Source organism: Eutrigla gurnardus, assembly GCF_963514095.1.
Source record: "Eutrigla gurnardus genome assembly, chromosome: 15".
Lineage (NCBI taxonomy): Eukaryota > Metazoa > Chordata > Actinopteri > Perciformes > Triglidae > Eutrigla > Eutrigla gurnardus.
Genome location: NC_139938.1, coordinates 22,657,740 through 22,801,325, shown reverse-complemented (window position 1 = coordinate 22,801,325; position 143,586 = coordinate 22,657,740). Strand labels below are relative to the sequence as shown.

The following is a 143,586-nucleotide window of genomic DNA, read 5'->3' as shown; positions in this document are numbered from 1 at the left end:
AAAAAACGTCCCATGCACATTTCCCGTGTGTTACATTCAGGATCTGAGACCTCGGGCAGCTCACAGCTGAGAAATATAATGAAATAGTAATTTGGCCATTATTAGTATGAATTTGTTCGGTTCGTATTGCTGTTTGGGGATCAGTGTTTCGGTTTGGTTTGTTTAACACATGACTGAGAATAAAAGTATAACCATGTGTTTCAACTCCAAGTTCTACAAATAGATTGACTTTCCATATAATATGAAGACACGATTCTGATTTTACACATGATATAAGACAGGCTACTTATTGGCCAAATTGATAATTGCCTGTGCTGTGCCTCTGGCTTCTCGTCGAATAACCAGCAGTCTGTATGTGGCGGGGGGGGGTTCAAGACTGAGTAATGCTGACAACGCCACCCCTAGGGCAAGAGCAGGGGCACTCTATTTTACTCCAGAAACGCACGCACAGGCTTGACTTACAGGTATAAAAATATATTCTTTATTCTCATTTAATTAAAAGTTAGTCGCTGTAGGTCGTCAATAAAATAGGACGCCCATTAGTACATTAAACACAACAAAACAAAAACAAAGGGATAAGCCTTGTTAGGTGGGCAAAGGAAAAGCAGCCTGACCGGGTCTCAGTTTCAATATCACGCGTGAGACACACCAAGTTTAGTCAACACTACAATCCACTACAATCCACACAAGCAATATTGAACACGGCACACTTCACATATTCCCTACCCGGGGTGATAAACAAAACAAAACCAAACTGAAACACCGGGAGTCTAGTCTATGGGCCCACCTAAACCTAGGCTGTTAGGGACAGGAGGGGACGACAAACCAAAAGAAAGAAAATGTAAGTTAACAAAAAGGGGGCCCCGCTAGCCGGTGGTCACAATTAGTCTACCAGCACAAATCTCAAAGTCCACCGACTAGGGGGAAAGAAAGAAACAAAAGAAACACATGAAGCAAACAACCAAACGAACAGAAATACAAAACGCGTCCTAAAAGCAGCACCTGCACGTATCTCATTCACCTCAATCACGAGAACAGCAGCCGACACTCGGATTGCCGGTAGCGTCTATAAACAAAAAGGAAACGAGAGACCCAGTTGCGTGATCCATACATATTCGGTTCATGGGCTAACTATTTACCACGCCACAACCGCATTAATAAAACGCCTATTCAATAAAGCACAGCCAAAACATACCTTGTTCCTTCTCCCATCGGGATCGCTGAACGCAGACCCAGGCTCGTCACTCGCACGGACAGCGTCACCGTCGGCGAGCACTCAACGACCACTAGCCCAATGGAAACACAATTAAATCCCCCGTAGTGCACTGGCCAAATAACTACCATAATTCCCCAATGAGGTAATTAAGACATACCTTGCGCTGCGACCCACACCTCTAAACACTGCCGCTACCGGCATGAGGACCCCGTGTGCCTTACCGGCATGAGGACCCCGGGTGCCTTTACACCTGCCTGATCGCAACCGCCCACCGGTCCCACCCCTATTAGGTGACGTCAGCGGTACGGGGAAAGAGAACGTGTAACAGGGAACATCAGCACGAGACAGAGAGAGAAGACCTAATCCCACAGGCCACATGTATTTAATAGTGGTGCAGTTCTTCAACAAAGTTCAGTTTGTGCGTCATTGAACAATCTCATTTTTACAGTTGGGTTTTGCACCCCTTAATAATAATTTACATGACGTTGTTCCTTATAAATGTAAGATTTACGTGCAGCTATCCCATCCAGAGAACCAATTTTTTATCACTAGATGCAATGTGTGTTGATTTTGCTGGGCGGTGAATTTTGTTACCTTTGGACAAAGCCAGGCTAGCTGTTTCCCCCTGTTTGAAGTCTTTGTGCTAAGCTAACAGCCTGCTGGCTCCAGCATGTATTTGGCGTACAGACATGGGAGTGGGCTCGCGCTTCTCTTCTAACTCTCACCAAGAAAGCGAATGATGGTATTTCCCAGAATGTCTGAACTATTCATATCCAAGTATTTGCACATATTTTCCTAGAACCCTGCCTTATTTGACGCCCCCATGAGAAGAAAACCCTCATAAGATCCCCCTTCTTTAGCCCTTCACACATGGATGACTATAGCAGAACCATTGTTCTTGGGACAGTGTCCCCGTGGCTCTCTGTGGGCTCTGCCTCTGCGGTACTGGTCCCAGTGGACACGATCTCTGAGGGCTTCTTAGCCTGTCTGCTGCTGTGTCTGAGGAAAGGGGGAAGGAGGAAGCAGACTTAGGTAGCCACCGAGTTCCTGCATTACCGCGACAGCTATTACTCTGCTGCAAGGATGTAAACCGATAGAGGCCTTATGATTCTTCCATTCAATGCACTGTTTATCTCACTCTTTTTGACGAGAAACTTGAATACATACAGTTGTTTAAAGGAGAGTTTTTTGCAGCAAATAAATATTAGAGAGGGAATTATGAGCTGTTTAACACTAGCTCTAAGCAGCACATTATTTAATCTATGAATACCAAGTCTGTGTGACCGTGATCACATTCTACAACGGGAGTTTCCTTAAGAAAGCATTAATATCAGAGAAGGTCTCGCACGTTAACGACCAGCTGAGGTGTCAGCCATTACCTGTTCCAGGCCAACCGCACGGCACGGTGCAATTTTTTTTTGCCAATGGTAGCAGTAATGCCATGTTGACTTTTACGCCTGAGAAAACGCCTGAAGCTGTTTGTTTTTTTTATAAAAAAAAGTACTTAAATAAAAATACAATACGGTTGATATTTGGATAGGATGGTGGTGGAAAAAGTGACTCTGGAGCCTTCCTGTCAAACTTAGAAATAAAATTGGATAAAAGTAATCCCCTCAGAGAAATACAAGCCCCTTTTTAGACAGACGATTCCGCCGTAATGGCGGAAAGTCGAGTCAAAATATGCCGCGAACCGGAGTGTTTAGATGGAACTCTGTTTGTCTGTGTTTAGATAGCACCCGGGCGTTGCGGAACGAGTGAGACATCCCACGGCCAACGTCTCGTCTATGGACTCGTTGGCCGTGTGACGTATTCAATGAGCGTCGGAAATCTGATTAGCTCGATGCATCAAAACAACTACGAAAGGTGAACATTTTTATCAAGCATATTTACACGACTCTTCAACCGCAAGTGAAGTTGCTGTGCATCATAAACATGTCGATGTGCATAACGGCGGCCTCATACAAGCAACTACCGTCCTTTTTTACCACGTCTTTTCCGTCTCGGGTGCTCGGCGCGTTTAGATAGCAAGCCGTATATCCTCGTCTCGCCTGATGCGGCTCTGTGACGACCTCCGTTGCCGTCTCAGAGGCGTAATATTCTGTAATGCCTTTCCGCCTCGGTGACGACGGGCGAAATAACGGCGAAATACTCGCACAACGAAAAGGCAGTCTGAAAGGGGCTACAGGATAAATGACAGCTGTAGTGAAGACCCTGAAATGAAACAAAACCAAACTCCCGATCACGTACTTTCACAACGAGGACGCAGAAGCGTTCACTTCTGCAATCCGATGCACATCGTTGACAGCCCGGCTCGCCATGGCAACACGCCACATAAAGTGTTTACGTACACGTAGGCACGTACACACACATTCACAATCATACATCCTGCGACTTAGTAGTTGTTATGATACGAAGATGGTTATTTATGTGGAATCATTTTATAGAAGTCACAAGATTAAGAAACAAACAAAACGCAGCAACTAACAACACCAATTATTTTAAAGGCGTCTAGTTTTTTTAGTTTTTTTTTCTTAAAGAGTTTGAATATTCTTTTGAATCTCGTGAATTTTTTAAAGATGAAGCATAAAGAGTTGAATCAATGCTTTGTATTTGGTTCAAAGCACTTGGGGACTTTGGTCGGTGACACTGAGCAAGCAGCTGCTTACAAGCCATGCTACTGCCTCCGCAGTCCAGACCAGAGGAGCCACCTGCTGCTGTTTGGCCTGTCTGCTCTTTTAACAACTTTTTTAACAACTTGATGAAAGCACGAGGGACCCCTGAGGTACTTGGCCGTGGTTACACTTTACACTTTTTGGTGCGCTGTAGCCTACTGTGTCATTTTGCTTAAGATTTCGCCAGATCAACTTCGTATCCTCTCTGGCTGTACGAGGTATTCACGCTCTCCCTCCGTCTTCTCTCATTGTGAACTGTACTCACTGTGCTGTGTTGTTGCCGGATATGATTCGCACACTGTGGATTTGACTATTTCCATACTTGAACGTGACATCTGCAAACGTGGCACCTCTTCTCAAATCAAGCGAAGCAATTTGAGATGGAGTGAAATACTTGAAAGTGCCCCTTTTGGTTTTCACCTTTGGTTTCAACTGTATATATGACATTTCTCAATAAAAAGTGTGAAATTTAAAAATTCATGAAAAGACCACGCAGGACATGAAGCTAAACTACTGAAGCTCTTGGTAGTTCAAATAAAACAAGTTGTATTTATCATGTCTAGTCATGTACTTTGTCAAATATTTATAGTTTGGCTGTACGAATGTGTTGTAATGTGTAAAGTATAGGCTATCATTTTATAGATTTATAAAAAGAAATTGACTATTTTTTTAGCTGGCTTAATTCACACACAATTATTACAAAAGTGTGCTATATTTCTACACACATCTGAGTATATTCATCTAAAAAGGGTTTTTATCAGTAATCTTTTATATTTTAAGCTGTATATTTCTTAGTATTGCTTTAGTATTTCTTCACTGTAGGCGTGAAGTGTCTTTTCCCTTCCTTGCGCAGCATCATGCCGTCATTCATGTTGATTATGTCGGCTGAAATCCATTTGTGACAAGTTTTCACAGATAAAGATGTGTCAAAATGTCTGCAGAAACTCGTCAAATCGCTCCCGCAGCATCCGCTGTCCTCCGTCCATCTGTATCCTCAATACGCTTCAAACAGTCTCAGAACACACAGACGCTCCTACGTCAAATGCTTGGCACATTTATGGATTCACACTTTAGTTTTCTACTAAAGCAGCACTTTTATGAAGATATAGTGGAAACCATTATTTATCTGTATTACATAGTGTTAGATGTAGTGATTGAAATCTCTATGTATTTTTGGATCTACCATTTAATTCAGTGTTTAATATTTATTGTACTTTGGAATTGTATTTATTCATTGTATTAGTCGTTGCGTCTACCTACCCAGGGCCAGCTGCTGAAACTGCTTCCAATACTTCCTTCTATGAGATTAATGTTCTTTTTTAGGTTTCCAGAAGAACCTCTTTTTCCCCCCACGTACATTTCAGCTTACATAGTAGACACACAGTCAGTCAGTCAGTCAGTCAGCTGCACTGGGGTTACATAATCTTACAGTTATCCTGTACTTTGTATGCTCTTCTCTTTCATTCACTAATTCATTCATGCTTTCTGGAGTCAAGGGTGCAGAGAATCTAGCTGTAGGGCACATATCTAAAGGCAAATCACTTCACTGCAATTGATTGGAACTGGTTCACTGATGTAAAATGAATTACTTTATCTGGATCGTCCATCGTTACTTCTAACGTAGTATCGTCGGGTATCAGCTGAGATTTTTTGCTGTGCCAGTGTTGTTTCTTTACTCCGTATCAGCTGATGGTCACCTGTAGGGCTGCAGCTATCGATTCTTTTTGTAATCGATTAATTTAGCACTTATCGATCGATTAATCGAGGAATCGGATAAAAAAAAAATTGCGTTTTTAAACAACCAAAACAAATAATGCATAACGAAAATGATGTGGCTGTAAAATGATCAAGCATTTCTAAAAAAACTCCAAAATATATGTATTTAGCTTTCTCTATCACTACAGTAACTGTTTGACCGTTCTTTTCTCTGCTTTGAACTCCTCCGTCCGTTTGGGCAAACACAACAACTCACAGCCAAGCGTAAATCAGGCTTTCCGATTGGCTGTAAAAGCTGCTACGGGAGCCAATACGAGCGTCCGATGCATAAACGTAATTCTATACGTCACTCGCAAGATGGCGGATGAGAAGTGATCGATATACATAAACAAAACGGAGAAATGCGCCACGGAGACATCTAGTCACACATTTTACTACTTTACGCATTTGTTTTGTTGTCAGAAATAAATCGCTCACATGGGCAAGCAGGATACCGTTGTTTAGCCCCGTTTCTCTAGTTTAAGAGGGAAAAAAAACGCATGTTTCTAGCGAAAAATTCAGAATGAATGACCGTGTATGACGCGCTGGTGTGCTTCCTGAACAAGATGTGGAACAATCAGATCCCTGCACATAGACGCGTCATAGGAATTTAACGAGGCTTCGAGGCAGATGTTTTGCCTCAAGGAATTTTCATAATCGAGTTAATCGAGTAACTCGATGAATCGTTGCAGCCCTAGTCACCTGCTTCTGTTAATTCCTATACATTTAAATGCAGTAACGGAAATTTGAATCAAATGGCCATAATGATCTGGGATGCAAGTAGCAAGTACATGTGGTCTTCAATGGTAGAAAGAGTAGTAGTAGTTGTAGTAGCAGTAGAAGTTGTTGTAGTAGCAGTATCTCGCCATGATAGTGTACATTTGTATGCAGGTAGTGTTTCATGGAAAAAGTCAAACGTCTAATATTTACTGAATGTATCCACCAGTTTTATGTTACATACATTAAGTAATGCAAGGATGATAAAAAACTAACTAAACACTTCTGCAAGGACCAAACATGTACACTGGTGTAAGCAGACTACAGATCAGGCAATGGTGCATTTTTAATGTAATTTCAAAGAAGGTACGATCAACCGTCAGCCGCCACCACGGTGAGATGTAAATTCCACCGCAACGACTTCAGATCTCAGGCCTGTGTTACGCCACTTTAAGTTAATTTAGCCATTTTCCCACGATAACTGCGAGGGTGCTTTTATTTATTTTTAAGATTTCTGGAGATTGTTTATTTAAATCGGTATCATTTAGAGGTCTACTGATTAATCGGTTTGGCCGGCGGTGTTGGCACTCAAGCTATAAATGCGTGACGGACTTAAATATACAATAGACTGTCCGGCCAAAAAAAAAAAAGTCACCAACTGGGTTTGACTAAGCAAATAGGTAAGAACTTTCCACTGGATACTGCAGTGATTAATATGTTTGAGCTGGCAACAAGTTATTAACCGTAACTGATGCAGTGAGTAGCTTCTCATCTCTTAAACAACCATGTCGGAAGATATATGCTGTGGTCGTGGAAAAGATGCTGCCCTTTCAGAAGGGTCAAGTTATTGGCCTGCATCAAGCAAAGAAAACCACTAAGGAGATTGCTGAAACTACTAAGAACTCTCCAACACATTATTAAAACCTGGAAGAAAAGGGGTGAACCATCATCAACAGAAAAAATATGTTAATTTTTCAATTCAATTCAACTTTATTTATAAAGCGCATTTCATGCACAAGGCAGACTCAATGTGCTTCACAACAGGTATACATAGTTATATAGAAATTAATTAGAAATCAAATAGAAAACAAGAAGAGTGCAAGTAAACAATCATATATGTCATCTTCAGCACATACACACTTAGACTCACACATGCGCACCCACTGACACAATCACATATGGGCACACACACACACATACACACACAGTTCAGCAGAATGCTATTGAGAAAAGATATGTTTTTAGTCTGTTTTTAAAGATGGCTACTGACGTGGCATGTCTAACTGTATCAGGCAAGGTGTTCCATTTTCGTGGCGCATATACACTAAAAGCTGCCTCGCCTTCTTTGGATCTGGTGCGAGGAATGAGTAAGTTGCCACTGCCTGTTGACCGAAGTGTTCTTGCTGGGGTGTAAGTGGTGAGCATATCTGTGATGTATTGAGGTGCAAGGCCATGTAGTGCTTTATAAACCAGGAGTAGTATTTTGAAATTGATTCTTGTACTAACAGGTAACCAGTGCAAAGATTTAAGAACGGGTGTGATGTGTTGATATTTCTTGGTACCAGTGAGAATGCGTGCAGCTGCATTTTGAATTAGTTGTAACCTCTGAGTACTTGATTTTGAGAGTCCAGTGAATAAACCATTACAGTAATCTAATCTATTTGTTATAAAAGCGTGGATTAATTTTTCTGAGTCTGATTTTGACAGAAAGCCCCTCAATTTGGAGATATTTTTGAGATGATAGAAAGATGATCTGGTAATGTGATTGATATGATTTCTGAAATTTAGATCGCTGTCAATGATTACACCCAGATTCCTTGCTTCAGTTTTGCTGTTTAGAGAGAGAGTATTGAGATGTGCTGCAATTTTCTGTCTCTGAGCCTGTGCACCAAAGATGAGTATTTCTGTTTTGTCTTTGTTTAGTTGTAAAAAATTTTCTGACATCCAATGATTGATATCTTTGATACACTGAGTGAGGGATATTATGGGTGATAGGTCATCTGGGTGTAGTGAAATGTAAAGTTGCGAGTCATCTGCATAATTATGGTAACTAAGATAATGTTTGCGTATGACATGTGAGAGTGGAAGCATGTACAGATTGAATAGTAGTGGTCCAAGAATTGACCCTTGTGGTACCCCACATGTAATCTTCGTTGTGTTGGAGGTAAATTCACCAATGGAGACATAAAACTGCCTATCATGAAGGTAGGTTCTGAACCAGTTTAGAACTGGACCAGACAAGCCAACCCACCTTTCAAGCCTTTCCAGTAAGATTTTGTGGTCGATAGTGTCAAACGCAGAACTAAGATCAAGTAGAACAAGAATGGAGATTTTTTTGGAGTCTGTGTTCATATGTAGATCATTTAAAACTTTGATAAGTGCCGTTTCTGTGCTATGGTGGGGACGAAAACCAGACTGATAAGTATCTAAAAGGCTATTTGATGCAAGATAGTTCTTGAGCTGAATGTAGACTGCTTTTTCAAGTATTTTGCTGAGGAACGGTAGATTGGAGATAGGTCTGTAATTTGCAATGACATTTTGATCCAGATTGTTCTTCTTCAGGAGTGGTTTGATAACAGCTGTTTTTAGTGATGTGGGAAATATACCTGACTGGAGAGACCAGTTAATGATATGTAGAACCTCTGGTGCTAGGCAGTTAAAAACATTTTTGAAAAAAGCAGTTGGGAGAGGATCCAGACAGCAGGTGGAGGATCTGAGCTGACCAACAATATTGTCAAGCTCTGTCAGATTTAAACAGTTAAAGTGAGACATGACACAGGTGTTTCTGGAGAAAGGAAGGGCAAGTTCAGTTGTAGATTTTAGAGCACTAATGTTTTGTCTAATAGTAATGATTTTGTTATTAAAGAAAGAAGCAAATTGATCACATTTTTCTGGGGACAACATTTCTGAGGGAATGGTGGATGGTGGGTTAATAAGTCTGTCCACAGTGGAGAATAGCACTTTGCTGTTATTAATATTTTCATTGATGATTTTAGAAAAGAATGATTGTCTAGCTTGTTTAATTGCTTTGTTATATTCATTCAGTTTATCCTTATAAATGTCATTGTGAACCTGAAGTCTTGTTTTTCTCCACTGTTGCTCTGCCTGACGACACTTTCTCTTTAAATATCTGATGTCCACTTCATTTCTCCAGGAAAAAAAGCATTTTGTAAAAGTAAATCATAAGAAATCAACAGGAGAACTCACGGCTATGTTTAATAGTGAAAGAAAGAGCATTTCCACACGCACAATTTGAAGAAAACTCTTGGGATTGGGACTAAACAGCTGTGTAGCCTTAAGAAAACCACTTATCAGCGAGGCTAATGGAAAAACAAGGCTTCAATTTGCTTGGGAGCACAAAGATCGGACTCTGGAGCAATGGAAAGAAGGTCATGTGGTCTGATGAGTCCAGATTTAGCCTGTTCCAGACTGATGGCCGCATGAAGTGAAGCTCCCATCATGCCTTTTGCCTATTCACGTCATATCTGACCTGTTGTCAGTTTATTTCTCTCCAAAAAAATGACCTCTAACATACACTATGAGCGCCCACAGTAAATACATAGAACACGCACCAACAATGTTATCCATCAAATCACACTTGACACTTCACCTGGAAGGAATTTCTACACATTTTGTATAAATGTCCCCGTGTTCAAGGATAAACTGGATGGATTTGAGAGATCAAAGGTCAAGGTCACTGTGACGTCACATCTGTGATCTTGTGAAAGCAACATCTCAGGAAACGACTCCAGATTTGGCACAAACGTCCACTTGGACTCGAGGATGAACTGAATTAGAATTTTTCACCATAACTCAAGAATTGATATGATAATTATGACATTTTCACACAAACGTCTAATAGGATAAAATGATGAAGTGTTGACATTTTGGACAGGCGTGGATGTAAATTTCAACTCGACTGGCCGGCAGACGCATACAACCGCGGGGCGGTAAATCAAGTTTATGGTTGGTTTGATGTTCAGTTCCAGATTCATTTATTAATAATTTTGAGTTTGATGTTGAATGATACACATTAATCAGATTTATCCAGCCTATTTATTTAGGTATTTATTACTTTTGAGTTTAATGTTGAGGGATCCAGATTGACTGATTTAGGTAGCTTATTATTGCTTTGACTTCAACAGTTATCCAGTACCGAGTCAAAGATTGTTCTCATTGATTTTTGGATTTTTCCCCCCTGGGGAGACGTATTGCAAAATATTGTTATTATATTGGCCTTAAAAAATCCACTACCGGTTGACCTGTAGCATCATTTATACAGGTTGAAAACAAACTTAATGGAGCCTCAGGAGCCTTTTTCTGACATGAAAGTATTTCATACCAGGTTTTATTCATATTGAACCTATTAAATTAGTAATATAGATATATAATCAAGATCTGCAAACAATCCCAATGCTCCTCTAATAAAAGACCTTTTTATCTCTAACTGATATCCTATTGGTTTACACTAGAATGATAATTCCAATCATCTCGCCTCACATTATTGACTGACAGTAAGCAGCCTTGTCACAACACCACCGCATACACTCGCACAATACATTTAAAGCAGTTCCATGAAGAGTGAAAATCCACCAGTAAATCTGTGTTTTTCTGTAATGTGAATGAAAGATGTGAACTGACAGTCTCATTAAACGTTTGCAGGCTCTGTTTGAACACGGCGATTCATCGCTTTATATTAGTGTTTTTCACTGTCAAGCGTGGATTGAATCTGTTGTTCCTCCACGTTGTCAGCAGGTTGGACTAATACGGACACAGCATGGAGTGTGTGGTTAGACTTATATACTGTATATACGGCTTTATGCACATTGGACAAACAGTAAATACATACGTGTATGACCAACTGCCATAGTCCTGTTAAAGTAGATCACACACACACACACACACACACACACACTGAGCCCCTGGTTTGTCCCCCTGCCCACTTCCTCTGCAGCCTATGGTGTTTCCGCTGGGGTGAGACGGTGCCAGCTCCCTCCCTCTGCTTCCCAGTGGGGTCCTGCCTCCCGGCATCTGTCAGGGCAGCTGTCTCTCCTCTCCACTCTGCACTGCACCACACTATGCCAGGCCTCCACACACAGCTACACACACGTGCATTAATACGCACCGGGACGCGCTAGGACGTGTCCTCCTCGCGGCTTTTTATTGTGTGAAGTCACCAGGTAGGAAACCTGGTGACTTCACAAATTGGAAGAGCTGGATTCAGTCTATTAATTTACCGGATCGCCCAAACAGCAGAGACTGCAGTCAAATGAAATACGGTGAAATCGAGAGGTTATGCTGTTTTTTTTTCATGTATATTTAATGTTTTTTAAAAGTATTAACAACCCGCAATAGCAGCAGGATGTGCTTATAGCCGTATCGGACTGAATCAATCTTATTCTAAGGTGAGAGGGTTGACGGGTTTTTCCAGATAATTAAAATAAAGATGTCATATAAATGCACGTTTGTACATCCAATCAGAGTCTAGTAAGAATACGCGACACCAGCAGAAGCTGTAGTTCCCTCTGTGGAAACTCACACACGACTGGCCTCATATTATTCAATTTCATTTGTTCATTTGAATAGAGCTGGAAAGAGGCTGGAGACATAACAGCCTAACAGGGGGGGGGGCTGGAGAGCAGAGATGAAAGAGGGAGGGGTAGCTCAGGTCCAGGTGTGCCAGAAGCTTCAGGAAGTAAACATACAGGCACCGAGATACACAGGTGCTGAAAAATGATCCTTTCCTAGCGAGGCCCAGCAAAGCGGAGCGTGTGTGTGTGTGTGTGTGTGTGTGTGTGTGTGTGTGTGTGTGTGTGTGTGTGTGTGTGTGTGTGTGTGTGTGTGTGTGTGTGTGTGTGTGTGTGTGTGTGTGTGTGTGTGTGTGTGTGTGTGTGTGTGTGGGTGCATATGTTAGGGGGGAGTGAAGGGGGAGGCACTGACACCTGGGGAATAATATGGAAAAGGAAGAGGACAGTGAACCAGAGACGGTTGTCCATGACTGCAGTTCTGACTGCAAGGCTGGAATGAGCCCAGCATCAACAAACTTCCTGTAGTCTTTGCCGGCAGAAACTCACAAAAACGCACGCACAGCTCCCTCCGCTACCATCCAAACACGCACTCTGTGCACTCTCACAGGTAGCATGCACACCTACACTCCCATGCACGTAAAACCCCCCCCAAAATGTGTGTGCACACATACGGGCAAAAAAACACAAACGTCTCCGCTCCACCCCCCCTCCCCTTGGGGTAGAAGGTCCATCCAACACAGATGTAGCCCTGATTAATTGGGCGCAACGCAGGGAAGTGGGTCTGGAAACTACCTGGCAATTTCCTGCAGCCTATCCTCCCCCACTACCTTTTCTCCACCTAACCCCCCCCCACTTCCCTTCTGGATCACGTAAGCCAGCAGGTGGGCTGCTAGGAGGAGTGTCTGCCGCGTGCCGTTGATATTCTGCCTGCGTCCAGCTTGCTGGGCGCCCTACATTGCAGGCACTCCCTCTGGCAATGCTTGCCTTGGCTCTGGGCTGAGTGCTGGAAACGCTGAGAGTCTGACAGATTCCATGGGCGCATGTACAGGTACACACACACACACACACACACACACACAGAATGGACCGCTCTCCACTGCCCAGCAGAGCACATCATAGAAAGATAGAAAGAAAGAGGAATGGAGGGAAAGAGAAGGGGGGGGAAAGCAGAGATGGTAGCAGCAGAGAAAATGCATAGACATACTGTATTTACCTCACACGTCTTTCAGTAAAGCATGTGGATTACCCAGCGGAGTACAGGGAGGCTTTTTAATGAAAGCACAGGAAGGGGGCAGCAGCTGGTGGCATGTGTTTGAGCCGGGAGGATAAGACCCCTTGCGCTCGCCAGCCCCCCCTTCCCTCTCTCACTTTCCTCATCTCCTACACCCCCTTTTCATCCTACCGCCCCCCCAACAGAGAATGAAGTCCTTTGTCCGTTCCACTACTGCCCGTCCTGGAGTCGGGCCTGAGCCCGGGGAGTGGGGGCCTTCTGGGCAGCCAGCACCAGAACCAGAGCAGAACCAAGTTGAGCCCCCTCACAGAGCTGGCTGCGTCCTCCCGCCGCAGACCAACACAAGTCCCCAATCACCCTGTGCTGGGAAAGGAAAGAGAAGAATGAGCAAAACAGAGAGAGACATCAACAGAATGGTCGAACAATACCAATGAGAGAGATGGACAGAAGGAAACACACAGAGGAGTGTGGCCAAAACTCCAACAAGAAAAGGGGACATTTCACTTTTATGTCATGCAGCCACAAGATGTCTTGTTTTGAATGGGGAGAGAAAAAATACAGAAATGAACAAAAGAGGACGCATTATTCTAGATTGATTTGCCGAGGAGGTTTGCGGCCAGTGTAGACAGCTTTATTGACTAAAATCAAATCATATTTGTTCTGTGTTGTCAGTTGCAAATCTGGTTTGGACATTCTATTGCTGAGTAAATAAATCTATAATACACATGAACATATATATGTGTAAGTATACACACTTACCTGTAGTGCTGGGCGGTATACCGGTTCATACCGAATACCGGTGGTTTTTTTGTTTATGATATGCATTTTTCATATACCCCAATACCGGTGAGTGTGTAGCGTATGAACGTCGGGAACTCAGAGCGGCGGAACGTCGCGCCGCCGGACATTGTTTGAGAGGGGGCTGTTTAGCAGCTGCACCAAACAAGCAGCATGCGAGAGCACAGCCTGTGTTGAGCGTAAGATGCGGTGAAAAAATAGATAAACACGGCGAAAGTTTCTTTTTGCCGAAACTTTCGCCGTGTTTATCCATTTCTTTTTTTCGCCGAAACTTTCGCCGAAAGTTCCGAACGAGCAAGCAATGAAACAGAAGAACTTGTGCCGAAAAGAGGAGCCGTGTCTGTTGTTTGGAAATTCTTCGGCTTTAAAAAATCGACGTCGAACAAACAACAATATTCTGCAAATGCCGTCGGGCTAAAGTTGTAGCCGCTGTTCGCACTGCGGGAGAAGAGACGAGTCAAATGTCACTCAAAGACGCGTTTGCTAGGGGGACTGCCTACGACAAGAAAAGCAAACTGTGGAACTATTTATTTTTTTAATTTATTTGTTTCAATATTATTTATGGATGTTGCCTTAATTGATGTCCAGTGGATAAAGAAGTCTTCATATTGCAGTTACAGGAGACGTATTGTTTACATTGTGTAGCCAGTTGGTTTACAAAAGATGTTTTTTCAAGTTGCAAAACAATAAAGGGTTCTGTATTTTGACTGCAACAGTCATGCATTCTGATTCCTTCACATCATTAATGCTAGTGTGGACATTAATGTTTTTCTACAATATTCACTCCTTATGACATTAAAATATGTCAGTCCAAGCCAATTTACTGCAGTAATTATTCTCTAAATTATTAGAAAATTAGGTTAACACCCAGTCGTGCTTGAAAAAAAAAATACCGTCAAATACCGTGAAACCGATATAATTTTGAAAAATACCGTGATATACATTTTTGGTCATACCGCCCAGCACTACTTACCTGCTTTACTCACTTCAAATATTAGTCCTCCATACATGAATGTATGAAATGCATTAGCGTTGATAGGTCGAGGGAGAGGTGACTCAGAGTATAGTTTGTATTTGAGTGAAGTTGAGTTGAAGAAGAGATAATAAGTTATAGGCGAGTGAAGAGAACTCTTGGTTGTTGAATCAAATGAAATGAGGTTAATGGAGAGCCAGTGCAGCGCCGCTCACCGTGTCTGTATCGGGTTGCTTCCATGGAGTTATGCGTGTTCAGTAAGGCTCCACTTATCACACCGGCCTGGTGCACAAAAGGCCGTGTGTGTTTCAGTAATTGTATCTGCATCACCTTGTTGGCCCTTCGCCCCTAAACCTTTGCTTTACCCCCCCCCCCCCCCTGTTTCTGAGCATTCAAACGTAAAAGTCTGTCTTTCCACTTTGACAATCTTTCTGAGCCTTTGTGCACCAGTAGGGTAGAAACTAGTTCAGTAAAGGTTTTGGACAAATGGGAGACTCGTGCTCGTGCTCTTTGTCCCCAAAGCGTTGCTGCTGATTGGTTTGAGGACGTCTGAGGAGGCGTTTACTGTCCTTGTTTTTGTTTCTGCTAATCTAAATCCTCTTGTTTTTTGTCTGTCTATTTTTTTATACCAGTATTTTATTGTTTTTATTGTGTTGTTTTTTTATTGCTTGTACATCTCTTGCTACTGTGACAAGTGAATTTCCCCGATGTTGGATCAATAAAGTCTATCGTATCGTAACCACTAGGTTATGAGGTGTAACGATTCATTCAATTAATCGATTAATCGATTGTCAGTCCTATAGATTCTACTAAATCGATATGCCAAAATAAATAAATAGAATGAATCGTTTTGGCTTCACCAATAATCGATATAAATGCGTTAAATTGTATGAATCGTGATTCTTAATTATGATTGTTTTAATACGTTTAAGACACTCTCTCCCCTGCCAGCATGTAGTCTATTGAAAAATGTTAAACATAACTGAGCAATGTTTAATTACATTTTTGTATTCAGCATAAAATATAATGCAGGTTTACTTTTTTATAGAATAAATATGTTATTTTTTCACCTTTCAGAAGAATACAAATAGTCTCACTCGCATTATTGCAGGTTTATTTCATGGATATAGAATTTTGGTTACAAGTTACAGAATCAAATCGAATTGTTACAAAATTGTCCTTGAATCGAATCGCCAGCTGCTGTATCGTTAATCGAATCGCTGTGAAGCCAAAGATTCACACCCCTAGTAACCACTTCTTTTCATCTGTTCAGCTGAGGTGGGCCGTGAATGCTCACGCTAACTCATATTCATTTCAAACACGCTGCTGCTGTCGCTTCCCTTAAGACAGGGGTGTCAGACTCATATTAGGCAGTGGGCCTGATTTGTTAGAATGAGACCTCGTTGGGGGTGTCATGGTCCTGGTCATTGTAATTTTTCTGTGTGGGTAACAGGTTGTTGTTTGATGATATCCTCCTTTACTATACCCAGGTATAAGCAAACAAGTATAGATCATGTACTGCTGTCATATACTGGTCTACCCATGTCAGTTTTCTCGGCATCTTCCTTCCTGAGGATAGTTTGTAGTGCTAAGCATAGATATGTTGCTTATCACACATTATTGAAGACAACCGGATGTGAATATCTTTTTTTTTTTTGGCTCTAATTTTCCCTTCCTACCCAAAACATCTGGGGGCCACATGAAACCTGCTCGCGGGCCGGATCTGGCCCCCGGGCCTTATGTTTGACACCCCTGCCTTAAGAGTATCAGTTCCTGCTGCCTATTCTCAGGGAGAAACATCTAGCGTTTATATACGATAACAGCCATTGAACCGTCCTCAAGCTGGCTGTGATTCTGTCTAAATAAGTATAGTGTAGTACTTGTGCAAGTTGGAGTGATAACATCGTATGTGGCGCCTTCTCTTCTACATCGCCATCTTAAATAAATAAATGAATGTAGTGGATTGTGGAGTAAAATTCTCCTCCACGGGGAGGTCAGACTACGGGGTCGCCTGCAGAACAGCAGCCTGGAGCGAGTGGGCTGTGAGTCAATGGAGGGCCTTGAACCTGGTTGCCTCTGGTGTTGAAATACTCGTCTCGCTACTTACTCTAACACACAGACTTCACTGAAAACCTATTTGCAGTAATGTGCAATATAATTCACGTCCTGTGACCCCGGGTGAGTCTGAATATCATCAAGATGTATAGCATGTAATCATCTGGTCGGCCACAGAGTCACGATATTGTATCTGTGGTGCTACAGTATGGTGTCTGAGGCAGATTACGCTGCTAGGCCGTCCCGCGCTGTAGGAAAGAGATGAACTTCACTTTTATAGAAGCCGTATGTGTCAGTGTTCAGTCTGTTGTAATTAGGCTGCTACCTCAAAATGATTTTATATAGAGCAGGCATCACTTACAGCGAGGTTATAGTCATTTCTTTTAGCCGAAACGTATTTAAATATTCATCATCCACTGTTTAGTTCCCCTTTTTCAGATTTCTCATTTCATGAAGCCAACCCGGTGTCCATTAAAGCACATATTTTGATTATTATACTGTAGTAAATGTCTGTTCTTTTCACATGTTTAGCACGCATTGAAATGGGGATAAAGACAAAAACTGTCATCAGAGTGCAAACCTGCACACCGTGGGATGGTTGAAGAAAGGGGAAAAAATACCGAAATATAATAGCCGATAAAATGTAATTAAATGGTGTAACAGGAGTGCAATTCCTTGATCTGTGGGTTTCACAACTCAAAGCTCGGAATTCATATTTAAAAAAAAAAAAAAGTGAGTTTAATTCCCGTTCTTTAAAAGTAACCAAAGTTCATCTTCAAACACTAGGCAAACTGTTCAAATGTAAAGAGGTTCACATTCACAAGGTCGTCGCTCACCTGAATGGTAATTTGATTGAATGAGTCACTTCCTTATCCGTCACTCTGTGTTCTCTCTCTCGCCATGTGTGTACATTTATGCACAGGTATGTGTGGGAACATTTCTCTGTGTTATCTGGATAAGTGTGATCTCTGAACTGTTGATGTTCCTGCTTTCTCTCCGTTTGGTATTGAGCTGTAGTTTCAAAACTTTTGAGAAACGTATTATACTTTACTCCAACCTAACTGGTGACTGTCGTACCTCAGTCTTCCACCCTCTAGCGACCGATCACATAGTCTTATTTTGCATCCGGACACCTTCTCCCCCTCCCCCTTCCTACTTGGCTCGAAGCAGGACGACCTGACCACCTCCGAGGCAGCTCCAATGATCATGTGCCTGTGACATCTATTTCTGGCGACCACAAATGCTGGATTGGTCACAGTTCTAGGGAGTAAAAGCTGGCTCTGTTGGGCCTGCGACTCAGGTGCTGAGGCTGCCCCCTAGAGACGGGGGGCGCCATTACTAGTAGTCCCTGATGAGGCTGATGACGACGACGATGATGATGATGGATGAGTTTTTTTTTTCTTCTTCTTTTTCCCTCCATGGCTCTTAAAGTCCTTTAACACATGCTCCCTGAAAGAGTATTGAATCCTTGTCCTTCTGCACATCGGAGCATGGCAGGGAACAGCATCCACGCATGGCAACACCAGCCCAACAACCATCTCCTAGCAACGCACGTCCTCTGCCCCAGGAGGAATCTGGAGGTCTCTGCTGTAGTCACACCATGCATTTCCTGGAGGGCAATCAGCTTTTTCCTCATCTCTTCTCAAACTCCCTCGCTCCTGCCCTACCTCTCGCTGCTTCTCTCGTCCAAATACTTCATTCCAACTGGCTTAGCTGTTTTGGAACGAGTCTTTCTTGGGATGAAAATAACAAGCCCACAAAATTAAAAAAAAAAAAGCGGGGGAAAGTAAATTAGCCTCGATTCTTAGAACCTGCTTGGCAAAGCGAACATGTTGGTGAGAACACTGCGAAAAATATTACTTAAGCGGGTATTTTTTTTGTCACCATTCCCTCGATTTTATTCGTCCTAATATATCACCATGTTGTCAGAGATGTTAATGTAATGTATGTAACCGTGTAATATATCTTGCCAAAGGAAAAAGTTTCCCATGACCTTGCATGACCTTTTTTGATTTGACTATAAGAATAAAAAAAAAGAAAAGCAAAACAAGATTAAACTCCTATGAGCCTTCGTGTGACAGAAGGCACCTAATCAAGCCTCTGCACGCAACTGCTAACATGCATGCACGTTTTCCCCCTCCGTGCTAGTTCCTTTCCTCCCATCACCACAAACCACTGTTACCACAGTATTCCCATGACTCTCGGCTGCTGCCCCCCGCCCCCTGCCCCCCCCCTTCCCTCAAAGGGCCTAGACTTCACCAAAAGGCAGGAGGGCTGCGTTGGCGAGCAGTGAGCTGCTCTAGCCCACCTTCCTCACATCTGAGAACCTCTGTGAAATCCTAATCCCCAGAGCAGGGTGAAGCGCAGGCCCAGCTTGCCTGACCTCTCTGGTTGCCATGGATACAGCGCACTATAAATAAAACAGAGGGGGCTTTTTTTCAAGCAGTTTGGCAGGGCTGTGTGGCCTGCTCACTGGTGGGGCTTATTTTCTCTCTCCCTCCCTCGTTCCGTCTCTTCTCACTCTCATTTTACACCCCTTTTCGCTTATTCTCTCAATCATTGAGTGTCCGTCCTCTTTCTCTGTCTTGGGCTTCCTTCCTCGTCTCCGCTTTTTTATCCAGAATCTTCATTCAACCCCTCCAAACAAGCACACCTGTATCAGTGGCAAACCTGTATTTAGATTCATTTAATTCTTTCCAAACATGGCAGTTTAACAAATTTAAGAACGTAAACACAGACGGGCAACTTGATCGGCCGGGAGCGATTCACATCTTCAGGTGACAACGCACAAAGAGCCTCGTCAACGGAGGCCAAGTTGGTGAAATAGGAAGACCTATTTTGTCGGCGGTTGCAGAAAGGCACGGGGAGACGAGGGAGGCTGAGTGTGCTTTGCGCACTGAATCAGGACTGTGCTGCAGATTTTTGTCTGGCAAGGCACATCTCGGGAGGCTGGAAAATAATTTGGTCATGGCTGTGGGAGGTTGTTGCGAGTGGGAGGCGTGCCGGTGATGTGGGGGAGAAGGTTTGAGGGGTGACTGGAGGAGGGAGGGTAGGGGGGGGGTCGGGTTTTGACCGTCTCGCTGTGGTGAAAACATGCTTGACACTTCATTCCTTTCCAGTTAATGTGGAGCGGACTGCAGGATGTTAACCCTCTGCCTGCCTTTTTGATGCTCGGTCTCCGCTGTTGCACAACAAGTCCTCCAAACACTTCCTGCTTTCAGCGGGGCTGAAACATTCCACGACGACCCGTGGAAGAAATCCGTCCTGCCGGTCGTGGGAGGTGCGGATACAGTATACGTTATTTTCTGGTGTCACGTCTACATTAGCGGAGTGTAACGCGGTGAGACAATATGACAGGCCCGCTGTGCGATCCTCAGAAGCTGTCACGATGATTTGGAAATTTGACCATCACACGCCACGCACTCTTTGTCTTGGCAATTTAAAAAAAACATTTTTTTTGAAGACTAAGCTACGTTTCGTGGACCATCTGCCTCGTGTGAATTACGCAAAAGACGAGACCGGCACCGCCAAACAATCCACAACGTTGCCTGGGAGACAGAGGTCACATGAGAGGATGAGTCACAGAAAAAGCCCCGAACTACCTAGAACCGGCGCTATTGAGCGGGCCTCGCATCGCGGCGCTCTTTACAGTTTGGCGACATGCAGAAGGATTAGTGTCGTGTCAGTGCGTAAACGACAGCGAGACGGCGCCCTTGGCAAAAGACAAGTATACAGTTAAACTTAATGGGGCCAGAATGTGACACCTCAATAAGAATCCACTTTGGTGGCAGTCACTATTCTTCTGCACACACACACACACACACACACACACACACACATTCAGCACTATGTGTATATATCAACCTGTGTCTGACCGTGTGTGTGTGTGTGTGTGTGTGTGTGTGTGTGTGTGTGTGTGTGTGTGTGTGTGTGTGTGTGTGTGTGTGTGTGTGGACCTGGAGAGTAGGGAGTTAATGCGAGGCTGGGCTGTGGCAGTCCTCCTGCCCCTCAGCCAGATTAATCATGCAGGAGAGACACAGCAGGCCCCCGTTCATTCTGCCTGGGGGTGAAGCTGTGCCCGCATGCTCTCCGTATCACATGGCCCTGCCCCCCCCCCCCCCCCCCCCCCCCCCTTTTCTCCTCTCTCGCTCTTTCTCTCTCTACTGGGGGTGCTGTGGATGGGGCATGTGGTGGTGGAGGAGGGTGGGGAGGGTTATTGGTGGTGTGGTGGAACGCCACAGCACGCACTATAGCTTTCTTTCTCTCCTCCACACTGTTGGGTTTTTTTTCTCCCCCCTCTCTTCCCCCTTCACTTCCCCTTCTGTGGGTGTGAAGCGAGTGAGGCAGAAAAAAAGAGAGAGAGAAACAGGCGTCCGTCTCTCCTGCAAGGAGACAACAACAGCCTCCTTTTTTTTTTTTTTTTATCTCCCGTCGGAGGGCCCTGACGACAGCAGTGGCCAGGCTCGGTGGATGAAGGAGAGAAGTGTGTGGGGAGGAGGAGGAGGAGGAGGGGAGGGAGGCATACCAAGGGACTTGCCACAGATATCTCCTGGAAACTGCTCGACGACGTCCGTGCGCATCAGAGAACAGCCACAGCCATTGTTGGGCTCGTTGGGAAAACCAGAGATCTAGGCGGCGTCGCACAGTTGCGCGCTTCATCGTTGTGCAGCGTGTTGCACAAGCACCTACACTGTGTTAGTGCAGTACAGAGCCATCCATGATTCATGTCGTGTTGTGTTGTGAGTCTTTGAGGTAAATTTGACCGTAAACAGCACATGTACACGTGTGCCGTCGTCTGCTTCCCCGCTTCTTGGGGAAAAGCGTGATTCACTTCTGTGAAACGCGACGGCGTTGCCTACTTTTGCGAGGGCCCACACGCACACAACGAGATCCATGTGTCCATTTGGACAGAAGTGCATTGTTGGAATGCGAGCTCCGCCGCCGGTCTTATCACTTTGTCTACGAAACGACACGGAGACGAGGCAGTGTTGTCAGCCACATCAAAAGAGCCATTGTTGTACTTTTTTGGAAATAATTAAGCATCAGTCTAAGCATATGGAAATAATGATTTTTTGCATATGGGCATACATAATTATACACCAAGGTGTTGGGGAGGTTTTAGTTTTACTCCAACCAGGAGACGATATTGAGTGGCAGCAGTATGATGGTTATACAAGAATCACCTGCCTCAAATTGAAATATGTTTCCAGCTGGGAAATCATCAAAAAGACGCAATTTCATTCCCTGTAACAACTTCAATCAGCGTGTTTTAGACGAAGCATTTAAGGGATAGTTTCAGTGTGGTTCAGTTTCACTTAAATGTCTGAAGACACCAAGATTTTGAACTGAATACTGCATATTCTCCACATGTTTGAATGTTAAATCCGTACGACGATCTTGACTAGTTTCTCGTAGTTGAACATGATCTGTTGTATGAGGTATTTTCTCAACTTCTGTGACTTTTTTTCTTTCTCTTCTGTTTTATTTGTAGTTAGCGATAGCATAGCTTATATTGTGTGGGTATATAAATATAAAAATATAATCTTATTTTCATCCGACAGCTCCTACGATGCAGGTGCTACTCGTGCTTCTACACTTACAAGCACATTCATGAACCGGCAGCAGAAGGCGTTTCTCTTTTCATCATTACAGGAGTCACATATATAATGTTAGTGTTGCTTTTGTTCACCCCAGTGAGCTGATTTTCTACAGTGGCGATTTCCTTTAAAAAGATTAGCCTGCTGCCAAAAAACGTAGCCGATGTCGCTGCGACATGCTGATGCAAATGTTGAAACAATTTTTAGCAAACGTGAATTTAATTTCAAAGCTCGGGGAGCGGCTTGGAAATTAAGCAAGAAATGTCCGAGCTCGGTAATAACAAGCGGGCGGGGGGTGGAAGAGTGGCCCAGCTGAAATTCAAATTTAACCCTGACCCTGGTGATGCACGCAGATCTACTTGCTGAGGGTGGACATTTAAAAATTGCATATACTCCCAGTGAACTTGCTGCAGCCCGTATTGCATGTAAGTGTGCTTGCAAACAAGACATGAAAAAGATGAGTTTTTTCCAGTATGCCATAACGAGGATAGAAGTTAGCTACATAAACAAAAGTGAAAAAATGAGGAATAATTATGATACGAGACGTACAAGATACACAATTTTATTGTTTCTTTGCACCAAGTTTAAAATCAAAGATAAAAAACTGCTCTCGTCTGATAATGTGACATTTCCCATTACAAAACACCTTTCTCCCTATTGGAAATGTGGGGGTAAAAAGAAGGAGAAGTACAACCACATCTCTAAATACGTACTGAAAGCAACATTGCAAGAAACGGTAACACGGAGCTGGATTATTTGGCAGCGACTGTCTGACTTGATCCACTGGGAGTGACAGACGGGTGCGTTCGGCTCTGTCATTGGTCCACGACAGGTCGCGGCGAGGCTCCTGCCAGGTGGCAGAGGGACACATACATTGCATTGTGACAAATAAACAACCCGGCAGTATTCCCAAGGAGAGGACAGCGAGATGAAGCGGGACCCTACAGTGCCTTATTCAAAGCCATTATGCCTGCCCATGCCCGTTCTTTTGTCCTGCACCACACACGTGCGTCTGCATATGAGCTCATGCAGACCGTCTCATTAGTGATAAAAAATAATGTCATTGGAAAGTAAACTGTGTTGTGTGTGTAGAGTTTGTGATTTGGACAAGAAAACGTGCATCCCCCCCCCCCCATATGACACAAAGTGGTATCAAGTAAATACATAGCGATAGTCATTAGTTCCCTGGAAAAATACATATACATCGCAATGGATTGCTTTGGGATTTCTTTCAAACGAAGAGTGTTTACAGTACTGCAACATCCCCAAAAAATAAAAGCCATTACATTCAAGCGTTTCCTTTTGGGAGCAACATTGTGGACATTTCTTCTTCTTTGTCACTCTTTTGGAGTTCTTCATCCCATCACGCCACCGGCTGCGGCGCCACATTCGGGGTCCGTCATTGTTCCGCGTGGCTTTTATTTGATTCACTGGGACGTGTGAAGCGTGCTGGGCATCTGTGCGTCAGCACATGAGGATTACCTGACAGTGGGCGTGGTCGTTACACGCAAGTGGCTAGGCTTGGTGGGGAGGGGCGGCTTGATACCGCGGGGGGGAGTCTGCGAGGGGCCAGCGGCGCTTTCGGCGCTGAAGGTTTTCATCAGCTGAGCCACCCGGCCGCGTCCCGCACAGGGCGGTGCACTCCCCGACGACCCGGCCTCCTCCGAGGCAGCCCTCCGAGACGCTTCTGATGCACCAATCCCTGAAAAAAGACAGCCAGAGAGAGACTTCTTTAAGAGCTCTAACATGAATGACTTCCTGATACAGAGAGGGGCATATATACATATATATGCACCGCATCTGCTAGAAACTGTAAGATCCAGAAGTAAACTTTTTCTTAACTTCTTATGAGGGATGTTATTACATAATCGTTGCTTCATTTGCATTTTTCTCGGTTTTTCCTCTTCATTGTGTATAATGTACGATTTTCTGGGCTGCGCCTCGAGGGGAGCTTGTTTACTGTAAACTACAGCGGTCAGTGTCTCGTTGCAGCTGGAAACGCAACACCTTTTGGGAGCACGAGAACATGTAAAATCCAGGTGAAAATCAGTTTAAATCCAAAAATCAGAAGCAATAAGACCTACAACTTCAACACACGTATGCTATTGTATGCAAGTCTTCCTCCTCTACCTGAAAATGTCCTCTCTCCAAATACTGCGACTCCATTTTTCCTCACAATTTTTCTACCTGCTTTATTCTCCTTTTCGTCCGTTTCCCTTCATCCCACTCTGGCTGAGCAGAGGTCATCCTCACTGGAAGTGTAGGGACACAGCTGTGTGTGTGTGTGTGTGTGTGTGTGTGTGTGTGTGTGTGTGTGTGTGTGTGTGTGTGTGTGTGTGTGTGTGTGTGTGTGTGTGTGTGTGTGTTCGCTGAGGTACTGTGTTTGGAAGAGGGTGTAATTGAGGGAGGAATGGAGGGAACAGGAGTAGCGGAGGGGAGGGAGGGCCACAGGGACGGCAATGGAGAGCAGACAGACGCTGCTCAGACACCAGAAGGCTTGAGGAGCCACATATTTTTAGCGTCATCCCCGGGGGACGGAGATATGTGAGAGCGCCCGCGTGCACGGCCACACACGCACACACACACATGCACACACGAAACCGTGCACAAGCATACACACAGTTTCTCACAGTCGAATTTCAAAAGACACATGCGTGTTCTCATCTTACACTCAGGTCCGTGCATGCACACACACACGTACACACACCCCCATAAACAGAAGCACACCGTTGCATAGACCTCATAGATTCAGTCACGCATGCAGCCATCTCTGACTCACACACACACACACACACACACACACACACACACACACACAGACACACACACACACACACACACACCCCCACCACACACAGGTGGGGTACAGCCAAAACCACACAGGCACTCCAGGGGCCAGGAAGCCTTTAAAGCTCTTGATGTCTTGCAGGCAATGCGAGTGGGAGACCTAAAGTTTCCTTTAAGCTTGTGTTATTGTTTATTGTTGTTTACTCACTCTCTCACTCTCTCTCTCTCTCATTCGCCTCTCCCCGTGGCTCGACCACCTCCCTCCACCTTCCTCTTCATCCTCGTCTCTCCCCCCGTCTTGCCCTGCCTTCCTCTGCCCCCTGACCTGCAGTTCCTGTGTTAATGTCCTCTCGCCGCGCTGCGTGGGCTTGCCTCTGATTGTCTCGTTGTGTTGTGTGGTCACCACGGAAACCTTGGATAGGCTCCAGCAATTGAAGCTGACACACATTCAGGCACGCACCGCACGCACCACACGCACGCACACACACACACACACACGCACACACACACACACACAAACGGACACAGGCACAGGCACATACACACCCGTGGTCGGGGAGTTTTTTGAGCTAGGAGCCTTGGTGCAGGACTGAGCGGAATGCTTAATAGAGAGAAAGAAGATGGAAGGAGAAGGAGAAGCGTGGACTGGTGGAAAAATAATACCTACATATATGTGTGTGTGTGTGTGTAATGTATACATATGTTCATATATATATATATGTTCATATATTTTCATAATGTGTGTCTTGAAGCAAAACCCTGATCCCCTCCCACAGGTAACCTGACTAACCTGTCTAACACACCTAAAAAAAAAAAGAAAAAGCTCAAACCCAACGCCTTTCTGCCTGAAACTCTCCCCAGCAGCTGCACTCGTAGCCCCGTCAGCAGAAACCGCCATTACAGCTACCTACGAAAACACCTATTAAAATGAACGAGAATCTGCATTAAATCACTGCCTGAGATTGATTAATCTCCCATTTGAGCTCTGGAACGCCGCTCCTCACATCTCGGTCCAACTCGTAAATGCACAGGGAGGACAAAGAGGAAGGGGCGGGAAGCAGTGTCACTGACCAGGCTAGCACAAAAATTAAAGACCAATCTATCTCTTTAAAGACCTCCATGTCTCTGGCAGAAAGAGGGGAGGGGAGGGGGGCTGAGGGTGAGGAGGTTGGGGGGGGGGGGGGGCAGAAGTGGGGCAGAGGGCAGAATTCCCGAGCAGCCTGTCTGTGGACTGAAGGGCAGGGAGGAGAGGAGGTGTGTGTGTGTGTGTGTGTGTGTGTGTGTGTGTGTGTGTGTGTGTGTGTGTGTGTGTGTGTGTGTGTGTGTGTGTGTGTGTGTGTGTGTGTGTGTGTGTGTGTGTGAGAGAGAGAGCAAGGAGGAAGGGGAGGGGGGGTGGCCCTCCTGTATGGGGGCTGGGGCCCCTGTCACTTATCAGCTCTGGCGTGAGCGTCGCCCGGGGCTAGAGTCGGGAAGCAGCGCTGGAATGTGTGTCCTTCCCTCTGAAGGTGAAGAGAGGAGAGGAAAGCCGAGCGACCGGCCGACCGACAGAGGAGGGTTTATAAACACGAACACATGCGTACGGGTATGAGCACGAACCCCCGGCTGCTGGAGGTCGATTCACTTTCATGCTCACGCATATTTGCTAAAATCACACGACGCTGGCGCTACTCGCTGCCTGTATTTTCTGAAATATGTCCCTTCGCTTTCATTTATATGCAGATGACACATAAAGTCTTGCCCTTAAGCGGTTATGTGTCCTGCTGAGAGAGGACACAGATCATTGCAGTTAGCTGTACAATTCAATGTCCTTTTTTTAACACAGATTTCTTATGTACATGTATTTTTTTTATCAGATTTTTCCCTCCAAAATTCATGTGAGGTTAATTTGCTTACAGGCGTATTTCTCACTCGTAGTGATATTTATTAATAATGTTTTGGTGCGAGTGGTCTAGTTGGTTGTAGAGATATCTGCCTTCTCTCAAATGTAATGAGACACACCTGGCTCGTAGTGGTAAAAGCACAAAAACTCAACAGCAATGTGTCTTCCCAGAAATCATGACCAGGATACTGATGATAATCCACAGACCTTGGTGTGAGCTGTTTCATGTAGACTGATGAAAAGCACTACAGAGCAAAATATATATTTTGAATTGGGGGTGAACTGTCCCTTTAAGCTTGTGTTATCCACATATGTCAGGCATCGAACCAAAAGCTTCAAATAAACCCCCACAGACATTAAAAATGCTAACTCAATTCTTGGTTTTGGGACTTATTCCTACAGCACTCTATTGCTATCAGATAATCTGCCAATCACAGCCCAGTACTCGCCACTTACAGCACAGTGGGGCGGGACTAGGCAGACCTGAAGTAAACATGGACCCAAGCTGTTGCCTAGCTGTTCCTATTGAAACCGTCGATATAACTTCCTGAATTCTCCAGAGTTGGACTCCGGAGGCCGGAACAAGTTGAGTCCGGCTCCCGTCGATGCTCGTACATACAGATGAGCGCCGCTGAAGCAGATCATCGAACTCATCTTCCACAACTGTTGTGGGCCGCAGTCTCTACTCACAGGATGCGGGAATCCTTGTCGTTACCAGCATTGGAAAGAAAACAGCTGAGGAATGAGCCTTATCCTAATCTGCCTCCTCCTCCCCTTTGGAACAAACTTCCTGCCATTGTCAAGGACAGACACTCTGTCAGTATTTATTTATTTTTTGTCCAGAGTCGGGACACATTTGTTCAGCGCTGTGTTCAGGCCTACATCTATTCCCACCACGGTAGCTGTTCCTTTCCCTTTCTTTACCCTCCTTCCTCCTTCATTCACTGCTCTGGCGTTGCTCGCTGGTCTCGCATCCAGCCACCGATGTGGGCGCAGGCACGGACACGCATCATTCATTGGACTTTCTTTCTTTCTATCCGGGTTTTAGACAACCGGTTCCCGCTCCAACTGATCAATCGCCTCAGTCGCTGCACATTCATGCACAAACAGGTTTCTCACTTGATGTATAAAGAGCAGAAAGTCACTATTTGATTAGGATATTTTAGGAGTCAACATGATTTCACGAACGCTTCCTGGATTTTGCCTCTTGGTGACAATATTAAGAGTTGTTACGTCTGGTTTTTGGAGAGAATTGCCCGGCCTCTGAAAACTACGATGACCTTCCAGGAATGATCAAAATGAACCGGACACTAAAGAGGGACAGACACAAAAGGCTTTTAGGATTGACTCCCCACCCCCCTCCATTCAGCCGTCTGAGAAAAGCTAGAACACACGCAGGCTTTTGTCTTTTGAAATGAAATACCTTGACCAAATTAGACCCTGATAATGTTAAGCCAACAATGTATGTAATTCTGCCTTCATTTCATGCTACATTAGCTGAGCATGGCAGTGACCAGCACACTGTCTCTCACCCAGCTTTCAAAGGAGTGAGACCAAAGTGTCCTTGCAGCTGGACCAGTGATGCTATATGTTTTATTTTGTTTGCTTTTTTTTATTGTAAGTCATAGACAATGACAGTTTGGACTCTTAATGTGAGTGACACCATTCAAAAAGTCTTCCAGGAACAATAGCAGTGTGTCTCCAGCAGATAGAAGATCTGATGTCCATAAGGTGCACTTTGTTTTTTGTTTTTTTTAACAGTATCACTGTTTTCCACTGGATGGTGCTAACTCCACCCTTCCACTACTCATTCTACTCCATAACTGGGTCACTGTATGGTGAATGAGTGTTCGGTCAATTCATGAAATCGGGTGCTGAGTTCAGACAGGAAGTCCAGTCGTCACAATGATAATTCACATGATGCAATCTGCACAGTCCTAGTGACGATGATATTCATGCCAAGGCCCAACATATGATATGGAGAAAAATATCCCTATTGACACATTAAGGATCTCCACGCAGCCAGAGATGCTCGGTGTGTAAATAGTAAGTAACACAGCCCACATGAGAGACAAACGGCGAGATTCACCATCCCACTGGTTTGTGAAGACGGAATAACAACCAGTTTGGATGTAATGCCTGTGAGGGCTGCGGTTAATTGGTTAGTTTTGCCACCACTCTCCCCTCTGTGCCTTTTTGTACATTATAAAGCTACCTGTTCCTACTGCCAAATAGTACTGACAACATTGTGTAAAGCCAAACAAAAATCCCAATGTAGAGTAAGTCTCACGTGCATTTATTTGCACGCGTGCAGTCCACCATTGTCCACCATTTAATATAAAGCGAATGCAGGGGTACTAATTATGCCAATTAGCTGAATAACAGAGGATAACTGGATTTAACCATATGCTGTTAAAAACAGCTGTTAGAGACCATGACGTTTAGGGAGTTTCCTATTCCTCATGTCAGCCCACATTGACTCAGAATGTCCTGTAATATTGTTCTGAAGGACCAGATGTCGGTCTGTCCTCTAGCACCAGACTGGATCCCTGACAATAGAGAAGCTACCCAACCATCAGGTGTGTGTGTGTGTGTGTGTGTGTGTGTGTGTGTGTGTGTGTGTGTGTGTGTGTGTGTGTGTGTGTGGTGTGTGTGTGTGTGTGTGTGTGTGTGTGTGTGTGTGTGTGTCTGTGTGTGTGTGTGTCTGTGTGTGTGTGTGGGCGATGCATTACCACGACACCAATCCCAGTCACAGAGGCGTTTTCTCCCCTCTCGGCTGGCCTCTCCGCACTCTGCCAGTCCATAAAGATTCCAGCAGGCTGAGGAACTATTTGGCGACCACATTAGGTTTGGAGAAATAAATCCTCCTTCAGTGCTGCGGCACTGAAGAAAGCTATGTAGCGTGGACTTTGTTCGGACTGGTTCTGCTCAGCTCTCGGCGTGATTATTGCTCACAGAGAAGATGCAGCGGCTTGTTATATGAGCTTATCTTATGGACATAGAGGAAGATTTTCCTGTCTTTCTTTCGACACCAGACCCATAATGTACGCTTCCCCGTGATGCCGCGCTCACTCACCTTTCCTTCCCTGTGATTCTTGGGGCTTCTGAGGTTCCTGTGAGAGTCGGCCACCTTTGGCTGTTCCACAGTCTATTTCGGCGACGGCGGCCGGCCTCAGATTTGCAATTCCGCGGCCGGGTCTCGTGTTGACAGAGGCCGATGCTGCGCTTGCACACGCCGGCCTCACATTGACAGGGCTAACTCTCGTGGGAGGCCTGGAGCAGACGGAGGGCTGGGGGAGTGACTTCTCTTCGGTCGCGCTGGCTGACTTCGACTCAGGCTGCAGAGAGGAGAGTGACAAAAAGAGGACAGAAAAGCAGCGATCATTGTTGACAGCTAATTCACATGCAGCGGAATTACTGTCATGTTTGATTAAATCACTGGATAAATGATTTGCCAAATTACAGTTCTCCAACGAATGTGTGGTGTCATAATGAAACACGTGGCGCTATGGCCACTGATTAAGAGTTTAAGGATGTGGCGGGGAGAAAATTATAAGGTGACTGGGAAAATCAAGCAGCCTCGCTAATCTTCCTTCCCGATCTCACGCCTTCGCAATCAACAATCTCATTCTCTCCTCCTCTCAGGCGGACTCCTTCACCGCTCTAAATCAACTTGAGGAAACCTGCAGCAGGGCTAGCAACAGCCACTAATGCATCTGCAGCACCAAAGCGGCCCCTTCCTGCTTCCAGAAACAAATCACTCTGCCGATGAACAAGACATTCACCAGAATAATGAATCTTGTAAGGGGAGTCTTGGGCTGTCAGACTGGGCCAAACCTCCTAAGGTGCGGATGCTCATTGCCACATCGGCCTGGGATGTGCCGGGGCCTGTAAAACACAGTCTGGTGTGGGTATAAGAAGTGAGCGAGATACATCTTCTGTGGAAAACGGGAGAACGGAGGAGAGCTCACGCGTCCAAACCTCGAGAGACTATCCCACAATCCCATCCATCTGCGACTGACGCATTCTCTGTCTCTGGCGTTTTAATTCCCCGATCAAGTTCATCAACCATCTGTTCTAGGGCAGTCCAGAAAATCCTGCCTTGACTCTGTGATTCAGCTGTTGTTGCAGCGTGTGTCACCTACACACACACACACACATTTGCATGCACACAAACAGAGAAAGAGGAAGAAAAGCGAGGGGAGATGGAGAGCCTACTCCCCAGACAACCCGAGGCTGGAGCGATGATGGAAGCCGGTGGGAGGACAGTTCAGTTCAGCTGTTGGCCCGGTGAGAGTTGTGAGGGGTGCGGCAGCTCAGACGAGAGCGCGGGGAGGGAGAATGCTGGGAGAAAGATGATCTGCGGGGAGGCTGGGAGTGAGAGGACAGCTGGCACAACCACCATTTCCTGTTACTCACAGAGGGTGGGACCGCCGCAAAGAGACACGTAGGCGCATTAAGCCACATCACAAAGAGCCGAAGAGTGGATTGCGGTGCCATTAATCGCACCTTGCTGGTTTTGTGAGGTTGCGTTGTAAAAATGTGTTTTCCGGTGCAGATTATACAAGAACATGAACTGATCTTTGTGATCCATCTAGAAAGATAGAATGCTTCAACAAAAACTACAATGACTTTAATTCACAAATACCTTTTCTGCGGCTGGCGGTGATGAATGCTCACTCACTGACACCTGTGGGTTTAACAAAGACATTACATGAGTGTTGCAGGCCGGCACAGCTCGATTGTAGCAGGCAGTTGCTCCGACTTACCGCCAGAGGGAGTAGCAGGCTCGCCTCCTCACACTTCTCCTGTTGGGAGAGACAATGCCATGTTAGATACTAGGCGACACGTCATCCTCCTCAACTTTGACTCAGTTCAGTACTTGAATGAGCAGCAACGAACAGAGCAAGAGTTTAAGAGTCAAACAGGAGTTCAACATATATAGACATAGATAGATGTAAATGGAAAGATGTGTGTGCACTGGGCTCGTTAATGTGTGTGCAGGAAGCACAGTGGCTGGCTGGGATGCTCGTGTTTCCACTGAGCGAGCAGCATGCAGCTTTAGCTCAGGGAGCCGTCGTGGTCAGGCCAGATGAGACCCCGGCTCGTTCCGGCTCAGTGTGCGCCGGGTTGCCATGGCAACGTGGCAAATCTCTTTTTAAGATAGCGTGAAGAAAGGATTCTCCCCCCCCCACCACCCACCACCCCGCAGCACCACCGTATACACACCTCTCCTAAATCCAATATCAACAGTGAGTGCACACATGCAATATCAATTATGCACAGTGAGTGTTTATTATTCTAAACACAAAAAATGTGTATTTTTTTTACTAGTGAGGACTGACTTTCACCAGCTATTCTCAAAAGCTTAATTGAGGTGAGAGAAGTGAAAAGTTTTGAATAAAGCGGATGAGACCAAAAAGAAGAAGACATATTTAGCCCGCTGGAGAATCATGACAGACAACATGATTTGGTTTGTTCGGACCATAAACGGCTACACACCTTCAAATTCAGTGAAATCCCAGGTTGTGTCTTAGGAAGGAGGTTCTCTCTCTCTGTTCGGACCGGTTCTGTGGTTTTTCTGCTCTTCAAGATGGTTTGATGACTGTAAAACATAAATGGACCATGACGATGTAACGTATACTTATCTTTCATAATGCCATGTCATTATTTAGTACAACAGAAAGCCCAGATAATCCTTCAAATTACAATCTTTAAACAACACTGAAACACAAATATATCTTCTTTTTTTTTAGTTACATATTGTTCACTGCACGCGTTATATGACAAAAGTATATTACTATGCGTTGTTCTGAAGGCTCGGCGCCTTCTTCTCTCCAAATCCTGAGCAGATGAATTTGGAGCTCAGCTCATCCAGCTCCCCGATCACGATGACCGCCACGTCTCCGTCCCGACCGGGCAGCCAGCTCACATTCTTACTGTTGGCTGGAGGAAACACACAAAACATGACTTGTGAACATTTAGAAATGTCAATCATGCAAAAACCCTCTGCTCAAGAGGGCCTCGCAATATTGTATTTTTTACAGGAATGAATGACTCCTGAAACCAGGAAGTGACTCAGCATCTTTGCACTTTTGGTTCCATCGTCTCGAAGGTTCGATGTCTGAAATCAGTCTGTGGTAAACGGTAATTATATAGGCTTAATGAGACTACAAAACGTCATCACCCCAACTAGTCCGCCCTGAAAGCCTTACTGTACTGTTATAGCTCCCGAGCAGCTTCGTATAGATGATAGAAGCAGAGCTGGCAGGGGAAACTCTGCCCATGTTTTTGTATGTATATACTTATTAGAGGTGTAACGATTCATTCGATTAATCGATGAATCGATTGTCAGTCCTATAGATTCTACTAAATCGATCTGCTACAATAAATAAATAGAATGAATCGTTTTGGCTTCACCAATAATCGATATAAATGCATTTAATCGGATGAATCGTGATTCTTACTTATGATTAATGTTTTAATACGTTTAAGACACTCTCTCCCCTGCCAGCATGTAGTCTACTGAAAATGTTAAAAAATAACTGAGCAATGTTTAATTACATTTTAGTATTCAGCATAAAATATTATGCAGGACTACTTTTTTCTAGAATAAATATGTTATTTTTTCACCTTTCAGAAGAATACAAATAGTCTCACTCACATTATTGCATGTTTATTTCATGGATATAGACTTTTGGTTACAAGTTACTGAATCGAATCGTGGTTTACAGAATCGAATCGTTACAAAAGAAAAAAAAACGTCCTTGAATCGAATCGCCAGCTACTGTATCGTTAATCGAATCGCTGTGAAGCCAAAGATTCACACCCCTAATACTTGTGCAGATCTTCCATTTATTGCTTTTGTTGCCTAATCTGATCTAATTTTAGCCCGGAAATATCAATACATGAGATCTGGTCTAACACTACAGAAGTTATTTTTAAATTAAAAAATAATCGTGGGCATAGAGGGTGAGAGCTTGGATTGAAAGCAGGATAAGATACTTTGGTAGTGAACTGGTTTTGCCAGCCTGCCCTGTGGATCGTACTGTCACAGGGCATACCAGGATGACGAACACAGCAGTCACAGCATACCTTGATAAACAAGTTATTAGCCCAATCTGACAGCTACAACACGGCACCGTTTTCACATGAAATGAAACCTGACAGCCAAGGAAAGCTACATAAATGGATGTAACCGTGTCGGCATGTGTTTTAGGCCCGACTGTAATAGACGGACATAATTTCAAATGTACTTTCACCTTATTTTTATGGAAAAGGCGGCCAAAGTAACTCATCTGAAATGTTTAGTCCCAGAAACTCTACACTGTCTCTGCCTCGGGCGAATGTCACCAGTTTGCGTGCAACATACACACAAACACAGCAGTCATGGGTCAGACAAAAACACAGACTACCATGAAGGAAGCCTAACCACAGGGAAGTCTCATGATACGAAAAGGGCTAAAGGCTGAAACCATTACCAGTAGCAGAGAAAGACGCCGGCTTCATTCTATGTGTAAAAAAAACATAAAATCAAACTCTCTCTTTGTTTTTAAACACACATGCATTTCCTGCATGCTTCCTGTTTCGCGCCCTGCTAATTGTCTCAGGGATTGAGTCTTGACTCACTTCCTATTTTTACACAGAAACATCCACCATTTCCTCTGCAGCTCTGTAGCCTAGTAACCACGTGATCTCCGTCCAGCCTCCCAAGGACAGCTGCGTTGGTCATTCAGAGATAGACGGAGCACTGTTCTCTCACTCTGCACCACAGTTGATAGTAACAGCTTTGTTATTAGCCGAGACGAGACGGATACCATTGCTATCGCAGTTAATACACCGGCCGCAGTGTGCTGTTAGTTGGGTTTAAATCATAATACAGTGTTTTTGCAGCCACCAAACCTGGTTTTGTGATCTACAGTCCCGGTTCCTTCCTTGCCATTTATAAATAGAACAATTATTTTTCCCATAGAAGCCCTTGCTGCCACTAAAGAGAAAATGCAGACAGGCAAGATTCTCTGCGATGCGTCAAACCAGTTTGAAGACAGACTCGTGGCCTCTTGAGTTTCTGGTTGTTGTGTTTGATTGTTGCGTGTTTACTGTTGACTCCGACTGTCACTTCTGAGATGTGGCCGATTGCTGATAAAACCATTTACCTTTCAAACTGTCCGTGCATGTTTCCCCCCTCCCTCCACATTTTTTTTCATCATCTGTCTGTTCTGTAGTTCTGACACCTCTGACCCCGTGATCATTCTTCTCTGGCATTCTTAGACGATGTGACTGGGAACAAAATGATCCGAGTGAGCAAAAATATGTTTCGTACACGCTGACACATACTTTACATTCATCACGATGTATGCTGTCTTCTTGAAAGGCCATTATTGCCTCTGATAATAAACCCGTTTCGGGGGGTAAATATTATTTACCCTGACGTCTCCTTCACTTTGTTTTTGTGGCTACTGACGTCATCGGCAACGTGATGTCAACATCGTCAATCTGCCGTAATTGTTAAGGACTCTGGATATAAATAGAACTCGGTGTTAGTGTGAGTGAAGTAGAAACACTCTGCTGTGTTACAGACACTTTAATGTGGAGCAGCTGGTGTTTGTCGCTCCAAGTTTGCCTTTCAGGACAAACCTGCCAACTGGACTTCTGGGAAATCAAAAACGGCGTGCCTTTTCTCGGCAAACATAAACTGATAAACAGGAAGGAGAGAGGTTCACAGAGGTGAGGCGGCGGTGACGTGGCGGCGTGGTTACCTTTTTTTGGCTTGGCCCGCCTACACTCGGCGTCGCCAGCTTCCCTCTCTAGTTTCTCCTCCCGTTCCTTCCAGCGCCGCACCTGCTCCTGGCGCATCTTCAGGAACAGAGTCTTCTTCTGGTCCTCGTTCAGAGCGTTCAGCACATCGGGGTCGATGAACATGTCCTTTAAGATCTGCTGCAGCATGGTGGCGGCTGAGCGGCGGGTCGGCGGTAGGAGGGGCTGACCTTTTGGCCGGCGGCTTCTTGAGGTGGACGGTGTCCCTTTTTATAGGCTCATGTCATCGGAAAGAGACTTTTTGCAGCTTCTTTATCCCAACTTTACCAGCATGAACGCTTCTTCAGGAATGGAGGCGCTTGCTCATCTTCACGTGCACTTTTGGACGTGGTACACACACACACACACACACACACACACACACACACACACACACACACACACACACACACACAATCCTGTTTGCTGTCTGTGTTGTGCTGGCGGTGTCCCCGCCCTACGAAGATGTCAGTTCCCTTTGCCTCGAGGGAATCATTGGGACATTCTACAAGGAAACACAAGCAAAACACTTGAAACAAACGTTTGAAAGATTATGTCCTCTAGCATTTTCTCAACGTCCACGTCTGTTTCTTATCCTGCTTTGTCGCGTTCAGAAACTTCTCATTCAGTCCCTCTAGTCATTCCTTTGGAAAGTCTATTTTCGGTCAGCTGTCTCGTCCCTCCCTTCATGAATACGGAAGAGCCCAAACCCTGTTTCTCAACTGACAGAGAGCCATGTAGCCCAAAAAGGGAGGAGACTCCAAAGGAATGGGACTGTTTCTATCATCAGTGGCCCACCTCCCTCCCCCCACCCCCTCCCCCGCCCCACCACACATCCCTTCCCATGTTCCTTTCTCCCCCACCACCCCCCACAAACTCCCACGAAATAGCGGCTCCATTTTAACATTGTCAGTTTCTGGTTGTAAGAGGGGGAAAACGAGGTGGTCGGCCGGGGCGGCATGAGCCGGTTTCTCTTAACAAGGGGATTGCAATGGACTCCTTCAATCACAGTGGGGTAGTTAAACAATGGCTACCACTTGGAGGGAAAGGAAGCTTGTCTCAGGCTGAGAACTATCACACTGGTGGAATACAGATGTGTCCACTAAACACGTTGTAGGGTGCAGAGGCAGAAACCGGGGGAAAGGGGGAAAGCGAGTGAGTGATCCAGAAAACAGAAGGGAGTTTTGCGAGAGAAGGATAGAATTTGCTGGAGTACTCACAGTGGGATGTAGACAGCCGCTCCACGGCAGAGTATGCTAACTAAGCTGAGAGAGTCAGAGCGCCTGTGGGTCCTCCTTGTCTTTGTGTGTGTATGACTGGGCTGATGACATCACAGCATTCCATAATCTCCCTCCCTCTCCTCCTCCCTCTCCCTCTCTCTGTCTGTCTGACACATTCACCCACACAAACTCCATTTATTATTTTTAAAAGGGTAAGAGACCAATTCAGGGAGTGGAACTCACACAATAAAGATAAAAAAAATAAAATTATATATTATGATTCTTGATAAGTGAATGGGTGTCATTTTATCTTGACGTTTTATATATTTGTTTATATATATAAACATATATATATATATTTATACATATATGCGTATATATATACACACACATATATATATGCATATATATACACACATATATGCATATATACATATTATATACATACATATATATATGCATATATATATTATATACATATATATATATATATACAGAGAGAGAGAGAGAGAGAGAGAGAGCATACACCATAACATACTTCAACTACAATATGAAATAACATACACATTTGTTTTTAAAGAGTATTAATTAGAAATGAGTGTTGATATATGGCACATTATTACACCTTCTTCACCCACTCTTTCTTGTGTTTTTTTCCTTTAAACAATGACTTTACACTGAAGAAATTTGCATGACGTCTGTCTTGATATAATGCCAGGGACTGTGACATTCAAACACACGCTCAGCTGGTGTAAATGTTACGTTTTGTTCAAGGGCTATTTTGTTTTAAACTATGAAGCAAATGTTAAAACAATAAAACAGAAATAGTGGCTTGTTATCTTGTTTTGCACATTCTATTCAGTAGAAGTTCAGTAGGCTGTGTTAAACTGTCCCTTGTGACATTTGTCTCTGTAATTCTAACACATTGAAACCAAAAGCAACTTTCTTCTTCTTCCTCTTTCTTCTCCTTGCCTTTCTATTTCTGAACATCATTTATAGGTAAAGATTGCCCTCTAGTGGCCAAAGCCAGAGAAAGCCTGCTGTGAATTACGTCACCACCAAAGCCAAACTGCTTCAGCATATACCACGAAATAAGACAGATGAATACTAATGGAAGCAGCGTTAAAGCCAAGCCAGCATTTTTGTACATATGCAGAAAAGCCCTGCAACACAAATACACATGCATGCAGGTGCTCACCCACACAAAAGGCAACACGTGGCAGGATGTTGTACATCACAGCAGGCCGTTAGTGATGTCAGAGAGGGCTCAGGTGATGATGAGCATGTTGCAGCAGAAATAAAATCTGAATTTGACTTGCTGGTTCTCTGTCTGCTAGCTGTGAAGCTGCTGGACCAGAATAACCCTGTTATATCAACCCTCCCTAGCAGCATACCTGTGGGCAATTATTGCCATTGTACTTATAAGCAACATGGCTGAAACTCTCACAATGGAAAATAAACAAATTTTTTTGTATAGCCTTTCATCAACACATAGTACATAGTGCTTTCACAGAGATCGTCTTTGCTACGATGAATCGCCAGTTGCAGTTACCACTTATGCGTCGCACTTCCAAAACCGTGACGACCTGACCCAGTCCTCTTTGTGGGTTCTTGGATGAAAAGCAAACTCGGGAGTCTGAGTTGGCATCTGAGCTGGAGTCCATCTCAATTTAGCACATTCCCCCCCTCCCTTCCCTCCTGGCCAGCAGGGGGGCCACCAGGCTGAGACCATCGATTTCACAACAAAGACCTGACATTTACGCAGCGCTCTGACCTCTGTTTGTGGTCGTAGCAAATTCAAACTTCGCTCGATCTTTATATTAACATATTTGTAATGTAGGTTCTTCTGGTACAGCAGGTGGTCGAGGAGAAGGTACAGGTGAAGAAGGTGATAAAAAAAATCCTCTCGCCATTAATGGACCTGGCAACATCTCCCTGCACCATAGCAACCTGACCACGACGTTAGAGGCAGAAACACTGAGGCTTAATTACCTGGTGGAGGAATTATGAATATTAATGAAAGAAGCATTGTTACTCAATTTGTAAAACCCATTTACTCAATAAACATACTGTCTAACTTGCTTTTCTTGTTAATCACTGTTGCAGTAAGGCAAACCTCAAAAAATCTGAATAAACTGTTTTACGGGATTAGTAAACAAAACTTGAAAGACATGCTGGATCTGTTGAGTTGTGATCAATAAGCTCTCGTTTGTGATGCGAGAAGCGAAGCGTAGAACGTCATCGTTGCGTACACGTGATCACAAATAGCAAAGTCGGGATGTTTAGAGAACAAAGTAATGCTTTATTTTACAGCCTGGTATTATACATACAGTACTGTAGAAATATCTAAGAGGACACGAGTCATCAGTTACTTGTCATTGCAAAATTTGCATTTTAAAGGCTGTAAAATTAAGCTTCAGTAATTAGTATCATTGTAAATGTAGAGTCAGACATTGTGGACAAAAACTACACCAAAATGAAACACTTTTCATCAGTCAATTGTAGACAGTTTGGGAAGATTTTTTTTTTTTTTTTACTCTCCAACAAGAAATGAAACATAAAAAACCCACATACATTTTGAATGTAGATTTTCCCTCATTGGGTAAATTAAATTTATTTTGGAAATTTGTCAAATGTACATAAATTATATTGAATGCATCAAAACCAAATGAGCAAATCAAATACTTCTTTATCTTTAAAAAAAAAGAAAGAAAAGAAAAATAAGAGCGAATGACATTCTTTGTTGAGATCATTTTAAACAAGTATTGGTCAGGCGTTTTCATTAACCTGGGAAAGCAAAGTGCTACACACAACAACCACTGAAGACAGTTCACCATACACCTTAATGAGAATTGGACTGAAGCACCTTTTCTTAGCTTAAAGCTAAAATGGAGATTTCACGTCTTCTTTTTTTTAAAGTTTTCCTTTTCACATAAAAACTCCATTGTGTGTTCATAGTCTACCTTCAACAACCCATTAAGCCAAGTTGACCCTTTTCCTAAAGAGAGGCATACTTGCAGTGACATTGTTCTATTTCAAGTTAAAGTACTTATGTGAACTGCTTAACCCAACAGGCTGCTAAGACCTTGGTTTACTATATTTTCCTCCAGGATGGAGCTTTGAGTGCAAATAAAGGCATACAACTCCTTCATGAGAAATAAACATGGAATTCAGCCACATGCTTTCAAATAGTAATCATATATTTAATTGATATACATATATTGCCACCATTGGCACATACGATATTGCACACAGTGATGAAATGTTGCACAGAAAAAATAGATATATTTTTTGTGGGCGAAAACATTCCAAAATTACAAATAATGTGGAATAACGCTGAAAAGGTAACTACATAAAACAACAACGGAAAAAAACAAGACATGCTTGCTGCTCCCCATTAATTGAGCGACTCACAACTTAACACATAACTACCCAAGCCAGAGAACGAGCATTTCAAAGGGGGCATGCCAACAATAGTTGATATAATTTCAGGCTACTACCGGTGTTCCCAATCAGCCCCTGCTCTCGCCGCTAACACACTTGGCTAGTGAAGAGCCAACTCCTCCGCATCATCTCGCATCTAGGTGACCACCCCCTTTCTATGTTTACATGTCGGCCGATACCTGGATGGCTGTGGAATGGGGATGGCAATGAAGTTAGGAAAGAAGGAAGGTGAGCAGAAAAAAGGTAAGAATTCTGCTCCAATTTTTTTCGTACGGGTTTACGACAAACCCTTTTAGCACCACGAGTCGTGCGCTAGCACACAAGGGGGCTGAGACAAAAAAAATATGGAAGAAAGAGGAAACGATAAAAAAAAACGAAGCCAAACTGCGATCCAAAGCACCAGGCCAGCGTGTAAGCATGCGGAGTGTGTAAGGCACCAGGTTGTTTGTATGCTGAAGAGGATGCTCCCAATCGGGTGTCATTTAGGCTCCAAAAGTAAGTGGTCGAGGACCGTCTGGTTTGCTGGTTTCCAGTCAATCTAAACGTGGGAGCGTTCGTTTTAATTCAATGCTGAGGTAAATCTGACATTATCTGATTGTTGCCAGTTTCTCTGAAGTTCACTGACAGAGTTTATAAAACTGCTATCACACATCTATGAGATGCGACTGAACTGGTTTTGGAAACCAGTTGTTTTCCGTGTGGCAGCCCAAATATTTACAATTAGACCAAAACAGAATCTCATCACCCCTGGGTAGATATCTGGGCATACAAATCTAAAAGCGGAGCTCTGAATGTACGTCCGGAGTAGCCCCGCCGAAACTCCATTGACACACCACCGAAGGTTCTCCCAACAGGTGAATTGGACCCTCTTCACCTCGGCTCATACAGGCTCCTCAGCGGCCCCTCCTCATAGTGTGATGGTGATGTTCTGATTACTGTTCGCAAGGTCACTCCTTCTCCGATCGCGCTTCGAAAACAACTTCCACTACAACTACACCAAGCCTTTGAATGGAAATCACTCGGTACTCAAACTTGAGATTCATACACTACAAGCAGATAAAGATACATATGGAAGAGTCCTTGAGCCAATATTTTGGGAAAACCAACGAAATCTATCTTTAGTGCAGATTAACATGCAGCAACAGCACTCCTTGGCACCACTTGGACTTTTATGACTGAACAAGATCACAAAATGTTGTTTCGGATGTACTAACCAATAATGCTCTGCTGAATTTTGCCTCTTTTTTTTTGTTTGTTTACCAGACCACTAAGCCAATCAGCACAGTACATGTGAGGGTGCTCGTCTTGATATCCGCAATTCGGGCCATTTGCTACATGTTGTCACTGCATTTCCTCTATCGGTTACACATTTAGTACCTTTTTAAAATGAACACATTGCATTAACAACGAGACACAAAGGTAGTCTATAATATATCCATCTGCATGGTAACAATTTCAACTGAAACAAAAATTACAATATTCATATTTCTTTGAATGCCTCTGGCAAACGTCATCGAGATCCATTGACCAGTTCAATATATTTGATTTTTATGCAATGCATATTGCACGACAGATAGAGCACTTATTTCATTTGATGAAAATGCCTATATGTTCCTTTTATACTGCATGACATCTAACCAGTCCTCGAAGCAGGCCTAGCCCTCATATGATTTATGTGTAAACACATCTCTACTCACAGGTAAAAGGTAAATAGGATGGCAAGTACATGTGACAACCTTTTACAAAGTGTTTTTTTTTTTTCTTCGAATTTTGGTTTTGAAAAATTAAAACGTCTGATTTGTGCTGAAGTCATGAGCTCACGTGAAAAGGAAACGGGTTTTTTTCCTTGGTACTCGGCAATGCTTCCGTTTGGACATTGCAGACACTGTCTTTTTTTTCTTCTTTTTTTTTTTACAATAGCTTTAACTGGTACAAAAGGTTTTCTGTTAATAAGGGAAATAAACACTCGGTTCAATATTGTTTGTCAAGTAGGAAACAATGTTCAAATATAATGTTATTACTTTGTTTAGCAGCCCGTTACTGTATTAATGGTGGATAAGTGGGGGTAACATCCAGCGATGAGTGACAACATGTCATAACTGTCAGGTTGTGGAGGTTTCTTATATTGTGGGTGATGCTCCCTTGGAGTTAAACCATTACAGTTAAATCTTTAGATTTCTTTCTTTATACAGTAGAGTTTTTAATTATATTTCTCTTGTTATTTTTCATTACTCTTGCATGTTTTTTTGTTGTTTTCTCTTTTTTTTTTGCTATCTATATCAATCCTCGTCTCCATCGTCCGCCTGCATCTCCTCTTGTTGCTGCAGCTCGCATGCCCTTTTCTCCCGCTGCTTCTCCTGGATCTTCTTCATCTCGTCGGCATATTTACAGAACGTATTCCCAAATTTGGACCACACTTTGTAGGGCACCGTGATGGAGTTGCGGTACGTGGGCTTCACCTCGCTTACCCTCATGAACACACCGTACTTATTGGATCCGACGTCGAAGAAGAACCGCTTGTTGTCCACAGTCAATGATGACCCTTCGGGCAACTCCGCAGGTTCGTCCTCTACACCGTAATCGTCAATAAGTTTAGCCAAAGCGTCGCGAAACTCAATAAGTCCCTGGGCGGGCAGGGCGATCGTTTGGCCTTGCGTGGATCCCAAACCGGGCCCCCGGTTAACGGTCTGTCGAATCCTCAGGAACCGTCCCCTCTGGTTCTCTTTCAGATCCATGTAGTATTTCCGATTTTCTCGGACCAAGAACTCGCTCTTCAGCGCTCGCCGGGGCTCGTCTTGTACCAACGCCGGGTTGCTCGGACCCAGCTGGGCATAGTGTTCGATGAAGTCCCCCAAGTAGTCACGGAACTCGACCGCCACGGACATGGAGAGAGTGAGGCGGCTCTTGTTTCCACCGGCCCCGACTTCTGCTATCTTTAAGAAGCGGCCTTTCGCGTTCTGCTTCACGTCCAAATAGAAGCGTTTGTTTTGGATGTCAACCCGCTTCGACGCCAGCTCCTGCGTCTCGTGCTGGAGCCCGGAAGCCGAGCCCGCCCCTCCTGTCGCTGGGTGCATGGAACCGAAGCCTGGGCCCGTGGCCGCTCCTCCCTGCTCACTACCACTGTCTCTGTCCGCCATGATGCTGCCTGCCTGCCTTCTCCCTCTGTCTGCTGCAAAGCCACGGCCAGCCACAGCGAACGCCGGAGCTCTCGCGAGATCTACACAGAGGGTTACAACAAGGCGAGAGGGAGGGGAAGCGTTATTGCGGAGCGAGGACGCTGGGTTTTTTTGCTCTCACAAGGTGTAATGTCACCAGCTGTCACTCACGAAGAAGGGAAACCAGAAGAATCGAGCCCATCTCCCGCAGCCTGGCTAAGTTTCGATTCGTCGCAAAAGCCCCTGAAACCGGCGGAAAGACCCTGGCTTCCCTTTCACTTTCACAGTAAGTTCAGTGTTGAACATAATTTTCCTTCCAACATGGCATTCTAGTTAACCTAATTACGTCACCAGCGTCTGTGCACATGTAATGTGCTCACGATTATTTGTTAAACGCTGAATTAATTGTGATATCCCAACACAAAAATGTACTGCTTAAATTGAGAAATAAAAAAATAATAAAAAAACTCACTGATTTCAAAGTCATGGCAATCAAGTAATTCAAGAGACCCTCTTGAACCTAATCCTTACTTCTTATCATCAAATTAAATATCAATATTAACTATTTAATATTTAGCCCAATGTAACAATGTTGACCATATAACAATGGATTAATATTTGTACCGGTAACAGCCCCGTAGACCTACAGCAAGGGAACCATATGTAAACTAGTTCGTCTGAAGCTTTATCAGCCTAAGTAACATAGACAATCCATAAATTACACAGCATCATAAATAACAGATGTTTTATTATGTATATAAAACCTGATAGGATCACTACTCGCGTGCATTAGCATATTTAGCAACATCACAGTATTTGTTTCCAAACAATTCATTAGAATTTGTTCTCAAAAGTGAACATTTAAAAAAATGTTTCCCCTGGCATGTCAGGAAAAGGGCCGGTTTACCCAAGTTAGTGGTCTTGGGAACAATATTTAGGGGTGCAAAGCATTACGTCACCACAACGTGTCAATCGTGTGATGTCATGATTGCAAAGTTTGCGTTAAGGCCAACTTCTAGTTGAATACACTATCGGGGCCTAAACGGGCAGCACCTTGTGCTTGCAGCCGAGCGCGCTCACGAGAAACACAAAAATAAAAATGGAGAAATAGCATTATTTCTAATATTTGACCCTGATCCAACCATCAAGTCAAGTCACAGTTGTCTCTAAGGTCCTCTGATATATAACGTCAGTCCACAGCTTACCGCCAGGAGGCTGGTTTCCGGCGTGTCGTCGCGCAGGTAGTGTCCGCTCGTGTTGCAGCGACGTGGCCGTGCTGCTAACGGCCTCTTCCTCGTGGTTGAGCCGCACTCTCTCTACCAGGCGCACTGACCGCAGCCGTCATCGCATTTAGCGACGAGTGAAGTTTAAGTAAAGCTGCTGTTTTTCTCTCTCCCCACTGCAGCACATCAGAAACCAGAGGACTATCTGTATGGAGTCGGTTGGATGGGCCTATAAATCATAGCCTACCCATAATTTAGACGTTTGTACAGCACAGACAGTTACTGTTTGAAAACACACACATTGGTAGTCTATTTAGATGAGATGATGTGGTATAATTGGTGATTACAAATAGAAAACGGTGGACATTCTCATTAGATTGCAGTTTTGCATTCGTGCGTACTCAAAAAAAGTAACCCAGTAACACATTTAACACATTACAATAGGTTAGTCATGTGTGAAAACGCTGCATACTGATACCTTCTCCACGGTGATTCATCTTCCTCCTTGTCCTCCTAACTATTTCCACCTTCTCACTTGAACCGTCGATGTCATGTTTTTCAGATTGCTACTGATACGTTTAGCCCGAGCATTACGGTAATATTTCTCACTACTAACTTTTCCTGGCAGAACATTTAAGAATATGTTTTTATTTTTACCCTAAGGTTCCATTTTGAAAATTGAAAAGGTGACGCCAGAATGTTAGATTTCAGTAAATAAACAAGCAATTCGTTCGCATGTTAAAAACAAACGAGACTATTTCTCATATCAGTCAATCTGGCCTCCGGTTATGCATTTCAGTCAATAAATTAAAATATTACTTCAAGTAAACGACGAAATGTCCACATTAATATATGATAATTTAACGTGCATTTTTATTCTAGTATTGTGACAATGGCGGCATCTCATTTTGAACCACACCTCCCTCAGATCGACGTAACTTGGAGACTCTGCGCGTAAAAGCGTTCAGTGATGTGCGTAAAAAAGACGGATACACCCTGTTTAAATTAGACGCTCATTCGGAGTTCTTTCATTTAATATTCGTTATGCACTTCACTAATATTAATCCTAAAAAGGGTGAGCGTTGATCCTTAACATTTTATTTAGCTTAAAACAAGTCAATTATGATAGCTATGGAAGATGGATTCTGTACTTTGAGCTGTTTTTCTGTTTTGTGATCTCATTGTTTAAACATGCATGTTTTATTTTTCTTTAAAAAAAAAAGAAAAAAACATTATTTACATAATTGTCAAGAATAAATAAGAAAAAGTGGACTTTTCCCCTCTGTGTATTCAACGTTAAGGCTGCATGAAGGCCTGAGTGGACTTCAGTAATACAAGTAAAGGAACCTAACCCAGAAACACTTAAGAATAATCTGTTTACATTCAAAGATGCCTTTTCATTTATACTCTAAACCTATTAGATACTTAGAACATGTGATTATTGTCACAAACGGAAATATAAAGACCTTCATATTATAATAACTACATATGTCAAATGTTACTTTTCACTTGAATAACTTTTTGTAAATAATAAATCTTTCCTCAATTGATTGGGTAGGCCCACAATATTGAAATAATAATAATAATAATAAAAGTTGATGAGCAGAAGACAAAAAATAATTCAAAAATAATAATAAAATAATGTAATGAACAATAGGCCTGTAGTGTGCTACTGAGTCAGAATGGCAAATATTAACTCATTATTTGGCCTTTTGGCAAAAGACAATAAAAAGTAAAATAAATATACATTAGAGAAGTAAATATTTTAAATCATTATTCATAATATAACCGACTCAAAAAGCTCTAATAAGCATGCAATTAAATAAGAAACGTTCATTTTTGAAAATAAGTCTTAAAATAACGTCCAAACATAAAGCATTTTGCGAGGGGAGCTTTGCGGCCTAAAAGGAGTTACCTATATAGTTTATCTGATTTTTGCTCATCACTCTTATTGAACTTTCATCTACTTGTATGTTGAGTAAAATCATTCAGATGTGTCGCTTCTGCAGGACGCTCGGCCTCCTCGTCAGCTTCGTCTCGTCTCACACAATCCAGTCATATAAAAATAAATAGTGATCTTATCGAGACCACCCGACACCAGTGGAAGCACTAGTGGATTAAATAAGCATTTACGAGGGCCATTTATGCACCTATCATTCGAATGTTTAGTTATAGGCCTACAGGGGCTGTCACACAGAGACGTATACGCGCTAGCTGTTTGGGGGCTATCCTCATCTCGACACGTTGAACTTCTCTTTCCCAAGCTTTAATTCTTTCGTTAGTTTGCTTATATTGTTATTATTAAAGAGAAGTTGCAGCTGGCCTTATGGTATAACTCTCTTGTGACGTGCTCGCTCTCAATTAGGTATGTGAAACATTCGCAAGAAAAGAAGGCAATTGCTATGGAATTATTATAGTTGAAGTTGTTGTTTGGTATGAGAGATAGATTTTCTGTTCGGTCCTACCTGCGTAAAATGCAATATCTCCCGTTTCTCATGCGGGTTTAACTGGCCATTAAAACCCCCCATTTAGGAGTGAATCCCACTTTCCGAACCCAAAACCTTTTTGATGTTGCATTTCTGTCTAATTGACTTACCTAACAGGCCACAGCCTCCGACAGACCACAAAACAACCTGTCAAAGTCATTCATCTATCCACAATGAGGACGTGAGGGCGCGTTCTTCAGCCCCATTTATTTTAATAATGACCATGAATCCGTAAAATCACTCGTGTTTTGCCGAATCCGCGTCTAACGCAGATTTCAGCGTTTTTATTTTTTTTAAGTGACGTCGCTATATTTGTTAAAAGGGCTGCCCCACAAAGTTTTTTGCCCCACATCCCATCAGCGGAATGCGCGGCGGTGCTCCACAACGCAGCTCCATCGTCGTTATTTCAGATTTGCGGGCGGCATGCTGTCGCCTACGTGATGCTTCTGTGAACTCTGCGAGGCGCTGACACGTATGATCGGCTGCACACCGGGACACTTAAAGGCTGCGGGACAGCAACGATCCGGAAGTCGTGTAAACAACGCGCCTGTGACCGAGCGAGAGCCCATAACCTACCTTACAGCGCTAGGTGACAGCGGGAGGGAGCGCCTTAGAGCGTGCGTGCTGCGGGAGACGAGGCGAAAGATACGCTCGGAGGCCTTCGGGACACCGCGGCGGACTGCTTCTGTCTGCTTCACAAGATGGACAAGGGACGGCGAGTCGTGGCACGGCGCACGCTCCACCTCTGATGTCAACACGCACGGCTGGAAGGAAAAATCAAGGGGAAGCGCGCCGCCTCTTGGCGCTGTTGAGGAATTGCAGCAGCTTCGCCCTGCGATGGTAACAGGTGTAGGGCGACCGTCTGATGGAAGGAGCGAGCGAGCGTTGCTGTCATGTGCGACTCGGGGGTCGACACGGTGACGCGCGTCTCACTCTCGCTTGGTGGAGCCTTTCGTGGCGTCCACGCGCAAACCACGTGCTCCGTTCTGTGATGGCGTTATGAGTGTTGTTTAGGAAGCACTGACTTCATGTAATGGATAGCTTCCGATCACACAGTAGGCTGATAAATGATCCTAACATCAACACGCCGTACAGCTAATTCACGAGGGCGTCATTTGTTGGCCCTGTAGGATTTCAGCACCACGGAGAGCACGTCCGCAGCGTACCAGGCCGACATGAAAAGTAGAAGTGTGGGTGTATTTGTTTTATTTCTTTTTTTATAAATTCACTATTTACAAATGAATTGGTCTAATGCCTCGTGAGCACTGAGTCTTCGTGTTAATGCAGTATGTCTTGCCCTGAACTGTACAGGTCACCTCATTATTTCAGTCCACACTGAACGTATTTTATTGGACAGGAATCAAATGTGGCAACAGACGTTTGCTGTTGGATTTACAGCAAGTATGTGTCAAACGGCACATAAACACTGCGGTCAGCAGATGTCGCTCTTTGTGAATACTGTCAGTGCAACATCCTGCATCCGCATTCTTTTTTATTTATTTTTTTTAGGCTAAACCAAAACGATTACAGTCATAACTTCACCTAAATATTGCCATTGCTGATGACGTTGTTCCTATGTTTAAATCATATGGCGTCCGGTTAAAGTAACATATGTTATTATAATAAAACCAGAGAAATACATACTTTCATTTAATTTTCTCCTAAAATTATTAAGATATTTTCCTCTCTGCCTCGGACCCCACGGTGCAGCTGTTTTATAGCTGTATGGATTTAATGCGGTGCTTCAACATCAGTTTTTTTTAGAGGCAGAGCAGCGAATGTGACCTGAATGCAGGGCATGACTTAATGGGATGAGACGCAAAACTCATTCAAAACAGTCTCTTGAAGAATCTGAAATGCTTTCGCAGCCTTAGTCATCGCAGCCATATGATTTTTTCTAGGCCCACCCGGACTATATGCGGATGCATCTTTCAATGTGAGCCTATATTCCGTTTTTCTTTTATTTGGAGCGATGCCTTGGCTACAGTAAAATGCGATTTTGAGGAGGGACAGTCATGGATTTAGGATTCCGTTTGTTTCATTTTAACGCGAGCTCACCGCTGACGATACACCATGGAGTGATTGACGTACAGTAACTGGGTTTCGGGAGAGAGGAGATCGACCCTTTAGGTCCATCGGTTGCCTGCACCTCGGCGCTCCGATCCTGCGTTTTTTTGTTAACGGAGCCCCTTGGCAATCGGCATTTTCTCTCCGTCTGTGGCTAGTGGGGGAGGCGGGGAGAGAGCCACGGTGGAAGGCGCCGTATTAGCGTTCCAGCTGTCGACCGCGAACGATGTTTTATTTCTCGGAATGAAACGTGGCTCGCGTTTTGCGACCGGACTACCAAACTTGTGGTTCACTGCAGCATTTTTGCGTCTTTTCCCCTCCGCTGCAGATGATACAGGAAACCATCATAGCGGTACCCCGCCACTGCAATTTTTTGGGCAAAGATAAGAGTGGCGTCGTCTTGCAGCTGAGGCTACTATGGCAGCATAGGGGGCATCTTCTGCAGGGGAGAATCCGCCGATTCCTGGCTTAGCCCGTCTACAATGCCTTATTATTAGCGGAAAGCGGTGACTGGGTCAGGAAGCCGGCATCATCCCGCCGGCGTGCCCGCTTCGAAGCCGCCCGTTTACCCATTGGAAATCACTCGAAATAAGCAGCGGATCCCGATGGCATGGACACTTATGCAAGGTCTGCTGCGCTGCCGTGCTACTGGAGCCTACTTGCTGTCTCTTCATTCAACCCAGCTCCATCGCCATCGCCCCGCAGCCGAGAGAGCCCTGCCGCAACGCGACCAGCGACCACCGAGCCAAAGCAGGCGGCATGAGGCTTGATTCAGTGCACTTATCCATGCTGGTCATCGGGGTCTCGTTCGCCTGCTACTCCCCGAGTTTGAATTCCCTGCAGGACCAGGTCTACAAATCCGCCGTGGTGATCGAGGGCAAGGTGCAGTCCACGCCTGTGAACGTCTCCGCGGAGCCGTACCGTGTGAATGTCAGAGTGCTCGACGTGTGGCCCCTGAGCAGCGGGGGTCTGGAGCGGGAGCAGCTCGTCAGCGTGGGGGAGTTCGGAGCCGAGGCTCCGTGCACCAAAGTGAAGAAGAACCACAAGTACATTTTTTTCATGGACCCCACTGACGAGCCCTTGGTTTTCAGGGCATCGTTCGCGCCGCGGGACACGAGTGTGAAGAGCCTAAAAAAGGATGTTGGGAAGATCTTGTGTGAGGACTGCGGTAAGTGGGAATGTGTTGTGGATCACCGGTGAAGTCCAACCCGGAAGGATGAACCGCGCTGTTAACAGCCCCATCCGCTTATATGGGGGGCTTTTTGGGGGGGGAGGGGGGCAGGCGCCCTGGTGAGTTGTGGTTATCGCGACCACGGCGTGGTTGGGAGTCAGTGGGGACCAGATAGGTGCCTGAGGGGCGTCTATGCAGCAATTTCGACAACTCTCGCAGGCTCCCATAGCCCACATGATCAATCAAACTCTCTTTCTCTCTCCCCTGAACTGCATCAGACATGCGCCTCGCACTGTTGCTTGTGAGGAATTGCAGTTTGTGTGTGTGTGTGTGTGTGTCGAACTATCTGCATCCCGCGAACCCGCATGATACTTTCAAACGTTTTAATGCACATTTTACTTCATATGCTTAATATGCAGATTGCTGTTTTTTCCAGAATTGTATTGGCTTTTTTCCTTATGAACATGGTGCCGGTTTAATTTCAGGACCAGGGACAGCGGCCTGCATGACTATCACGTGTGCAAAATCACGCTGCCCTAAGCAAATTGGTTTCCTGGGCTATATTTAGGCTCACGCCCTGCTTTAATGCTTTAATACCCCACATTATGGCGTAGTCCCGGATGAACACAGGCATCTTCAGGGCTAGCAGAGGGCTAGCAGAGGGCTAGCAGTGTGTGGTGTAGCCCTGATATCTTGTTGTAAAATGCCAAACGATCAACTTTACCACCAACACCTTTCTCTTTTCTTTGTTTTACATTCATGCACAAGTGGTTCAGGGATGGACACTGATCAGTAGAGGTAGGGAGTCCTTTTAAAATCACATCAGGCGTGTTTAATCATAGTAATGTGTCATTTCTCTTTGTTTTAGTTGGCATTTTAGAATCAACAAAAATAATTGTATTCAAGCTATTGATTAAGAACAATGCAGCACACTGTTCTATTAGATGCGGTATGCTGCACACACATAAATTCCTTAACTTGTGTGTTTTGGGGGATTCACACACCTATGTTTTTAACAAATGACAGAATTCATAGAGCGACCAGAGCCAGAGCCACCTGTCACGTCTTTCCTGCTCTTCATCAGGGAGAAATGAGTCTCTGCTACTTTAATCATGAAGTAGAGTCCAGTGTCTGTAACTGGATATGAAGCGCGGTGTTTGCCACAGAGCCGCTCCTTTACTTGTCTACAACTAATGTCCCACGCTGGTCAGCCTGCAACACAACTTCAAAAATGTGAGGCAGCTCCTCTCCCGCACTTTGCATGTTTTGAGCCAATTAGAGGATGCCTTGCACGTATAATAATCATAAATCTCTTTAACTAACACACATTTGTACCTCCACACAAATGTTGTGGCCCAGAACATGCTGTACTGCTGCACTCTTAAATCCTCTTAGCCCGTACTCATGAGACACAAATGCCCTCCTCTCCTTGATTTTTTTTTGCCACACTCACTCTGGCTTTTAAACAAATCATCCCATTAGGGAGCTAACACAAAATGGACCTTATTACCTTTTGAGTTCCTCGAAGGGCCTAAACATCCCCATCGATTCCTCCGCCACTTAGCAAAGCTCGTCAGTGAGGTGAGCAAACTGGCACAGCCGCCTCCCTGTGTTACCTGAGAGAGTTGCCACGCCTGCTTCCCGGGCCTCTGTTGATTGCTGTTGTTGGGTTCAAAGTACCCCATGTTCTTCTGGTGGGCTATTGTGCTTGAGGGGCTTCTTAATCAGTGCAATTTATCTCATCACGGTATCTTTTCTGACCCCCCTCCTCCCTCACCGTGCCATAAACCTACAGACAAACAGTCAGTCCCTTGACATTTTGTCCCTTTGAGCTCCCTCCCTTATTCAGCAGGGACTCAAGAAAGATCCACGGTGTTCTGTTGACTGCTTCTGTCCCTCGCATTAAATCCCCTAACACCGTGTCAGTGCATCTATATTTCAGGCCATTACATCTCGGCCTTGAATTGTCCAAATAGTGCTTCCAAGTCCACTTAGCACACATCCCAAACTTTGCCTAGAATCCATCCCGTGCAAAAGCTCCCAGGTATGTGAACCTACATCCTGTGTAGCCCTGCAGTTGTTATGCTCTGGCTGCCCTGAAAACAGGCTCCCCTCCGCGCTCGTCACCTGCACCCCTTTCTCAGGACTCAGCTGTGAGCTCTGGGTTCCCGCCAGAGAAGAAAAGAAAACACCAAGCGATACAGTTCTTTTTCATTATAGATTACAACGATGGAAACGCGGATGTGATGTTAAAGCCATTAAATCTGCTCATGTTGGCCGTCCGTGTCTCAAGCAGATCATGTTGTGTCCAACTGGGACCCATTAAAGGTTATATAAAAAATATTTGTTAAAGAATAAGACAACTCGCATGCAATGGACCATTTGCTGCAGTCACCTGTAATGACATTATAAGGCCCTAAATGTCCTCGCTGCACTTTGTGTATGCTCCTTTTAGCTGGTGAATGGGTGAAGATTTGGCATCATAAATACTCAAATAGGAGGTCAGCTTCACCATGAGTTAGCATATCGGGGTAGGAGGGTAATAAATGACGGAAAAGGGAAATATAATGACTTACTTCAATGAGAGTGGATATGCAATGAGTGTGATTGCTGTACTTTAGAACTGTAATTTGCCTTTTTGGCTCCTATTCTGTAGCACAACAGTAGTGTTTTTGTCCGTCGCGTCTCGGTCTAAATCAAAAGTGCAATGACACAGCGGTAGGTGAGGTTTCCTAGCTCTTCGTGTGCCCGTAGCACTCGTGGAGGAGACCTACATAATTGCATTTCATGTGCGTGGGTGTGTGCAGACTGGTGGGAGCATTGTGTCCGTGAAAACCGACGTGCACACACTCCAGCACGGAAAAAAAGAAAAAAGGTCATCTGAGTCGAGGAGTAACACTTTGCCCTAAAACCGACTTTGTGCTTCCCACTGTATTTATTCATACGTTTAGTATATGAATGTGAAACTGGTTTGCGAGCGCACACACCCCCATCACTAATCTGTCCCTGTGAGGTCCCGCTGTACGCAGGTCGCAGCTGCTGCATTGAGGTGGTAGACGGGCAGCGCTCGGCCCCCCGAGCTCTGCATCTTCCCGTGAATCGAGACTTCCTCAGAAGAGCCAGACATAGAACGTGAATGACAGCTGCTGATGGCTACTGGGTTCGGCTGTTACGCCACAAGTTGTCCTGGCAGCAGCGCCGGATCGACAAGCGCGTACTGTACAGGCTGGTCATTATACCCTAATAGTGCACGCCACGGTAATGTGGGGAAAACAGTTGGCGATGGCGACAGCGGTGCTCATTTGCTGTATTTCCCCACCGGGATTATTCAGAGTACAGGATGTATGTTTGTTTAGATAAGAATGATTGAAGGGTTTTCAGCTGTCAGTGCTGTGGTTTCCCTCGGCCCCTGGGGGCCAGAGGCACAAACTAATGAGATTGACCAGCAGGAAGCACAGATTTGGTTTCGACTATCCGTTTGGATTGTTTTCTATGTTCACGTAGACTTCCGAATCTCAGCTCGGGCGCTCTGCTCTTGACAAGACAGCTTGATGTACATTTATAAGATGTATGTGGGGGAAAAAACCCGATGTGGCCATTTTTAGTAATTGGCCCCTCATTTTTCTTTCCTATAAAGTGCCTCCAAACAATACCGACCATGTAGGATTCCGGTCTTTTGTGTCTACAAATATCACAATTCTGCAGCGGTGGACTTGTTTTCCTGTTAGCATTGAGGCTTACTGATTCAGGGGTCGGGCTTGGTACCTGTTTGTCAGTATTGTGCACGCCCGTACTGGCCCGTGTCTGGCCTGCGGAAGTGTCGGTTGATTCATTTATTCGGTAAAACCTTGTGAAGCTCTTCAGAATGGTGTGTGTTTGAGGAGGTTAGGCAACTAATACAGTGAGAGTGCAGAATTTAAATCCATGCTCTTCTTCAACTTTCTCAGCATTTACTTTGAAGTGCTGTGCATTCAGCAGTCCTTTCATATCACATCCGTTTAGGCTTCTTCATGCATCTAAACATTCAGAAATGTTTTGGATCATATATTATTTTTTTCTTTGGTAATGATTTGTTTTGTTTTAAGAAATATATGATTCACAATTTACAGTGCAGGTGCAATGTAAGGCTGATAATATATATATATATATATATATATATATATATATATATATATATATATATATATATATATATATACAGCATATATTCAGTAGTAGGATATCTTCTTTTGACACATGGGAGAAATGTTGCTGTCAGTTTGATGTAATCTATGTTCTGTGAAGTATTAAGCTAAAGTTGGTTAGTTAGTGACCACGGTCGGGTTTAGTGATTTTAAACTCAACCAGGATGTTTTACCACACCAAGGTGGTTTTGTTGCCCAAACATGAGCAAGTGTTTTTGTTTGTATTCACAACTTTTTACGGGGCGCTGGCCTACCCAGTGCTCTGAGAACACGTTGTGATATCACATATAGCAGGTGCTAGTCCTTTAGCTGTTTAGGAATGTTGCAAAACCCGTGCAGTGTATTTATTTGTCTTAATAGTTCATCCACAATCTAAATTTGATATTTTAGCATAATTGCTGTAGCATGTTCAGAGGTGATTTATTTTCAACCCTTTTCTCACCAAATGCATAGAAAAGTGCCGATGTGTGTATGTGTGCAGCATCTACTGCTGCTGTGTAGCTGGAACTAATACAGCACTGCCATAATCAGGTGTGTGTATTGTTAAGAGGATCTAGTCTGTAGAGCTATGCAGTGAGTTACGCTGTCTCACTCCGCGAGAACAATCCAAAACACTCCACAACCACAAATGACTTGCAGGTATTGCTCGATGTATTTTTGTATAAATATCATTGATAGCTCAGTGTAGTTCTTGCTTTATGTCCTCCATTATGTTTAAACACAAGTATATGATATCATCTGGCACCTAAAAGGCTGAGGATAAACATAACATGGATAGGATCAGTACTAGTTTGGAGCTTTGGTCGAAGCTAACCTGTGTTAAAGGCTAAACAAACATAGTACTAGCTAATATAAAAGCCAGCAAACCAAAGTGAAGCCCCACAACTGCAGTGTGAGTGTTACATTTATTATAATATTTCCGGCAAGAACAGCTGCTTGGCAGGCCAGCCTTTAGGAATTGAGTATGGGGGGGGGAACATTTTCCAAATTGGGCCATTTTTGTGTGTGAGGGATTTACCCTTTGCTAGTCAGGCAGCAGTTTGCTTTATTTCTGTTAAATTAGTGGCGTGATGTGTGAGTTCTGCACATCTTAGTGTTAAAATAGTGAGGACCAGCTATGACCACACCATTCTCGCTATAACTGTGGGGGTGTTGTATCACATGACAAGTTGAAGTATGCTTTAATGATAACAATAAGTGTATTTATCATGTAAATACAAATGACTTAAAGTCAGTAAGTAAATTGTTGTTCTGGATCCCAGTTCAACCTCAGACCTTCACATCAGTCCCCCTGGGCCTTGATCTGGGGCCATCCCTATACCCTTTGACCCCCCCCCCCCCCCCCCCTGGTGCAACTGGGGCAATAAAGTGGACTAGTGATGTGAATTTGGTGTCACGCCCTCTGATTGTTAGCCATTAGCAACATACATAGTGTGGGCAGACGAGTCGTCTTAATGACAGCTAAGAAATACAGTTCTTTTGATAGAGATTACAAAATAATGCAAAAACAGGCCAATTATTAAATTGTAGTTAAATGTGTGGTGATGTCCGCTTGAACAGAGGTCGTGCCCTCTGCCTGTATTTTATTTTTATTTTTGCTGTGTTCGGGACGTTTTCTGAAAATCCCATTTTATTTCTCGGCTCCACCGCCTTTGTTCTCTCTCTCTTCATTCACTCTATAGGTCGCCTGACCTTCGCCGCTCCCCCTCTCCCTCGCTTGCTTGTCGGAACGAGGAGTGGCCGACTATGAATGCGTTCGTTTGCAAACCGACAAATGCAACATATTATTATAGCTTTTTTTTTAAGCTGTCACATCTGTCTCCTGGCTGCCAGTGTTTCAAACAGATCATGTTGTATCTAACAGACTTTTTGATTATATTCACTTTCATTTCCCTTTCATTCCAATTTTGATGTCGCTCCTGAGTTCACACTGGGTTAATGGGATTCCAAATTGTGTGAGATTTAAGGAGATTTTCAGGATTGCACTCCTAGAAGACTCGCAAGAATGAGAAAGTGAAAACAAAGTTGTGTTTTGACAGACTACAGCGAGGCGAAAACCTGGGATTATACTCTACACGCTCTTATCACAACAAAAGATTCACATCTGCAAAACGACTGGCTTTGATGAGCCGCAGCGCTGTTTGCTTGTGAAAGCTCTGAACGGGACACAAAAATGAGGTTGTCATCGCTTCCTAATTCTGCTCTAATGTGCTTCACCGCAGAGCTAAAATGCTATGCTATGGCTAATACCTTGAGTGGTTTAACATGAGTATTAACTGTCTCTTTAACATGCCCTATGATTTCCACACACACCAAAGCAATTATTTTGGATGATCAGAAATTGACTTAAAATACTTTAATACAGATTAATGTCTGGGCTCATGGAGAATAATGGGTTTACTCCAAATTCAGCTGGAAAGGAACTATCAAGTCCGCAATTCCATGCAGTTGAAGGCTTGTCATTTTATATCAAATTAATCCTACAGCTGCAAACTGCTTGAGTGAGATTTTTAAAGAATTTAAATTGTTTATTAGACGTGGAGATGTGGGACAGGACAGCCAGCGAAGGGTCAGCAGAAAAGGGGCAGGAAGTTTGATTGTTTTCTTAGTTGAAATTTTGTTCAAATGGATGTCAAAAACATCTCCATTTTGTATTAATAATGATCAAGAATCATTTATCTATCTGTCAGGTTAGCAATATATAGTTGTGTTCTATTTACTTGGATATTATGAGTATGGTGGATATGTTCTTGGTTTGGCTTCCTACTGACCTTTATCAACGAAGAAGACACGCATTTGCATGTCAAGAAACTTGACAACCGAGTTTTCTTTCTTTGAATATAGTTTTTCTGTAGAACGCTGTTGTTGGTATCATCTACTGCTGCAACGCTGCAGCTTGCAAACAGCTGGGTGAAAGGAGCAGGATTGGGTTGGTGTGAATGCAGATTAGTCTTTCAGTTGGTACATAATGTCCAACCAACCAATAATCTCCATTAATCTCTGGCTTAAATTCATAAAATTGGATGAAAGCTGCTTTTGGAGCAGCGAAACTGTTTCAACAGAATGTGACTATTTTCAGAGAGGACAGATGTTTATGTGTTACGGGTTTGCTGGTAGAATTGTCTTACGCTGTCAGGAGATGATTTGGTGTTTGTATATGATTCGATGTAATGAACAGAAGCCTATAAGTGGAGAGCAGTCGGCTTATTTCTTTGTAAAATGATTGTTGTGGGGTTAGACTTCATTATGACTGTGAGTAATGGTGACAAGTTGCATTATTTGATAAATAACTTGAGGTTTATATGATATTTCTCAAATATACATATATAGCATCAAACTGTATTTACATTTAGCCGTAAATCCCTTCAAAATCAACATCAGATGCATTAAGTTGAATAGAAAACAGTCCCTCGCATTAAAGGTACATTTGCAATGAAACTCTATAATTGTAGATATTTTGATAGTTGCAGTAGAGCTGAAATCGATGGGGGGAAAAGAATCCTAATCCTTTGTATAGTTCAGTTATTTGGCCTGAGTCTCTTTTGTATCCCCAGGCTACTGTTACTGCCCAGCAGCAAGCAGCTGTTTGTTCAGTAACAACCAACTTCTGACTACAACCGTAATCTGAGATGACAAAGGAGAATCCACAGCAAATGTCCTACTAAACAGAACAGCATTCGAACAAAAACAACAAAAAAACACAAGTGTAATTTGGCTTTATCCTCCGCGATCACAGTCTGTCTGCTTTTTCAGCAAATTAAGGACTCCATTTTTCAGCCCACTGAAGAATGTTGCCTTCACCACAATGAGGCAGTATATGATCAGGATCAGGAAGCAGCAGAAACACGGGAAAGTTGAAAGGGATGAGTCCGTTGGGAATGTCGCAGCAGTTGTTCGGCTCCCTGCCCCTGCGGCTGGAGCTGTGTCAAAAAACATTCAAAAGCCCACAGTCACGGCACAGCCTGTGAGATATGTACAGGATAACAACTGGGAGAGTCGCTGCCATTTGGATTTTTACTTTGTTCAGGAAAGGAAGCCATCTTTCCAGCGTTAACTCCTACGCCTTTTAATACTGCAGTCAGATATAAGGCGGTGTGTTCTTTTGACTAAACTGACCATAATAGTGTCCCTCAGGGAGAAGCCATAATGTACGGTGTTGGACCGGGGTCAAAAAGATGCCCGGTAATAACTCTGAGCTGTTGTGTGGATGGAAACATCCACAGCTGCCTCCAGTGCTGGATATTCCCTAAAGAAACAAAGAATCACTCACTTTGAAACAGCATTTATTTATTTTAATAACTGTAGACGAACCCCAAAAAACAGAAACTACAACATGAACCTGCCTTATAATACAGCCGATTCATTGTCTTGCTCCCCCTGTTTAATGCGTTTGTATTGGCCTGCTCTTTACTTGTATCCTTCTGCTCCGTGAAGGCAGTTTAGGTTTACCCTGCCTTTTGAATCATTCAGTAATTTGCAGCTATCTTGGGCCGCAATACTCTTCCTTCACAGGCTGCAGCCAGTGCATGTAATTAAATATTTAAAACATTTTTTTCTGTGCACAGCATGAAAAGGTTGTTGACGGTATTAACCCTCTAATGTCACGAATAGTGACGGAATCGAACAAGAAATCAAGGGCCGTAGTAAAAACAAATCTAAAGTCTGAACATACAGTTTGTTCCACACATGTAGGTGTACAGAAAATCAATGTTTCCACTGTGTTTTAGCATAACCATAGATTTGTCATGTTTGCAGCTACAGAACAGAAATAAAGCAATCCATCACCCCCATTAATAAAACATTACCGTCCGACCGTTTTGGCCCGGAGTCTGGAATGTGTTACATTCCGAAAAGTATTTCTGTTCCCTGAATCTGTACCACATACATGTGGCCAACAAATCAACTAATACTTGGGTGGAAACGCTGCCAAGGATTTCTTTCAGGTCCATTAACATGCTTTAAAATGCATTTGGCGTTGTTTACATCCGTCGACGGCTCCATTATGAACCCCGTTTAGTCCGGTAATCCAGCTCCGGATCAATGCATGTAAATGGCACAACTCTGAAAAACCCCAAGTAAGCTTTTCAATGATCTGCAACTGGATTTAAGCTCCTTTGCTCCGTCTAATATTAAAACTGGTTATTGTGGCATGTGAAATCTCTTTTTCCTTCTCTACCAACGTCTGGTGCTTGTTATCTCTGCACACTCACAGTGGCGCAGGGTTAGATTCACAGTTGGCTTTTTATGAACAGTATAATTGCCCATAACACCATACTTGTTGTCAGGACTGTCAGGATCACACAAATTACTGTTGAGATCAACATTGTTTTGGCATGTTGTTTAAAAGTAACCTACTATTGCTCCGTCGAAGGAGGGAACACGGAGCTGGCGGGCACACATTTTCCTGTTCCTTCTCTTGGAGGTTTTTTTTTTTTAGCTGTGGGGCGTAGCGCCGCAGAAAACGCATTCCGCAATATTGCATAAACTGGTTTATAGATGTCAAGAGCGATCCTCAATCGCAGGGTATCAAAGGTTTGTGTAAACAGCTTAAGGTCGTCAATGTCAACCTCCCCTTCAGTTTATTTATAGGGCAATGTCACCGGGAATTTCTGGAGAATTAGTGCATTGTCTTGTTGCCAATGTCAGTGAAGGACACAAGTCAAAACTTGAGAAGTGTTGCAATGCTTTGGATGCTAAGTGTCCACATTTCTAACGCGTGTGCATCTTATAACGGGTGTGTTGGCGATTCTGTTAAAATAATGCAGAAGTCGGTGCTGTTTGGAATAGATTATTTGTATTTTTTTTTAAAGCGGACCGGTTATCCACTTGTAGCTCTCGGGTGCTTCTTCTGCGTGGCGTCTCCACATTGAGATGTCAGGTGGACGCACAGGAAGTGGCGTGACACTGAAGGACGGTGCAGGAGATGGCCTTTCACTGCTCACTCATTCTTGGGCGTTCATTTTGCCGAAGGCCCCCCGAGGCCACTGCTTCACTCTCACCACGCACCACTTTCTGTGTCATCTCCAGGTTGCATCTGTAGATGTGAGCGTGTCGTGTTTCATCATGATTGGAATATCAGAAGCCCTTTTTTTTTAGGTCATGAGCATTAACTGGGACTTGTAGGCTACTTGTATTCAGTTCCAAAGCTCTGTTTACCCGCATAGTCTACCTTTTGAAACAGTTTGTAAACCTTTTTTTTTTTGTTAAACATACAGAAACTTAACTAGCATCTTCCACTTCTATTTGGCTGCATCGAAGTTTAGCTGCAGAAAGTTTCAAAAGGTATGCAAAACAGTACAAGTACATTTCTTCCCCCTGTCTGTGTGTTGCAGATGCTTGCCAGTGCTTGGGTGTGTTATTCTTTGGGTAATTGTCTGAATTTCAGTGCATTTGCTATAATTCTCCGTTGGCAAGCATATGCATGTTTTTCTGCGTCAGTTGTAAGATGGCTAGTTCGTCTGCATCTGTGCACCGATGTGAGCCTGATTAGCGTCATGTGGTCCTGGGAGGGGGAAAAAATCATGCGTCAAAGTGAGCGTTTGTCCAAAATTGCATTATAACTGTCAGTTATAAATGTCCGGAGAAAGCTGACAGTGTCCATGACAGGAACTTCAACAAAAAAACGATAGGGAACAAAAGGACCATGGGAAGGGCAACTGTGTTTGTGTGCAGCGTGCCGAAGTGTTGAAAAGAGGGGCTGCCGGCACTCCTGCTGGGCGCCTCCCGGTGTGTTTAAGGGACGTGTCCGGCCATGTTCACCCCCACACACACAGCACATATCCCTGAGAGAAGGTTTGTTTCCTCAGGTATGTTGTAGGTGTGGATTGATGTGTGTCTTAACATGAAAAGGCTTTAAACAGAATGGAATGGCTTGTTAGCAGTGTTTGGAAGTGGACCAAGAGAAAATCATGTTTCCCTCAACACTGGAGGGGTCTCCTACGTTCAGTCAGAGGGAGCAGGGGGGGAGGGGGGGTTTCGGCAGAGTTGAGTACGCATGCGTTCGTAGCGGAGACCAATTGCCTAATTCGTGATCGAGCGTTTACCGTCCCCGAACGCAACACAGAGGAGGAGCTAATTAAAGATTATGACACTCCTGACTCACGTACAACTTGTAAACAACTCGACGCACACGCACGCCTGGATATTTACAGTACGTGTGGATATTTACAACTCGCCGCCATCCTGCTGCACGATGACCCGCAGCGACTTGGTGTTCTGGAAAACCGTGACGCCATCGAGTTGCAAATCCTGGAGCTTTTTTTTTTTTCAGTGTGAATGATTTGGTTGAATAATAGCCCCCAGTGTGCTTCCACTTAGATTTAACTTCACAAACAACACACTTGAACGGTTAAAAATTCACACGCAAAAGTACGAGGCAAACCAAACTGTTTTTAATTTAGACGATATTGGATTCTGATAATTAAAGCATGCGTGTCTGTCTGTGATTACTCTGGCATGGTTGTGTGCAAAGGGGAGGGGGTGTTTTGGTAGTAGGCTGTTACTCTATCCTTTACCCTTGCTTTCTTCTGACCTTCCACCAGTGCTTCTGCTCATTATTGTGCTGCTCTAATCTGGAGGGGACAGGACTGGGTGCAGAAGTGTATTTATCTTCCTGCACAAATAGGACCTCTTTCCGTCTGGTCCCTGCTCAGCTTGTTGTTGAAAGATAGCGAGCAGCGTAGAGCGCGCGTTTTTTTGTTTTTTTTCGGTGTGTGTGGGTGCGTGCGTGTGCACGGGGTGAACCGAGATGTGTCCCAGCTGGCCCGCAGACCGGCACACTAACCATCACCTCACTGCAGCAAAAACGCAGACAAAAAGAAGGAATATATATCTACCCCTTGTGATATCGATACCCCTTAACTCCAGGGGTGTGTTTTTTTTCACCCCTAAATGAGAACGCGACATTCCTCACAGAGGTCCGTTGTACTTGTAAAAGCCAGCAAAGATCAGTGTTACAGAAAGTCCCTGTAGTGTGAGCCGCGGAGCCCCGTTTCCGCTTCCCCCCCCCCCTCCATCACATCTGTTGGGATGTGTACTTCTGCTCTGCATTGTCTAGGCATGTTTCTTTTCATTCCCTTGTTGTCTCCATGACATTAGGCTTGCAAGCCGGCAGTTATCATACAGCAAATGGCCACGGGCCAGGAAACCACTGTAGGCAAGCCAGCATTACAAAGTGTGAAAAGTAACACAAAGGGATGGCTTCTCTTCATCCCGTCCAGCGTCTGTAGTTCTGATGAAACCGTTGGTCAACACTGAGCTCATTTCTTCTCGTTGCGGTCAACGAGTTGACACCAACCTGCGCTCCCTCTGTCTAAAGACTTTGGGATTATATTATTACTGTATGGCTTTTCTGAGCAACAAATAACACTCTGTTGGCTAAAACTCAACTATTAGACTTTTAGACTAAAGCTTTTGTGCTGCTCCTCCATCAATAAGCTGCTCACACCGGCAGAGGCTCGCCTATTTAGAACAAATACAGCTTTAGCTAGCTTTGACCTCCTTCTTAGTCCCGGGGTTGTAGGTCACTGGTGCGTTTTGGACTGCTTCTGGAGGGGTCGGAGAGGGTTTTCATGGGCCCAACCCGACTTCCTGACCGGCCCACGGCACGGGGGCCCTATCATGGCACGTCCACCGGGGGGGCCACTCTCCTGCCCACTTATCAAGCCGCCCAGTTTGAGACCGCCTTGATCTGGGCTTACGCCGCCTAAAGCGTGATCTAAGCTTACACATGCGTAGTGGCCTGTTTTCCAGGAAAAGCCATCGGTCGAAAAAAACAAACAAAGAGATAAGACAGACTGTTGATAAGCTCAAGCTCAGCCATGAGAGGCAACGGCAGAAATGCAAATGATTTGACCAAGAGACTGCTTTCACTCTGTGTGAAACTCCTCGGTGTCCTCATTGTGACATGTTTGTGCTGCTCTAAAAGCACATTCTGGAGATAAAGGACAAGTGCAGAGCGCAAAAGGAATTTGATTTGATGCGAAGAATGCAAAGCAGAGAGCGGATGCACGCATGTTTTTGAAGGGGGGGGGGGGGGGGGGGTGCTGATAAGAGCACAACCTTCCCCTGTTTTCCCTCGTGGTAATAAAAGTGGATTTTGTACGATTTCATTGATTCTCAATGACAGTGAAGTGATCATTTAAATGTTTATCTAGTCGCACATTCCTGAAGGTTTGGGGAATCATTGCAAAGTTAATAACGCAGCATCACTGTGTCCAAGTTGTACAACTATAAAGAGCGCAGAAGCTCTTTTAAGAATTCTTAGATCTTTTTAATCACAATTGATTTTTTCCAGCACATGATCTGCAATGACGACACGTACGTTTGGTCAGGGGCTTTTTAAAGCGAATGAGTGCGCAATGGAAAAAAAACCACATACGCACAACAAGCCCTGGTGTTATGCTGTGATTCAGACGTGGTGTCCGTTTGGTAAATGAAACCCAGGAGGGCGGTTCGCAATCGGGAACGCTGGGAGTGGAAAAACGGGTGATGTGCTCCGTGTATTTACATGTGGATGCACCTGCGTGTTTGTATGCGTATGCTGTGCGTGTTTGAGGGGGTCTGTTTGTACTGGAGTGTGACAGTGTATACTCTGTCGGGCCCGAGGACACTTAGATGGAGCGCGTGTGTTGTCCTCTCTGGTGAGAGCGTACATATGTGTTTGCATGAAGACCTGGTCCTATGTGGGTGTGTGTTTGATAAACTGTGAGAGCATGTGGGAGACTGTTTGTCTATTCATCTGGGTGAGAGCGGGGAGAGAGAGAGCAGAGTGAGGAGGTGGAAGAGATCTGCTTCCAGCCTCTATCTTCAAGTCAATCTGCTCACAGTCACACAAACCTCTTTATCTCTCCCTGAGACAGAAGGGAGGGAGACAGGCAGGGAGAGAGAGGGAGAGAGACAGACAGAGGGGAAGAAATATAAATCCGTTTTTAAAAAGAGGAAAAACACAGAGGGAAGGAGAGATTCAATCAGCCTTAAGAAGATCGAGCGGATTTCTTTCTCTATTTTTGTTTAAGAGGATCATCAAAGTCATGCTCAGACAGCATCTGTCATTAAATATATGTGAGCTATTTCAGTATCACAGCAATGAACTATTATTGTCCAATTGAGAGGCCTCTTTGTAATCGGGGAAGAAAAGACATACCTGAGGATGTAGCACGTCAACTTTGATGCAAAGTTTCTCGCCAATGAAAACTGATTTGTTTTTGCTTCTTCAGCCGTAGTGGAAGATCATCGGTACATACGGTGCACGCGTTTAAACGCCGTCTCTCTCACGCTCAGTCACATAACTGTGGCCGGTGTCAAAAAAAAAAAAGAGATGTCAATTTTCAGTTATGAAACGAAGAAAATACACAATAGTGTCTCGGGGTGGGTGTGTCCATCTGTCTGCCCTGCAGAACGTGCAAAATGAGCACGTAAGAAAAAAGAATCTAATAAATCAAACCGAGCTTAATTGCAGGTCTGACACAAATGTATGGCTGTCGTTTCGCAGCTCTGGCAGCCGTCCAGAGACGGGAGAGGATCAGTAAGAGTTTGGAGGCGCAGAGATCACATCCGGTAAAGAGGGTGTTTGTGTGCGTGCCTGCGTGTGCGCACGCAAGGTTGCCGTGGCGCTGGCCTGTTATTGCAGTATCATGCCCCATTGGCTGATGAGTTGCTATGCTCGTCTCTTGTTCCTCTCAGACCCAATTAAACCTGTCACGATATGAGTCAGCGTGGCCGTAAGTGGGGAAAGACGCCTCTCACCATCAGATCAATCAGTTATCTGACACGTCGGCCGGACCGCCGTCCGGCGACGGGCGTGCTGCTGCGGCGGTGTGACGTGCTCGTGCATAGCTGCATGCTAGTGACACATGGAGGCTGGAGCTGGAGAACTGAGCAAAGTGAAGGGGCTAAAGAGCTGAAATGTCATTCTCTCAGTGGCCTTGAGAGCGGAGCATGCTCAGTGCTGGTGTTTGTCATCGCTCCCTCTCGGAGATGCTACTGCAGTGCTTCCCAGCAGGCTTGGCACAGGCGTACTCATGGACATCTCTCTTCTGGAGTGATACAGTGGCCAGGCTGCAGCTGCTCAGTGGATGCCTCTCTGTGTTTCTTTTGTTTCGCTTTCCTCGGCTCTGCTCTGCCTCTCTCCGTCGCCCTCCCGCGTTACCTCTCTTTTTTTTTAAATGTCTGCCTCTCTCTCCTTCTCTCCCTCCCATTGTATTTTTCCTACACATTATCTCCCACTTTTCTCGCCTGCATCCCTTCTTGTCTCTCGCTTTCCCCGTCTCTTATCCTCACTCCGCCCCTTCCACATCTCTCTCTCACATACTCCAGTTGCTACCCTTAAGACTGCGGTTACCATGGCGACAGCTATGTGCTGCGGAAACGTCAAAGAGCCGAATCCACCCAGGATAACTTCCTTGTTTAACACTTAAATGCTTTCTCGCTGTCTTTTTTTTTTTTTTTTTGTCTTTCATTTCCAAACAACCAAACAGCCACGCTCGATTAGAATTCATCCATCCATCGCTATGTTGTAAACGGCGGTGAATGTGATACGCGGTCTCCTTTCTGTGCTCCTGATCTCAGCTGTTGCTGAGCAGAGTCATTAGTAATACTCAGATTTGGAATCTCAGCTGACCTTGGCACGGCTGACCTTGAGAATGTAGCCCTTTTCCTCGGGCGCTCCAGATGTCACTGGCATTGATTTGTGTCGTGTCTGTCTGTGAGGGGGCTTCGTCCGCCCACCCATTGACAGAAATCTAAAGTGTCTCGTCACATGCCTCTCATCTCATCACTCACACAGACATGGACACAGTACACACAGGATGTACATTACACAAAAAGCAACCCGATTATATATGTACAGTATATATATATTATTATATTATTACAACAGACATAGCTGCTGGATGAGCAGGTTCTCCTTTCAGTAATGGGGCAGCCTGCCCGTGTTGTTCCAACAACACACCTCACTGCAGGTCAGCTGAGGAAGCAGATGCCTCGTTAAAAGGTGAATATTAGCAGGCGGGGCTGTTTTCTGTCACCTGACGAAGAAGACGTTATTTTTCACTCTGAAATCTTTTCACTCTTTTCACCTCCTGACCTCTCTCTCCTCCCATCGCCTCCATTTATCATTTTCCGTCCCTCTTTTCTCTGAGAGGTTGCGTCCTCCCACCCCCACCAACACTGCCCTTGCATCACCTCTGACAGTCAAGACTACAGACGTGTGTTAAAAGCAGGCACTATACCCTACTTTAACCCCCCCACTCCTCCACACACACATACACTTTGTTGGCAAAAAAGCAGACAGATGTAAACAACACAACCTAATGGCTGTTTAAAGCCATTATGTCTAAAAAGATAAACTCTGGTGCCTGTGAAAGGGCAGCAGTGCTGTTGAGCGGTATCAACGTGATGATGTGCAGGTATGCTGTTGTTAGGAGGGAGCTGCTCAGCTCCATCATACAGCGAAGCCGTCTCCCCCTTTTTTGGGGGGGCAGCGAGGAGGGATTAGGAGGCAGGCGGAGATGGGGCCTGTGGAGCATTTATGAGCAAGACATACAAAAGGATCCATGTCAGAACTGTTGGGGCTTGGCTCCATTTTTTTTTTTTTTTTTTTTGATGTGTTCCTCAAGTGATGCTCCTCCCACACTGGCCCACTGTGCCCCTCCACCTACAGACCCCGATCCAAGGACGGCCCACCGCTGTTGAAAAACAGCTGCTTTCGAGTGGACTAGAAAAAAAAGAGATGTCCGTGACCATATTTGTGTCTGGGTCGGAAACACTCTTGTTGTACTCCAAAAGCTCAACCTTGTTCAGAACTAATTTACTTATAAATTAAAGTGTGTGGTCTAATAGAACTCCATGCCCCCCCTTCTTGCATATCCATGTTTTATGTAACTCTAGCCAAGTGGGACACAGTGTAGTGTACAGTTTTGCATCCATAACGCCACATGATGCAAATTTGTGAATCTTCCTCACCCTTCAGCAGCAGCTGGGCAGCTTTGAGTCACGTATTGATGTCCGCCCTGACCCCCCGGGTTTAACCTGCTCCCAATGCGACTGCAGCTATGTGCAGCGCTCCCTCATAACTCATGTCGGCTAATGCTACATTTCCCCAACTTGCATCTTGTGTGGCTCTGCTTGAAGACGACCTCGGGATCTCGATCGGGGAGGGGGGGGCAGGTTGAGAACATAGAAGTCTAAATCTACGTCCCATCCTCCCCGAAAGTGCTGTTTCTTTTGTCTTGACGTCACAGATACTCGCATTTCTGACACATACATAAACCACACGCCCACCCAGAGACACACGGGCCTGGGAACGAGTCTCATCTTGTTGAATAGTAGAGGAGGAAGTGACTGTTGAGGGTGGGGAGGGGGGGGAGCTAGGGCGGCAGGGGCAGCTCTGACACAGCGTAGCCCCTGCCATCCCTCAGTTACCTCAGTTGACAGATTAGATCATCGAGAGCAACCACCGGGAGGAGAGAGGAATTTGTTTCTGAAGTAGGAAAAAGCACTATATTGGCCATGATTGGCGTGTCGACCCGTAGCCTCGGTTTGACCCCTCCGGTTTTGTCGCCCACAGATGAGGCTTTACGCTATTGAGTGCGCTGACCTGTTTAGACATTACCCTTCTGCTGCCCCACTTTTCCAACCCCCTTGCCTGCCGCCTCCTCCCAACAAACGTCAAGAGTCCTCAGAGGGCAGGACTGATACAAACCCCGGGAGGGCCCAGCAGATGACTCATCTTCAGATTTTTTTTTTTATTTTTACTCCTCCTCAGTTTCATTGAGAGTCACTCTGCCGTCGTTTTCAATGTGTTTTTTTATTTTCCTGCCACTTAGGAGAGTGGTGTTCAGTCAGCATGAAATTAGAAATCCTTACTTTGATACAGCAGCTTAAGAATAATACTGTGATCGTCATGTAGTCACAGTTTGGGCTGTGTCAAATGGAGAAATAGATAAGCCGCAGCGTTGTTGTTGTTGTTGTTGTTGAACTCGTGTTTGCATTAGATTTTGTTTCGCACAAACCGGAGAAAAATATCCTCTTGCTGTGTTAAAGTCAGCCAGGGAGTCGGTTTTAGAAAGTTCTGTACTTCATTTCTTTCTCTTTTCTGGAGCCACACGTGTGCTGCTGCTGGCCTTTCTGAATGTGCATCTCCCCTTGACCTTTTTTCCTCCTGTGCTTTTAAACTGTCTACTAAATGCAAAGAAAATAGGTGAGATGCCCACTCACTTTTTCAGCGTTAAAAAAAAAGAAATCAAGTGGATTTGCCTTATAAACAGAAGGCCGGGGTGTGGTATCGTTTGCATAAAGCCGAGTCTTGTTTTAATGGTTCTAAATCCTCGCTGCTGCGTGGACATTGATGACACCTGGCTCACAGCAACGCTGAAATAGAGGGAGATACAGCCGCGGACAAGCTGCAACTCGCCCACAGTGCTGAGAGGGGGGGGGGGGCTGACAGACAAGAGAGGTGAGGAAGGGGGAGCAGCGAGGGAAGCTTGAGATGATTTTAGTGTAATTTTGCAAGAAGCAGTCTGTCGCAGATTGTGATCTGACATTCGGCACCTCACACGCTGCTCTCTCTCTCTCTCTCTCTCTCTCTCTCTCTCTCTCTCCCACACATATCCACAGAATCTGTGCTCAGCAAATCTGAACCAGATGTGAAAGTGTTTTTGGACCCCGACATCAACCTGGCAAGGGGCAGGTCTCCGCCTGAATTATCTGGGTGGGGTCAGCAGTGCAGAGGGGACAACTTAAGTGGTCTCGCTGCACTTTTGTTTTTGCACGGGACATTATAAAGGAGAAGATGCTCCTGAGGTAGGGACTGTAGGAGCTCCAATGGGCAGACATGATATTTCTGTCCTTAAGGACCGGGTCTCTCTCTCTGTCCGTCCTCAGCTGTGGCTGCGGGGCCTGGAAGAGCCACTTCTTATCTGATAGATCCAGTAAGGGAACAGTTGATTGCCTTAAAGCAATGGGAAATGCCTTCCTCGCTCCCTCCCCCTTTCTTCCCTCCCTCCCCCCCGTCTTCTCTCTATTTTCTCCTCTCTGGTTCTTGAGCAGCGCCTCTCTACCTTTTCTCTCCCTATTCTTCTCCCCGCTCCCTCCCTCCCTTCCTCTCTCCCTCCCTCTCTCTCTCTCTCTCTCTCTCTCTCTCTGCCCTGCTGTGAGTAGGTGGTTCCTTGCTGTACTTGATTGGTGTGAGTCTATATAGGAGGAGAGAGGCGCTCTAACAGGCTCAGAGTCCGGTGGTGCCCACTTGCCACTCGTTGCCAACAGGACTACCTGGGATTTTTTTTCTACCCCCCTCCCCCTGTGTGTGTGTGTGTGTGTGTGTTCTCCTAAGAGGATTTACTTTCTTGTGACAGCATGACGGAGAGCAAGAAGAAAGATAGGAAAGGGAGGAAGAAGGGGGTTAAGAAAGGACAAAAGGAGAAGGAGGGTGATCCCACTACAGGTAAAACATGAATTAAATGCGGTTTCTGTGTAACATTTGTACGTAGATACAGTACAAACGTGTGTGTGTGTGTGTGAGAGAGAGAGAGAGAGAGAGAGAGCGGGAGACTTGGAGAGAGAGTGAGATTAAGTTTGTGTTACTGTATCACGGAAGTGTGGGACAAAGTCGGCTAAGTATCCCCCTGGCTTGTCAACGCTTGCTGCTAGGTTGTCACATGGATTGGTCTCCCTAACGTGGACAAGCGTGTAGAGGCACATCTGGTTTTGGCAGCACTTTTGGAATTGTTGGGAAGCCTGAATGATACGATTGTGTTTACAAGAATCGACTGAAACTTTCAGCTTAAAACCGGCTCAAAAAAGCACAGTTGTGTTACAAGCTCTCTGGGGAGAAAAATAACATTTTCATCATTCATGATTTTCATAAATGCTCTGCCATGTATTGCAGGTTGGGTAAAACAGGCCACTGTTTTATCATAAAAGTGATGTATTTTCATTAATAAGTCATTATGAATACGTGGTGACTCATTCAGCGTAGAAAGTCTGCCTGTATGTGGTAGTACAGCCGCCGCTGCTTGTCTTCCAGACTCACAGCCGGAGCAATGTGCTTGCTCAGTGGTGGATCCTACAAGCCGCGGCATGTCACTGTAGTTTGACCTCGGGTCACGGGGAAGCCCAACCCCCGCCTCGGCGTCACTTTAAGGACAATGCCGTGATTATCGCCGCGGCTACTGTGATGGCTCATCCATTGATTGGATCACACGATGGTGTTACACAGCATCTTTTCATGTCGGTAGCCATTTTGTACCTGCTGATGTCACTCCTGTCAGCTTCCAACAGATAAACCTGAAAACCATGAGTTTAGCTCTTTTTTTTCTTCCTAGATTTTTATTTTCTTTCCCCCCCTTTCTCAGCATAAATGTGCTACTGTAGTCCCTTTGGGCCATCTGTGGTTAATTTTCTTGTTTTATCACCCATGAAAAGTTGAATATAAATAATTACTGGCCCCCGTTCCAAGTTTGATTGTGATCTATAAACACGTGAGATAAACAGCTCCCCGAACTACACGGGACGAGGACGGCTCGCCCAATATCTTTCTGGCGTCTTCGTCGTCCGACGAGCTGCGATGTGATGACCATAGTCTGCTTGGTTTTCTTTGCTTTTCACGAAATGACACAAATGAAAACCAACTGTGCTTGTGTATTGTTGAATTTGATGCGTAAACGTGCAACCACTGACGCGTCATGGCATGTTTTAAAAAGCTTCTCCTTTATTCAAATTTGTTTTCAAATGTATCAACAGTCGAGCCCCAGGGGATCTCTTCAGGTAAATCCGCTCACAGAATAACTAGGAATGGCAACAGCAAAATAGCTATATATCGACACGGACAATCAACTTTCTCCGTGGAGAGAAATTGCATCGTCCCTATCGAATAAAATGCAGTTCAAATGTATCTGGAGCATGATAATCTGATCTGGAATCATCATATTCCCCAAAGGAGACATGAATTTATCATGGGTGACTTGTGTTAAACTATGTGCTTCCTCGCTCCAAAATGGAGCTCTCAAAGTAGGCCGAAGCGCCGGCGTGCTGGCGGGCGATGCTTGCCGCTGCGGCACCGCCGGTACTTCACACGCGCTGCATGACCACATCAGGTGTGTTCGGGGCCTCGGGCTCTAAAATAGGTCATCCAAAACATAAAGAGAGGAACCAAAGATGGAGCCTCTGTTTGATCACTCCTTTGATGCATGTCCTTGTAATTATCCACAAATTACATCGCTTTGTTGAGCGTGTGGTTTATCGATAAATCACGTTGAAAAGAAGTCATATAACGAGTGCACGCAGTCTAGCTACGCGTCTCAATTAAGTGAGCAGACATGAACACATCGGAAACATGAAGCTCGCTGTCTGCTCGGTTAGAAGGGTAGCCAACGACCTTTAGCTAGCTGGCTAGATTCACTGCTAACTAGCGGTGCAGCATTACATCCACCAAAATATAGACGTATGACAGTTTAATTTGGACGATTTTCACTATTTTCTAACTAAATTGCAGATGTAGGTATAACTAAGCTAAAGGCTAATTTCACCGATTTTCTTTATTGCATTTTTTTTTTTTTTGCTTGTGGTCGTGGCTGATAATTTAGCTGTCACATGCTTTGAATATGTTCCTTTGTTGTTCAAATGCCTGACTTGATATTTATTGCTACTTCAAGATCTTATTTCTGCAACTTGGACTGTGAACAGTAAGTCGCGTGCGTGTACATGTGCATGTGTGGAGGAGACGTAACATCATTGTGTGTAATCCAGCCCGGGAGCGCTCCGTCGGGGCCGTCGGGCCCTCAGTCTACCGCGGCCGTCATCACAGGAACAAGACAGGCGTGTGTATGTGTACCAACTTACTTCTACACTTTTATTTAGGGAGATCGCCTCACAGCAGGTACTTCTCAGCTGTAATTGCCCGTTCACTCTCTATGACGCCACCAGGATTTGGACCAGGGCGGATTTGAAAAAGTGATGATTTATGGAACGTCAGGTCTCTTTATTTTGAAAGGCCTGAAAGTTGACACTCTTTAAATAATGTTGCATAACATTTCTAATGAAGCGGACCCGAGGTTAGAAATGGAACATTGCTGCACACCATAACAAAGAGATGTGTGTCAAAATATTGGTCCTTATTGGAAAAAAACAGAAAAAACCCCCAGAGGGATGGAAAAACTTCCTTATGAATAAGACAATGAGAGCAAAAATGCTACAGGCATTTCATGAAATCTGTCATCAACGCTATGCAACATGACTGCACGTGTCTCTTTTATCAAGTGGTTGTTGGAAATCCCTGCACAGTCTGCCTGACCCACATAAACATCCTCGCGCCAGTGACGATGTTGTAATCCGCTAATTTCTACCGTCTTATTTTCAAGACGAAACACAACAAGTTCCCTTCTGACGGGGTTTGCGTGCGTAGTGAGTGTGGTAATAATTGGTTGCGGAAGTAAAGAGTTTGACTCCTTCATTTTGTGCCAGATGCTTTTTTGTCATGTACTTACACCTACCACACCTTTATAATTGAAATGGAGCTACATAAATTATTCAGCAGCAAAACGTTTTATAGTCCGAGGGAGGCGGGGGCCAAAAGCCCCGAGACAGCCTCGGCTAACAATTCAGGTACGATCTTGCTTTCTATAATTGCTCTTACAACATTGTTTTAGTATGCTTGTGCAAAAACAAAAAAACACCAAAATGAATCGGAACGCCAGCTAATGCGACTACAGCTGACCTTTTCAGGTTCAGCATCGCGGTGCCTGTAAACCACCTGGAGAGCGTTTTGAGAGAATGTTTTGTGTTGAGTTCACTGTCAGTCTCAACATGACTAATCAAAACCTCTAATTGGTACGCCAGCAGAAGTCTCTGGAAGGGTGCTTCTGGAAGAGAAAGTGTCTCCAGACAAATTACCACAAGCTTGTAATCGTAGAGCAATCTGTGGAGGAAACTTTTGATTTACCAAAGAGTGTCCCTCCCTCTCTCCCTCCCCTCATGCTGCTTTCACCGTCTTCTTTATTGAAATTCCTCGTATAACTTGACTAACGTAATAATCATATCGTACGTCATGTGTCAAGGAAGTGACCGTTCAAAAAACAAAGTTGCATTCAGCGTTTCTAAGCAGTCAGGGTACAAGAAGACCATGAATAAGCCTGAAAGTCATTTGCTAATCAGTAAGACCAGGACAGAGCGGGCGATGGCTTTAGTGTGTTATTAATTCAGTAATGCTGTTTTTCATAAGAAAAACAAAATCATCGTTGAAAACAGCGATGCAACCTCTAAAGCACTTTTTAAAAAATCGTCTTTGCATTGATTTGATGTGGTGTTGGGGTGTAACATGGTAGGTTTTGAGAAGGTCATTGAAGCAGAACTCGGCGGCGTTGGACTCAGTGGTTCACTACACGACGCGGTGATCACACTTTGTTCATTATAGTTACCTGTTGTCATCCGGTTGTTGGACTTGTATTGTCTGTCGCGATGACTCATTTAGTTGGACGCTTTATTTTATGCCACCGATATAATAACGTAATAATTTAAATATATCCTTTTAAAAGAGCAATTCACTTTTAATTCTATTCAGACATTGAACAATGGAATTTACAAATAATAGTTTAATATCCTAAAAGCGTAAAACATCGATCAGACAAAACCACACAACCAAAACAATTAATATGATGGACTCCCTGCTGTTTTTATCCGGGCATCCTGTCGGCCGACATGTTGGTGGAAACAAACATGCAAACATTGTAAACGCAACATCGAGGTCAGCAAAAATGATAATAATCATCATAATGTAAAACGGATTGAGGTGATATATTGATGAATTGATATTTTCCAGCAGCCTGCTATTGGGCCGGATGTGTGTAGAAACCCTGATTGAATTATTCTTTTTTTTTTTTTTAAAGTGGAGCATTGAGGAATCAGAGGTGCTTTGAAGTTTAGGACGTGGTCATATGTTTTACTTTACCCACAGAAAGAGGAAAAGCACATGTTATATATATGGTGAGAGAATACATCTGTAGAGTTAAGAGAGAGGGTTAGTGTGTTGTGAGTCAACAAACAAACGATGTGGCGGATCATTATTTGGGGGGAAAGTGCATTGGTTGTGGTGGGAGGCTGCTGAAATGATCTCTTTGAACAGATGTTGTGTTACAGTGACTGGTGTGCAGCGTCTGAAGACCATTCCCACATGCAGAACCCATTTCTCTTGCTGTCTCACCATGTAATTTGTCTTTTGACGACGTGCAGCGAAGTGACATAACACCGGAGTAATCAGGGATACTTTGTCTAGAAGGGGAAACACAGAGGCATGCTTCAGATTACTTTTCTAAGCTCCTGGAAGTAAAACAGAAATGTTAACTCAATAATACCAGCAACCCATTGTTAATTCATCAAGTGACTTTGTTTTTGAACCTTTTTTGGGGGGAAGGGGGGGCTGAGGTTTCCAACTGTTACCCAAGGCAAGAGCTGTTGACACGCCGGTTAGGCTTCTATTCTCAAATTTGTTTTTTATAGTCCATGTCTGCAGCTGCCTCTTCGCTTCAAAAAGAGAGAATCGGGCTGTTGTTGGGGGCGAGGGTTTATCGTTGTTGCCCGGTGCTTTTTCCACTGGTGTCATGGAAAATGAGACAACTGTTTGTCTCTGAGAAATTATTCTATTTCCAAAGATAAGCACTCCTTTTTATATTGTTGTTGGAAACGCATTAATTGCAATTTGTAAAATGAACATGCTTCATGTTGAGTATGGACATCAAAGTATCTATGATGCTCATTCCAGATGTGAACAACTACTGTATATCACTGACCAGTGTGTGTGTGTGTGTGTGTATATATATATATATATATATATATATATATATATGGATGTTTCGAGGCATTTGTTTTGTTGAGTTATTTTGTGGTACAGATAAAGGAGCTGAAAATGATTAACAAGGCTGGGAGGATTAATCTCTGTGTAGTGTAATGCTAAACATCTGTATCTGAGAGTTGGAGTGTCTGGCCCCCATGTCTTCATTAGACCTGCATCCTGTAGATGCAGCCTCTTACACATCTGGCCCGCTGGGCTGATGAGAAGTGCAGCTTGTTTAATTTACTTGGCAAAGGACAAAAACTGTGTCCAGACGAAGTACTAAATATTCTTTGGCCATCACTCCCGATGACTGACGGCTCTGCTGGGGCAGCGTGCCTGGGTTCGGTCTGGACTCGAGAGCACGGACTCTGTAGGTTCTGTAGGTGGTTGGATGCAGCAGTGTACAATCACGTCTTCTAATTAGATCAATTTAAAAGTGTTCCTGTCAAATTAAAATGAAAATGAAAACGTATGCAATGTGTCATCACCTCGAGCACAACTGATTCAGGGTTAAGTTTCCCAGAGGAAAGTGAAAATTAGGAGGATCAGCAGACCGTAGAGCATTTTTGCAGTCTGATCTTTATTTAACATCAAGTCCCATATAGTACATTAGGTTTGATAAATAACAGAAAATGTTTAATGATGAACATCTGGAGCATCGGGAGGCTCGTGTTCACTATACAGTCTTGCTGGAGGCTATCGATAAACTCGCCACTTGCTGAGTTGATTTGAATTGGCAATACACGATATATGGGCAAGCTTTATAATCCCATGACTTTGTTCCATTTAAAAAAAAAAGTTTTATTGTGCTAAAACCTTTTTTGGACGGCAAAATCTTGAACCGACAGCTGGAATAATCGTACCGCAAATCCATCCTGAGAATACGCTCATTAAGCTTACCGAGTCCCACGACACAAAGACACGTCTTTATTTTCCGAGCGCCATAAATATCGCCGCTCGCATTTTCCGACAGGAAGCTGTTCACAGATAGAAGTCCACTGTCTCGCCAGCTACGGAGTAATTTTAGCAACAAATAGATGCTATTGAACTAAGAATAGTTGTCTTTCCATTGATCTGAGCTGTTTGTGAGCGTTTTCAAATTTGACATCTCCAACTGTTTCAAGTGCAAATCCGCCCGGCGTGAACATCAGACAGACAGCTCTTTAAGTAGATGTGCAAGCGTTGTGGAATAATTCAAATGTCATCAAACATAAAAGGGTCTTGAACGCTGTCAATGACTAGTGTTCAACTACTGTACAAGCATTTATTTCATGGCTAATTTAAGCACACATCTCCGTCTCTGGGCATCAGACGTATTCAAAACGGATATGCAGCACAAGGACGGATAGTGGTAGACTTTCATCAGCTTCAACCGAGAAGTCGTTCAATGTCGACCAAATCCCAACTGAGAGCTGTGACCTCTGGCTCCTTTCAGGAGTATCGGTGCCAGACGGCTAGAGAGGGCAGGTCACACAAGGCCCAGTACTTAGACGTGGATGGAGCTCTTCAATATCCACACCTGCCGGTCTCACAAAGTTGTTTGCATGCAGCTAGTACGGTGAGTTAGCGCCGATAACAAACGGCAGTGACCTCTGCAGAATCGACGATTGCTCCATAACACTGCGGGGAAATGATCAGCCGTCTGACAAAGACCTGTCCCCTTAAATCTGCCAAGACAACACGAAAACGCAGCATCATTAAGGGGTTTTTCTTTCCCGTGCAGACTTGTCGGCTTTTCCAGGTCAGGGAAGTAGGACAGTCTCTCCAAAATCAGGACGGCGGGATCATTTTGGTGCACCTCTAGCCCGATGTTTAACTGAAGTGGTTACCTACGTACGCTTCACTTCACCCGTCCTGCTTGGTTTGTCTTCTTTCGGCCGTTAGCACGTAGCGGCGGCGCACGGCAGACAGCTGTAATTCGTAGTTTAGGATACATGTATGCATGCGATAGTGAATGTTATACATGAAGAGAGAGAGTGTTTGTGTGTTGGGGGGGGGGGGTCTTGGCCAGCCCCTGGTTGACCCCTGTTCACCCCTTCTCTCTCACCCCGCCCTGGATGAGTCTTCTCCTAAACATGTGTGCAGCTGTCAGCTGGCAAGCGTTGGTGTGTGTGTTGTGTGTGCATGTATATGTGCGTTTGGATCATTTTTCATGTTTCAATTAATTTTCTTCTCTTCCTGAGGGGGAAATGGTTGTGAGAAATTATGGAATATACCAAGAAATTTTTTTTTTTTTCTCAAACATGACATAATAAACAGCACAGTATAAGGAAAAAGTTGTACATATGAAAGTTGTAAAAAAGCAGGACTATAGGTTTTTATAGATTTGCAAAGTACTGTAGCAGATGAAAGAGTTACAATAAAAGTAATTTATTTGTTTTTATTATAGTGTATAGTGAGTTTTTCCTGTTTACTGCCTGCCTTTAATCGTGCATCAGTTTGTGGTTACAAATGTTCCTCATCAGCTTGTGGATGTTTTGTAAATCTCACTACAGGTGTTTTGATAGCAGCGTAGCCGGAGTAAAATTCAGCTTGTTTATTAGTCTTAGGCGAAGTTGATAACGTCCCGGGTGACAACATCTGGTGGTCACATGAGAGAGCTGCTGGCTGGCTCGGTCCGTAGAGATGGAGATTGGCTCTGCTGCGCTGTCCTTCTTAGTTTCTCCTAAAACAGCAACGCACGCACAAATCCTAAATGAAGTGTTGCAAACTAAACCCTAATCAAGATTGTGTCTGTAGCCGTTGATGATGCTGACGTTTTCTCTTTCTTTCCCCCCTTTTTTTTATAGCTGCGGCTCCAAAGTTAAAACCGATGAAGAATCCAATAATAGTGGACGAGGGAAGCAAACTCACAGTGAAGTGTGAGGCCACGGGGAACCCTCACCCCACCTACAGATGGTTCAAGGATGGCAACGAGCTGAAGAAAAGCAAAAAAGTCCGAATACGGAGCAGCCCGTGAGTACAAGTCAACCCAACGAGCAAGGAAGGCAAAAAGAGTTTAAAAATCAATAAAGTAGATGAATGAAAATATGTATTTAATGTCTGGGATTATCGAGGTTTATCCCTCATTGAAATGCATTGTAATGTTTTATACAAAATCATCATACAAATTATAATCCAAATTGTGCCTATGTATCTTTCTTATACAAATAGGAAGTTCCAATAGGAGGCAATAAAGCACATCTTACCATTCGTCATATTTAGCTTGATGGAAAATGACCACTGGATAATGTTTGCTAACTTTACCTCGTATAAAGCTGCTCTTACAGGGTCGTTGTTGCGCTACATTTTCACATGTTGCAGCTAAACAGTTCAGTGAATTAATCACAAGAGCAAAACCAGAGGAAAAAAACCTCCCACACTACCTTGCACAACTGTTGTTTCCTGTTATGGTCCTGGTCCAATGGACGTATTTTGAAAAAAACTGGATACAAGACACAAAGATGGTGCCAATTCATTTGATTAAAATTGCTCAGCCAAACAAGCTTTCTCTCGTCCCGTTTCCTCCAAGATGGGTTAAAAGAAGAGTTGTCATGCGTCATGTCATCAGGGTACAATACACGAGCAGTAAAATCTGGTCTGCACATGCCAAAAGGCTTGCAAGCTGGCACACCATCACAGAACGGCAGGGCGATTGATTTTGTTTCACTGAGGCGTCCGCAGGGAGGGTGTCATAGTGGCCTGCTTTATGACTGAGAATCTAATTCTGCAATTATTGAAACGGTCTTTTATAAAAGATCGTAAAAATAAGCTTTCTCTTTGAAAACAGGGAATGTGCAAATTGGCCACCGTCCATTCGAGGTGACCCAGAAAGTTCTGAGAGGCCGAGCGAACCCAAAGTCCAGCTGAGCGGACGCCGTCCATAGTCTTTGAATTGGGATGACATCACGCATGCTAATGAGCTTCACTTTAATAATAAGAAATGTTCGTGTATTCAGTTTGAGGTGTCCCGTCAAAACTGTCGATGTCTTAGTGGTCGACTGGGGATGGAAATGCTTTTAAGAATGCTGGGGATTTGTGTGTTGCAGTTCCACATTCGACCACTGGGGCAACTTGGCAGCACGGCTGACTGGCGTCGCCGTATTCAGCTCCCTTAATACATCCATGGTCCTGCTCCGCTCTCTCAGTCATGACATCATTAAGACAGCTGACTGGAGACGATATCTGAAAAACATTTTCTTAGGAGAATATAACCAGCAGCAATTGAGTTGACAGTATTGTGGCAAAAACCTCCTGCTGATGTTAGGATATGAACTTGAGCTGTAATACCAAGAACCCGTTTATAATACAGCACGCTAGGTAACACTTGGCCCTTTGCTTTCTTATTGTAAGCGTTTGTTTCTCATCAAATCCGGCCCCGGAGAAAGTGCTTATGCTTCCCTATGAAAGCAAAGGGTTGTTGCCATGCGGCCGCTTGCCCCCGTCGTCTGCCTCCCCGTCCCCCATGTTTCCACTTGTTGCGTTTCCATGCTATTTCCTTCCCCTGACTCAGCTGTGCGACTGTTGTCTCCCACAGGAAAAACTCCAGAGTGCAGATCAGCAGAGCAAAACTGGAGGATTCTGGGAATTACACATGTGTGGTGGAGAACCCGCTGGGGAAGGACAACTCCACCGGCACCGTCAACGTCCAAAGCAGTGAGTACTGACTCCTAAGCAACGGGGGGGAAGTGGCACAGTTGCACATTGTTGATGCTCCGACTGCTCTCTTGCCAAACGGGAGATGAAAAGGAGCCGTGCAACGGCCGGTAACGTGCATGAAGAGCAACTGTCTGCACATGTGGCCCATTAATCAGTGGAACGGTGAATTTGACTTTATGAATGGAATTTGAAATGTATGACGTGATCTCTCAGTTTTGAAATGCAGTGGACTATAAAATGTAGAACATAGCTCTGCAGAATATGAAAGTTGTGTGTGTGATAGAATCTAACAGGCTCGTTCAGTAGTGGCGTGTGTGCATTGCTGAGTTTTCTGCAAAGTACTGTAGCAGATGAAAGAGTTTTGATAACAGCTGCTTCCATTTGGCGGGGTGGTGAGTTTGTGTTTGTTCCAGGCGGTGCGGGGTAGCGAGTGTGTGGCTGCTGTGGGTGGCTTGTTGTCTGAGTGGATGGAGCCAGTATATTAAAAAAAATAGATATAAAGAGCAGATAGCATTGACTTGATGATGTCTGGTTCCACCACTTGTCGGAGAACTTAACGGCAGGTCTGGCAAGCGAGTCAAACGTTCACCTGGATGTTCTAGCTGAGGGCTGCTGTGTAACGTCTCAGCGCTTTGATGCTGCGCAGACGGCTGTGATGTAGAGCAGAGATAGTGTTTCCCCTCTTTTTTGCTTTTGTTAATCAAACTTAAGGTGTAGGATGACACATTCACACTAGTGCGGATGAACCGTGTCAGAGTAGCAAGGATTTTCACCGGTTCCAACATCCAAGTGTGATTTCCGGCAAACAACTGTACGGAGAAGTCATCCATGTTGTATTTAAATGGGGCTGCACAAGCTTTCGATTAAATTTTATGGCCGGATCGTGTGACTTACAGTATACTCTTCTCATGACGCGTTGGCTTTATCCCAGCACTGCGATGATGTATTTCTTTTTTACTTTTTTTAAGGGTTGGTGACGCACAAAGCCCCAGACGTACAGTGCTAACATTTATGAAAAATTAAACGGCATTCACTGAGTCACGCTTAATGGCAATTAAATGAAATGGGTCAAATCATGCTGTACATCCTGCAAAGGTCGAGGGGCTTGGAGGGGAGGGGGGGGGGGGGGGGGATCCCTGGTGGTAGCACCTGTCTGCGTTTAATGAAGGCTTACGGAACATGTGACTGAAACTCTATATGATGATCTTAGCAGGCAAAAAGTGCTTTTAATGCAGCGATATGAAAGAAAATATAATATTACAAAGTGGACGTCCAGTAGCCACAACGGAGGAAACATGACTGAGCGATGACACGCTACTCTAGTCGGTGTTTTCACTTGCAGCACACAATATGTGTAACACATGATATCCCTCCATCTGGTGCAACATGTAGACTGATGTTTGTGCCACATCATTCTTGTGTGTGCATGGCCGTCCGTCAGCGCTGACATCTCCTTACATCACTCCTGGATGCTGGAACAATGGCATCACTGTATGTCCTATCGTGTGCTGGGATCATCAGATGTCTGTCTCCGGCATGTTTTTTGTTTTGTGTATGTGCCGGGCCCCGTTCACTGTTCAATAAAAAAGTCCCATTGTGCTACAACAGCACGCCTAGTTCCGTCATGCTCCAGGGGAGAAGGCAAGACGGGGCGAAACAGGGGTGGTATGTCCATAGGCAGGGGGAGGGCTCCGCCTGAAACTACATACGTCAATTAAAATAAAAGGAAACGGCAGCAAAACGGCATGTTGCTGTGATTGTCCCATCCTGATGAAAGGCTGAAATTGGCAGATGTTGAGGAGGAAAAAAACACATTGGCTTGGCGGAGAATGTTTGTCACAGTAATGGGCCGTCTCTGCCTATGAAACGAGTTGGATTCAAAAATCTGCTTGAGGGGAAAACGTGCTATTTGCTTGATTTTTCTCTCTCGATTCATTTCGACCAAGGGCTGCTTTTATTTTGTTCGTCCTGAGGTCACGAGAGAAACAGCCATTGTGTTAAAGGGGCTGCAGTGGAGTACGCTCGCCTGCTGCAGTATGTTGCCGAAGCAGCATGTAGCCGCAGTATTATCTGTGTATGTGTGCCTTCCAGGGAGGGAGAGCGAGGGGAGGGGTGCAGATGTAGATGGACAGAGGGAGCAAAGAGAAGAAGAAGAAGAAGAAGCGAGCGTGAATAAAGGGGGGGGGGGGGGGGGGGGGGGTACAAAACGAGGGAATGCATGACAGGAAGCAGACAAAGACATTAGGCTACAGAACGAGAGGGGGATACAGCAAGAGGAAAGAGAGACAGATAGTGTGAGAGACAGAGAAAAAGTATGAAGAGGAGGAAGACGAGAACCCGCTGTGTTGCAGAGGAGACTTTCACACCCGTTACACGACGTTGTTAGCTTTGTGAGATTTGTCTGAGGCACTTCACTCTATCTGCTACCTGCAGCCAGGTGTTAAAGCATGCCCCGCCCCCCGACCTCCGACCTGTATTGTGCATGCTAACACAGCTTGAACCTGCATCATTTTAGAAATGCCTCCTTAAATACTGACAGGAAAAGCGAATGTGAATAATCGTAGGTGATGGAAGCAGAGAGGGAGAGAGAAGCACGTGGCTGTTTGGGTGGAGCAGACGTTTGGGGGGGAAACCATCACTCAGCGCCACCACATGGGGAGTACAGGCTCAGCACCTCACACAGACTCGCCGTCGTGTTTGTGTGAGGGTACAAGTAGCTCCTGATTAATGGCGTTCATGTTGTTACATTTTCACCTGACTGTAGGGACTATCTTACCTTCAAAATAGTAGTTCCATTGTGACTTTTCAGCCGAACCAATGAACGTATAGTCAACGAGTTTAAACATAGGTGCTTTGAGTTGATGAGCATAGCATCAATTACACAAGGAGTGCCAGGCAACGCTGACACGTAGCCCTGAGGCATGATTAAATTAAGAGCTGCCTAAACATTCCTGAAATAAAGTGATCGCTCCACTTGAAAATGTGTCATGTGTAGAAGTATGTAGAGGGGAAGAATCGCCGCCACTTCCCACAAAAAGCACCCCCCCCCCATATAAACCCCCTCATTATCGATCCCACACATAACAGCTGGTCGCTCCTCAGCCCAGCCAACACGTATCAATATTTGGCATAGCGAGACGAATGCGACACCCTTGTAACTCCGAGACGTGGAGCGCTGCGCGCACATCGCCTTGGGCGGGAAATCTAACTAGTATGTTCAAGGCTGAACCTAAACTCAAAGTGAACCCCCCTCATGCATTTTAAAGCATGTAGAGACATTTTTTGGCTTCATGCCAGACATGCAGTTTGCCAAAAAAGTTGAATGATTGGACCTGGGATTTTTACTCATGTCACGTGTTGTTTGACCAGAAGAGGAGAAAACGCCCGCGTCGGCCCGATCGAGTGCCAGTTACTGTGCAATTATTCAGCACAGATGGTTGGATGTTCTGCCGGTTGGAGCACTTAAGTTGCTTGTTATCAGCGTCTCAGCGCTAAGACTCTCCGTTCTTCTCCGCGGCTACATTTTAGCACATCAATCGGCGGCGGGCAATTTTGACATTCTTTTCCAAATTCAGAAAACACTCTTCCACCGTCTTATTCTCTGTATTTGCCGACTCTGGCATCGTGACAGGATGCAAAGCAGCGTGCAGCATCTGTGTCTCCTGGTGGTCTGGAATATCACATGTCCTTTTTAGCGTTTTCTGTAACAATTGTTGCCTTTCTCCAGAGCGGTGCGTCCAACCTTATACCCCAACCCCCAGTGTGGAGCGTCGGGGACCATTTGTTGTCCATTTGGTCTGACCTCCAACCCGTAATCAGTCTGGCATGGTAAGACCTGCTGGCCCTTCCGCAGAACGGTGTAGTATATCATCGACTGTTTTTCTATAAGGCCAGTGTGAGGGAGCAACGCCAGTCAAAGTTTGCTCGGCTCCACGTGGCTCCAGATTAAGGCCTCCCATTATCCTACAGGCTGCTGTGTTGTGATAAGCGCTTGCGAGGCAGCCATGTGTCTGCAGGCTGCAGGTCACATCCTTGGGGGGTGCTGCGCGCAGCTCCGCTGAGAGAGTGTGTGAGCGTCCAGGAATGTGTTGATGGAAATCACAGCTGAACATATGATTGCTCCAACCTCAGCAGTCATGCTGGGGCCCACCAGCAACAGTTTTGCACACACACGCACGCAGGCCCACACACACGTGTGCACACACACCTTTACACTCCCCATCCCAAAGCCCAGCTGTCACAAAACTAATGCTCAACCGACTTGAAATGACACAACTTTTATCAGCGATAAATAATGCCACTTCGTCGCATCTCGGTCACACGAGCCGCGGTTGGATGTTGAATCTTGGTCTCCTCCACATCTGTGACGCTGCATCTGAGTTCAGGCCAACGTATGTAGCCACATTCACTGGTGCATTGCATGTGATTCAGCTGCAGAGAATCTAGAAATGTCTCAATTAAAAGAGATTTTGCTGATGCATATCTCTAAATGTAAGAGGATTGTTCTGATCAGCGATGACGGTGCTGTCGAGCGTGCGCCAGAAATACCAGAGCAACAACAGAACAACATCTGATAGGGACGGAGAGTCAGAAAATAGCTCTTTTTCGTAGGCAATAAACTCACAAATTGAACATTATAAAACGCTTTTAAAAAAATCATAAAAGTGGGCTTCACATACTGTATTTGCCTTTAAAGGATGCAGCTACAACGCATCTATAACCATTTATGTCAAATGAAGCTCTGATGTTAAAGCACACTCCCGGCACCCACTGAGTAAAATATGGATTTTCTTGTTAATAATTCAAAGCAATCTGCCTGTATTGTTTATATTTTTTAGCATAGTTTTACTTAAATCAAGGCTCTTGGAAGCCTAATTGTCACACGTCATTGCAGACCGGTGAAATCATGTTTCATGGCCGATGGTCAGGTTTCATACTTAGTTTGTGAAGAGAAAAATGTATGATACACTCTGGCTCATGTTTTGTGCAGCGTGATTCAGTAACCTTTTCACCCTGGGAATTATTTATTCATCTCTTTTAATGAACATGAAATGCTACAGAGGACACGCTCCAACACAAATAAACAACCAGACAAAACACTCCCACAGCTTTTTCTTCCAGTAACTCATCATATAAGTCCTACGTAAGTGAAGCATTACAGTAAGCACTTCTTTGAACTCCATAAACAACAACTTCCTCCGCTCCTTCTATGTCTCCATTTGGGTCGGCGTAGTAAAAACAAAACCTACCACGCCGAGCGACAAGATAAACTAATCTCTAATGACACGGGAGGTTGTTAGTTGCGGTCGAGTATCCGTGCGGCAGTCGATCCTATCGATCGGTGCGGGTGAGCAGCGTCTGTGAGGAACAGGCCTTCACATCTGCCAGACGTTCTGTATTTACAGGCCACTGGAGAACAGCTTGTCGGGGTTCTGTGGATCGAGCCTGCTGGGCTATTAGTCATGCCCACTTTTTCAAAATCATCCTCAGTCCCGGGGTCTGGACAGGCATTCCCCGAGGCGGCCGTCTCATCGCACCAGAATCTCAGGTCATGACGGTTGCATTGGTTTGACCACAAGTTCAGGATCCGATTTATGCTCCGTGGAACAAATAGGGTTTTATCATCTAAAAGAAAGGACAGACGTAAAGCATGAAACACTGTGGCTTTGAAATGCTGTTGAATCTGTACCATTGATTTCATCCTAATCTTAGCCTTTTGGGAAGGAAAACAACAAAGTATCTTAACAAGTTGCAGCCCTCAGTTCTGCAGTAACAGCCTGCAGGTACATCTTATACCAGATATAATGTGTATAAAATAATCACGAACAAGGAAAGGAGGAAGTTAAAAATAACCTTAATGACAAAAGGTAAACAATTTATATCTAAACAAAACCAAATCAGTGACCACATAAAAACACTTAAAAACTCCACCAATTCATTATTTTCAGTCGAGGCGAATAAATAATAAATAAAAAGAATCTGTCATCACATCTTACCTCACCACAGCTGGAACGCGTCAGAGTTCTTGACCGTTTCACCGGCATCGATGTTTAGTTCTGGAGGCGGTCACAAAATGGTAATTTCGCCCACACTGCGTTTTGTTTTTGTTTATTGTGAGGGCCTTTTCCATCTAAGCGGGCAGCCTCGGCTTCGCCGTGGACATCCAAAGTGGACGGAAGAGTTTATGTCATGAGCGGATGGACGCCCACGGCAACCGTAAGCAGCGTGCATCGGGAAGCTTCGCTGAGCCATCGGGGGGAGTGTTCCTGAATGGGTTCAGTGTGTTCATATTCACAGGAATGAAAAATGAAAGGGAAACAATAAGTAACGATGAGCATCCACCAACTTGATAGGACAAGGTCGCTGCATGCTTGTAATATCTACAAGAAAACAAACGCCTCCTGTTTTGGCTGCTCTTTTTGACAACTACGTATGTTCACAACCACTTGAGCCTCTGGCACGTTTGCTTCGATCACACGTGCAATAATCATATTTGCTTTACACTTTAAAACCTTTTTGGTGTCTTTCTGCGTTTTCTCACATAGCAACAGGAGCCTCGTTGACCGAGCAACCCGGCAACCTCGGTTCCTCGTAGCAGAAGATGCGTAATGTTGGGCACATTAAACATAAATCAGCACCTTAATATGTCTCCTTAATTTGACTAGTGCTATGCATGGTATGAGCTATTGGTTTTGTAAGTGTATGTGCTAATGTGTTGGAGACGTGGCAGCTGCCGAATCATTATGAGATTTGAGAGAAAAAATGTTATTAAACGGAACGGCAGGGAAGGTTTCCTCGAAGCCTTGTTACGTTTTTCGCTTGCTCTCGTAATTCACCCTAATCCCGCCGATGCGCCGCGATAAGTGGCGCACCCTCGACGAAAATCTCTGCGAAAACAAGTAAGTTATTGGAAATCAAAACACGTCTCACTTTTGTGGGCCTGTCCAGTAATCTCGCCGTGTTATGTGGGACAGTTAAGCCCTCGGTGTGAATGAGTGAGGATATTGCTATGTGTGTGGAAGGAAGCAGCTGTTACACTTGAAAAGCTGAGTGATGTGAGCAGGAGGTGACATGAGGTATTGCTGTGTGCGGGGCTTTGTTAACTCTTCCAGGGCCCCGGGACCCAACTTATCTGAGACTTCGTTTCATGGCATTATTAAAAAAAAAGGTTCTCCCTTTCGGGGGCCCCCTCTCAGCTGTCCTGGAGGTCCCCCCCCCCCCCCCCCCCCCCAACTATGGATGACTGCGCTGGTTTTAACCTGCCAAATAACTAATAAGCGTTGCCATGTTTGTTAATGCTTTCAAAAGGGCCGACATGATCGCGGGGAAGCGATTCATTGCATCATAAAGGCTAAAGAGTGAGTATTAATTAGCAGTTGTCTTGGGAAGAGACGACACACTCAGAACAATTGTTCACCCACATCAAACCACAAAAAAAACCTCCTATTACTTTGCATTTTTCAGAATTGGACATGAACAATCCTGCGTGTGCAACTTTTTCCCCCAAAGTTTTCTTTGAGCACAAAGAGGGAACGTATACTTACCATTCCATTGCTTGGAGCTCAGCAGCGTAGTACTGTAGTTTGGTCGCCACAGCTGTCTCTCAGCCTAAACCTCCCATTACGCCATCATGCTGCTTCCTTTTTTTTTGTTGGCAATTTCTGTTACTGTACTCATCACATCGCGCCTGTTGGGTGACTAAGTCCTTTTTTTCTTTCCTGGGAATTCTGCGTGTGCATCAGCAGCGTAGAAGCCATTTCCTTTTGAGTGTGTAGGTGTGAACTGTGGAGGGAACGGGGGCCTCGCTTTAATCCCAGATGCACTCACGGTGAAGTCATCCTCTGGTGTACGGAGGGCCCGGCAGTCTAACAACACAGCGGCGCTCCGTCGTCCGTTTTCAGGACGTACAGCGAGTGTGGGTGGTGTGTGTATATGATTGAAGCAGGGCTGCAGCACACACACACACACACACACACACAAGCAGACTGTGTGCTTTCTGGCTTTCGGGGAATCGAGGGAGAACCTTTAGTCCGAGCAGCTGGCCACTACTGTAGCTGTGAGCACAAGACCCAAATATGGAGCTGTGGTATACGTCTTCTGTATCTGGTACAAGGTTGCAAAGTCTGCCTTTCCTCACAAATGAGGGCCAGCTGTTGAACATGAAGGGAAACTCAGAGCCTCGGATGCTTCAGGTTTTGTCGCTTTAAAATGACGATTATGAAGAAACGTGTATCAAACATATTGTCCTGTTTGTCCTGCTCACTAAAACGACAGACTAATTCTTCTTTCTTTGCCAAACCAGCTTCTCCTGCTGCTCCTGAGTTGTAGGCGGAGGAAGACATTACTCACTTATAAACCTTCATATAACGCCGGGAAGTATGTGAAGAATTACATTTTTAAAGCACCTTTCCCAGAAAATCCCTCCAGGAGATCCTGTAGAACAGGTTATATGTAGAAAATGTGGTGGAAGAGGTACTCAGAAGTAAAACGTCGCAATAGTACAGTGTGGCAATACTGTTACAAGTACATGCGTGCTACGTAAATAAAAGTACAAAAGTATTGGCATCAAAATATACCTAAGTTATCAAAAGTAAAGTCATTCTGCGGAATGGCCCATTTCAGAATGATGCATATCATTGGATTGTAAATGGTTTAATGCTGCACCTGGAGATGGTGGGGCCGCTTTCAACTACTGTATGTACTGTTGGGTAGTTTAATCTATAAAAATACAGTTGACGTTATCAAAAATACTCAAAGTACAAGAACAGTAGGATTAGTATCTGGCCCAAGGACACTTCGACATGCAGACTGGAGGAGCCAGGGATCAAACCACCTCCCTTCTGATTAGGGGATGACCCGCTATACCTCTGAGCCACAGAGGCCCTAAAGATAAAGGCTATAATCTGCAAAACTTACATTTCTTTCTGAGATTCAGCCTCCTTCCCTTTCATCTAATCTTAAATCAATCAGACTAGGCTTAAGTCTATTTATGAAGTATGTACATCCGCCATGATAAATCCTAGTGGCTCAAATATTCCATTTTCTCAAGCTTATAAGGCAGTAGTGGGAGACATCTCCTGTTGTCGGTCACTGAGCTGCTTCAGCTGAGAAACATCTCGCTGCAGTAAATATCACGACGAGAGTATTTTTACCCATTTTATTCCTCGTGGCCACAAATCTGCTTCTCTGACCTTTTAGTGTTGCTGTCTGTCAGGTGAGTTTAGACCAAAGATGGCACCAGTTTCAGTGGCTGCATAGTGGACGACCATATCTGTTGGAAACAGGTGGTGAAGTTTAGAGCGATTCTATGATTTTATTCCTATTTTGGATTTATTTCTGAGCTTGAAGGCGTCACTTTTCTGCAGAAGCATCCTCTTGCAAGATCCACACACAAGGATGCAGCAAATAATAGTGTCTTGGGTCACAGTGAGGGGAAAATGAAAGCAACAGGTGTCTTCAGACTCCCAAAAAAAGGAAGCCAGAGCAGCAGGAGCACAACACTGAGCCCGAGCTGCTTCTGAAAGGGCCGAGCCGGGGAACAGCCCTGTCTGGAACGGGGCCGCGGAAAACACCATGTGTCACTTTTGTTGCCAACTGCACACATTCTGGTGCCCGCCGGGGCCAGCGGCCTCGCCGGCACCCATTTATGCGGCGGCACCACCAATACCCCCCCCCCCCTTCCTAAGTGCACTTTGCTTCCTTTCGCAGTGCATGAGCAGCTGTTGTGCAATCGCACACTGGGGCTCTCTTTGATTTCACTTCAGCACTGAGATGATTGAAGCAGGCAAGACCAGGCATATCAGCTATGTGACTGAAAAATGGTAATAGGAGACAAGAATATAAAAGAAGACACACTGGTTGTGGTGGTGGCAGTCTCGCTGGAGAGTGGGTGGTAGATTAATGCTCCTGGCAGGCTCCATTTTGTTAATTTCTAAACATTCCTGTTTCATACTGAAGGTGTTGTGAATTATGGATCATTTTCTATTGAAAAAAAAAAAGCTTGAAGGGAACTCTAATTCACGATGGGTTCTTTTCTTGTGTCCTACCTGCAGTAAATAGTAATTTAAATCCTCTTCGGGGATTTGACATGACATCCCTCTTTTGGTTCTGAGATACTTGAAGACACAGATGCTGGATGTTGCCATTGATTGGGTGTGCCTTCAGTGCACCACATGTGTGGAAGTGGGTGCGTGCTTGTTTTGTGTTGGCTTTGGCAAGGAGAAATATTTTCCAACTTAAGATCCTGTCGACAAACCTTCTTTTCTCAATCCTCCTCTTCTCCGCATTACTCCTGTATCCATCTTTAAACTTTCTTCTCATTTGTTTGCCTTTTTCTTTTCTTTTCTCCTCTCTTTTCATTACTTCCACATTTGTCCCAACTTGAGCTCCTGTCAAAGTGTGTTGCGATTCCAAATCCCCAAAATGAAAACATGCATTGTTTGATACTTTATTGGGATGTTCTTAATTCAATAAGAAATCTTTCATGAATAGAAAAGCATTTTTTATTACTTGCAGCAGATCCTGCGTGTAGCACATACAATGTCTGCCAACAAGGTCCAGGCAATAATCTTCCTTTATTTATTGGCGTAATTATTCCCTTATTCCATTTTCTATAGAACTATAATACCACCATTCACTACCGCTACTCCAACAACATAAATAACTCAAAAAAACACCGTCTCTGTTATGCACCGTCTCAGCCCTCAAGCTGTCAACAGCTTCATAATGAACTAAAACCACTCACAAATGTTGCTCTTTTGTAGTTTTTCTTTATCTGTTTATCTTCCACACAGGACAGACAGCGCTGTCAGATTGGAGAAATGACCATAAGTCTGTCCACACAAGCTGAGCGAGGGTGCATGCAATATGAATTAGCCCCCTCGCATTGAGATAAAAGGTCTCGGTCCCGGCTGTAACAGGAGACATGTCAGACATTCCCCTGCCAAGTGTCGGGAGGTGAGGAAAGGGGCGCTCCGAGCCCTTTCTGGTACATAAAACTGACTTGTGGAAAAGCATGTCTGGGTGGCAGAGCTATTACAGATACCATCCTCTTTATGTGTCTACTGAAGGGTCTATACTTAAGCCATTTATCACTTTCCCATCCGACCGATCTTTACGGCCTGAGTGTAATTTCTCTCCTTGTTTGAATCGCGAGGATTTCCATTATCCGATAAAAGGAAGGAGTTAAAGGCCAACACATTTTCTCACGTGGAATAACGCAGCTTGCTCCGTGCTAAAAAAAAACTTGACTCTATGACGCTCTACATACCATTCTATCGTCACGTTTGTACGTTTCAGGATAGTGTCAATAAATGCTTGAGTGTCATTTCAAAATAAACTTCTGTCTTCACAAGGAGTTACGTTTATGCAACAAATCCACTTGGTTAGGTTTAGGAAAAGAGGTCGACACAAACTATTCACGTTTTGCGTCGTTTCAAAGCAATAAAATGTGAGTTTACATCATAGACTGTATATGATAAGTTTGTGGACTACGGTTTTCAAGCTTGGAGTTCGGTATTTTGAAGACGAAACCTCCCGGACCGTACGACGCCGTAACACCTGTAAATCATCTCTTTTACTCTGAAAGGGACGTACATTTACAAACTTAACATCATGCTTTATTGCTTTTGCTTTAAATCTACAATGCTATATTATTGAAACTTGCAATTTAGACCCTAAATGCATGTTTACAATGTTAACTGAGCTAATAAATCAAGAGAGAAGTAGGCTAATTTTCTGTTTCCCTCCTGCTGGCCATTTGAAAGAATGCAAGTTTAAGGCACTTTTGCGTCGGCTTAACTTTTTAGATTGCATTTGTAATATAATTAATCATGGTCATAGCTGATAAGTTCCAGATCTTACTGTTAGATACAAAGTTTTCGTTTTTGGACCATCATAAGTCCCTTTATCTCCCTTGCTTCATTGCGGAAACGTCGTACACGCGAAGACAGATCTAGTCTGCACACTGTTCTCGCTCAATAACATAGGCAACATAATTTATATATTTTTTTTATCCCGATAACATTGCTTTTAAGAGTGAGAACACAAAGCCATAACAAAGTCCAGATGGAACCGATCCACCACTGGCTGGATAACTGGCTTTCTTCCTGCGCAGAATCAACATTCTGTCTCGTGCTTTCGAGACGGCTTTCTGTTCAATCGCTGTGCAGAAGTTAAAAAGATTAAGCCAAGCTGTGGTAAATTGTCAACATTTGTCATAAATTGGGGGGACGTGAGTATAACTCTGCACCAAAGGCAGGCCAGAAGAAAATGTCTATCCCGGCACAATTCAGCGTTGGGGTTGTGAGGTGCAGCGCGGGGCCGGGATTCGGTGCGAGCGCTTTTCTGTTTGCTGCACATGCAGGGGAGCCTCAAGAGGGGGGGGGGGACTGTGCAATAGGGACCTCTCTTTTCATTTTTACGATTTTCCTAGAATCCTTTGGAGAGCGTGGAAAGACAGGCATGTTTATGAAGGTTTCCAGATGGTCCTGCCTGCACCCCCAGCTTTTCTTTTCAGTTCTTGGGCCATGAAGGATTAATCAAAGTCAGTGGCAAGGGCTGATGGCTAAACACTGTGGCTCTCGCTAACCGAGAGGAAACCCCTCGCTCAACTCCGACTCCGATCCAGCCCCGTGGGCTAAACGTGGCCGTGGAAAGTTGAAACCCCAAGGTTAAATAAAATGAAAAAAAAAAACAAGCAAAACTTAACCAAAGCCCGGCCACACAAGCGCAGAGAAACGAGCTCTGCTTAGCAGAGCAGCTGATCTCCTCCATGGGTTAAAGGAATTTCTGTCCGACGTCCAGCCAGGAAAGCGGAGTCAACCTTGACGAATACACCTGAACTCTGGTCCCCCCTTTGTGGGGCGGGGGTTTGTGCTGCGTGATGTTTATGGATTCTCTGTTGCATGTTAGGATTTTAATGGAGCTTGGATGTCATTCTGGCCACGACTCCAATCCTTTCGAAGACGAGTATGAAACCCAGATTGCTGCGAAGATCTCTCTTTTATCAACCATCAGACCTCTGTCTTTGCCTCTTGGGGATAGTTTTTGCTAAAAGTGCTGCATCTGTAAAGAGGAACCAATAACAAACACAAAAAGGGGAGTTGGAACAAAACTGTACGTTTCCAAACGAGACAAAGCTATTTTTGTTCATTGCTGCCCTTAATTATCACTTCAAACTCTTCGCAGAGGAAACAGTCCTTGGATTGACGGGACCAACGGGACCAGGTGGAACAGGGGAGCGTTCAAGTGACAGAATGTGTCTCTTGATTGGTTTGGTTAAATGCATTGTTTGAATTGCACAGTGTGCGATGGGCTTTGTTTATCAGACACATGCGAGAACCGCTGCCACTCTCACCCGGCCGAGCAGCTGCTCCACACGCCAGTGATTCACTGCACATGTTATTTCACCAACTGGCAATAGGAACCGCTGCGGCCTGTTCACAGCAGCCTCACTTTATGATGACTGCATGATGAGGATGAATGCCATAACGTGCTTTTCAATATAACACAAAAGGACACAGAGCACAGAATGCAGGTTGAGGAAAGACAACCGGTTCCCTCAGCTCTTCTCCTTGATAACAGCGGTTTCATTGCCTTACATTGTTGTACAGTTGCATATATGTTGCACTTACAGACGTTGCGTTTATAGAGGAGGCCTTGCCGGGAGTAAGCCGTATCACAACCATGCTAGTACAATAACTTAAATATCATTTTTCATCCACATTGTGCGCCGCTGCGAGACGCTCCTCCGTTGTTTGTGTTTGTATCTCGAACAGCGTTCATACATTTTTTGGCCTTGTCATTAGTTTTAATCTGGAGTAAACATGTGGTTTAGCCTGAGTAAACACTGTACTGGCTGAACCACCTTAGAAAACCCTGTTCTTGTTTCATCACCGGGGGCCAGGCTCCGTGTGTGCCTCTCCTTGTATGGCTTTTCCACTAAGTGGCTAGCGGTCATTTCTGTGGTGCTTCTGTAATTCTTCTTATTCTCTGGTTTGTCATGTTAAAGTGCAGTCAGACTCGAGTCAACGGGGGCAAAAGAAACTCCGTGGGGTTCACCACGAAAATCACCGTTACGTTTTCCACTCTGCTTGAAAATTAAATGCAATCTTTTTCTGTGAGTAAATCACGACGGCATGTTTTCAGGCCATTGTGAAATATAAATGACGGAGCTGGGGGGGAAAGGGTTCAATCCAAAAAAGATTTTTGGGTCGTTCATTTATGTGGGAAGAAAACTATTAAATTCTAGGAGATTTGAGTGGCAAATTTACAAGACGGATAAAAAGAAATCATAGAAAGGAAAGGAAAATTTGAGAAAAATGAATGACCCTAATGCTTTATTTGCTTGGAGGAGATACAGTATGTTAATGTTTCATGTTGTTCTCATTATGCTATTATATAGCATATTGGCTGCTGGAAAAGTACTGTAGTATATGAACATTATTTCTCAGCACAAAAACGACTATAACAGCATATTGATCTCATGACGGGAATGGCAGCAAACTAATTGGACGGTTTCTGCTACATTTCATAGAAACACATTGATGTTTGTTAAATGACCTGCTGACACGTGCACATCAACAGATACAGTAGTTACAGTTATGATTATGAGGTCGTGGGCCTGGCGATGGTGCTGACTCTCGTACAGAAGGTCTGGGGCATCTTAGAGTCATCAACATTTTACTGCTGCTCAGCAGGTTTTTACATACTATTGTCAAGTTTTACGGGGTTTATTATAAAACTGGAAGAGGACGCAGCGGTGTGATTTATAGATGCTCGGTTCAGTTCCCTCGCTCCAGCTGTTTGAATCAAAGAAGCCATACTAACCTTCAAACTGGATCGCTGCCTGTTCCGGGTTCCCGTCGCCTTGGAGCCTCCAGTAGGTGTCAAATGTCTATCCAGACCCTGTATGCATGATTTTGTGGACAATGTTTGTTATAATGAAGTTTTTCTAAGCATTGCTTTTTTTAGTATGGGCCCTCTCCTCTGTGTTACAACGGTGTGTCGGCTATAGTGGAGAAATCCGACGACACAAAGGAAAGAAAGGAAATTGGGACACTTCCTGTGCAGTGTCACAGATTGGATGTCAGTTGATGACTGCAGGCAAATAGATTGTTTTTTGTTTTTATTGGGTTACGTGCCACTGACAGCACTCAACCAAATGTCAGTGGGGAGTGTTGCAATAAGAATACATATCATTTATAACATAAAATATAAGATATAGCTCTCAATGGAAGTGTTGTGGATCATTCTAATCCCACATTTCATGCAAATGTGGCCTACAGAGTGGAGTGGTCGGCCCAATGAATATTTAAAGAATCACAGGAATGTTAATAAGATCAATGTCCACGAAGCCGTTGTGTAAAAAAGGAATCTGTGACATTAAATAATTCAAAAGTCGGTCGTGGTCAACCAGAATTTGGTGTTCAAGGAGTCGTGTCGCCCATTCGTCCTCCGGTTACGAGGCTCTGCAGTTAACTTTTCTAATGCAATAATCACCTCCACTAAAATGCTCTTTTTCTTTTAATGACCAGATGATAGAAGTTCCTTTTGACTGAAAACGATGAAAGTGAGTAAACAAGGGAGTACAGTGAAGCTGATTTGGTGTGACCAGTAGCCAAATAAAGCCGTCCAGGGTTCAGACCTCAGCCTTGATCCTCTCTGTGTGAAGTTTACATGTCCTCCGCCTCCCTCTGTGGGTTTCTTCTCTCCGGGTCGTCTGTTTTCCGCCCACATGTAAACCAGGTGGACTGGAGATGATGTGCGAGCATGATCGCCTGCGTGTTAGCCCGCCCCTGCAGACGACTGATGATCTGTCCGGGACGTTCCCCTCCCTTCCACCGTTGCATTCTGGGACGGGGTTGATAAAGATCCACGCAGCCTGTTTAGCCGCCTATTGTGCAGCGTGTTTTAACGGTTGAGGCTTCTATTTTGAGCGTAGGAGGGTTTTTTTTTACAATGTTTTCAGGTTTCTTCCTCCCCGACAGCTTTGTCTGATCTTTTTTTACGAGGCGTTTTACACGCCAGCACTCTGAGCGAGAGGTCAGGTGTGACGATGAGGTAGTTCTGATGAACTGGTAGACTAAAAAAAAAATAATAATAAATGTTTTGAGGTGACAGCACTGTGTTCGGTTGGGAACATTAAATCATCATAAGGGAACTTTAGCAGAACAAAAACATGACAGCTTATGACTTATGACTCCTAATATAAAAAAAACTTTTTTTTTAACCAAATAACGACAGGTCAGTTATAAATCACGACTCATACCAGCACGTCTCATCAGATTAAACTGTAGATTTATGACTCGGTTTGTTGTTTGGATGGATGTCGGTAATTGGAAACCTGTCTGTCTGCCAGAACATGAGAACCACTGGAACAGAAACACGAAAAGGAAGTCTTATTTTGGCATTATGGGATATTTACTAAACACACAACATGACTCCTTTTAGTTATGGTATTGTTTGGAAACGTAAATATATAATTGCCGACTTATTTGCGTTCTTCCAGTTCTTCCAGTTCTTCCAGTTCCACCAAACGAGGCTCACGCCGCTATGGTGTGTTTGCCTTGTTATGGTAGCCAGCATGGGAATGAACCTCTCCTGTTTTAGCTGAAGCAGACGTGTGCTACTGAACCAGGCGGAGTACACTTCTCCCACCAGAGGACTCCATCCAACTCCTTCAACCACGTAACAAATGGGAGTTGTGAAATCTATTCAGAGTGAAAATCCTCCTGCAAATTTCTTCTCACAACATTTAGCATGACGTGAGGATCAGGCGGCTGAAGGTGATGTAGACTTGTAGGTCTAACATCTGCATTCCTACCACCGGTACCTGCTGATGTGCCACTACACGAGGGCGATCACGCGTCGACACCTGAGCACACTCAAGCCCGGTCCTGCCGGCGTGCGCCTCCACTCAGCACTCCCCCCTTCCTTCCAAACTCCCCCCGATAAGCAGCCTTCATCCCGAACACATTATATCTACGCAGGCTTCAGTGCAGATACATGACATTTAGGGGCCATTCCGAGGACCTGAGTCAACGCGTAAACAACTCCTACGCCGCGTCAGGGAAATATTTATCTTTGCTCATAGTACTTCTTGAGATCATGTCAACACTGCTTAGAGACACAATTACGTTTGTGGAGGGAAAACTAAGAGCTCTCGTGGAAATCCAAGTGTATCGTATGAGTAGGGCGCTTGTGGAGATTGTACTAATAAAAATAACAACAAGTTCAAATCCTGTTATGTCCTTATTGTATTTTTTGATTGACACCAACAAAAAAAAATATGAATTAATGTGTTTGTTTCTTTCTGGTTGTCTTCACTCAGTCACCACAACGCCATCTCCAGGCTCCGGCCACGCCAGAAGATGCAACGACACAGAGAAGGCCTACTGTGTGAACGGCGGCGACTGTTACTTCATACATGGTATAAATCAGCTCTCCTGCAAGTGAGTTACCTCCTTTTTCTTATTCTTTTTCATCTCCACCACCATGATGTAACCTATCTTCCGTTTGTCTTAATGAAACCTTTTCCCCCTAGTAATATTCCCAACTGCACATCTTTCATGCCGCTGTTTGTTTTCCTGATAGCACTTGATTTCCGCTCTTCTTTCTTTTCAGCAGCAGCAGCAACACATCACAGGGAAAATGCTGCCAGTCTGCCTAACTACCCACCTGTTGTGTATTTTAGCACTAATAACGGAGGGAGGCGGCGGCGTGCTCATCCTTTTAAGTCATGTTTAGCGTACAGGAGGTCTGCCCATTAAAAGCCTTTTCAAAATGTCATGAGTCACTGGTTTAGCAGAGAGCAAATATTTATGCCTGTTAGAGGCCCCCAGTGAGGTAAATAGAATAATTGCTTACATTTGAGGTCCTTTAGCAGAAGGGATCAAGACCTGTGTGTAAAGTGCGTCGCAGCTTTTCAGGAAGAAAACAGGTTGACGTGATCACAGAAACCACCTGGGTTTTTTTTCAACTTTGAGATTTACATTTTGAGTTTGTATCAGACTCTAGGTCGAGAAACAGTGGAGATATTGGCTTCTATCACACTGGAATGAATATCTTTGAGTTTCAAACTATAGGTTGAACAAAACAAGCAATTTGAACATGTATATCTTCAGCTTTTAGGCATTTTTCGACATTTTTTATCAACCAGAAGATATCACTCAATCAAGAAAGTAATCGTCAAATGAGTCGCTAAGGAAAATGTGAGTTGCTGCCCTAATCATCCATCTAAACCTACGCAATAGTAAACCCACAAAAATATCATGTCGCGTGTTCCGTTGGACCATCGGTCGCCGTAGCAAGTCGTCTGGCTGCTTTGAGATGGAGCTGCAGCGTCGGCGGGCCGTCTGTGCCCAGTTGGCCGAAGGAAGAATGCTCGACGAGCAGCGAGGACATGGCTGCAACAGCCGTTCAATACGCTGTGTACAAATTGGAGGCAGCAATAACTCAATTGCTGCAGCTAATTCACTCACGGCCGGGGCATGGGTCCAGAAAAGTTGGATAATGCAGTGAAGGCCTGCAGGGATTTGTTGCCCCACAGCCGTCTCATTCAATATAGGCCAGGCTTCAGTGGGTATTACTCACCAGCTAAACAAGTCCTGCAGACAGCTAGCCCTGCTCCTTCACTTTGAGGTACCCATGTTGTTTTAGGGGGACGGAAGGTTAATAAATGGCCCAGAGGAAGTTACTCACCGAGGGTAAACATCTTCTGGGGATTTCCTTCACATCAATATATATTGGACAAATTTAACCTCTTTTAAAATGATTAATTGTCATTTTCACTAAAAGCAAACATACGGTTTAATAATGTTTTTTTTAAATAACTCTTATCTTTATGCGTCTATATGGTTTACTAGAAGTCATTATTGATTGCAATTTTAGTTACATGGGATTTCAATAATTCTCTCTTTTTTTCTTGATCAATTGATGAATTGTTTTATTAGTGGGAATCTCTTATTATAATTTCCTTTAAGTAGCGGGTGATTTTTTCAAACGAATTGTCCAACCAACAGACCAAAACCAGGAGATAGTCAGTTCCCAATGATGGGAAACTTCACACCAGAGAAGCTGGAAGCAGACAACTTTTGGGGATTTTCAAAATAATTGCAGATTAACTTTCTGTCAACTTCTGTCATGATAAATGTATAAAAGGACATTAGCTGTCTTCACTGGAAATGATTTCTTCTAAAAAACGGAACGAAAGCAGAACCATCAACCTCTGTGTGCCTTGAGAGAGCAACAGGTTGTCTAAGTATATAGAGTATGTAGAATAGAAGTAAAGGTCCTGCTTCATGTCTCCGAACACATGGTCAAACTTTTATTTGTTCTCCTCCTAAATGTTTCCTTTTCAATCAAAGAATAATAAATAATGAGTGTGATGTTTTTGCAGTGCAAAGATAAAACGGTGATAATAGGGTTCGCAGCTGCACCGGCGTGGACATTTACACGCTCATCTGATTTTCAAATGATGCAGTTTATTTCTTTTCATCTTTCAGCCAAGCTTCCTTGGTGGTGCTGTCCCTTCAGCTAAACACCATCACTCAGGATGAGTCATTTAATGCTAAATGTTATGGTGCTCCTGGGAGGCGTCGTGTGAAACCAGTAAATCACCAGCCGATGACCTGTGTTGAACTGGTGGTCTCGTTGTGACTGTGGGTGGAATGTCGGTGCCCCTAAAAGACCACCGGCTCATCCTAATGGCGTTATAATGAGGAGATATCGTTTGGCTCGACACCCTTGATACGATACAGTAGTCCGTCCGCAGTTACAAAAAACAACAACATACAAGCTACATGTCAGAAATGTCTCTGGATTTCTTATTTCCTCACGATGTGACCCCTGTACCCCACCGGCCCATGGTGTTGGTTGTAAAACTGTCACATTTGGAGGTTATGAACACACGTTACCACATTTTGTTTGGCTTCCTGGGAGTTACTGACCACAAAGCAGTGTTTGGTCAACTTATTTTCTCCATGTAGTCAAGCCCCTGAAGCCTAAATATCACTTTTTCATACCCTCTTTGGAATCCTGATCTTTTTAAAAAATGAAAATGCCTTTTATTTACTTTTTTATGATTTTATTTTTGTATTTATTACATTTTTTTGATATATTTATATTGTTTAGTTTGTGTCTATTGTTTTTCTTTTCATTTTTTTAAATTACTGGACAGTTTATTGCTTGCTAAGTATCCTACCTTATATTCATTAAACTGCTATCTATCTAACTAAGATGTTCTTATTCATTTCAATAATGGTAGTAGACATTTCAGATGTATTTTTAATGGGAATATGATCACTAATGTTGGCTCATCCTTCCAAGACGCAAAGTTTCTTGTGTAACAACTTTTTTTTTGTTGTTGCTGTATACTGCTTCACTGTGACCTTTTAACAATATATTTGAAAGGATTTAAACCCATAATATTTACAGTGCATCTCACTTCCTGTGTTTTCCTTTTCATAACACTTGTCTGCTCCTTCCCAGATGTCCGGACGGATACTTCGGCCCGCGATGCTTACAGACTGAGCCGCTGCGGTTGTACATGCCCAATCCGTTCAAAAGTATGTCCACTTGATATGAGCAGCTGAGAACAGAGACACAGTTGTCGCTGGATTACCTCTGTGGACTCCTGCTGCCTCCCCCCTCCTCACTCCCCCTCCCACCCCCAGTTCTCTTCCTCCTTCTCCTTCTCAGGTCAACACGCAATGAGCTGTGCACAGCACCATGTACGCGGTGGCGTCATCCATGGGAACACTCTGCTTCTGCTGTCTGTAGTTGAGCTGTTGTGCTAACTCTCTCTCTCTCCCCTCCCTCCCTCCCTCCCTCCCTTTTCTTACGCATACTCTCCTCTTCACTCCACCCTCTCTCTCTCTCTCTCTCTCTCTCTCCCCCTCTCTCTTTCTGCTCTCTCACTCACCCACCACCCTTCTCCTCCCTCTCTTTTTGTGGCTTTGTTTCTTTCCATCAGGTGTCCAAATGACTTTACTGGTGATCGCTGTCAAACCTACGTTATGGCCAGTTTCTACCGTATGTCAATTTCCTCTTCTGTCACTCTGTCCGACTGTCCTCGTGTCGTGCGTGCATGCTGGGCGTAGAGACATGTGCGTTCGTTGTTTTCCCCGTCCTATCCTAACACCCTAGTTGTGTCTGTTGGCCCAGTTCAGTCGAGTCTGTTGTCGTGTCTGTGGTCTGCATGTGATAGTGTGCCCTTGGTGTCGCGGCGTGTTTGCATGTGCACTCTCACAATACGATCGGATAGCGAGATTGATAGCAGCGAGTAGGCGGCTGGATTGATTTGCACGAAGTTCGGCTGCATGTAACAACACAGTCTAATGGCAAAACCATTACTAAAACCCTAACTTTATGTCACTAATGATGCTTGTCCATGCAATCAGCTGCAAACACGATGTCTGATCTCATTGGAGCTGATAGAGAGACAGACGTGAACAACTAGCATTAACTCAAGTGCATGTTAAATCCTGGAATCTGTTTGGTGGTGCACCGGCAAGTGTGAAAAATGTTGACACCTTTTAAGATTTTCATCAATAAGTATGAAGGTTATACATGAGCCAGCATGACAAAATTCCACTCATGTTATTCTTATCTTTGATTTCATCTTAAACCTCACTGTCATAAAACGTCACTCTCACTCTGTGGATCACAGTCGCTTTAAGTAGAATATACATGCACATACAGGCATACAAAATACAATAAAAAATGGTGCTTCTGGCTGCACATGTCCTCAGCGTTGAGTTCAGGCGCTGCACCGGGGTGCCGTGTCAACCGGCGTTGCCTGGGGTGAGAGAAGCCAACCCTCCACACGGCAAACATCAGAACACACATCCATCAACTTCTAAATTACACCATTACTCCAAGCTTTGTGGAGAAGGGCGGCTTGATAGATCTTGCCTTTAAGGTGTTTTTAATTTTTTCTTATTTTAAAACCGCCCGCTATTACCTGTTGGCTGATTACTTGTAAAGCATCCCAAGTGAAAGGAGTAACCTGGCATAAATGAAACATAAACAACGGTGGTTTCAGCCCAGACTCTCTCTGAAGAGAACACGTACAATTCGAGGTTAAAGACGGTGTAGGGTAATGATATAGAATTAAATGTAAAGGCTATAATTCTTCTCGCACAATGGCAAAGAATCTCCTGTTATCAATCTTGCTGCATACTTGTCATCGTCATGTCTTTGCAAGCCCATGTGGTTGCCATTCGGTGTAACGTTTGCAGTAGAATAACGAACTGCATCTGCTTTTTTTGGAAGTTGCCTACGCCGTCTCATCCCCGCAGTCTGACTTTAGAGCTCACACATCCTATTTGTTGTACTTTTGGCTCGGAGAACAATGCGGACAAAAAGCAAAACAAAAAAACCTTCTTAACTACAAGTAATTTCATCTCGCATTAAGTCGTAATGCACTGTGCCGAAATTACTTTGTTTTTTTGGCAGTGCGGACGGTGGTGTGTGGGAGCCTCTTTATTCCTACACTGTTTTTCTGTCTAACTTCAGTGCAGCTGTGCGACTGCATCAAGGACAGCGTTTACTTCCAGATCTCGTCCGACCACGTGAACACAGGCTTCCAGAACTTATGTACGCATGTGTACATGTGTTCAAATCGACGAGCGGACTATTTGCAGAAATGGAACATAATATTAATACGTGTGTTTTATAAGCACCTGAAAGCGAGAATGCAGAGATCTAATGTTCTCCATCCGCGAAGAATCATCTATCAGGAACTTGCGTGTGCTTTTGTGTTGCCGTATTTTAGGCATCACCCTGAAGGCTATTCAAGGCTGCAATTTCAAATAGAGAAGAATAGGCCTCCAATCAGTCCAAGTGTATGATGTAATCTCATCTCGCTGGTTCCAAAATGCAGTTGCACAGAACAAATCGGGCTTATGAAAGCCACATTGGGACATGATGGATGAAGCCCTTTAAAGTGAGCTTTGTTTTTTTGGAAAGGCGACACATTTCACATTTTCTCCTCTCAATTAAGGAGAACAGATCACGCATTTCTCTCGGAGAGTAGGCACACGTGCACACACATCCCTTCCATGCTCGAAGGCCCGCCTCCTGGAGGGGGCGCCTCCCATTCCCAGGAGACGCCGAAGAGAAGGAGGATGGCTTCGGCTCCTCGGCCATAAGGGCTTGGCTTTGCAAGAGCATGTTGTCATAAGAACAGCTGGAGCTTGCTTCAACACCAAAGTTAAAGCGAGAATGAGTTGCCAGAGATATGGACTCAGCCGGTTTTGGTGCGGCCTCCCTATGGCCTCACTCTGCCATATAATAGAAAGTCCACCTATTATTCTCCCTATTCAGGGTGATTATTCCGATACGCCACAGATACACTCCTTTTTAACTTGCCTGTTCATGTGATGGGTGTGTTCGGAGAACTCACAATGTCGTGTTTTTAGAAACAGAAAACTGAAATCACAGGTAATCTCAGCAGATGACGCATATTTTCCCTATTCAGAAATAATGACAGAGAGAGAGAGGCTATGCACCTAATATGTCCTATTACCGTCCGGAGATTCGGTCTGCTCATGTGATGTAATGGCGGTCTCTGAAAACCCGAATCCTCAAATCTAAAAAAAATCACTTTTAGAATTCAAAGGGAGGTGAAAGCAACAAATAGCATTGGACTGTGTTGGAACATATAGTCCCATTATCCATTATTATTTGTCATTTAAATAGCAGTTGTGTAGCCCCGCTGGGTTTGTGTAGCGTGCTTTGAAGTGTGTGTGTGTGTGTGTGTGTGTGTGTGTGTTGCATGCTATAAGTCTGTTCTCGTCACTGACCCGCGTCATGCCAACAATTACTCACAAGATTATCTCAGTTGTCGTAATGCCTATTTTTGCTCCACTCTCTGTTCGAAAAGGTGCCACTCTCTTAACCTGGTCTTGTGTTTCTTTTTTGCTTTGTTTTCCTTCCAACTGTCCAACGCTCTGCAATGGCAGAGCATCTTGGGATTGAATTCATGGGTATGGAACAATCCGTTTTGACTCTCAGTCCTAGCACAGCCGCTGCGTAGACATCCTTTTTCCCCGTTTTGACTTGCTCCCTGTTCCGTCTGTGGTGTGAACTGTTAATCATATCGTCCCTCGATTAACCAATCAAACCTCTCAGCCGATCGTAACTCATGATAATGACCCCCCGAAAACCCCCCTCAGCCGATGCAACTGATCCTCCATCAATCATCATTAACATGGATGTCATCACCTGCACCTCTCATACATGTGCAATGGAAAAAGTAGAACTGCTAGCCGAGTTTTCCCTCTCACTCACAGTAGCATACTTTCCTTTTGGACTGATTTTTTTTTGGGTTCCTCATTCCCTCTGTAACAAGCATGATGTATCATGTTTGTAGCTTCCCCATGTCTTTCCTCAACCTTCAACTCTATCCAATCCTTTTAGTCTCATGTCTGCCTCTTTCCCTGCTGATATGCCATCTGTTTCCTTTTTTTAATTTATGTGTGATTTTTGTTCCTTTTGCATCACCCCGCCGTTAGCATAGCTGATATGTAACTTTTTGAAGTAATGAAATACAATTCCTGTGTTACTGGTTTGAATTATGTCCTTCGAGGAGTAGATGCTGCAATGTGAGCATGCAATGCTATATTTAGAACCTACAGTCATGTTTTTCTTCTATCTGCCACTACTTCCATCCTCCTCCATTGTTTTAGCTCCTGTTTTCTGCTACTTTTTCCAGAAAAGTGCTTTCCGTGGTTGAGAGCGTAGAAGGTGTCCTTTCACAGCTCGTTTAATTACACAAGTACGTTTAAGTACTGCACTATGAGGACATCGTGTTTCTTACCAGCACAAATATCATTCATGGATATGATTTATTTCTGGCGTCAGAAACGTTACACAAAATCGGTATATTGATGTAGAAATGGCTGCTTCAGATGGAAGGAGTTGTACAAATTCAATTCATTTTTATTACATTATTTATCAGGGCCCACAGTAGCACTTTGCTCCGTCATTTTCTCCAGGGACACAAAGAGTCCGCTCTCAACCTCACACAAGCTCTTCTCTGCAAAAGGAAAAAGCATCAGTCGAGATTTCTCCGGTTTCATATTTAATGATATTTCATTTAGAACATTCACCTGTTTCACAAAATACTGTCATGTATGTTCTCATCATTGTGTTCACTAAATGCCTGAGCAGATGAAGACTTCAATAAGCGGATGAGATGGTCCAGCAAGATCATGTCAAATATTTCCAAATCACATTTTGCAGGTTTTTACTGGTCGTCCGTCAAGGGCCGAAACCATTATAGTATCATGTAATTTGGAATTACCGTGATTCTTTTTAGAGAGAATTCAGTTGCTGAATAGATCAGTCTAACTCTTGCCCCCACCCACGTCGCCTCACTGCAGCGCGGGCGGCGACGGCATCTGTTGTATTTGTGATTATGTGCGAGGAAAGGTTTGACCGTGAAGTGAGTTTCAAGCTTCATTCTGCTCAGGATTTAGTCTTTAAAAAAAAAAATGAAATGTAGATCTACAATGAGGAACCTGCAGCTTTTTGAGAAACTAATTTTGTTTCCCCCTCCCTCTTATTTCTCTCACTGTGTGCATGTGGTGTGTGTGGGTGCGTCTGTGTATCTGTGGGTGTGATGTTGACAGAGGCAGAGGAACTCTACCAGAAAAGAGTCCTGACAATCACGGGTATTTGTGTGGCTCTGTTGGTGGTGGGCATCGTGTGTGTGGTTGCCTACTGTAAAACCAAGTAAGTCCCGCTGAAACATGGATCAGCTCATGTCGTCTTTCCCTACACATTTCTATCACCACCTGCATTTTTTATTATGAAAATAACCGTGTACTCCGGCTGCTGACATACAGCAATCTATTATTACATAACTGCATTTACCGCTTTAAAATGTGGACTTCCTATATTGTTTACAGCTAAAATTAGCTATATAGTCTTTCATCAAGTAATGCTAAATCATTATTTTTACCTCAGCAAAAAAAAGAGCAAGAGACAGAATGACTGTGATTTTGCTCTACAGGAAACAAAGAAAGAAGATGCACAATCATCTGCGACAAAACATGTGTCCAGAACATCCCAATCGTAACCTTCCTAACGGACCCAATCACCCAGGACCAGGCCCCGAGGAAATCCCCATGGAAGACGTGAGTTTCTGAAAAGGATTCCTAACATTATTAAAGTGAACGCTACACAGATGTACACCAAATGGTTTTACGCTCAGTTATATAATCAAAGCTTTCTCCACTTTTTCCCCCCATCTGCCAAATCCATTTTTTCCCCGACACAGTACATATCAGAGAATGTCCCTGCGACCGAACGAGTCATACGACCTGCAACAGAGGGATCGTTCCCTGCCAGCCACGCCTCTTCCAGATCTCACAACTCTTCCACGCGAGGCCATTCATCAACTCACAGGTAATAGGCGTGCGTTCGCCCTCATGCCTACACCCATAGCCAAGCCGCCTTCTTGAGGGGCGTGTGCGTCTTAACACCTTTCCTCTTTTGTCAGACACGAGGAACGGACATGGAGCCTGGAACATTCCGACAGCATCCTCTCTGACTCGCCGGGAATGATGTCATCGTCCGTGGGGACCAGTAAATGCAGCAGCCCTGCGTGCATGGAGGCACGGGCCCGACGCGCCGCACACTGTGGTTACGCTGAGCCCCACCGGCCGGGCCTGCAGTACGGAGAGTCCTTCGACTCGCTGGGAGACTCGCCGCACAGCGACAGGTGGGGACGCAGGCCCGCGAGGCCGATATGGTACTGGGTTTGTCGTGAACATTTTGAGAAGTTTCCTCTCTCTCTGCTGGTTCTCTCTCAGCCTCGAGAGGCCAGTCAGGGCACTCTGAGAGACTCAGTGGAAACTGACACACAGCAGGCATGATGGTGAAATACGCCAAGGTAGGCAAGAGTGAAAAACAGTTGCTTATTTCAATGGGAACTGTGCATACAGCTACTATAACGTCATCCCGTGGTCAGGATGTAGGATCGGCTAAAGCGTTCCCTTTAATTCTCCTAGTTTAGCACAAAGAGTGGAAGCAAAGCAGGAAGAAGCAAATAGTCTGTCAGAAGGGAGGAAATATGCCTTTCAGCAACTCCATATTTATCCTTCACCTATTTCCACTACTCGTGTGACAAAACAAACATATTTCCCAAAATGTGTTCCTTGTACACGAACCAGAACACAATCGATCTAAATAATGTGCTTTCAGGTCTTCCACACGCTCTGTTTTAGTAGTTCTTAATGACACCCTTGGCCTGAATTTGAACTTCCTTTTTGAGTGCCTTAAGATACAGGGCCCAATGGTGATCCTCCAAATCCCAGACGCTCTCCCTGCTCACTGCTGATGTTTTGAATTCCAACACATTTCACAGCTAAGCATCCATCACTCAACGAGCCCGCATTAGCATTGAGCTGGGAGGAAATCTGGGGATATGGGGGCACGATTGGGCCCTGTACTAAAATTATGGAGTGCACGTTTAAGCATGAGCGCAACACCTATAAAAAAAAAGGTGTTTTTTGCTGAAGGTACACATATTTTTTGAGGGGAGGGAATGATGGCCCAGTTAGGTGGCGGAAGTCTGTCTTTGTTGACCCTGTAATTGAAGACCCTGTGTTTAAGGTTTGAAAAAACATGTCGCTATACATGAGGTCGCCTGGTCCGTTTTCCTCTTCCACAGCTTATAAGCAGGCCCTCGTCCACCAGAATCACTATAATCCTTTATGTCTTCCTTTGACTTTGATTATGCTCGATATCATCATCAACCCATTTCAGATGGGTAACCGTTACAAAAAGTAACATAAAACGAGCCATGGTGCAGCCACATAAGATCCTGTGACATAGAATGATATCCAGATAGAATCTCAGCCAAAGCAGACATCCTCAATTGAGATTGCTTGTTTAACAAACAAAGAAGTGGTCACATTCTTAGACGAGTGGGACGTTTTGAAGTAATTAAACCCTTGCACAAGGTTTTCATACAGAGCAAACAATTGATTATGCAAGTGCAAAGCCCTATATTTAATGTGTCGACTGTGCACTGACCGCAGGTATGAAGCCGCCTTTCCTTCTCACGCACAAAAAGAAATGCATATGAAAACAAAACTAGGTCAAACGTACATAACTTCAATGCATTTAAAAAGGTGTGCAGTTAAGAACACTGGATCAGCATCCAGAGAGACAACTGGTGCCTGCCTGCCTTTTGGCTGATCAACGTTCCATTAGCTTACAGATTTAATGTGTTTTAATTCAGATTAGTCAAATGCACACTTGGGACCAGGTGTAGACCGACTTGTTGAATCTGCTAATATGGGCATGTCCAGCTTCAGTCATGCTTTAACAAGACCTTTATGTGCTGGAGGTGTAAGGTATCAATAATGCCAGCTTACAACAGTCATGTATGCACAAATAGGGCCTTGGCCAGTGACTTGATATGCAGACTGCGTAACAAACATCCCGCCAGAGTCATTCCAGGTAACAAGCGCCTCTTCCATCAGGGCGACAGCTTCTGCTTCCGCTGAGTCAGCAGTGCTGTGGGAATATATCTCAGGCTTGTGTCTCACACGATGTGTTGTAGTTTCCTTAAGCCAATGAAAGGTTGGTTAAAAACACTCCTTGCTTTTCAAATGTATTACCATTAACGCTCTGATATAGACATTATTGATTTCAAAGCGGTAAAGTGTGCTCCGTCCAGTTCATGTCTGAATTCTGAATCCTTCAAACAGATACCTATGTTTATTGTTAGACCCAATTAACAAAAGTAGTGGATCCAGAATAGATCCCTGAGGGACACCACAGGAATATTGGGCCAGTACCCAGTAGTGACGTTAACAGTATATTTGGTACTCGGGTACTTCTGAAGACTGGTTTTCTTCCTAACACAACTTGACCAACTACAGTATGTTTATAGATTTCACACTGCAGAGGAATTAAAAGAATTAAAGCCGCTGTCTCCAAGTAACTTCAACCTTTCAACCTATGAAAGAATTTAAGATTATAGAGATTTTTATCTCAAATACATCATCATTTCAATTCAAAGTATGTCAATGGTTAGGATGGTTTAGTGCCCATGTACAGCTAGCTAGTAGCGGTTCATTCAGTTAATGCCTACGAAACGTTCAGGTTGCTCTCTCTTCACTCCTCCTCTTTCTCACTTCAGTTGTTTGGATCTTCTCTACTTAACTATTTACCCCCCTCTGTATTTGCTGCAGATACGTGTCAGCCCTGACGACACCAGCTCGCCTCTCCCCGGTGGATTTCCATTACTCATTGCCCTCGCAGGTGCCTACCTTCCAGATCACATCCCCAAATGCCAGCCACGCCATGTCTCTCCCTCCCGCTGTCCACAACCCATACCCACTGGAGGATGACCAGCCTCTGCTGCGGCGCTACCAGGTGCCCCTACACGATGCCCAATGCCAGGAGCCCTACCGGCAGCAGCGTCGCACCTATCTAAACGACAGCAGGGGCAGCCTGCCCTCCAGCCCCTACCGGCTGGCTAAAGAAGAGGACTACGAGACCACCCAGGAGTATCTCTCCTCTCGGGAGCAACCAAAGAGAAGTGGATCCAGTGGAACTGGGAGCCGGCGCTGGCGGCGATCCAGACTGAACGGCCACGTGGCCCCACGTGGATACGAGGCGTCTCGGGACTATGGGTCTCGTAGCTGCCTAACGGATAGTGAGTCAGAGGAGGACGGTGAGAGCACGCCCTTCCTCAGTATGCAGAACATGAATGCCGAGCCCTCCACCATCTACAGGCCGGTGGACAGTCGGACTTCTCACTCGTCGGGGCGGCACAGTGGGCATGGCAACATGCATACGAGACTTACACACTCACGCTCCAAACCGGACAATACACCCCATTAAAGAGTGAAAATGAACCAACAAAAATCAATATAGTATAGACCTGCATCTATAAGAAATATTTTTATTTTATATAACTGACAGATATTCTAAACAAATGAAATATTTATTTTCATTTTAGCAAAAGTTGTCTACTAGTTAACAGCAAAGACTTTTTTATAGGGAAAACTCTATTTATATGTACATTTTGATTTACAGCATAAAAAGATGTGCCAGTTTTTTCACAACGTAAAAAAAAAAATAGAGTAATATTGTGGTGCCTTTTGCTGTATGCCGATGCCAGAGGGCCAGTGGAGGTTTTTGTAGCCTTTCTTATATGGACGCCTCATTTTTTATACACATTTATGTTTTTTTTTTTTCCTCTCTGGTTTCCTGTTTTTACTTTCTTTCCAAGTTGCATTCTTTGAGGAGTCTAGCCCCACTGGAACATAACCCCTTCCATGTCACGCAATATAAACCACTTCAACATAAAGTGTATGTTTACATGAATATGATTTGCCTCTAGGGTTTATGATTTGGGATCTAATAGAGCGCCTGATAAATACAAGTAGATCCTTTTTTGCCCTCTGACTAATGTCAACAGAGAGAGAGAGAGAGAGAGAGAGAGATTGAGTGGTGTGTGTAAATGTGTATGAGTGCGTGTGCTTGTTTGTGTGTGTGTGTGTGTGTGTGTGTGTGTGTGTGTGTGTCAGTTTGCTTGCATGTATTTGTGATTGTTAGGTGAATTTCATTGTTTGTTGTGGTGACATCAAGCGTGTGTTGGTGTCTGACAGACGAGTGTGTCAGAGGTTCCTAGACGAGTGCTTTATCAGAACAGTGACCCCCAGTGTAGGTGGACAGGTAAGGCTGCTTGTAGGCTTGGATGTTATGCAGGTCGTTGCTTGATGTGTTTACAGCTTTTTCCGCCCTTCTCCCCAGCCAGTTAAGTCCCCTTTTATTTCCCAGCCCGTTACGAGGCCAACAAACACCGAGCCACACTGAACCCCCCCCCCCAACCCGCCGCTGCCGTTGTCGTAGGTGATGGCAAAACAATTGCAGATTGCATCTGTTTTCACTCAACTCGGCCCCTAATCCCATGCCTCATCATCCTCCTGTGTCCATTCTGTTTTTGTGGCTCGCGTTAAAGGCCACACAGTGTCTCAGGATTTCCACTCGCCCCCTCCCGACCCCCTTCCTCCACCTTAGACCTCGTTCGCTCTCTTCCTCAACTTAAGGTCTACCTAAGACTGAGGTCTAAGGCCTAAATGTTAACATACAGCCTACCGGTCCCCCCCTCCCCGGTGCAGAGAGAAGGAAAGCCAAGTTGGACGCAGCTCGGTAGAGCATAGTGCAGAACATACTAGACAATATAAGTGAAATAGCTGTGAAACTTTGGAGGATCATACAATGCAAAAATATGCAAACTTTCTATTTTGCTGTTTGATTACATCATTTTCTAAGAGGTGACTGTGGTGTGAAAGAAAGCATGTGATGCCTATAGCATAGAATGAAATAACATATTTACATGAGTTAGTTTTTAAAGCCATTATGCAGCCATTATCTAAAAAAAAAAAAAATATTCAGCCTCTCTTGTTCACACACTCACATCCATTGAATGACTGCGCCCATGGATCGTTTCATCACTTCTACCGCTCCACTTTACACGTCCAAGTCATTTCAAAGAACATCCAGATAGTGTCTCCTCCAATAGTACTGTGTACTGCTTTTTCTCGTCGACGGATCCAGTCATTTCAAATTTAAAGTAAACTTTAAAAGTAAACATTTAAGTCCTCCACTGAAGGAAAAAACAAACATTTCAAAAGGTGATTCAAGGAAGGCCAAACCCTTTAGAAGTGACTCAATGAGAGAGAACAGTAGATGTTCCATCACTGTTGTGTGTTTCTATTCCTACGATGCTGAATTATCGGATTATTATCGATTAAAAAAAAAAAAAAAAAAAAACTTCAAAAGATTGATCTGCAATTCTTTACTGCTGTGGTAAATGCACAGTAGTATTTGTGATAGAGAAAGGTCTTTGGTCACACCTCACTTGCAGATATATCATTGAGTTTCTCACCTTCTGGGTCTGATTTTGTGTGTCTGAAGAAAAAAATGCAAAAGAAGACAGTGCTCCTCTAGTTTAGATGTGATACTTCCATCACTTTGCCGGTCCTCCCACCCAATTGAGATGCTACCAGGCGTGTCCTGCCAGTCTCTTCTGTTTAATTTTATGACCCCACCCTCGCTTGAAATGTTTGAACACCTCTCCTCTGCATGTCCTTGTGGTCACGGTTAGATGGGTGCATGGTAAAAAAAAAAAAAAAAAAGCAGCAGACAATTCTTTTCCAGTCAGTGAAAGTGTATTTCATTTAACATTCAGCAATAAAAAAGAACCCTTTTCCCACATGTCATTCCTGAAATATGCTAGAAAAAAAGAGAAAAAAATGCGAGATTGTCATAGATTGTAAAATAAAATGAAAAATGAATCCACCTGTTCATATGAGGAAATAAATCTTTATTCATATCATTTTATGATGTAGTTATTTCTGTAGAAAGCTTTTGATCCATCCTTTATCTTGACTCGAGGTTTGACTCGTCTGGCCCGCTGCATGCAATACACAGTGTCTAGGGAGATCATTTTTCATACGGTGATTGCGGGGTCATAGATAATTGCACAACTGGTTCACATGGTAGTCGTTCTCTCTGAAGCCATAACTCACACAGTAAATACTGGACATGCCAGCGCATAAAAACACACATTCTGTGTTTGAGATGAGCATTGTGACATTAAGAATTCTTTAAAAGTCCACTTTTCCTCATCAATTTAAATTGTTTGAAAAATTAAAAAACATTTTTTTTTTTTAAATCTTGAATGACAAATTGACCATTGGCCAACTGATCAAATAAGCAACCCTAATATAACCTTTCAGAGCAAGCCTCTTTATGATGTTAGAAATACATGTTTTAGGGTTAGGGTTTTACATTTATCAAGTACTGTACAGCTCCATTGATCATGTTTACTTAAGTCTAACATATGCAGTAGCATGGTTAAACCACTAGATGGTGCTGCAACAGCAACATTGATAAATGACAAACCAGGGGACATCCCCTTTTGCAGGGTTGAGTGGTATTTACAGCAGTTAGGGTCAATTTAGGGTCAACCTACTGACCACTGGCAATTGCTGAACATTTCAGCGCAAAAGTATTAAACCCAATTTTTGTTTTTCACATTTTAAAATATTTCGGGCCGAAACTGATATATTGTCTGTGGTGGAGATGACAGGGAAGCGCTCACATCCCCAGAGAGAGACAATATATCCAGAGCATAAAACGGTCAGTGAGTGGAAACATAAGGCAAGAGTTAGTTTGCAAAGTCTGACACAATGAAATCTTTCTTAGCACATATCATAAGAGGGATGGTGCTAAAGGAACTCTCTCCTTCTTGTGTCTCTCTCTTCTTATTGTGTCTTTCAGAAGAAGAAGAAAAAAAACATCCCATCCATTTAATTCTGCACAGACATATTCAATGACCATATATGGATACACATGTCTCAGTCCTGCAGAGATGATCCATACCGTCTGTGAGGCTCAGAGATTTAATATTTATAGAGTGGGTGACATATTCCCCCCATGTATTGCGGGAACCAGACTTTGACGTGTGGACACAAAGTTAAACAGAAAAGAAAAATTAACTTCTACATGCTTTCTTTGGAAAATCAACGGCAGGTTTACCCATTGATTGTTTTCTCAGGATCATTGATTGATTTCTCTGAGTACTCTCTACTCAGCTGTTGCTGTTGAACTTCTCTTTCCCATTGGGTGGTGCTGTTTTTTCTGTATTTGAATTACAATAATTGATTTCTTGTTCTGGTCAAGCAGGGTCATCATCTAACTTGTTTCAGTACATTTAGCTAGATATAGACAGTGATTCAGTCTATTTAAATGGTACCTTACTAGCAAAGCATGCTGTTTGGCATCAACAGACCGTAAACACACAGAACTTAAATACATAGTTGCTCATTTTAAAACTCAAAAGACATTTTTCTCCTATTTTTGGAGCGCCTGGTGTGATAATGCCGAATCATGTCAGGACAAACTGGGCCATCAGAAAAGGCATGCTGCTGTGATGTCACATTCAGCTATGAACATGCCATCAATCCAAAAGAAAAACAATAGAATCTCACAGATATTTATTCAAATCACACATAAGACAATATAGTGTACAATTTTCTCTTCAAGGCCTTGATCAGCAGGGAAAAGACATTGATCAAAAACTATTACACATCTTTCAGTCAAATCCATATTTGCTCATATTTCTGTCTGCAATGACACAGAGAGCCACATCACACTCCCTGCACCTGTAGATATCATTATCGTTGTTGCTTATATTACCTTCTGTGTAGATATTTATTTTTCGTTATTATGAAGCCGATTCTTCGACAGACTCGACCCAATGCATCATGGGATAGCTACGTCTTTCCGTCGGTAGGCTAGAGCTAATGGCTAACAGCTAACGGCTAATGGCTAACAGCTAACGGCTAACAACAACTCCTTTCAGCACGGATACGTGGATAAATAACAGAAGTCATGGCTTCCTTGGTGTTATACCGTCTTTTGACGAACACAGTTGCTCCGTGGTGGATTTTAAATCTTCGGAAAGAATCGCGAGATCTCGTCAGAGAGCTACGATGGCGGTTTAAGGTGAGTGTCTAGGCCGCAGCCTTCCACAGCGAGGAGGCTAACTTGACTGTTGTGGATGCTTAATGATGCTTAATGAATGCTTTTTTTTTCACAAATACGGTGATTGTATGTGTAGGCAGTCATAAAAACAAACAAACAATACTTGTGTAACCAGCCATATATTAAACAGATATTAAAAATAAAACATAATTCAGATCAAATGTCCTCGAAGCTACTGTGTAGGCCTTACAAATACACATAAGGCTGATCGTTTGAGCTTTTCATTTCACTGTGTTGACCTGTCAAAAAAAACTAAACACAAGAACATTGCAGCTCCAGTTGCACAATAAACTCTACGTGGAAATCAAGCTGATACAGATATACAGATGCCGTTCTTCTTTCATCGAGGAGTACAGCAGGGATGCCCTCAGGCTGCTTGCTTCAGGAGGTTCGCCTGGGTATCCTGCAGGGTTATCGTTTCCTTTGGTGGCATCTTGGGGCTTTTCTTAGATGCCCTGCGTTAACGAAAGAGAATGCAAACGTTATACATATGTAAATCTTTCTCCTCAACTGTCTGGGCTTTTTAGGCAACATGATTTCTGGAGCTCGGGCCTACCAGTTCTCCACATCTTGTATTGTGTCAGGAAGGGGTGAGCCAAGTGTTTCTGGAAGGAACATGGCAGCCACTCCGCTGATAATCGGAGCTCCTCCGTAGATTAAACCTGGTAGCCACGGTATGTAGTCGGCTGTGAGAAGCACCATAGGGGCCACCATGGCTCCTACGCGAGCCGTCATGGACGCCCAGCCCATGCCATTCTGACTGAGAGGGAAAGAACAGGGCTACACTCTAAATCAGTGATTGGGATTCTGATGTCACAAACTAGAAATTCAATGTTCAAGTGTTCCATATTCTATTTAACATACGATGGGGTCAGCTGGTTTGAAGTTACTGTTTAACTGGAGCGGAAAATATGCTTGAACATGGTTTGTTTGTTGGTGTCGTGCCTAACATCTTAAGTTACTCCTTAACTGGACTGTTAAAAAAAGATGCTTGACGTGGTGTGTTGGTTGGTGTCACATGTGAGAAAAAGTACGCAGGGAGAGAGGACGGACCTGCCTCTGTATGTGGTTAATGAGATTTAGAAACATTTTATTATCCCACACAGGAAAATATCATTTTGGTATAAAGTCTGTCTCAACTCAAAGTAGCCCTAACTTAACACCATGAATGTATTTGTTGCAGCCCAGTTGTTAGACCTGTTCTATCTCTTGAATAAAACTTAACTGGAGCATTACCGAGATTTCCAGTTTCCAACGGCAATTCAGTCAACCAGCGGAGATCTCAACCGGCTCATCCATAATGGAGATTTGATTTCCTCAAAATAAACTGGACTAAATTCCTAAATAAAAACTAGATCAAGTCATGTTGAAATCAAGGAAAATTGAACTGATTAACACCTGTTTGTTGCCAAATAAAACTTACCGAATGATGGTTGGGTACAGCTCTCCGGAGTAAAGGTAGCAGCAGCTGAAGGAGGCGGCGAGGCAGCCTTTACCCAGAACAGCCAGACAGGTGCGGGTCATCTGTCTATCTGCAAACATGGTGGAACATTGTGCATCAGATCACTCCGTTTGTTTGTTAGTATAATATTCAACCATTCATGTGTTCTAACACACCTAAAGGTACCAGCAGGTTGATCAAAATAGTGACTCCGGCGATGATGAGAGCGCCGCATTGTGATTGCCGCCGCCCGATAAAACTCATAGACACAGTTACGATGACTTTAGCCGGGATGTCGACTGCCCCGAAAATCACTTGGATTAGGTAGATGTCCACCCCAAACTTTTGCAGATCCATAGCAAGACCATAGTAGGCAAAGCTGGTCGATAACCTTCGTTAGCATAAAAAAAAATACAAAATAAAACACATGAACGGTGTCATCACAATTTCATAGAAGGTGCTTTAAAAGGATCAGTGTTTCTACAAGAGCAGGACATGTACCAGACAGCACTGAGGCAGATTGTCATGGTCCTCATCGTGGGTGTGCGGAACAGATCCAGAACCGAGTAGGAGCCCTGCGAACAGGACAGCTCTTTCTTCATGGACTCCTGTAGCATCTAGGCATAAAGAGAGGTTCAAATTCATTTTTTATACCAAAATAACCACAAACAGATGGTGCAGTAACACAAACACACCACGTCCCCTTACACTGATGTCCATTTTTTCCCCCTCTTCATGCCGTCCGTTGAATTTGGCCACGCTTTTGAGGTTCTGCACGGCTTCTTCGGTCCTATTATTCAGAGCTAGCCATCTAGAAGATTCATGAAACCACCTGTGTGAGACATTTGTGCTTAGTTTAGTTTAGTTTGTCAGTAATGCAATAACTGTGTTAATTTTGAGAGCCTCAGTTTTATTCGAGTTTCGATGCTTGGCCTCTCACCATGCGATGAGGAAGGTGACGTAGAAGGGCAAAGACACAGCCAGTGTTAGCCACCTCCAGTCTCGGATGAAGTAGGCTATGCCTGCCAGGATCAGCTGTCCCACCGTGTAGCTGTAGCCTGTTAGTGTCCCCACCACGGTTCGCACCCGAGTGGGGATCCATTCCACAACTTGAAGAACAAGAGATATTTCACAGATTAGAGCTCCGTCAACCAGCGCGCATGTTTCCTGCCCTGCGTCCAGGGTCATTCTAACTAAATATCTTACTGAGTGAGAATGTGTTGAGCCCGAGGCCAGACAGAGCCATGCCGCAACCAAAGCGGCACACGCAGAAGAGGGAGAAGGTGGTCGAGAATGCCGCACACGTTCCCGACACCGCCGTCAGCAGGTTACAGATGAGCAGGAGGATGCGTCGGCCGTACCTAGGAGCCGGGCATTTGCAAAGAGTGAGGTCGGACTCGTCGCATTATATGACTTGAGTAAGTTGTGAATGTTACCTGTCTGAAAGACCTCCAAAGACCAGAGCCCCCACAAGCACACCTCCCATGTACACCGTTTGTCCAATTTGCTTTAAAGAGCGCTGGTCACACACCAAGTGCCACTGACAACATGTAACACAGTTTAACACACATGACAAGGAACATGTCTACACATGTGAATGTGATGAAGAAATCTATATGCGGTCCTACATCAGATATGATCGAGGAGCTGATCTCAGTCATGTTATAGGACCATCCATCCGTGCAGCCCTGCAGCTCCACATCCAGACCGTCCTCCGAGTCTCCCTCCTCCCCAGAGCCGGACGTCCCATTCTTACTCAGGAGGTTCCACCGCGGAGCGACGTAACGCTGGCACCTCGCCGGCTTCCCTTTCTGGTCCAGCGGCACTGTGACCAGCAGCATCTCCTCTGGGCTCAGATGGGACTGGGAGAGGTTTGTGTGCACACTGCAGAAGTGAGGAGGCACCATGGCCACAAAGTTCTGCAGCAGGTTGTGACTGGCCATCATCAGGACAGGTATGCAGAGAAGGGTGACATGCAGGATCTGAAAGCGTCCTGTACTCCCCACCTGCTCCAGGAGTTCTCCAAACCCCATCGTTTTATACAACCAGACCTCCGCAAGGTGACTTGATGTTAGCGGCACTAGATCCTGTTTTTGGTAGGTTCCTTAAGAATATGTGGATGTGCAACAAAAAGTGTATTTTCTAGCACCTGTGAACATATTGTAGAAAAAAAATCAGTTGCAAGACCTTACCAGAGTTTATTTTTCTTGTGCATTTAAAAGTGTTATATAATAAGCACCAAATTAATGCACTTACCTGCTAAATCAATCTTCTCTCTTTAAATGAAAATGCTGGCCCACAAAGTGTAGCACCGTCATTAAAACCACAACACAATTCAAATATAATCCTGGCCAAGTGGTCCGGAAAGAGACAACAACACAACAACAAAAAAGCCAGAAAAAAAAGAAGTAAAAGTTGTCCGCTGCTGCAGTGTGTTAAAGTGAATAATCGGCTCTCAAATTCCAGCAGCTTTTCAGAACTTGGGATTATTGGAAGTGCAATGCAACCTCTTGAGGTATTAACAGCTCGTTGAGCACTGAGGTAGAATGCTGAGTCCTCACGGTGCAGCAAGAATGTCTGGTTAAAGTGATTCTATGAGCTCCAGTATCAGGAGTGGGCACAAAACTGCTCAGCTCTTTACCCTCTTTGCACCGAGACACCCTCCTGGCCCTTTATTGGTCGCTTATTATGAAGGAGAGGGTGATGGAGGGTCTCTCTCTCTCTCTCCCCCTCTTTCTCTCTCCCCCCTCTCTCTCTCTCTCTCTCTCTCTCTCCCTCTCCCTCTCCCTCTCTCTTTCTGTGTGTGTGTGTGTGTGTGTGTGTGTGTGCGCGTAACACACATCTGTGCATACACGTGTGAGTTCAACCAAACTAATTTGGGTTGATTCGCGTTTTTTCCTTTCATTCTCTTGAATGTTTGAAGGAAAAACTAAAAGTAAGTGTTTGACATAAATTGCAAACGATTCTGATGAATATTCAACCATTTGAATGCACTTCAACACCGTGACCTTTTTTTCTCATCCTCTTTCACCTCGTGTTGCAAAACAGTTTGCGGTCAATAAGTGACGATTCCGTCTGCAGCAGCTGCAGGTGTTCTTGCTGAGTCACGTTATGCAGACACATTACAGTTATAGTTATAACAGAGTTAGAGTAGAGTTATAACACAGAGCCAAGAACGAGAAGATAAATCCACTACAGCAATGCACTTCAATCATTTGCTCATTTCTGTATCGCACTTGGTTTGCAGAGTCTGTGTAGCCAGACTTTTTGCCTGTTTTTTTGTCCCGGTGATTAGTTGTGAGGAATGTGTGCTTATGCAATGATCAGCATGAGATGTCAAGCAGAATGAAGCTGCAGGTGCACCAAAGCAAAAACAATAAACACTCCGTTTTTTCAGCTGCCGGCGGCTGATCGGAGAAAGATTTTCTCCTTTTTTAAATACACTTCTTCTGGGTGTTTTGTAGTTTGAGCCCTGAAAGTATGGGTATTTGACAGAATATATGAAAGACTTTAGAGGAATGAGAAAAGAGACAAAGTCGCATACAAACTTCTTTGGGGCTTTTTTTGGGGTGAAGAACAAAGAAACAGTAAAGTGGAGGGTCAGAGGGCAAAAGCAGAATGTTTTACAAAGAAGGAAATGACCAGGACTATGCTCTCAAACCAGCTGAGTTTCTGGGTTTGTAACCAAAATCAAACATATTCATGACATGAATGCATCCATGCATCACTGCACCCAGTGAGCACCAACCATAATTTCAACATTGACTTCTAGTTAAGACTAAAACTTAAAATGTTTGATTTGAAAGATATTATAATGAAGCAAATTACACGTATTAAATAGTAGCTCCTTCATTATACAGTTTATATAAAGTGAAATATGTGAGCCCATGAAGTACCCAATGGTACCTTTCCTCAGTGCGGTAGCATGCTATCCTGCTATGTGCTGCTGTTTAATGGGTATCATGTTGATCACTAGTTAGTTAAGTGTGTTAGCACTAAACGGTTGGGACTGATGGCAGTGCCATGTATTGACCCGATGATACTGATCGATTAAAAGTGATCATCGTCATTACAAATCATCTAGCATTTATTTAGCAATCATATCTGCAGCACACATTTGAGAGAGCCTTAATGTTTTTATTGTACACTTCTACTTTGAAAGACTAGCGTGCATTCTGTTTGTTTAACTGATGGGAGGACATTGAAAGAATGAAACATCCTGTGAATTAAATGCATTTTATTTGATCTCTCTATACCGTTTTAAATAACACATGCATATAATCTAATGAATGTCTCTTACAAGACTGGTTTACCGTGTCATGATCTGTAGATAAACCTTTTTGTGAATTGGGTTTGTCATTTTTTGGTGAAACACTGATCTCGAGGACCACGAATGTCGGTGCTGCAGACAAACAGTATTTTGTCTGTGGCAGCATTAACGGCGTTTTCCTCAGATACATCGGTTCAACTCAACAACACCTTCAACTCAACATTGGAAACATTTTTATGATAATGGTTATAAATACCTCTTATCAAGAGCTGCAAAGTGGGAAAAAAAAAGTTTGGTGTCTCCATTACTACATTTAAAATTCCTCTGTGCTGAAAACTGCAGGAGATCCTTTCGAAAATTACGTTTATAGACTTGTGAAGAATCTGCAGTGTAGGGATATGCCATGTAAACCATCCGCCCTGGCCTTAAAGACAAGTGTTTCTTCTGCTGTTTAATCCAAGTATGGACTTCAATCTCATCAAACTCAAGAGTCATGCCCTGAAGAGTTATCTCACAATTTATGACTCCAGTAAACTATCAGTTAAACAATGCAATCATGATGGCAATAGTGACATATTACATATGTCCTCTTGCTTTATGTCTATCGCTCTGTTAATAATAAACGAACCCAAGTGAATGCATGGCACTGACCTTTCCACTGCAGAGCCAAGACCAATGTCGAGAAGTTTAGGAAGCAGCGCAGGTCCAAAAGTCTACGTCCAATAACAATACCTGTTTTTACTATTTTTCCCAAACTAATGAGCATAGTGAATACTTGAAATGGATCATACTCGAGTTCAGGAGTTTGTTACAAATACGTTATTTCTTTCTCTGTTTGCAATCATTTACTTTTGTACAAGCTTTATTTGATGGAGCCTCATTTAACTTCAGACAGAATGCAAAAGGTTGCATGTCTCGCTAATCAGCTTGTGTGTGTGTGTGTGTGTGTGTGTGTGTGTGTGTGTGTGTGTGTGTGTGTGTGTGTGTGTGTGTGTGAACCCTGTGAACAGTAGAATGAAATCAAAGGCCTGCACAGCTTGATGGCAGGACAGAGAACCATGTGGCTCGCCGGGTCCAGTTGGTTTTCCTCTCCTCCTCTCACCTGGCAGCAACAGCTCCTCCAACAGGTGACTCAAAGAACTTCATTCATGGCCTCATTTATTCATCACTTAAAGGAAAACACCACCGCATTTCCATACTGAACTATGTTCTGCTCTGATGTTAGACGAGGTGATACATACCTCCCTCTCCTCTGTGCGTGCACTCAATGGCTCTTGCGCGCACTCTGTGCAGCGCTAATTTGCTAGCATGTAGCTTGTCCTTAGGATCCAAAGGGGGGTGAAGTTAGAAGCGACCAAGCACTTCCACGTTGTCCCTATTTAAATACGGTTACGTGAGTAGTTACACGACCCAAGTTTGGTTACACAAAATGAAACATGCCAATTTCTCTAAGCGGATAACAAGGATAACTATATAGTATGGCGGAATAACAACTGGAAGCACTTCGACGTCGGCGCAGTAATATCATCACGCCGCTCCCCCTCTTACTTCCGTCAATAGAACCTACGTGACCTGCACGCCGTCGCCTGCACTACCTGTAGTAGTTTGTGCACAGTTGAGGAAGCATCAGGTTGTAGTAAGATAGTTTGTGAACAATCAAACATCATGGTTATAACGTGCATCGTACAGGGTTGTGAAAACATGCAGAAGGTATATAGTCCCGTCATGTTTTGAGTGATGATATTACTGCGCCGACGTCGAAGTGCTTCCAGTTGTTATTCCGCCATACTATATAGTTATCCTTGTTATCCGCTTAGAAAAATTGGCATGTTTCATTTTGTGTAACCAAACTTGGGTCGTGTAACTACTCACGTAACCGTATTTAAATAGGGACAACGTGGAAGTGCTTGGTCGCTTCTAACTTCACCCCCCTTTGGATCCTAAGGAATATACTGGGACAAGCTACATGCTAGCAAATTAGCGCTGCGCGGAGTGCGCGCAAGAGCCATTGAGTGCACGCACAGAGGAGAGGGAGGTATGTATCACCTCGTCTAAGATCAGAGCAGAACATAGTTCAGTATGGAAATGCGGTGGTGTTTTCCTTTAACAGCTTCCTCTCTGCAGCACACGTGGGCATGTTTCCAGTCCTTTTGATTTAAAGTGATGGTTCAGAGTGAAATGCACCCGAGGTAATTTCCCCCATGACATCCAGCCAAATACCCCCTCGGAAGCATTTTTAGCGATGGTCAGCATTGGTCAAGATAGCCGCTATCAGCCGAATGGCTTAGTACTAGCGCTATAGTACATAGAGTATATCTCGTAAATTACCCCACTAATAAAGCATGGAATGTTACCAAACTTCTGCAGTAGTACACATAGGGTCTGTACTCACAAAACGAGGCATTTGAAAGTTTGTAAGTACACCAGGAGTTTATTTAAAAGAACACTTGCCTGATAGCTTCTATCCTCGGCTACTAACGCTAACTAACGCTACCGCAGCGTAGACGCTACTTCCGTGTTTACCCAGCTGATGCTGTGACGTGAGTTTCACGCAAGAGTATGAAACAGTTTCGCTAAATGTTTATAAATGCTTGTATTATCAGGTCAACACTTGTCAACACTTGTTGACCTGATAATACAAGCATTTATAAAAATGTGTTGACCTGATAATACAAGCATTTATAAAAACTCAGCGAAACTTTTTCATACTCTCGTGTGAAACCCGCATCACGGCATCGGCGGGGTAAACACGGAAGTGGCGTCTACGCTGCGGTAGCGTTAGTAGCCGAGGATAGAAGCTATCAGGCAAGTGTTCTTTTAAATAAACTCCTGATGTACTTACAAACTTTCAAATGCCTCGTTTTGTGAGTACAGACCCTATGTGTACTACTGCAGAAGTTTGGTAACATTCCATGCATTATTAGTGGGGAAATTTACCAGATATACAAGATGTACCATGGCGCTAGTACTAAGCCATTCGGCTGATAGCGGCTATCTTGACCAATGCTGACCATTGCTAAAAATGCTTCCGAGGGGGTATTTGGCTGGATGTCATGGGGGAAATTACCTCGGGTGCATTTCACTCCGAACCATCACTTTAAGGATCCCTCACAGCCAGATGTGTGTTACAATGTGTTTACATATTTTAAGTAACATCCCATATGTTGTCCACCAATATCAACCTTCTAGGTGATGCTTGGATTTATATGAAGGTCACGCTGCTTTTTATTTTGGCCTAGAAAAAAGTCCAACAAAATACAATAACACAGCTGCTATAGTGATATTGTGATGGATTGCTTGGGGCAGGAGGTGCCTGGGTGGAGGCAACAAAACACTGGCGTGTTATCAGGGACCACCGGTGATAACAGTTGGCATTCAGACGTACATTACTGCCTCTGACTGTCACTAGTACAGTGGATAAGAGTGCTGCTCTGCTGACACAGTGCCAAAGTCCTGTCTGCTGTTGACCCGGGTCTCGTGTCGGGCATGGCCCTGATCAAACACGCTCATCTCTCTTTCTTGTTTTCTTTTGTGTTTGCTGTATTTAAAGCTACCCGCTTGGTGCCTGTTGCGATTTTTTTTTTTCTGCTTCTCGAGTCTTACAAATTCAAAATTTGCCAAATAAAATGTCCTTTTGGTTATCAAAGTTGACAGGGTATGATGCTTAAAACAACTATTGTTACCCAATATTAATTAACGTTGCACAAAAGTGCATGGTGTGCATATTTATTCTACAGTTTATAATACTTGCATTAACTACCTGAAACAGAATGGGTTAAAAAGCTGGAAAAAAGTCATACAGGCGGCCGTAGTATTTAAGATAGATTTTATTCAGAATGGGTCTGAGTGGAAATACAACAGTTTGTATTTTTCAATAAAAAATATCACCGGTAAATTCGCGAAGCCCACCACAAAGCTCCTTTTTATCCACTGTAACCTGGTTATTGTGAATGTGCAGGTATGAAGAATGTAAACTTAGCCAGAGCCACGGGATTGTGTGAGACACATCGTGGTAATGCAGGAAGCATTTAATGCTAATCCCTTTGGCACGCGGCTTTGTGGGGGCTTTACCCGACGCACAGTATCTACCATGTGGGTTTCCTAAGGTGTCTGTGTTTTGAGTTGGGGTCGCTCTGTCGCGTGGACAGGTTAATGCAGGTTTTCGGGGGCGGCGAGCGTTTCAAGTGAGGGCTCCATGCCCCAGATCTCGCGAGCGTACTGGGCAATGGTGCGATCGCTGGAGAACTTGCCACAGCCTGCAATGTTGTGGATCACCTTCTTGGTCCATTCCTTGGGGTTCTGGTGGGACGATAAAAATGATTGAATAAATCAGATGATAATAATATCAGCCATTAATATGATTAGTAGCCTCCAGTCCCCCTGCCTGGTTATACCCATAATATATTCATGCTAATTAAAATCCTACTCTTGTGCAGCTTGTCAGTTAACTTACCTTGTAGAGTGCATTGACTTTCTCCTGGCATTTGATATAGTCTTCATAGTCAGCAAAGACCTTAAATCTACGCAGAAAAGAATGCAATCAACAACAACAGATATATAAATATAGTGCAATGTGAATGCGTATGTTTGCGTGTGCATGTGCAAAGGACCATGACTTGTTTTCTCTTTTCTTTTTATGCGCCAAGCATGCGAGTTGATACACGCTCTTATTTGTATGTGTGCGTGCATGTGTGCGCCCCGGGCGGGTAATGTTAGATGTGTCTTTACCTGTCATGATGCATCAGCATGTTGACAATTTCTTTAAACAGGTCATGCTGCTTTGGGCTGAAGAAGCCTCCAGCAATCTGGTCGATGGCCTGTTTCAGCTCAGGCAGGCGGTTGTAGTACTCTGACGCGTGGTATCTAAGCAGGAGCGGAAACAAATAGACAATACACACGTTCAGAGAAACGGAAGCAAGAGCTGGTTGCTGTGGTAACCGGCCCATTAATGAGGGCGCAGGAGTCGGTACCTATACAGAGGTTATCAAATGGTTCCCCTAAGGCCACACCTTTTTATTGTGGGCAATATCAACTTGGGTGGAAAAAAAAGCACTCACGTCTGGTGAGAGTGATCATTACAGCAGCCTCCGTGGGAGGACAAAGCTGCTCGGTTGTCAGAGTGCATGAATCTCACCGCATTGATATGAAAATGTCTTGACTGTTGGACTATCTTGCCGGTAATTCACCAACTGGATGTGACAACAGGTTACACACTGTGCTCTCAGATGCAAAGACATTACACATTAGTGGCACAAATAGAGAGACAGGGATGAGCCTGTTTCCCCCCTATGGGATTATTTAAAGGTCGAATTACTTTTAAATTTGTTGAAAACACTTTTGGGGGGCTTAGCGCTGTGTGTCACCTTTAAACATGCGGGGTAAAGAGATTATATCTCACCCTTTCTTGTCGAGTGCGTCAACGTCATCCACCCTCATGCCGAAGATGAAGATGTTGTCCATGCCGGCCTCCTCGGCCATCTCCACATTGGCGCCGTCCATGGTACCGATGGTGAGAGCGCCGTTCAACATGAACTTCATGTTGCCGGTGCCAGAGGCCTCAGTGCCAGCTGTGGAGATCTGCTCTGACAGGTCGGATGCAGGGATGACTGAAAGACGACAGAAGTAGAGGGTTGGTGACTCTAATAAGTATGTTGTGTTTGGGTTTCATGCTGCGTATATCAAAAAGTCCTGATTGGAGGAAATGATGATGAGCATGAGGGGAAAAAAGCATGAGAATGCTTTGTTAAACACCTTTCTCTGCCAGTGTGACTCTGTAGTTCTCCAAAAAGATGACCTTGAGACGGTCTCCGACCACGGGATCGTTGTTGACCACCTCACCGATGGCTGTGATCAAACGGATAATCATCTTGGCGGTGTGGTATCCGGGAGCCGCCTGCGTGAAACAGTCGGAGAAAGAGCGTTAGTTGGATTTAATCCGAGCTGTGAGGGTTTGTTCCCCCCTTTTTTTTTTAAAGCCCAGCCGTGAAAACCACAAACCTTTCCTCCAATCATGACAGTTCTTGGAGTCCACTGCTTGTTGGGCTCTTTCTTGATGCCTGGCAGAAGATACGAATAGATTACAGGACTGAACCCACACACTCTGCTCTGAAATCATCTCAAAACCCGGCCAACGTATTTGAGTGTGGCGTTTAAATGCGCCCTTACGGTTATAGTAGGTGATGATGTGCAGACAGTTGAGCAGCTGTCTCTTGTATTCATGGATCCTCTTGACTTGAAGGTCAAACATGGAGTTGGGGTTGATCTTGACCTTGTAGTGCTCCTCCAAGTGCACAGCAAACTTCAACTTGTTTTCCTATTTTATCAAAACATCGACTTTGTTACAAAAAAGGCAGAATTCGACAAGATAAAACAGGAACCTAAGAACATTAGGGATAAAAACAACACACGGCGTGTGTCAAATAAAACGGACCCTTTGAGTTTCATATAATGGTAAAACTCTAAGTGCAACATTGAGAGAAACAAAATGAATACGTCACCTGCTTCACTTTGGCGATATCACGAATGAACGCATCATCATTCACGTACTTGAGCAGACCCTTCAGCTGGTCGAGGTCACGAATGAAGTTCTCACCGATTCTCTGTTAACCAAAAATGGAGAAAACATAAATCGGATGTATTTAGCTCGTAACGGTATCGGTGTGAAGTGTGCACGTTGAAATCTCAGCTGACCTCGGCGATGACCTCGGCCAGCCCGGGGTTGCACATGACCAGCCAGCGGCGGGGAGTGATGCCGTTGGTCTTGTTTTGGAACTTGTTTGGCTCCATTTCATAGAAGTCCTTGAAGCTGAGGGACGTGAAGCGTCACATGTATCAGAACACACAGATGATGCAGCGGCCTGTGACATCATGGCAGCTGGTGGGTTATGAAACGCTACAGCATATACTTTACACACATGTACGGAGTAGTACACAGTACATGTGTATTTTAGTTACATACACAGTGGCTTTGAGGATGTCGGAGTGTATCCGGGCCACTCCGTTGACAGCGTGGGAACCCACAATGCACAAGTGGGCCATGTTGATCCTCTTCTGTCCGCCTTCCTCAATGAGTGACATGCGCCGCATACGATCGTGATCCCCGGGGAACTTGGCAGCAACTCTCTGCAGCGTTCAAAACAACATGAGGCAAACAATTAGCTCATAGCCAGTGTTTTTTAGTTGTGTAGAATTCTATCGTCGCACATATTAAAGTAAGTCAACGTTGTTATTCTGAAAGTAATAATGAGCAACAATGGGACCATTTTCAAAAGCATATAAGTAGAAAAATGAAACACTGTCCATCATTTCATGCCAGAAATATATATATATATATATATATATATATATATATATATATATATATATATATATATATGAGCGTATTCTTGTCCTGCTCAATGTGTTAAGTGTCCTGAGATGACTTCTGCTGTAATATGACACTATAAAATTGAATTGAATGACTATATTGGCACTTAACCACAGATAACAGCAACAGTGCCATAAATACAAATCGTTTGCAAAAGCATTATGGCAAATATAACAAGTTGCAATGCGTGGTTCTCGCCTCCAGATGGCGACGGTTGATCTCATAGACGATTTCCAGGTGGCGAGGCAGCAGATGAGCGAACAGTTCGACTGGCCAGCGCTCCAGAGCTTCAGGAAGGACGGTGTGGTTGGTGTAGGCACAAGTGCGCACGCACACATCCCAGGCCTGAACACCAACAGGAGGAAACACACAGACGTGTAAATAGCTTTCTATATTTCTTAATGATGTTGCTGGTGAATATTTTAAATGGACATGTCCCAAAGTGTCATCTGTTGCTCTTCCTCACCTTGTCCCAATCAAGATTCTCCTCGTCAACCAGAACCCTCATCAGCTCAGGAATAGCCATGGCCGGGTGAGTGTCGTTCAGCTGGATGGCGACCTGCAACGTGATCAAATGTCAATACAGATCAACTGCTTTTGGATTGTTCATTTGAACTGTTCTCAAAAGATCCAATAAAAACCTCGCCCACAATCTGTGCCATTTCACCAAAGCACAGAGAGAACATCAGAGGGGAATCTTTTCATCTTTGACAGAAAGCATTTATATATATATAATTTTTTGCTTCACCTTGTCAGGCAGTTTGCTGAAGTCTGTGCGAACAATCTCCCTGGAGCCAAACTTGGAGACCTTGAAACGGCGGATGATGTCTTGCAAGGTGGCAGACACCACGAAGTACTCCTGCTTCAGACGGAGCTCCTTCCCTTCAAAGAACTGAGAAGAAAGACATTTATGTGTCTGCTGCTGTTCTGCAGGCAAGCATGAATAGATTTTTTTTTAATTCATTAAACATTTTGCATATTAGTGACTGGTATTCAAGCGTGGAAAACGGAAATCTTTGTAATGAAATAAAAACCCAAACCTAATGAAATAACAAAGCGGTGGCACAGCAGTGCCACCACTTTTCTTCTTCTCTTTCTTTTTTTACACAATGCAATTATAATCATTTTAGCGTAACATCAAACACCCATCTATAATAAACAGTTGTATATACCGATTCAGCAGCTGTATCACATCTGTGTTGTGTAAATGTTGTTTTTATATATATTTATGGAGGCTGAATTAAGAGTTCAGGTTTTGACATTCCTTAAACAATCAAAATTATATATATTATTTCTTCTGAAAAGCCATTTTTGAAGGCAATGTTTAATCAATTTCCAATCTTGCCTATTGTGATTTAGACATTAATAAATAAAAAAAGAACATGGCATAAAATCCTTGGTTGCTGCTGTTATTTATGAGTATTTACAGTGTAAGGTCAGAGTCTAGATATAACATAGCCTAGTATAGGTTTGAAAGGCTGTTTTGAGTGTGGGGAAACAACAATGCGCATGCCCAAGGCCTTGCTATGTCAGAGATGGCACGAGGCGTGATTGCCTGTTGCCCAGCTGCAATTTAATTGGTTGTTTGCCTCTGTGTCGTCATTTGCTCGTCCTTCTCAGAAGTTTGATTAGAAGTAACTGTCGTCACCATGGCGATTATCTGCTTCAGGACTAATTAACGAGCCCGTTTCTCGGGGGAAGGACTTGATGAAACAGCTCGGTGCCCACCGGCCGGAGACGTTGTTGGAAACCAAACCGCGTAATAAATGTCATCATATTTAGCGTGGAGCGCTTCTTCTCTGTTCTAGCTGAACACGCAATGCTTCCCGTGTGGTTCTTATCTGTCGGAGGATGATAGGTGGTCGAGACGAGGACCGAGGAGGAGATTTACGTGACGTGAAAGCAGCAGAATCCCGCGGTGAAAGGGGGCTTGTTCTGCAGAGTAAAACATGGCTGCCACCGGTGAATAACATGGCGAGGAGGAGGACAGGTATGTGCTCACTCACCTTTTATCACCTCTGTGAAATGTGTAACAGGACATGTTCTGGTTGTGGGTGCCCAGCATTCCCCTGTAATATTATTTTCATCATAAATGGGCCTTAAATGATGCTTAAGCAATCAGTAAGTCTGCTAAAATCAATTAAATAATAAGTAAACTGATGAATGACCAAACCCTGATGTGATGTCTTCAACGATACCAAACCAAGAAAAGCCAAAAGAGTGTAATTACTGTTGCTGATGCTGAACCTGCTGCTAATGCTTCATATTGATGAACTCCTCAGTGAATCAATTTCTTCAGCCTTTTTAAAATATTGTTAAAATAGACCATATTATAGAAGCGTAACTGAGCTGAGTTCACACGGAGCTGTTATATCAGGGCGGCCGTTGTCTCTGCTCCCACTGGCACATAAATTACCAGACCTGACATGAGTTGTAGCCGGAGTTAGATGGTTATCTCCCAAATCCTCCTTCCTGAGCCTTCAGGGAGTCGGCACATGGTGGGCAGTTCTTATGCCAGCTATAAAAGACGGCTTCAGAGAGACCTGAAAGAGCACACGCTGGCTAGTTGAAGACAAAGGATCCCAAAGGGAGTCCAAATTATGGAAATCCAGCTAAGATGATCCATACAGTCCAGGGCTCCTATAGCGGTCAACACTTCTTATTTCTTCTAATCCAAGTCTGCATGGCCGCCCTATCAGTGCAGCTCTGGTGGATTAAAAGGTGATGTAGTCATATTCTCTTACGTTGTCGTTGGGATACAGCACACGGGAGATGTTCTCAGCCAAGTTTCTGTCCAAAACGGCCTGAATGTAGCCGCCGACGTTGACTGTAAGGGTGAAAAACACATGAATTTAGTTTATTCAAGCTCATTTGAAAGCTGTTGCATGCTTGAACATGTTAGCTCGGTGCCGGACACGTACAGTCTTTCAGGTTAAACTCGCAGGGGGCCTTAGCTGACCACAGCCTCATGGTGTTGACGATGTTGTTCCTGTAGCCGGGGATCGGGGTGTCGTATGGCAAAGCCAGCACAACCTGCCCATACCATGATAGGGAGATATAAATACATGTGTCAAAGCCTCTAATGCTCTTACTATTCGTATTCAATTAAAATCGTGTTTGCACCTGAGTGTCGACCCATTTGACACCCTCGGGGTGATGCTCGGTCCGGCCATAGAATTGCACCGGACGCATGTACTCGGGACGGGCCTTCTCCCAGGGGTTGCCAAAGCGCAGCCAATCATCAGCCTCCTCAACCTGCATAGGAATGAGCAGAGAAACATTAATTAGTGGCTTTTGAGTCGAACTGATAGCATGATTAAAGAAATGATCTACTGTTGCTCACTGCAATGAGAATATAAAGTTTTTCTATTCATTTCTTTTTTTGATTTCTAACCTGCCAGCCGTTGACGATTTTTTGATTGAAGATACCAAATTCATAGCGAATTCCATAACCATAGGCAGCCAGACCCAGTGAAGCCATGGAGTCCAGGAAACAGGCTGAAAACCAGAGACAGTTAATCAACATTTGACAGGCTCTTTATATAAAATGATGCATTATTTAAGTCAGTGGGCAATGGCTCAATATCTTTGAATTGATCAAATGTGACGGGTGTAAAGATGCTCACCGGCGAGGCGTCCCAGACCACCATTTCCCAAGCCAGCATCTTCCTCCACGTCTTCCAGCTCCTCCATGTCCAGACCCACCTACAGGACAGCAGGACACATTTAGAGATGCCACCTTTTTTCTTCTCTTTTTTTAAATTTTCTTTTTTTACAATAATCGGAAAAAGGAAGGTCACAGTTGTGAAGGGGAATATGTGAGGCCAGCTTGTCTCACCTGGTACATGGCCTCATCACAGGCGTTCTCCAGTGCCAGGTTCACCATGGTGTTTTGGAGGGTGCGGCCCATGTAGAACTCCAGGGAGATGTAGTACACACGCTGCAGATCGGGTGGAGGGGAGAAAAGAATCACTATCAAAGCTATTTTAGTGTCATTCTATGATGGGGATTACAGAGAGTTCTCGGCAGGAGCATGCTGACTCCAGATCAGTGAAATCACGTGCCAGATATCACAGTAACATCCACCGCGGGCCTTCAAAGAAATCCTCAAGTTGAATTATCGGGCTTCGTGGTTGGGCATGAGCAGCAATACGCCACCTGAGCCTCTGTTTAGCCTTTGCCATTTAGCTGTTGTTTGCCTCCGACATGGCGGGGACGGACACAGGCCGTGGAGGAGAGGCGAGGAGAGACCAGACTGGGGGGGACAGATTGCTTTGGGTGTTACATAACACCAACATTTTGGCCCAGGCAAAAATAGCTCCTGTAGAGGTCGCTGTAAAGGTCAGCCTGAGCTTGATACCCTTTTCGTTGCAGAGTTCAAGTCCGGAGACAAGTGTTTTCAGATAAACGTGTAAAATAATAATGAATGCAACTGACAGGGCCATATCGCCGAGTAGCCGACCGTATCTCTTGAATTATATATGACTCCATGTTCCTGTATGTTCTTTCCTTCCCAGAGAATGCACATCAGCGATGCGAACAATAAATCTTGTTGCTGCAACAGCAACCTTGCAGATCTTACTGTACATGCAGCACAAAACTCTCGGCAGAGCTTAGATTTCCTCTCTCCTCAAGGTTTCCGCCAAGACCTTTAAGGGATTCACCTCTGACCTTTCAGTTTAGAGCGCCGGAACGAGGCGATACAGTTCGTAGGTCGGATGGTTGTTGAGTTAGAGCTTGCAGCCTCCTACTGAGATTAATATATAAGGGTTTCAGCACTTAAGCTACTGCACAGAGCAGCCAAGAGCAGTGGGTACATTTTCTTCCCATGTAGAGAAAAAGGAAAATTGTCCTCTTTATTCAGTCGGGTTATTAATGATCCTGCAAGGAACATTTTTCCTGCTATGTAAATACAATTTTCACTCCGTTTCTGAACCCACTATTGTGATTTCACCCCATTACGTGTAATATTTCCAAGCAGTAACGCGTTGTGGTTTGCAATTTTTCTTTTTGTTGCTTTCTTGTAGTGATGCAAGCTTCCTGTTGTTGTCTTTAGGTTCTTTCTGTAGCTGGTAGTTAATAACACAGCAGCCGCTGAGATATGGCTCCTCTGATGGACTGCATATATATGAACCCGGATGCCCTCGGAGGCATGTGCTCATATAACACAAGTAAGGGGCTGTGTGCTTTATGGTCAGACAGGACGGGGACAGAAGGTCAGGGAGAGGTTTAATGTTTCAACACACTGTAAGTACACCGGCATACCAGCAGAGTGCTAAGAAGCCTTGATGAAGTCTAAATGTCACGACCTTAGGCATGACCGGCTGCTGAAAGTGCAGCGAAAGAACAGACATCCCTTGCTCTTATGAAAATGATTCATCCGTCCGTTTAAAATGTGCAGAGTTAATTTCATGGACTGGTATAAGATTCAAGTCGTGCTACAGAATGTCAGGCGCCGACATCACAATGCAGCAGCATAAATGTCCTGAAGGTGAACCATGCTTAGATGAGCTGTAGATGCCTGTTTCCCCCGTGCTCTCTGTGTGTGTGGTGATAGATGTAGTTTAAATGTGATTTTCTTTCACATGATTGCAAGATTTGATACAGTTTGTGCCATGATTGGAATTTACAAACGCAGCGCATGTTTTTTTGGGGGGGAAATTAGCCAATTACAGATGAAATCAATATAATAAACTACCACACACTACTTACTTTGGGATCTTTCTCATAGTAATGCTGCTGGGTTCTGATCCACCTGCCGATCAAGTGCTCACGCACAGTGTGGGCCAGCGCAAAGTAGTAATCCCTTGTGGTCGCCACATTTCTGTCCTTGACCAGCGTGAAGTGGAGATGTCTGTTGAAATCTTGCTTCAGCGCTGAGATGTTTTCGACACCGGCGAGGCCTCGCACGGAAATCTGCTTCCTTTTATCATGGTCAGACAAGGGTTTCGACATGTTGGCAGCTCAGAGCTCGGGACTCTAGCAGAATGTAAACAGGGGAACGCAGAAGCGCACGGCAACCAGGTCCAGGCACACAGCAAGAGAGGCGCCCACACTCGCAGGCTCAGGTTCAGCATTTTTAAGGCACAGCTATGAATATTGAGTAGAGGGTGGAGCAGGCTGTGTGTATAAGGAAAAGGGAGGGGGCATATGTAGAGGATGGAGGTTGTAACTTTTTAAATGATGTGACTGGAATAATCAAGGGGCCTCTTGGCTCAAAGATATCAGATTGGCAGCATTGAATTGTATATTGGAGGATTATTTCAGTACATCTAAGATACTTTCTTGTTTGATTGACACTCATCGAAACCATAGACTGTACAAAATATGCAAATGGTCTGCGTGACATCACCCGTAGGATTCTGAAGAGCCGTTTGTGAAGCTCCATGTGGGTCCGGCTGCCGCCATCTTGCCAGCTACAACACCGGCTAACTCTAAAAATGGGCAAAGAGGTGGATGGTTGGGGGAGCCTGGGTGACGCAGCAGAGAAGACAGCACCCACAACTTTAAGCCTCAATATAATTTAAATGGTTGAGGTGTATAACTGTAACTGTACAGCCGTCATGATCAGGAAATCAGCTGTAGAAGCCAAAAAAGATGTGCCTGTACCAGGCTGTAATAAGGCAGTACCATGGGGTCTATGAGGATTCGGAGCCATCCTCAAGTGACCCCTCAGAGACTGTTTTTGGCACTTAGCGTTTGCTTCAAAGCCCCCAAATTGTCTGCTAACCAATAGTCAATCTGATCAAAGCAGTAAGAAGGAGTTGAATCTTCCAAATCCAGAAAACAGAATGTTCTATTTAAGTCGTTGCATAAAATATTTGGGTGATATTTACAAAACTGACGGCCGACAATGAGTTTGTTCATCATTAAAATGATGACATGACTTAAACCACAATATTATCTTCTCCCTGTTGTATTGTTTTAATATGTAATTACTCCACTGCCCTGCCGTGTTTGAAGCATTGTCTGATATCGCAGAATGGTACACAATATCTGGCCCACTTGTTTTCTCCTCCATAGTTGGCAGGAGTGTCTTGGCGGGCAGATGGTAACGATATATTAGATATATTAGATTATTTTTTACATGTATTTTGTTGCACTTCAAAAGCACTGCGAGCGTTAGCTTGACGTCACATTGCAGGACGACATACTGTATATTTATAAGTTTCTGCATCAGAGGGCGGTCATGCAACTTATGTTGTTTTAGAGTCCTGAGCCACGCTGGATCCACGAACAGCTGTCTTGCAACATTTGACATTTCCACGCTACTGTATCACTTCACAAGTACACTGTAAGCAGCGGTACTAGTTATAAACCAGTGATCTGGAGTCTATGTGGATCACATCTGTTCTGAGAGCCCTGGAGCATTAACAGACACAAAAGCAGCTGCAGCACAGCTACTAAAACCAGGCTCTATTTTCAGTTATCACTATAGCGAGCCAAACTATCATGAAGTCTTGACCTTCTATAAATAGTAACCCTGACCCAGTCCCAAAGGCCATGATATTTGAAAGGCATATCTTGTTAATGTCAGCGAGGGCCGGCAGACAACGCTAGTGAACTGCTAGGAGTCAGCCGTGGCAGGAGGGGAAGGCGGTCTTTGCTGAGCGGCTCTCAGTGGGATGCAGTGCACGCTTATCATTATCCTATTAAAAGGTGGGGGGCTTCTGCCTTTTGGACCAAAATTGGTTAAAAGCTGGATTAAAGACTGCTATTCTGGTGTCGAGATGTTTCTGGATTGCACTCGGATAAATGTTGACAGGAAAAGTACCGGGAGTAACAGAATGACATCTTTGGAGCCGCTCCGTCGCACGATTGTGAAAGAAGCAAAAAAAAAAAAAAAGAAAAGGGAAGAACACAATGATGATTCTGTCAAACGGCCAACAGCTAAATAGAAATCAAATTGCCAGCGGTGGTTGAAGTGGTCGCTTCATCGCCATTTCTGCATCATTTGAAGAATTTTTAGAACGTACACACAGTATCTAAATGCCGTCTGCACCGTTTCCTGTTATGTTCCTCTTTAATATTCCTGCATGGCCAAATGACCCCCAGAACAGAGGAACCATCACACAACAGATGGCTGAGTGAAGCTGGCATGGCCCCGATTTGTCCATTATGATGAGCAAATTATGTTCTTACATGTCTACTGGCTGTTCTGTCAAATGGTACATCAAGCATTTCAAGACCACGCTGAAAAAACCCCAATAATATTCTTGATGTGTGGAGGCAAATCTCTCAACAACAAATCAAGTCGTTACGACTAATCACATCCACGTTCCAACGCGACCGCTTCTTTTGTTTTAAAATATATATATATATATATAATTAATTTCATTTCCCCATCTACAGTGTCTGTCTGTCCAACGTAGTTATTTATGATATCTCCCATCATATAATCAGGAAGACGCATGAAAGTGTAATTAATTTTGATTTTAATTTTACTCCTGAGAGAATATGAAGTCAATTAACTATGATGTTAATGAACGCTCCGATTGCCCGACAGTATTTATTAATAAGGCGCCGGCGTTGTCAGGCAGGCATTAGAAAAGAGTGTCCACGGCGGATGATTGGCAGTAGACGTTCGAGAGACCGGAGGCTCAAACTGGGATTTACATGGAAATGTATGATTTCTAACTTTTTAAACTACAACAATAGTAGACACTATACTGTATAAGGCATGAGGGAGTGCCATGGATTTTGTGTGATGTTATCTTGATCTTTTTTTGATGTTGGGCATCCTTTTAAAACACATCATTTTGCATACCTCTATTGATCAGATCTCACTCTACGTTTCCTCCAAAATAAGAACTGACATTGCAGCAAAGCCTCCCTTTGCACAGTGGTAAATGTATCTGAAAACTGTCGTACAGAATAACGTGTTGCGTTTGCAGACGCACTCCACGTCTGGCACCTCCATGTCTGACATCATGTTGCTCTGCATCCTTTTCATAAGCATTTGTTTTTTTCCCATCGATTCCTTTTTCCTTTCTTCTTTGTTTCTTAGCCTTGGCTTATTTGGCTAGCTGGTGAATTCTGCTCGTTCCAGGTGAAGAGAGGAATGCATTTTTAATCTCCACAGCATCAGGGTTGCCATGGGAGTTGCTCCAGAGGAAGCAACGCGTGAAAAATAAATAAAAATTAGAAACGATACTTGTCAGATTGATGTGCGATCCAGTAATAAACGAGCAGAAAGCTGCAGCACAGGGCATGTGGTTCAGGGAAAATGTGTCAACACACTTTGAACAAGGTCAGACTGTGTGCCAGTAAAATGGCCTTTTTTCTTTTTTTTTGCTTTAATGGTTTTTCACTTTCTACATTTAAAAAAAAAAAACTCCTGTTGGCAAATAAGCAGCCAAATAATTGCATGTCAGGTTGATCCGGCTGTAGTGCTCTCTTGCCTCTTACACACATGGACTCACAGACGTCCTCGTTGTTGGTGGGAAAGCTGTTTCTTCTCCGTTGTCTGAAGGGGAACGAGCATCTTTGTTTATATCTCACCAAAAATGATGGACTTAAGGCAATACTCCTACCACTTGAAGCACATTAATTTCTGCACAAGAGGCTGCAGCAGGCCATTGTAACTAAGCCTCTGTCTTTTCTTATGATAATGCATTGCATTTAATTAAGTTACATAGTTGAAAAATGTGTAAAATCCGATAAAGATTTATTTTACTGTGAGTATTATTGTTTTTGTGTGTACTAGCACTTTGATGGTGGAGAAAAAAGGCATTTTATTGCATCCTGAACTACTCTCTCATGTGGAGTTAAGTGTGTTTTGTGTGTTCAGAATACCAATCATCTGACTTGCATTGCGTTTCCTGATGGCAATGAATCACAGCGCTGTTGGTTCAGGGGGGTGTTGTTAGGTTGCAGACCTGTTTTACTCTGGTCGAACCTGTCAACATGGGGCCAATGCAGGAGGAATACTGTCCCCTGGTGGTAAACGTGGTAATGCCACGTTGAAAAGCACCAGCTTTGTTGTGTAGAAAAGAGCACTGAAAACATGTTTTTTCAGGCTGTCAAGTAAATGATGTCAATATTTATATTTCTTCTAAATTGATACAAATCTGCATGTCATGGGTTGAAAATGGCTCAATGCACCATCTACATTTTTAGAATCAGCCCAAGCCCAATGCTGAAAGAGAGTCAACGGGTTGCCAGTATCATGAAATGTATATTTTTGTGTATGTTCCCTCTAATCAGAAGCCCCCTTGCGTCTGCCCCCAGCACCTGTATAACTAACTTTTTCCATAACCAGTGTGTAGCATTACAATCACAGCAGCCTCTTCTCTCCTGTCTGATACTGGATATTTAAATTTATTATGATTATTGGTGATAGCAATGTGCTTTCCTGCGATGAAGCATTCGTTTGTTGAATTGTTCCTCATTTAGTTAGTTAGCTGAGGTTAGCCTTGCTAGTTGTTTGTTGGCTATAGTTGACCTCAGTGAGGTGTGGTTGACCCCGTTTGCTAGGTATGATGCATCCAAAAAATGAAAATGCACTCTTACTCCTAATGAGAATGGACAGTGAAATGGGCCTAATCATAGAATTTAGTCTGTGGAGACGTGGTGTACTTATGAATACTTGAATAATAATTTGAGTTAATGAACATCTGTTGAATACATGTTAAGCCATGGGCCTCTAAAAGTAGCCTAAATGTTTTAAAGCACAGACTTGCATGTAGCGTATTCACCATGCAGGTAGTATTAGTACTTAATCTACCTGATATTAACGAGGGGAAATGGCTTTAGCTTAATTAGTGATGATTGCGTCGCTGGGCATAAGTGGGCGTGGCTTCACGGTTCATGGTTACACTTAAAGTAGACTGAAGAGGAACGAACAGCATGAGCAGCTCCTCATATGAGGAGTGAGCGTTGTTGGCTGATTACACATTTGGAGTAATTAACACAAAGGAATGTATAAACTAATTGAAGTTGCGCTCTATCACTCTTTACACACAACAATGAGTTTATTCATCACATGGAGTTCCTAGCCTCTGAAAGCAGACGTCTAATTTCGACTGCGGCTCTGCAGGAGGTTTGAAAAAAAAAACTCTGTTGAAGAAAAGACGACTGAATTCCATTATTGGTCCTGCGTTCTTCAATTTGTTTTGTGTTTTAGCTGAACCCCAGGAACTAAACATCAGGGTATCTCAGCATCTTCTGCCTCTGACGATTCTGTTTGCAGTCTTTCTCTTGTGAGTCACAATGTTATGAATGTGCAATAGGCCTGGAGTACCAATCCTCATCAATATCTTATTGCTATCAGTATTTTCACACTATTACAAAGAAAAACATTTTTTTTTTCCTATCACATTCTTCTATGTGCCCTTCCCCATAAACGTTCTGCTCAATTAGGACATCTGTGCTGTTACTTTTGTAATTCATACCTTTTTAATTCTCAAATATTCAGTGTTTTCTGTGAAATGTTCAGAGACACAGCTGATTGAGATGAGTTAATTAGTTATTAATTACACACAGGGTGGTATAACCTCCTGATAGACCTCAGCCTGATTCTGTCTCTCCCCCATCTTTTCAAAATAAAAGCCTCCATGGAGTAACTGTATTGCAACAGGAAGCTCAGGATCGAAAGCACTGGAAAGTATCTGAACAGGTTACAATAATATTCAAATGTCCAGTGTAGCTTCAGCTTTTCAATTAGTTTTAAAATATTCCACTCTTCCATTTTTATGCACTCTTTACCTTTTGACATTCAAAAGCTGTATTCAACTATTTTTTACGACTTCACTGTCTCACACATTTAAATCAGCAGTTCAGCATAGTGTCAGCTTGTCAGCATCCAGTATTCACACGGCAATTTCATTAGAAATTGCTTCTCTGGTGTTTGATAAGCACTGGGAAATATCCATCGGACATTAAGGGAAGTAAATCTTTGATTCATCCTTTTAATACAGAATCACAGTTCACACAGATGTTTTCATTTTCACCTCATATTTATCATCAAATTCCCGGCGTAACCAATCAACATCTTGAACCTTGGTAGAGGTCTAATCCACCAGAAGCAGGGCCTCAACCCTTACAAAGTACAAGTGTTATTAACTAAAAGTAAAAAATGTTTTAATGCAATTCAACGACAAATCTTATCATTTGCACTTGTCCTCTACTGTGACTTGTCAAAATGTCTCTTTGAATTTCTTTTTGTACCTTATTTTTCTATGATGAAGGCATCGGTTGGTGCTGATACTTCTGTGACTTTAAAACCAACAGGGAATAAAAGCTTAATGATCTATGTGATTGCTACACCGTATTAAAGGAAAACACCACCGCATTTCCATACTGAACTATGTTCTGCTCTGATGTTAGACGAGGTGATACATACCTCCCTCTCCTCTGTGCGTGCACTCAATGGCTCTTGTGCGCACTCCGCGCAGCGCTAATTTGCTAGCATGTAGCTTGTCCTTAGGATCCAAAGGGGGGTGAAGTTAGAAGCGACCAAGCACTTCCACGTTGTCCCTATTTAAATACGGTTACGTGAGTAGTTACACGACCCAAGTTTGATTAAACAAAATGAAACATGCCAATTTTTCTAAGCGGATAACAAGGATAACTATATAGTATGGCGGAATAACAACTGGAAGCACTTCGACGTCGGCGCAGTAATATCATCACTCCGCTCCCCCTCTTCCTTCCGTCAATAGAACCTACGTGACCTGCACGCCGTCGCCTGCACTACCTGTAGTAGTTTGTGCACAGTTGAGGAAGCATCAGGTTGTAGTAAGATAGTTTGTGAACAATCAAACATCATGGTTATAACGTGCATCGTACAGGGTTGTGAAAACAAGCAGAAGGTATATAGTCCCGTCATGTTTTGAGTGATGATATTACTGCGCCGACGTCGAAGTGCTTCCAGTTGTTATTATACTATATAGTTATCCTTGTTATCCGCTTAGAAAAATTGGCATGTTTCATTTTGTGTAACCAAACTTGGGTCGTGTAACTACTCACGTAACCGTATTTAAATAGGGACAACGTGGAAGTGCTTGGTCGCTTCTAACTTCACCCCCCTTTGGATCCTCAGGAATATACTGGGACAAGCTACATGCTAGCAAATTAGCGCTGCGCGGAGTGCGCGCAAGAGCCATTGAGTGCACGCACAGAGGAGAGGGAGGTAAGTATCACCTCGTCTAAGATCAGAGCAGAACATAGTTCAGTATGGAAATGCGGTGGTGTTTTCCTTTAAATGAAAGTTACAAAAGGTGTGAATGATACTGTACATTAATATTAGTTCAAACTTGATCTGCTACACAAATCCGATGACGTAAACATCTCATGAATATTTCATGCATGTTCACCCATGAATCAATATTGCACGCTATTGCAAAGCCATTTCTATAAACACAGATTAGCTTTGAGTCAGTTGGGTACTCTCTGAGTTACTACGAGACCTTGTTTACTTGCACAAGCATTTTTCTGCTGACTGTATGTTATCTGGTTTGTTTTGAATATTAACAGCTTAATTATACTGAGCAAACTGCTTGAACTGCACAACAGAGTATCTCCAGAACTGCACAATCCACAGGAATGTTGGAATATGGTGGACGGGCTGTTCTTCACACACAGAGAGAATAACTTTGCGTTTGCCGCGGGGTCCCGGCGTGTTCGACAATGCGCATGCTATACTTGAGTCCCACGGGCTTCCTCACAATACGAGTGTTGCTCAATATTTTATTGCGTTTGTGTGGATGTGTATCTCTTTGCTCAACAGATGAGCACCTGTATTTCCTTGTTTAGGCTGCAGAGCTTCACTCTGCCTTAGACCAACACAAAAATCAATAATTACAATGGACGGGGGGGGGGGCAGAAATACCACTGATCTTCACAATAGAAGCATGTTGTGTGTTGGAAAGAGTATGATTGTGAGGGACAACAAGATACATAATTATGATTTAGTGCGTTAAAGAAAAAACCTTCTGTTCTTTGCGTTCTCTTTTCATTTGTTGATGATTTGTTGCACATTAGTTCTGCTTTAAGCATACAGGCCTCATATGAACTGGAGATGTGGAGATACGGAGTGACCTATATCTTACATCAGCAGACCTCGACTGTCATTGCTAGTGTCAGACCGACGCAGTTGTCGTCTTCACGCCCGGCGCCCACATCTCATAAGTGCCCGCGTCCATCTGTGCACCCAAGGGTGCGTTGGTCTTAAACCAGTGTGGCTGGGCACATTCTCGGCTCGATGCTGTTCAGAGGCAGCAGAGTAGGATTGTGCATTGACCAAAACAAAAGAAGCTGGTGTGAAGTCTATGGCACAGTGTTTTCCTGCTGAGTAAAGGGCGAACACTCTGCTTGATACACACACACAGGCAGGCAGGTTATCGATGCATTCGCTGGTATGCAGTCAAATGGTGTGAGTTGTTGATGTTTGACAGAGGATTCTGGGGCAGAGGGGCCACAGACCGAGGACCACACACCCGTCTCCCCTCCCTCCCTTCACAATATTACTCAGCAAGCCTGAATTCAGCACCACCCGTTGAAGGACAGCGGCAAATAGGAAATGGAGCACCCTCCTACCCTGTTAATGTTTTCGTAACTCATGGACAATTCTAGGGCTGTAGCGAAATAGTTGAAAGCTTTGAAGCTTCATTCATAATGTTTAAATTCTTATTTTGAGCTTCTTTCTTTATTTTCCAGCTACACCATTATCATTAGGAGCCTGTAAGACCATTTGTAGAATTAAATTGCTGCATAGGATTGTTTCCAACTCAATCATTTCAAGTAACTCCAGATCCTTGTGAAGCCACAAAGTCAAAATGTATTGGAAAAGAAGATGGATGTAAATATGTATGTATGTATTTAGTCAGTATTGTCCCTGCAGGAATCTGCTCACTTCTCCATTTAATAAGCAGTGGAGCTGACTTTTTAGAGGTAGTGAGATGTGACGCTCTGATTGGTCTAATTCCTGTTTGGCCCAAAACCCACCTATGATTAATCAAGAGATTAAATACGACCCCTTTGACCCCTGACTACACGCCGTTTAAATAGCCAAAGTGCAGTTGTGCAGACCCTAAATGCACTTTCCACCATGCACTATAGATTGTTCAATCAGAGCCTACAGACATGCTAGCGGCTCTGTCAGGTTGCAATTAGCCGCAGCAGTGCTCTGAGCTGAGTGCTAATAGCATGCTCAAATGTTGGTCAAGTCAATTTAACAATCAGTGCAGCATTCGAGACCCTCTGTGAGACCGTAATATCCAGCTAGTAGTCGCATCATGCAATTGAAATGTGAGAGAATGAAAGTACACGATGACCATGATGAAGTCAGGAAATTCATAAGCACTTGACCTCTGTAGAGTCGAAGCAGCAAACCAATCAGGGATATTTAACCCTTCAAACGTAGACGCTCTTCAGAGGAGGGTTCAGCCCTCTGATGAGGACGCTGCATGGACTTCAGAGCCCCGTCTCTGTTTAGTTCAGACGTTGGCTTTGGTTTCGTTGAGTTTATGTATTTATTTTTTTATCACTGCTATATTTAGATTTAAGTG

At 44.0% G+C, this 143,586-nt stretch overlaps 5 protein-coding genes and 1 long non-coding RNA gene across 9 annotated transcripts; 2 read left to right on the top strand and 4 right to left on the bottom strand.

Annotated features, from left to right (window-relative positions):
• Window positions 1-23,960: 23,960 nt before the first annotated feature.
• Window positions 23,961-37,309, bottom strand: LOC311026354 (uncharacterized protein). Its single transcript, XM_084029873.1, has 8 exons — window positions 37,225-37,309; window positions 35,968-36,509; window positions 33,010-33,154; window positions 32,711-32,813; window positions 31,978-32,016; window positions 31,857-31,898; window positions 30,285-30,546; window positions 23,961-24,244 (listed from the first exon to the last, which is right to left on the bottom strand). Exons 2-8 carry the CDS (start codon window positions 36,152-36,154, stop codon window positions 24,021-24,023), a joined length of 1,002 nt encoding a protein of 333 aa, XP_083885999.1. The 5' UTR covers window positions 36,155-36,509; window positions 37,225-37,309; the 3' UTR covers window positions 23,961-24,020.
• On the top strand, window positions 24,251-27,355 carry LOC311026355. The gene is made up of 2 exons (XR_014598474.1): window positions 24,251-26,653; window positions 26,717-27,355. It is a non-coding gene; the product is annotated as an uncharacterized lncRNA (long non-coding RNA).
• A 2,497-nt stretch (window positions 37,310-39,806) lies between the features above and the next one.
• Window positions 39,807-43,877, bottom strand: puraa (purine-rich element binding protein Aa). The gene has a single exon (XM_084028307.1). It carries the CDS (start codon window positions 43,803-43,805, stop codon window positions 42,948-42,950), a length of 858 nt encoding a protein of 285 aa, XP_083884433.1. The 5' UTR covers window positions 43,806-43,877; the 3' UTR covers window positions 39,807-42,947.
• Window positions 43,878-50,167: 6,290 nt separating this feature from the next.
• nrg2a (neuregulin 2a) lies at window positions 50,168-112,787 on the top strand. 3 transcript variants are annotated; one of them, XM_084029194.1, is made up of 11 exons: window positions 50,168-50,767; window positions 78,568-78,733; window positions 80,295-80,413; window positions 97,749-97,869; window positions 101,391-101,449; window positions 104,383-104,406; window positions 106,054-106,156; window positions 106,437-106,560; window positions 106,704-106,831; window positions 106,926-107,147; window positions 109,630-112,787. In XM_084029194.1, the coding sequence occupies exons 1-11, from the start codon at window positions 50,359-50,361 to the stop codon at window positions 110,282-110,284; spliced, it is 2,130 nt and encodes a 709-aa protein (XP_083885320.1). In that variant the 5' UTR covers window positions 50,168-50,358; the 3' UTR covers window positions 110,285-112,787. The 3 variants fall into 3 exon arrangements, with proteins under 3 accessions (XP_083885320.1, XP_083885322.1, XP_083885321.1); XM_084029195.1 differs by lacking the exon at window positions 50,168-50,767 and adding an exon at window positions 70,183-70,396; XM_084029196.1 differs by lacking the exons at window positions 101,391-101,449; window positions 104,383-104,406 and adding an exon at window positions 100,907-100,983 and having other exon boundaries at window positions 50,169-50,767.
• Window positions 112,788-114,483: 1,696 nt separating this feature from the next.
• On the bottom strand, window positions 114,484-119,078 carry slc22a6l (solute carrier family 22 member 6, like). 2 transcript variants are annotated; one of them, XM_084029011.1, is made up of 11 exons: window positions 118,698-119,068; window positions 118,070-118,590; window positions 117,878-117,981; window positions 117,648-117,802; window positions 117,382-117,550; window positions 117,150-117,273; window positions 116,943-117,058; window positions 116,618-116,832; window positions 116,424-116,532; window positions 115,557-115,760; window positions 114,484-115,455 (listed from the first exon to the last, which is right to left on the bottom strand). In XM_084029011.1, the coding sequence occupies exons 2-11, from the start codon at window positions 118,472-118,474 to the stop codon at window positions 115,368-115,370; spliced, it is 1,689 nt and encodes a 562-aa protein (XP_083885137.1). In that variant the 5' UTR covers window positions 118,475-118,590; window positions 118,698-119,068; the 3' UTR covers window positions 114,484-115,367. The 2 variants fall into 2 exon arrangements, with proteins under 2 accessions (XP_083885137.1, XP_083885138.1); XM_084029012.1 differs by lacking the exon at window positions 114,484-115,455 and having other exon boundaries at window positions 115,598-115,780; window positions 118,698-119,078.
• A 5,442-nt stretch (window positions 119,079-124,520) lies between these two features.
• LOC311026172 (glycogen phosphorylase, muscle form) lies at window positions 124,521-134,133 on the bottom strand. Its single transcript, XM_084029550.1, has 20 exons — window positions 133,790-134,133; window positions 131,916-132,017; window positions 131,704-131,782; window positions 131,472-131,575; window positions 131,201-131,332; window positions 130,999-131,110; window positions 130,822-130,904; window positions 128,826-128,969; window positions 128,544-128,636; window positions 128,276-128,422; window positions 127,670-127,833; window positions 127,402-127,516; window positions 127,209-127,310; window positions 126,877-127,024; window positions 126,709-126,767; window positions 126,463-126,604; window positions 126,110-126,317; window positions 125,440-125,574; window positions 125,165-125,231; window positions 124,521-125,010 (listed from the first exon to the last, which is right to left on the bottom strand). The coding sequence occupies exons 1-20, from the start codon at window positions 134,030-134,032 to the stop codon at window positions 124,861-124,863; spliced, it is 2,529 nt and encodes an 842-aa protein (XP_083885676.1). The 5' UTR covers window positions 134,033-134,133; the 3' UTR covers window positions 124,521-124,860.
• Window positions 134,134-143,586: the final 9,453 nt, after the last annotated feature.

Excerpts from the sequence above, each read along its gene's own strand:
- LOC311026354 (XM_084029873.1), bottom strand. The coding sequence starts at position 36,154 with ATGCTGCAGCAGATCTTAAAGGACATGTTCATCGACCCCGATGTGCTG. Across the intron at positions 32,814-33,009 it reads AGCCTTCAGAACAACGCATA|TCATCAAACCATCTTGAAGA; the intron begins GTAATATACTTT and ends TATGTTTTACAG. Across the intron at positions 24,245-30,284 it reads AGAATCACAGGGAAGGAAAG|GGATTGGTGCATCAGAAGCG; the intron begins GTGAGTGAGCGC and ends GTCTTTTTTCAG.
- puraa (XM_084028307.1), bottom strand. The coding sequence starts at position 43,805 with ATGGCGGACAGAGACAGTGGTAGTGAGCAGGGAGGAGCGGCCACGGGC.
- nrg2a (XM_084029194.1), top strand. The coding sequence starts at position 50,359 with ATGAGGCTTGATTCAGTGCACTTATCCATGCTGGTCATCGGGGTCTCG. Across the intron at positions 50,768-78,567 it reads GATCTTGTGTGAGGACTGCG|CTGCGGCTCCAAAGTTAAAA; the intron begins GTAAGTGGGAAT and ends TTTTTTTTATAG. Across the intron at positions 97,870-101,390 it reads ATAAATCAGCTCTCCTGCAA|GTGTCCAAATGACTTTACTG; the intron begins GTGAGTTACCTC and ends TCTTTCCATCAG.
- slc22a6l (XM_084029011.1), bottom strand. The coding sequence starts at position 118,474 with ATGGGGTTTGGAGAACTCCTGGAGCAGGTGGGGAGTACAGGACGCTTT. Across the intron at positions 117,982-118,069 it reads GCTCCTCGATCATATCTGAT|TGGCACTTGGTGTGTGACCA; the intron begins GTAGGACCGCAT and ends ACATGTTGTCAG. Across the intron at positions 116,533-116,617 it reads CAACCTGCTGGTACCTTTAG|ATAGACAGATGACCCGCACC; the intron begins GTGTGTTAGAAC and ends CCATGTTTGCAG.
- LOC311026172 (XM_084029550.1), bottom strand. The coding sequence starts at position 134,032 with ATGTCGAAACCCTTGTCTGACCATGATAAAAGGAAGCAGATTTCCGTG. Across the intron at positions 131,111-131,200 it reads TCAAATGGGTCGACACTCAG|GTTGTGCTGGCTTTGCCATA; the intron begins GTGCAAACACGA and ends TGGTATGGGCAG. Across the intron at positions 127,517-127,669 it reads GACATCCTCAAAGCCACTGT|CTTCAAGGACTTCTATGAAA; the intron begins GTATGTAACTAA and ends CACGTCCCTCAG.